At 44.4% G+C, this 139,897-nt stretch overlaps 9 protein-coding genes across 14 annotated transcripts; 7 read left to right on the top strand and 2 right to left on the bottom strand.

The window, feature by feature from the left end:
• Window positions 1–33,449: 33,449 nt before the first annotated feature.
• C3H19orf84 (chromosome 3 C19orf84 homolog) lies at window positions 33,450–36,472 on the top strand. Its single transcript, XM_051990886.1, has 3 exons — window positions 33,450–33,587; window positions 34,294–34,485; window positions 35,668–36,472. Exons 1-3 carry the CDS (start codon window positions 33,450–33,452, stop codon window positions 36,451–36,453), a joined length of 1,116 nt encoding a protein of 371 aa, XP_051846846.1. The 3' UTR covers window positions 36,454–36,472.
• A 1,736-nt stretch (window positions 36,473–38,208) lies between these two features.
• LIM2 (lens intrinsic membrane protein 2) lies at window positions 38,209–44,007 on the top strand. Its single transcript, XM_051991427.1, has 4 exons — window positions 38,209–38,383; window positions 42,695–42,844; window positions 43,216–43,350; window positions 43,441–44,007. Exons 1-4 carry the CDS (start codon window positions 38,209–38,211, stop codon window positions 43,500–43,502), a joined length of 522 nt encoding a protein of 173 aa, XP_051847387.1. The 3' UTR covers window positions 43,503–44,007.
• Window positions 44,008–44,089: 82 nt separating this feature from the next.
• Window positions 44,090–59,296, top strand: LOC127556434 (uncharacterized). 3 transcript variants are annotated; one of them, XR_007952460.1, is made up of 7 exons: window positions 44,090–44,299; window positions 54,537–54,689; window positions 55,300–55,437; window positions 56,509–58,158; window positions 58,545–58,691; window positions 58,788–58,922; window positions 59,135–59,296. XR_007952460.1 is itself a non-coding variant. In XM_051989588.1 (4 exons), the coding sequence occupies exons 1-4, from the start codon at window positions 44,092–44,094 to the stop codon at window positions 56,563–56,565; spliced, it is 552 nt and encodes a 183-aa protein (XP_051845548.1). In that variant the 5' UTR covers window positions 44,090–44,091; the 3' UTR covers window positions 56,566–56,664. The 3 variants fall into 3 exon arrangements, 1 of the variants encoding a protein (XP_051845548.1); XR_007952461.1 differs by lacking the exon at window positions 58,545–58,691; XM_051989588.1 differs by lacking the exons at window positions 58,545–58,691; window positions 58,788–58,922; window positions 59,135–59,296 and having other exon boundaries at window positions 55,300–55,433; window positions 56,509–56,664.
• A 25-nt stretch (window positions 59,297–59,321) lies between these two features.
• Window positions 59,322–61,358, top strand: NKG7 (natural killer cell granule protein 7). Its single transcript, XM_051989592.1, has 4 exons — window positions 59,322–60,579; window positions 60,659–60,814; window positions 60,909–61,043; window positions 61,250–61,358. The coding sequence occupies exons 1-4, from the start codon at window positions 60,426–60,428 to the stop codon at window positions 61,309–61,311; spliced, it is 507 nt and encodes a 168-aa protein (XP_051845552.1). The 5' UTR covers window positions 59,322–60,425; the 3' UTR covers window positions 61,312–61,358.
• A 474-nt stretch (window positions 61,359–61,832) lies between these two features.
• Window positions 61,833–64,027, top strand: CLDND2 (claudin domain containing 2). 2 transcript variants are annotated; one of them, XM_051989591.1, is made up of 5 exons: window positions 61,833–62,145; window positions 62,340–62,518; window positions 62,852–63,004; window positions 63,444–63,577; window positions 63,908–64,027. In XM_051989591.1, exons 2-5 carry the CDS (start codon window positions 62,350–62,352, stop codon window positions 63,932–63,934), a joined length of 483 nt encoding a protein of 160 aa, XP_051845551.1. In that variant the 5' UTR covers window positions 61,833–62,145; window positions 62,340–62,349; the 3' UTR covers window positions 63,935–64,027. The 2 variants fall into 2 exon arrangements, with proteins under 2 accessions (XP_051845551.1, XP_051845550.1); XM_051989590.1 differs by having other exon boundaries at window positions 61,843–62,145; window positions 63,444–63,563.
• Window positions 64,028–64,671: 644 nt separating this feature from the next.
• On the top strand, window positions 64,672–68,969 carry ETFB (electron transfer flavoprotein subunit beta). Its single transcript, XM_051989589.1, has 6 exons — window positions 64,672–64,786; window positions 65,843–66,001; window positions 66,075–66,233; window positions 66,570–66,632; window positions 67,525–67,683; window positions 68,767–68,969. The coding sequence occupies exons 1-6, from the start codon at window positions 64,730–64,732 to the stop codon at window positions 68,935–68,937; spliced, it is 768 nt and encodes a 255-aa protein (XP_051845549.1). The 5' UTR covers window positions 64,672–64,729; the 3' UTR covers window positions 68,938–68,969.
• Window positions 68,970–69,059: 90 nt separating this feature from the next.
• On the top strand, window positions 69,060–75,560 carry VSIG10L (V-set and immunoglobulin domain containing 10 like). 2 transcript variants are annotated; one of them, XM_051989583.1, is made up of 9 exons: window positions 69,060–70,628; window positions 71,101–71,394; window positions 71,678–71,962; window positions 72,188–72,442; window positions 73,030–73,308; window positions 73,442–73,741; window positions 73,835–73,948; window positions 74,398–74,537; window positions 75,076–75,560. In XM_051989583.1, exons 1-9 carry the CDS (start codon window positions 70,100–70,102, stop codon window positions 75,151–75,153), a joined length of 2,274 nt encoding a protein of 757 aa, XP_051845543.1. In that variant the 5' UTR covers window positions 69,060–70,099; the 3' UTR covers window positions 75,154–75,560. The 2 variants fall into 2 exon arrangements, with proteins under 2 accessions (XP_051845543.1, XP_051845544.1); XM_051989584.1 differs by lacking the exon at window positions 73,835–73,948.
• A 372-nt stretch (window positions 75,561–75,932) lies between these two features.
• IGLON5 (IgLON family member 5) lies at window positions 75,933–93,739 on the bottom strand. 2 transcript variants are annotated; one of them, XM_051989586.1, is made up of 8 exons: window positions 93,640–93,739; window positions 86,091–86,169; window positions 85,648–85,880; window positions 84,497–84,616; window positions 80,715–80,849; window positions 80,373–80,493; window positions 79,365–79,519; window positions 75,933–77,065 (listed from the first exon to the last, which is right to left on the bottom strand). In XM_051989586.1, the coding sequence occupies exons 1-8, from the start codon at window positions 93,716–93,718 to the stop codon at window positions 76,974–76,976; spliced, it is 1,014 nt and encodes a 337-aa protein (XP_051845546.1). In that variant the 5' UTR covers window positions 93,719–93,739; the 3' UTR covers window positions 75,933–76,973. The 2 variants fall into 2 exon arrangements, with proteins under 2 accessions (XP_051845546.1, XP_051845545.1); XM_051989585.1 differs by lacking the exon at window positions 93,640–93,739 and having other exon boundaries at window positions 86,091–86,678.
• Window positions 93,740–103,275: 9,536 nt separating this feature from the next.
• LOC127558202 (myeloid cell surface antigen CD33-like) lies at window positions 103,276–110,270 on the bottom strand. Its single transcript, XM_051991428.1, has 6 exons — window positions 110,051–110,270; window positions 109,546–109,917; window positions 108,896–109,126; window positions 107,953–108,058; window positions 107,248–107,341; window positions 103,276–103,541 (listed from the first exon to the last, which is right to left on the bottom strand). Exons 1-6 carry the CDS (start codon window positions 110,097–110,099, stop codon window positions 103,353–103,355), a joined length of 1,041 nt encoding a protein of 346 aa, XP_051847388.1. The 5' UTR covers window positions 110,100–110,270; the 3' UTR covers window positions 103,276–103,352.
• Window positions 110,271–139,897: the final 29,627 nt, after the last annotated feature.

The following is a 139,897-nucleotide window of genomic DNA, read 5'->3' on the forward strand; positions in this document are numbered from 1 at the left end:
GTTTGCATATTTAGGCACTGCGTAAATAAAGTTAGTGTATATCGAAATGGATGTGAAATTCCTTACATTGTTCTACTTTTTCAATTTTAATAGTTCTTCAAAAAATCAAATTAAAATAATCATCGAAAAACATCGTTTACTAGCTCTTTTGACATTGCTATTAAAAGAATACACATGAAGCCAATCACACATATCTTACTTCTCAAATAGTAATGGTCTAATCTTGTTTCTTTTCTCAAAATAAAGATTGCTACATTATTAGAAATTAAAATTTTAAAAATTAAAGAAAACTATGAAGAATATATTCTTGCTGATTTTAATGACATTAACGAATGATTGAATATTAAATTTGCAATGTTGTTGACTGCAACAAAAAATTGGACTGCAAAATAAATAAATAAAGCTTTTACAGTTGTGTTGGAATTAAATTAGAAATTAACCAAATGGAATCACTGTTCATTAATGAGTGAAAATGAGGTTAATGAGCAGGAGTCCAAAGATTAAGTGAATAAGATCCTTATTCATTTAACCTGATAGACTTAGATAAAAATCTATACCTGAGTAGAGGAAAAATGTACTTTTTCCATATACATATTCAGGTAGCATTCTTCAGCAAATAATTTAAATGAACATCAGGAATGGGTTAGATGTAATTTAACTCAAGGAAATGTTTCTAAAACAAAATATCCTGCCCTACACTTAGGAAATAGAATTTGTACATTTTTCAATTTACAGAATGTAGAATAACAAGGATCACCTCCAAAGCTGTGATCTACTGTGATATGGTTTTTAAGTTCCCCTCCTCAGAAGCATCACATAAGAATATAATACAATACAATTATACTAGTATATGCAATCAAAGACCTTTCGGGAGTTACAAATTTTAATAGGATATAGGGAACTCAAGGGGAGAGAGAAAAATTAGGATATCAGTGTCTTAGATTCTCTACTATCTCACGGAGTGTCCATAAAGTCACTCTCAAAATGTGTAAGTCAGAAAAATCTTTGTTATAAAGTTATGACTTGGGCAGGGTGATTCTCTGTCATTAAAGGAAGCTCTGCTCTCTGACTTGTTGAATTGGAATATACAGAATATTTAAAAAGCATAAAGGGCAGTGACTGGGGTCACCAGCTCTCGGAGTGGCCTTAGGAAGTGCAGCTGGTTGTACGTAAGGAGGAGGGACAAGGCCATTTAATTAACTTGACAGTGAGCATAGAGCACCAAGGTGGGTTCACTTTGGAAAAAAGCCTGGGTGCAAACCTGATGACACAATCCCTGTTACTGGACAACATGATATAAAATCTCTAAGAGACAGAGTTTCTTGATAATTAATACTCAATTTATTAACCAGGCTGGCCTATACTCAATAAATTAATGGTCTGCCATTTCACTCACAACCAAAGACCCAAAAGGAGGTTCTGAATCACCTAAATCAGATGGGTGCCTTTCAGCAGGGAATAAGTGAAATTCAACGCTGATCAGTGAACATTTAATAAAGATTAATAAAGAATAAATGAAATATATTTAAAATTATCATAATAAATATAAAGTATTAATAATCAATAAATAAAAATAAGAAAAATAATAATAAAGAATAAAGTAGACTTTTAGTTCAGTTCTTTCTGCTGAGAATGTAGTTTGATCATGACCCTGAAACCCTCAAGGCCTCTGGGCAGAAAAAGCCATTTTTATCCAGAGTTTTCTAGCTAGTTTTTTCCTTCATAAGCTGGGTTGCCCTAAACTCTAATGGAGGGGATCAAAGACAGGGGATTCTTCCCCAAGGCAAAGCCTACCTTGGCTGGATTCTGTACACTCTAAACAGAAATTAGGTTTCCCAAGTGGGAACCTAGTTAATAAGCATGTGCCTTGGGGAACTAGAAATGATAATCTTATTCATATTCTTCAGAGAATGGCCTTTTCAGAAACTGAATCTTAACAGAAACGGGGAACAGGGTAAATTGCAAATAATAGTAATTAGTTATAATAACATTAATTTTTCCTCATTCTCCCCTTTCACTTGAGAAATGCAGTTTCCTCAATGAATCACTAACTGATAAAACAAACCCATCATTAAGGATTTTTAATCATGGAGTTTGTGATGGAAATAACATGAGGAGAAGCGGGGGAGAGACTGACCAATGCATTGACAAGAGCTGTTGGGGGCAGTCGCTTTTAGCAGAGGTCTTACAAAGAACAATGGTGCCGTTTCTTTCTCAGTAACCCATTCCCACTCTTCATTCAATCGTCCATCATCATCGCTTAGATTTTTTTTTTCCTTACGCAGTTGTAGGTTTTGAAGAGCAGCTACTAACACAATCCTCTGCACTCTCTTCTTAGGCATTCTGACATAGGTGGGATTTCAGGGGAGCTTTTTCTAGTGGATCTGCTTCTTCAGTTCGGGTCACTTGCAGAGATCCTCATTTCTGATAAATATCTTATAAACATATCTTAATGCACTTCAAGTCACTTCACATTTGCTTTGGCAATAACCAGGTAATGTGGTAATAACTAGTCCAAACCTTATATCTCTAATAACATCAAATTAGGAGCCTCTTGACTCGAGAATTTGCATTTTTCTATATTCCTTCTTGTCTCTATCCAGGTAATTGATTTAGACACTTCCAACAATAGGCCGAAGGGAGACTCTAAAAAAAAAATATGATGATATGAATTATAGATTATGGATTTGATTTTTGGTTAAAAAGTCTTTTAAACTGACATTGACTCCACTATTATTTAACTTCTGGTGTTCATCTATTTCATTCTTTGAGTCCCAGAAAGGAAAGGAACTTCAGTTTATTACCTTTAACTGCCTTGGGATATAAGGTAGCAAATTGTTATTTAAGAAATTCATATAAAAACAAATTCTCTAGACTGTCTGATTTGTGAACAGGGTGAATAATTGCATATATGTAATTCTGAATTCAATTTTACATTTGACATTATAATTATCCGATCTTACTATTTTTTAAACTAAATTTTCACTTTAGCGATTATCTTCATTATTTATTCCTTGCTATTCATTCCCTACTGAGGCAGGTGAGAGTCTAAATATCAAACCCTATACAGAAATATAGGCAATAGGACTCTTTATAGGTAGGTCATAGTCCTAGTTATTATACTGAATGAGTTGTCTATAGTAAAACATATTCAGTTATTTACTTAGTTATTTAGTTATGCACTTATTTAGTTTTAGTGAACTAGGTATTATACTTACAGAGCCCATTGTTCTCAAATCCTTTCCAGATTCTTGTGTAACTCCGCTTGTATTCCAGAGCATGACATATACAAGTGGTAATCACACATTATAAACAATAATCGAGTAAAATGGGTTCTCTCTTTAAGGTAATACAAGATATAAGTTCTTATAAGATAATGAATTGCTCTGAAATTTAACAGAGAAAAACATATATGATATTAAATTCACTAAATAATAGAATTGCATTTTGGTCTCACAAATCCTTCCATAATTGCTTAATTATTCTTATACCATTGTGAGATTTTAAAAGACCTTATCAAATGTAGGAATATATAAATAGTAACAGGCAAAAGACATCTACTTAGTTGTTTAGAAAATAAGAAGCACTATAATTCTAGGCTGAATAATTCAGATCTTATATACCTGCACCTTATAATAGTTCAGATGTGCTCCAGTATTAGCCTATGAGATAAAGACTTAATATTATGTTCACATCTTTTACTTATGACATAATTTTATACATTTTCCATAAAAGGAAAATAGGAACATAATTATAGTAAGGGGAAAAAACACTTCACTAAATTTTATGTCAATTCTAAGCAAGAGACATAGAGGCAATCAATTGTATTGAGAAAATGTCTTAGGCTTACAGTCAGGCAGAGAGGAAACTTTTGGTTCAAGAGGAAATATTATGCTGGGAAACTAAAGCAGGATACTTTTGCTTCAGGTGATGCCTTCAGAGTCATTCTCCCAGCTTCCTCACCTCCACCTGCAGTTCACTGGCCATTGGATCACTGGCTCAGTAGCATTTCTTGCTGTTCATACCTGGAATCAGATTCAGAATCAATTACAATCCAATAAGATTCAACCTTAAATAGCAAGTTTCACTAATGACAGTAGGACTTGACTTATCAATACTCTCAAGTTGTTGCAATATAAAATAACTAGTAAATAAAATTATGTCAGGCCTTGTAAAATCATGTGAAAAATTCTTATTTAACATCCCTTTCTTTCTGTTAGTATTTCTCCCTCTCAATAACAGCTTAAAAGTCATTGTGATGGGAAAAAGGAGTCAGAATTCTAATGAAGTAATGATATTAGATAAATTCACATAGTGAATATGTAATAGTGGCTAGTGATAAACAGACTAAATATTTCTGATTTTTATCTCTGATTCAACCCTTCTTAAAGCAAAAATAAATCTTCAAAACGGAAATTTGTTAAAGCTTAGTTGGCTAAATGTAACTTTAGTATTGATCGCTCTAGTTATAGCTTCATAATTCACATTAAGCGGTCTTATACTATAAACAAATTCCTAATCACACTCCTTCCAGTCAAAAAGTGTTTGCAATGGGGGATGATGTTCAATTTTCTTAAGTGAAGCAATGCCCAAATTTATTTCATAGAAATCTTTGCTCAGGCAAATTTTTTTTAATACAAGTTTTTTTTTTTTTTTAATTTACAAGTTATATGCATGAGTAATTTTTCAGCATTGACAATTGGAAAACCTTTTGTTCCAACTTTTTCCCTCCTTCCCCCAACTCCCACCCCCATGGCAGGTTGACCAATACATGTTAAATATGTTCAAGTATAAGTTAAATACAATATCAGTATGCATGTCCTAACAGTTATTTTGCTACAAAAAGAATCGGACTTTGAAATAGTGTACAATTAGCCCGTGAAGGAAATCAAAAATGCAGTTAAACTGTTTCAAGAGACCTAGCAGATTTACACTGAGGAGATTTATACAAGGTATTTTTCTCACACACACATTCTTTTGTCTATAAAGTAAGCAAATATTTTATTCTTCCTTTTACAAAATACCCAATAAATGCCTTCTAGATCTTAACTCACCATAATAAACCCTAATATATTAGCCAATTATTTTACAATTTTATAAGTGATAGCCAAATAATTTTACATGAAACTTCCTCTTTATTATAGACAAACCTGGAAATTTCCATTTTCTTAAATTTGTACTTTGGAATACTAACAGTTTTCTCATATATCAATAACCAATGATTAAGATTGAGGTTTTCTCTTTCTATTTCATCCTTAAGAAACCAACTCCCATAGCTTATTCAGCCAGTCTTTAAAGCAACATTAATTAAAGTTGAGATTGCCCAAATCCTTGGGGGTATTTCCTTTTAGATCTTGGGTTGATTCTTACCCAACTAGAAGATTTTACAAACTGAATCAGTCTAGGCAAGATCTTTCCTTTAGGAAATAAGCCCCTGTTCTTGAGACCTTCCTTTAGAATTTAGGATGACTCAGATTATTAAAGTTTAGGTAGAGATGGATTCAGGTAGCTGAATCTCATGATTAGGTCATATTATTTGAAGAAGGTGCTGAAAATTTTTTGCTCATCTCATTGATAAATATTGATACTTCAAACTATTATAGGAATGGTAAACTCTTAATATTGTGCTTGTCACATAAGACATTTTAAGGGGTCCTTACTATATCAACTTCACCAAAAAATTACTATTTTCTATATTTTTAAAGAACTTTAAAAATATATTTATATCAGTTTTTTAAAATTAAATTTATACCCCCCAATAAATAAAAGCTCATTTCTCTAAATCATATTTTTAATTGCATTGATATTAAACATTATTTATTTTTGATGTGAATTGTTTCTAGGGGGGGTGGGGGAGGGAGGGAGGGGAAGAAACCTGAGGCAATTGGGATTAAATGATTTGCTCAGGGTCACACAGCCAGGAAGAGTTAAGTGTCTGAGTTCAAATTTGAACTCAGGTCCTCCCGACTTCAGGGCTGGTGTTTTATCCACTGCACCATCTAGCTGCCCCCATAGATATTATTTTAATACATTTAAATTGGTAAGTAATGGTAACTTAAGACTACACAACTAAAAAGTTTTCAGATCCATTCACTTCTCTGACACTTTGCCTTAATACAAAATAGTAAAATCAAGTCAGACTCATCATAATTGTCCCACAAGAATTAATTCAATTTCACCTGGATCTATATTTCCAAATGACATCATACAGAATCTCAATTTATAATTTTAATTGTTTGGTATTGTGTTTTACCTAAGGAAAATTTATTTTGAACATTTAACATTGGAGGGTCCACTATTCCCCTACAATCTGCCAACGATTTTAATAGTGACAGTTTGATATTCAGTTTAAATCTATCCCAATTGTCACACTTACGAACACATAATTTAATTCAAAACTGAATTCCACAATCTCAGAAAGACCCTATTATCAAATATAAAAAAATAATAAAACCCCTCGTTATAATGAATAATAAAAACCCTTGTTATAATGAATAAAAACCCTTGTTATAATGAATAAAAACCCTTGTTATGGACTTTTGTCACATTGGACTTGGATGAATAAGGCAGATAACATTATATGGCTCTGTCTCACTTAAATCCAATTCACACACAGGTTAAAGCTTCACCTCTAGATTCTCTTTAAAAATGAAGGATATTTTTGATCTGATTTTTCTTGTGCAGTATGATTAATATAAAAATAGGTATAGAAGAATTGTACATGTTTAATATATATTTAGGATTACTTGTTATTTTGGGGAGAAAGTAGGGAGAAAGGAGGGTGAAAAATTTGCAACGGTAAATACTGAAAATTATCTTTGCATATATTTGAAAATAAAAAGCTATTTTTAAAAATTCAATTTGTAACAAAATATTTAACAAAATAAACACAAATGCAATACAAAAAAATGAAGGATGAACAATTTTTTTATTACTATCAAGGTTCACAACTTTTCCACTTAAAGCCAAACTTCCTCAAATCTTTTCAACATGCTTAAACTTTCTTTTCATTTTATGTCTCTCTTGTATTATGAAAACCCAAATTTTACTTATCACTTTGCATATTCAAGACTTTCTTTCTAAATTTTCCAAACTCAGACTTTCCAACTCTCCTTTACTTGCTCAAGTCTTATATTTCAACTATATGCCAGACTATATTTATTCCACTGAATATTTCCCTTGTAATTTTAGAATATTGGAGATAAACCAATGACTTACCTATAACCTTACTTTCCCAAGCTTACAGTTAATTTCAACTCAGGTGATTGTCTTCATTAATTTACTTATCCCAATTATACTGTTTTTTGATTAGACACAATTCAGGTGTTCTCTAAATCAAAAAGCTCCAGTCTTCTCTCATTCTCTCAAAAAGGAGTTTTTAAAAATCTGTACTGCCTACTTCTAGACCCTGGAGAAACTAGTGGGATAAATCCTTTTTAAAAAATCAATTTAGATGTTTTTAGTAGTCACAAAAACTTTCATAAGACTACAGTGGTTTATATGCTTCTGTTAAAGTATAGGAATGGGGTTTTGGATTCTCTCAGCCCTAGTTAACAGGTACCAGCCTTGACTGCCCAATTAACAATCAAAATCTGTTGTTATCTACAAAGGAAATTCAAAACATTTTCCCAAATTAAATAATTCTTGCTCTATTCTCTTTTCTACTTACTTATTCCTTACTTTTCAGGATCTGGAGAGAGTTACTCCTTTATAATTCACAAATCAAGAGAATTGTACGTTTCAATTCTTAACAGTGTTCCTTATACAAACAATTTTATAAGGATAATATAACATTTTAAAACATTAATTGCTAAAATTTTAAACTGATCGTATTTAAGAGAAACCTAGATTAATGTGTGCCTTAAAGAAACTCCCCATTCCAACATCTCTTTTATTTTATAGTTTTAAATACCTTGGCCAGATTTCGGATATTGGGTTGGCAACCACAGGGGCAAAAATATAGGCAGTTTCCCAAATTTAAGTTGAACATGATCTATGAATTTTAGTTTTGGTGATACAACTTAGCCTGAGTTTACAAACTTTTAGTATTCAAGATCACTTTCCAGTTATAGTTGTAGCTTAAAAGCAGGTAAAGAATTTATTTTCTAGTTGCTGTTTCTGAGTTAACACAATGTATTTCCACACTCGGTTTCAAGTAGTCAGTTATTATTTATGTTTGTAATGGATACTTTATCAATAGGAAAAAATATTTATTCAACTTCTAAAATTTGTAGGGAAAGGGGGAAAAAAAGGCACATCTGTAAAAAAAAGTCAGGACTGGAATTTTGGGGTCTTGGAAAAAAGAAAATCTATCTTTGAGACCCACAGCCCTTATCCCATCCTCTTTGTGCTTTATTGCTCCTTAGGGAACTCTAAATGATGGTTTCCTTTTGATTTCTAACACCCTTTTGTCTCTTAAAATAGTATTATTCAGATTAGACAAAAGGAAGAAGTTTTTAGATGCATTTTCTGTTTTTTCTCTTTCATTTAAGAAAATCCCTTTGACCATATTGTTTTTGCTATTCTTAAATCTTTCAGTTTGATTTCTAACTCAGGCTTTTGGAGCAGCAAAACTACATTCTGAGGCAAGCAGGGAGGGGCAGTGATTATCTCACCTTTTATCTTAATTAGGTCTTTTCTTATTTTTAAGTGGATTTTCATTACAGGTGGCCATCCCCGAATTCCTAGCTGAATTGTTCTAATTGACAAAAATCATCATGATTTTACAGTATATCTAATCAGAAGTCCCAGTTATGATGTCAATCCCTGAGGTTGTTTATCCCTTATAAAAAGCCTACTTATGACCCTTTTCTTTGCTCAAAATTCCATATGGAAAATTACCTGCTGTTAGGAGTGTGATAAAACCTTTGCCTTTTGATCTGGAGATGGTCTAGGTCTACAAATTCTGTTGAGACACCTCAAAACACTGGCCAAAACCCCAATATACTTTTGGGGTCCGGCACTCCCAACCCCCAACAAAACTTCATTGATATTATCTGCCTGTATGTTTTTTTGACTTTTTAAAACAAAGTTCAAACAGCGTTATTTTGCAACTCAGTACACTTTATAAACTACAATTTGGAGAAACCTTGTTAATTTAAAATTAATTTATTCCATCAAACTTCTATAAATTGGGGAAAAGATCTCCTTTTTTGTCTTTCTTTTAATTTTGGCCACAATTAAAAGACAAATTTTTTTTTAAAAGTTTTCTCTTTACTTTTGCCTTTTAGGAAAAAATAGGATTGATCTTCAAGTATTATACTATTCGAAACAGAAATAAGAGATGGTAAAGAACACCCAGGGGATACTTTTTAAAATTATTTCTTCTGCTCAAGGAAATTTTTTTTTGCACAAGATGCTTAATTGGTAACGTGTGTGTGTGTGTGTCTATTAATCTCTGTGCTGAAGCATTTAATCTGATATCTTCACATAGAAACTTAAAATCTGACTTAGACTTGTTTATATAAAATGATTTACTTCCCTTTTGAAGCTCAGTATCCCTCAGTGTGTCCTGGGACACACTGTTAAACAACTTCGAATTAGTAACAGAACCACGCAATAAAGATGCATCTCAAATTTTTCTGCATTATTTCCTGGCTTCAATATAACCAGAGGATTAAGAAAAGTGACCTGTTTTTGGATGCTGTAACTATAACATCATTCTGCAACTTCATCTCTTTTGTTGCCTTGAAGATTCCACTTTAGAGCAGCAGTTTGGATTACAAAATTTAGACCAAATAAAAAGCAAATGGACTTTTCCCCCAAAATGCCAGAGGACTTTTTTTTTTTTTTCCTGAAATCTGGACACTGATAATGGATAAGTCCCTTCTCCAAATTCCCTGGTCCTATCTCAGACTCCTGCTGGTTCAACTTTGAGGACAGAGATCACACCAAATTATATACCTCTTCTGAAGGTAAGAAAACTCTCGCTTATTTGTCATGGATCAATCAGGATCTAAATTAGAAATCTGGCTAGCCAAATGGCTGCTTCTGTATCTATTGACCATTATATATTTCCAACCACTGGTGTTAGCTAACCAGAGACAATTGGGGCTCTTTTAACTGTCCTAAATTGGTTTATCTTAAAGACAAATTAAATCAAAAGATCTGTAAGATATTTAAATCAGAGTGGGAATGGTTCCACGACTGCTTTGCTTCCTCCCTTAAGACTTGAGAAGCTGTCTCAGTACTACCATTCCCTTTTTTGTGCCATCTACTTGTCCCCCTACTCTACCCATCCCACTTGCCCTACTTAATTATCTGTCCTTCTTGGTCATCCCCTCTACTTGTTCCCTCTGGTATTGATAACATAGGTTCCACTTTACCTACAGAATTATCATTTCTTGTAATTAGTCCATATCTGATAAAGCTAAAGTAGTTTTTTGCCCAGATAAATAAGATCAATGGTTTTTATATGTGATAAATTGGAAATACAATTGGTAAATCATTTGAATTTTATTGTTTGTGCTATCATAATATTTCTAAATTGCATTGTATGTTATGAAATTCGGGAGATCATTGCTAACCAGAAATGCTATTAGAAAAAATTTCTCTTTTAATCTGGATATTATTACACATGAATTAGGCTCTTAAAAGGTTGTGAAAAAAAGTTTTTGGATATTTGGAAACTGCTAAATATCTGATAAGTATAGTGATAGAACAGGCAATACCATCACTACTATTAGTAATCTATTCCTTATTTCATGTCTGAATCCCAGAATACTGGTAGCTTTAATTTATAAGTAAAATTAATGAATATTAACTGCTTTTATAATCTCTTTTTATTGGCTATAAATGCTTCATATTTGATAACTTTAGATGGGGTTTTAGATGTGACCAGCATGTAATACCAATATTGAGATAAATGATTTTCTGTATAAGGTAATTTGGAAGAGCATTGAACTAAATTAAGGTCACCTGATTGGTAATTAATGGTACCCAAAACCTGGGCTCCCAAGGAATAGGAGGATAATGCACCTCCAGCAGAGGTGGGTGAATGAATAGCAGAGAATAGCAGTTTGCTATTCTCCTTAAATAACTCCTTAAAAAACAAACAAACTCTGGCAGAAAACAGCTGTCATTGTATGGTTGTCAAAGGCAGGTTTGGGAGATGTATCAGTGAAAATTTCAAGGTGAAGACTTTGAAAATGAACTCTGAAATGGAATTGGCATTTAACCTTATCCGGGCTTACAAGAAGAGAAAAAAAATTGAGTTATTTCCCAATTAACCAAAAGGTAATTGAATTTGAGTGAAACATTTTAGTTAGCATTTAGGGAGTCACAAACTCAAGTTAAGTACTGATCAATTTTAATGTAACTCTTAAAACTGGTGTGTGTGTGTGTGTATTAAAATTGTAAATTATATGAGACTTCTATCCATTTTTGTAATAAACTATATTCTATTGGAATTTTCAGAACTGAACAACTAAAAAATTGTAGAAAGTTTGTTAAAAACCTGTTATGTTATTTTATCAATCTTGCTAACCCTGTTTTATGATTTATTATAAACATAATTTAGAAAACTGGCTATTTTCAAACTTCGTATTTAAGAGGAAGTTACGGCTAAAACAATTTGTCTCTAATGAAAGTTGTGAATTGTTAATTAAGTTATTATCATTATGGTAAAATCAATAATAATTACCACTCAAGAGAAATACCACAAGATTCTCAGAAGGATGTGATCCTGAAATGTTATAAATGGAGTTTTGTATCTGAGCAAAAGCGGGGAAGACCACCTTGGCTTAAGTTTAAGGTGGGATCCCCCTGGCTCAGTTTCCCCATTGTGTTCCTTTGATTAAGAATGTTTCCCACCTGATTATACCCGAGTCTGGCTATGAGGTGGAATTATTACTCTAGTTTGGTTGTCAACTGTCACTGTTACCAGAAGTCAAATAGAGCTAAAGATACTTTTTTTTTGTCCTACCTGAGCCTTTAGACTTAATCCTGAAGGACCAGTTTGAGGCTATTGTGATTATATCCTTGCATTTTTCTTTTATGGCAAATTTCTATAATTAGTGCAAGTGGTCAGTAGAATACATAAACATAATGCAAATATGTAAACTTTTGCTGTTTTCAATATGAAAAATATATGGTCATTATATCCTAAACAATCAAGTGAGTATTTGACCTAATCATCTATTTATTACTAGATAGATCTGTATGAAAAAAAGGCCCTTAAATGTTTCAAAATGACATAAGAATAATTGGGTATTGCTATAATTGTTTGTGGAACCTAGCTGTTGATTACTGAACTGATTATTGAAACTAAATCAGAAACATCTTCTAGGTGTTTTAGAAAAGAGAATTTTGTGCAATTTAAGTTCTTAGAGGATATAATCTATGGAATGTTTTGTGTTACATCAATGGAAAGTCAATGTTAGTCAAGTTTATTACTAATGTGGAAACAACATCTGATCTGCACTATGTGTCCTGTACAAATGTGTTTTCTTAGAAATAGCTTCTTGGATATGCACTATTCTGGAATTAAGTATTTAAGTGCCTTCCCAAGTTCATTACAATTGGAATAAAGTCTTATCTTTGTAACTAAATTTGTATAACCATTGAACTTAGGAGGGCAAAGCTTCTACCTCTAAGAGTGTTGTTTTCATTTATAGGATTGAATCCTCAATAGCATCTGATTTTCCTTAAGGGATTGGAATCAGAGGAGAAAATTTTGAGAAAGCAACAAAATCAGATAATCCTGTATATTAAATGTGGTACATTTTAATGGAACAGGCAAAGACATATTCTCTGAAGTTTCAAGTGAACTATGAGTTTTCTGGTTGGAGCTCCACCTTTTTAGCTTTGTCATTGATTAGTTTAGGATTGTGAGTTCTAATTAGGATTGTGAATTGGTTTTCACAATATGAATGGTGGAATAGTAAACTTTGGGGCTTATATCAACCTAATCTCACATCCTGATGGACACCTTAAGGACTGGGTTGTCCCGATCTTCCAAGTGCTCCCTGGCAACACTTGGCCTGAAGTTGAAATTTTGAGCTCTAGAATGGGTTCTGGGATCATTGATCATTAGTCTGATGAATCTGGAAGATGGCAGGATCATGATTCCACTGGTTGGCAACATGAGTCAATCTTGATGAATCCAACTTGCTGTCCCAAATCTAGTAACAACACATCCTTCTCACTCCTAAATTTACAGGAGTCTCTAAACTTCCTCAAAAATGTTATAGATAGCTCTTGACCTCCTTTTCGATTGCAGGGTGGTTGTCTGTGTTCTTGCTAACACATCATTCTATGTTTATATCGATAATTCTAAGCAGGTTGAGACATATAACAAAAATTTTGGAAAAGGAGTACTGGGTGAAGGAAATCCACAGCCAGCTGTTTCCCTCAGGATCATCAAACTGGGGTTCCTGGGTTTCAACCTTCCTGTCCCCACCCTGACCCTTCCTCCTCATTGTCTTGTTGATTTTAATATTTGGGCCTTGATTAATAATATCTTTATATGTTATTACTTTATTAATTATTATATTTCTATTTTTAAAAATTAACATAACTATATATGTTAATATATTTTAATAAGATTTGTGTCTTGACTTTACAGGAGAAATATCGACCCAGACATCTCATCTCCCCAATGTTGCTCCAGAGCAATTCAAATTCATCTCCACCTTCTCTAGACTTTTATGCAGGGCCAGCTCTAGGACACTAATCAACCCTAAGTAGTTACGGAAAATGAGACCTTCATCCCTAGCCCCAAATGCATTTGGGTTCCATTTCTTCAAGGGGAAAATGATGGGATATTAACTATTGCATCAGCCCCCATCCCTGACTCTCTTTTACCGAAACAAAAAGATTTTCCCATATTCTATCTGAGACATAGCTAATCACGGGGATTTTCTCCACGCCCATCTTATCTGAGATTGTCCAATTTTCCTGCTTTGCTCAATTCTCCTATTCTTTCTTACCTTGCCTTGCTCTCGTGGGCTGCTACTTACGTCAAAGAGCTAGCCTGCAGAGGGCATAAACCTCACTAAATGCCTTTATTTTATTTGGAAATGGCCTAATCTTAATTCTTTAGAGACTACGCTTTGACACATACCCTGGTACCCCAACAGAACCACAAATTAATACTTAGTTGATAATGTTTTAGTATAATTTCCCTCAAGAAGCCAAGGCTGCTGGACAATATGGAAGGAAAGAAAGAAGCCCTTATTACCTTGTGCCAGACACTGGGCTGAAGGTTTACAAATAATAACTGTCTCTTTTGATCCAAACAAAAACCCTGAGGTATAAGGGCTTTTATGACCCCTCATTTGACAGTCGAGGAAACAAAGGCAAACAGATTAACTGATTCATTTAGTCACGTAACTTGTAAGTATCTAGGGTTGGATTTGAACTCGGATCTTGCTGACTCCAGATCCACTGCCCTTTCCAGTGTGTAATCTAACAGCAGTGGGCTAAAGATTAGTAGATTTTTACACTAAGTCAATTTTACACTAATTTCATCTGAGAGGGAAAAAGCTGGAAATAGAGCAGGTTAAGTTATGCTGATCACACTGGGATCAAGTTTATAGAATGGATGCAATAGCTTAACCTTGAGGAAAGAAGGAGGAAGAAAGGAAAGAAGGGAGGGAGGGAGGAGTGGAGGAAGAAGGAAAGAAGGAAAGAGAGAAATATAAAAAAGAACTGGGATCGCGGATATGGTGTCAGATAAAGGGACAATGTATCTAGTCTTTTTTTGATAAAAGCCTCTACTTCTGTCTTTCTATCTTTGTTTTTCTCCATGTCTGAAGCATTTTTCCCCCAGTGATTTTTTGCTTTGAAAAACAACTCGAAATCTGGTGCTCATAAGTCCCTTTCATCCCTGTCTGTCAGCTCACATCTTCTTCTTCCTTCATCAGGTTTCCACCCATCCTTCCCCGAAAGCTCCTCTTTCCTTCCCAGAACAAAGGTGAGAAATGGGATCTCTAGTACTCGTCACTCAGGGAAAAAAGGTGCCCTTGAGCACCAGACCCTCTTCCCCACCTTTTTCTTTCATTCCTCCCTCCCTCCTTATGGTTCAGGAGTTAGGAGATGGCGTGAGAGGCCTTGGAAGCCAGGAAGCAAACATGAAGTGACTTCCATGTGCTAAGTACTGCTAAGTACCTTAAAAATATCAGGGTTAATCCTGGTAATAACCCTAGAAGGGCAATAATAATAATATTAATAAACCTAGGAGTTAGATATAATTATTATTCCCATTATACAGATGAGGAAACTGAGGCAGATAGAGGACAATTGACTTGACTGGATTTCAAGTGAGCTCTCCCTGACTCCTGGCCCAGCTCTCTGTCTGCTCTGTGAGCAACAGGTCTAAGAATCTGGCGGTGATTTTTGGGGGGAGGGGGCAGGATTGTAAGAGAAGTGGGACAGAAGTGGGGGCAGCTGAGACACGGTGAGTCTGCTGCATTCTCTCTGACAGCCCTTTGGAAGAGCAGAGAGGAAGGAAAGTCCTCACCAAGCAAGAAAGAACCGGACCATAGTCAACTGGAAGACGGCCTCACATGAAGAAAGGTAAATCTGAGCAGGGAATGGAAGGCCAGGGTCCCGGGCGGGCAAGCGGTGAGGGGAAAGTCCTCAGAAATACTCTCTTTGAGGAGGAAACCCCAAGCCCTGCTCAGTCTGCTTACATTTCACGGGAATTCGCTTGGGATCTAACCTCACAATTCCAAGCCGGGGCTGCAAGGGTCCGTGGAGATGCTTCCTTTCAGGGGAGCGGTTCCATGGCTCCTTCTCTGTTAGCCAAGCGGAGAAAGAGTCGCCAGGGCAGCCCGGCTCCCAAAGCTCGGGCCTTGGTTCTGCGAGCCGGGGGGCTCCATCTGGGGTCTGGCTGGTGCTCCGTGTTGATCTTGGGGAGAGATGGGTCCTGGTTCTGCCCTTCTCTAGGTATGGGGCCCTCGTCTCTATACAGCTAGACATCTCTTTCTGTCTCTTTCTCTATCTCTGTCTCTTCATTTGTGTGTGTGTGTTTGTGTGTATAAAATCTATCTTCTTTTCTTCCTCCCTCCCTCCTTTCCTCCCCCTCTCCCCTTTTCTCCCTCTCCTCCTTTCTCCCCCCCCTCCCGTTTCTTTCCCCCTCTCATGGTCACATTATGCTTGCTTTGCTTCCGTCCCTCCCCGTGTCCGTCCCTCCTCCCCATGTCCCTCCCTCCCCGTGTCCGTCCCTCCTCCCCATGTCCCTCCCTCCCCGTGTCCGTCCCTCCTCCCCGTGTCCGTCCCTCCTCCCCGTGTCCGTCCCTCCTCCCCGTGTCCCTCCCTCCCCGTGTCCCTCCCTCCCCGTGTCCCTCCCTCCCCATGTCTATCCTTCCTCCCCCATGTCCGTCCCTCCTCCCCGTGTCCGTCCCTCCTCCCCCGTGTCCGTCCCTCCCCTGCTGGATGGGAACACTGAGTGACTGGGAGGGAAGGGCCAGCCGCAGGCCCTCTGGCTCCCTCTGCTCCTCCCCACATGGAGCCCCCACTAGAAAGAAAGAGAAAATGAGAACCTGGACACTACTCCTCTCCTGGGCCATACATCAATCAGGTCATAAGTCACAATAATTAAAATGCATAATAATGTTATCACATAATCTTGCTACTAATAATTAACAGTCATGAGTTATTAACGTGCCAGACAGTGCGGTGAACGCCAGGGAAGAGAAAGGGCTGCTTGTGTGCCCGGGGCGGGCACTCAGTGAGCAAACACGTAGGTACAACCAAGCTGTGTGCAGGATAAATGAGAAATAATTAGCAGAAGGAAATCTCGAGGATGTGGAAAGGCTGCAGCCTGGCTGACACTGTGAGACCCAAGGTATCCCCAGGAGGAATTTGGGAGTCTGTGTGCAGTGTGAAGTGTCTCCCTTTCCGGTCCTTCCCCAGGTGCCCGGCCCGGACTGCCCCAGAGCCCCCGGGAAGTCCTGCTACACGTCCTGCACGAAGCCCTCCGCCCGTCTGAGTCAGACCAAGAAGGACGTGTGTGACGGCCGTCTTTGCCCTTGTGGGAAAATGGGGTGCAAGGTTTTTATTTTTGAGCAGAGAAAAAAAAGACCAAAAAAAATCTGGAAAGCCAACATAGTCGGTGCTCTGCCATCCACACGTGTTCGGGATGCAAAGATCTGAAGTTCTGGCTCTTTCAATAATGGTAGTAACAGGGGCAGCTGGGTGCCTAGTGCACCAGCCCTGAAGTCAGGAGGAGCCGAGTTCAAATCCGGCCTCGGACACTTAACATCCTGGCTGTGTGACCCTGGGCAAGTCACTTAACCCCAATGACCTCAGGGGAAATAATAATAATGACAGTGATAATAATAAAAGCCGTAAACATAGTAGTAGCAGCTCACAGCGGCGCGTGCCCTGATCCATAACAGCTGCTGTGCCCGCGTTCTGGACAACAGTCGCAATGTCACACAGGCTCTGAATCAGCTGGCACAAATGGCCCAAGGTGTAGCTGGGAGCCACAGTGCTCCCCTCCCTAAAGGTTCCAGTCTTTGCCAGGACCCCGGAGTATTATTTTACTCTCCATCCTCTGCCTCGCTGTGGCACTTTGTGCTTACAAGTGGATCCATCCAGAAAAGTCCTTAACAACCCCAACCGCCCAGGGGAAAGCTGCCCAGGAACGAGCAGAAACTATTTGGAAAGTGTGTAGGGGAAGCTTTCGGGGGTCCCTGTCGGGTTGAAATCCGTGGCAAGGAGAGAGTAACTGGGCCTAAATTATAGCAAGGTATGACAAGGGACCAGAATATAGCCTTCACTGTGTCCAGCACATAACTGTGGGTGCCCAGGCACTGATCGGGGCGCCCGCGCCCCAAATTCCCATCACTTGTTAAGCAGGATGTAAGTCCCCATTGCCGTGTATAACGTTGCTTTACTACTCCTGCTCCTTTTCTCTGATTTCTATAATTACCAAGAGATTTACTGGGGGTCTTTTGCCTCCTTTGGTGGAGGGTGGCCCCTTTGTTTAGGGGGGCTCTGAATTCCCTCAGTTGGGAACTCTGGACCCTACAGTTTGGGGTGATGAGCGATACTAAGAAAGAGACATCAGGATGTGAAGACCCTGACCAGGAATGAGAATGTTCATCATCTCATGGAAAATGCCCTTCTTCTTCCCAAGGGAAATTGGGGTTCGGTCTGGAGTCAAGACGAGAGCCGTGATTGGAGTCTATTTCGCTATTTCTGAGTGGTGGGGAGGGGGCAGAAAAGGTTGTAACAGAAAATGGACCTCAAACCTACAAAGAAGAATAAACAAGCCCCCATTCACTCCAATTCTCTTCTCATCCCACTTCTTCCCCCGTAGGAACAAGTGCAGTGGGAGACAGAAGCCTTAAAGTCAGGGAGAAGTTGTTTCTCTTCTCACTGAAGGTTTTCTACATCCCAGGGGGGAGACTGAGGTTATAATAGGAGGTGGAATTTATTACTTTTATAACTTTTTGGGGCTGATATATTTTTCCATTGAAAAGTCAATACCGAGTAATATTGATAGTTAATACATTATAATGTACTTTCAGCCCCTTCATTTTTACTTTTAAACATTATTTTTCTTGAGATTCTAGAAGTTCTTTTTCCTCTGATTGTTAATGTTATCTTTCACCATAAAATAAACGATTGGCAGTTGATAGAACCACAATAAATCTTCAAAATAATTAAGGAAGTATCATTATTTTTCACTAAATGGCCTCCATCTAGCCATAAGCGAGTGATACATCTCCAATTACTCCCCTTCCTTGATTTCTCTAGTGTTTTTTAAAATTCTATTCATGTCTTGAATGTGTCGTGTCAGACTGACTCAGATGACTCGGGTGATTCATGTCAGAATCATTTTGAATGTAATTTGTCGTTCTCCCATCTTGCTGGAATTGTCAACTCCCTTGGGACTCTCATACAAAGAATGAAATAATCCCTACTTCCTCGAAGCTTACATAACCAGAAAGACAAGTTGTATATATAACTATATAAAGACAATAAATATAAGGTAATTATGAAGAGAGAGCACTTGTGTTTTGATGAATCAGGAACGGCTTCATGGAGAAGTTGGGGTGTTTGGGAAGACTAGTATCTCTGCTGCAAGAACTTGCTGAGCCTTTTTCAGGGTTGCTCATCCACCTTTGGGGTCCACCCGTCTCCCAGCTCTCACCTGTAGCTCCAAGAAGCTGGAACATGCCCAGGAGCCACATCCCAGCAAGACCCCAGTGTCTCAGCAGGCAGACTAAACCAGGTTGAGGGTAACCGATGGGTTTCAAACCTGTTGGTGAATTAATGGGGTGTCTCCCCCAAACATGTGAACTGTGCCCAGTGAAATGAAAGGATGAAAACGATTTGTTCCAATGGCCATGAAGGCAACTGAAGCAGGTGCTGTGGAGCTCTTGGAGCTTGGACAGACAGAGATGATGTCAAGGTCAACCACAGCTCTATGTTATTGTCAAGGTTACCCACAGCACTCTATGCTATTGTCAAGGTCACCTACTGTGTTCTGTGCCATTGTCAAGGTCATCTATTGTGCTTTGTGCCATTGTCAAGGTAACCTACTTGCTCTGTGCCATTGTCAAGGTCACCCATGGCGCTCTGTGGTCTTAAGAAGTCAGGAGGACCCTGTCTTGCCACTGGACTTTGATGATTCTAGAAAAAAGAGTAGGACCAATGACTTGATGCAACTCTGTCTCACTTGAATCCAATTTATCTGCAAGTCAAGACATTTCATGTTTTTAATCCTCTTCAAAAAGATGTAGGAGAGAGTATGGTGGATAGGAATCTGAACTTGTAGTTAAGACATATTAAGCCTCAGACACTTACTATCTGTGTGACCCTGGGCAAGTCACTTAATCTCTCTATAATGGGATAATAATAGCCCTTATTTCCCCAGTTATGAAGATCAAATAAGATAATATTTGTAAAATGCTTTACAAACCACAAACCACTGTATAAATTCTAGCTATTGTCATGAAAAAAAGAGGGATTCTATAAGGTAGAGGTGAGTATGAAATATATTGAGCAGGGATAGGTCTTTTTTTTCCTGATGATCATCTTGATGTCCAGTTATCAGAATCCACCATCCTTGAAATTATCTTTTCTTTGTAAATGTAAATTTAAAAAAATATGATAAAATAATTAGAACATTTAACGTCTAAGAAGAAATATAATAACTCCTAAGATCCACTTCTTTTTCTTTTCTTTCTTTTTGACTTTAGAGAGTTGATTTTAGATGCAAAGTTTTGAGTTCAGTCATAATTGTTCTGAGCCCCTGCTTGGAAATATTCCTAACGCAGATATTAGATGCACCAACCTCTTTGTAGCTGGGGCAATTGAGTAGGGGAAAAATAGATTGCATTTTAGTGTTTGCCCATCAGCATTTGAAGGGGAAATCTGGGGGAAAGCCAATCTTTTCTTGAGACTTTCCTCAGTCTGCATTCTCCTTTCTTCCATGGTCACCCAGCAAAGTACTTGATATCTCCCATTTTTGCCCCCTGTGATTCTCCTTTTGATCCATCCTGCTCTGACCAGTGAAATCTTCTTCCTCAACTTTGGGATAGCAACTCCATTTATACAAAATGCTTAAGGAATGGCTCAGGTTCTCACACAATGGATTAGAATAATTTCAAGAAATATAATCTCTGATTGCTTGATTCAGTCAAAAAGGGTTTATGCCTAAAGAACAGGAGAGAATGGAGTAGTTTCAACTACACATATTTATATACATACATAATATATATGTGATTATGCACTAATATGTGTACTTGTAATTTCCTCCAACAGCAATGCTTCTTGAGATAGTTTCATCTTTGTCTTTGTATTTTCAGTTCTTGGTATGTAATTAATTCTTATAAATTCTGTTAAAAATGAATTTGAAAATTCTTAAAAATTGATTATTCTCTATCATTTTTATCTGTTTCTGTATGTTTCTCTATGGAGAAATATCAAAGATGTCTCTCAGTTCATTTTGTATCCTAATAATTGTACTGAAGCTATTAATCACATTAATGAGTATTTTGCTGTTTCTCTAGTTTTCTAAGCAATCTATCATGTCATCTGCAAAGAGGAATTGTTTCATGCTTTGCTTTCCCAGGTTAATGTCTTGAGATTCTTCTTTTTTTTTAACTATAGCTAGTGGGTTTTTTTTTGGTGTATGTGTGTTTTAGAATTATGTCCAAGTAATAGGAAAAGGAATACTAAGATTTTACCTATGTCTTTATTGGGAAAGTGTTTTTAAATTTTTATTTTTTATTTATCCATTGCTGGTTCTTGGTTTTAGATACATATTATGTTAACCATGAGCAGCTAGATGGTGTCACAGTGATTAAAGCATCAGGTCCGGAGTCAGGAAAATTCATCTTCCTGAGTTCAACCTGCCTCAGATGCTTATTAGCTGGCCTTTATCTAATTTCTTTTAAGCTGCTGTCCAGTTCTCCCAGGATTAATTATCTAATTTTCCTTGGTAGAGAAGCTGCTCCCTGGAAGCTTCTTATGCTGGGTAAAATCATAGTTCTGGTTTTATAAAATGCAAAAAAGGAATTTTTTCTGTCTCTAGTTTCTGTTCTGGGGTTTGTTCAACATTTTCTACTACCCTTGTTTATTTCTCTGATGAAAATATTAAGTTGATCCCACTCTTCTCTTCTAAAAATTTTAAATTTCTCTTTCTCTCTCTTTCTCCCTCCCTCTTTCTCCTTCTCTCTGTCTCTGTCCCTCCCTCTCTCCCCCCTCTCTCTTTCTTTCCTTCCTTCCTTCCTTCCTGGCAGTTGAGGTTAAGTGACTAGCCTAAGGTCACACAGTTAGGAAGTGTTAAGTGTCTGAGATCAAATTTGAACTCAGGTCCTCCTGACTTCAGGGCTGGTGCTCTACCCACTGCACCTCTAGCTTCCCCAAACCGTTATTTTTTGTTTCTCCAAAGGAATTGTGTTATAATTTTGCTCAATAATCCTGACAATTGGGTTGAGATAGCATGAAGTTTACAGAATAACTTGGGTAATGTCCTAATTTTTGTTTGGTGCAGATATGAACATTGGATGTCCCTACAATGATTCTGATCTTGTTTCAAATCTTTGAACACCATTTAAAATTTTTTCATACTCTATATGTATCTTGGTAAGAAAAATTCCAAATGTTATGTGTCTTTCATAGTTACTCCAAATAGAATTTTTACTTTTTCTTTCAACCTTTTGTTAGGATTGGAAACAACATTCTGAATCCCAAAAAGGGCACAGTGAATGAAGCTCAGGATGAGTAAAACAGTTTGAACTTCTAACATATTCCTACAGAAATGAGTGTGTATTCACACACATACAGAAGGGAAAACAAGCTTTTGCACTTTAAGGTATAACTCCCCTCAGCTGGCCCAAGTCCTTCTGGTTTACAGTCTCCCCTTCCACCCTTTATGTGTTGTTCTTAGATGTTTGTATGGTCATACATCCCATGTTCACAGATGGCGCACCCTTGGGGTGTGTTGATTAATTTGTATGAAGTTCATTAAGCATGAAAAGTTGCTAAAAACCTGTATTCTGACCTTGACTCTAATTGGTTGTAGCCACGTTCAGCCTGGGCTTCTCTAACAGAAATTCTGTGATTTAACTAATTTCTTGACTGGACAAAGTGATTGGTTGGTGATTCCTTAACAGGATGCTTTCACCCTTTCTCTTTTTCCTTCTTTGGAATATTTTTGGAAACTTAACTATTATAATTTCTTACGTAAGAAATTATAAAAAAATCCTGATGATTTTTTGGAATCTGGGATACTATGCACAATATTAAGACTTTAAACTCAGAGGAAAAAGCTCTGTCTGCCAGTGAATTATTCAGTAAGAAAGTGTATTATTTGAATTGTCCATTAGGTGGCATTATGATCAAGCCCCCAGCCAAATGATTTCATCAGCCTCAGAAGTCGATAGATGAAGATTTACAAAGTACTTATTGCAGGGACCTCCCGGAGGGATGTACAATCCAATTCCAAGGGGTTTGCAAAGTTTAAAAAAAAAAAAGTGCTGTCCAGGTTCTGAATTTTGATTAGAGGATGGTTCATGTTGATTGGAAATTTCTATTTCTACTTTCATCCTATATGTGGTTGGTTTTTTTTTTTTTTAGTTTTTAAAAATTAAAACCTTTTTATTTTCAAAACATAAATACATAGATAATTTTCAACATTCACCCTTGCAAAACTTTGTGTTCCAATTTTTTTCTTCCTCCCTTTCCCCATCCCTTCCCCTAGACTGTAATTTATATATGTTAAACAAGTGCAATTCTTCTATACATAGTTCCACAATTATCATGCTGCATAAGGAAATTCAGATCTGTTATGAGTTCAAATGTTGGAGTTCTTGTTCTTCTCAAAGCACAGCCGGTTTAGAGGCTTGGAGCCCTTCGGATGTCTCCAAATCCAAAGGTTCTGTCCTTCAGCCTCTGCCTCTGCTTTCTTCAGCCTCCAACCAAAACAGAGATGGAATGTCTCTCTTGTCTCCTTCTGGGGAGCCCAACCACCAACTACAGTGGTATGAGATGAAGATGAATCTGGTTGTCCACTGAACTCTCCACTCGTAGCTGTATCCTCTGAAAACCCTTCGTCTGCCACCAGAGTCGCTCCTCTCGAGTCCAGCTGAACTCTCTTCTGCGACCAGTCAGCCAAGAGAAAAAATGTATTCTGGAATGGCTGTCTCGCCTTATATGTGAATCTTCTGAGAGAATGGGATTATGGGTTTTCTCCCATGGTGCTCTCTGCCCTAAGAGCTTTAAGGGAGGTGTGGACTCCCTTGAAGTTAGAAAGTGTATTTTGTGAAGCTGGCATACTTGTGGACTCCAATGAGTAAAGGTGTGAACACAAGCCTTGTATTAATTAGTTCTACTTAGTACCTTGTTTCAGGTTCTGACCAAAATCTTCTTGTAAGATTAGATCAACTCTAATTAGTTAGCAGTTAGTAAGGATTCCAACACAGATCAAAAAGGAAAAAATGAGAAACAAAATAAAAAGCAAGCAAACAACAATCAAAAAGGGTAAAAATATGCTGTTGTGGCCCACACATGGTCTCCCACAGTCTCTGGGGGAAGATGCTCTCTCCATCACCAGACCATTGGAACTGGCCTGAATCGCTTCGCTGTTGAAAAGAGCCCCATCCGTCAGAATTGACCGTCATATAATCTTGCTGTTGCTGTGTACATTGTTCTCCTGGTTCTACTCATTCCCTCCGCATCAATTCACCATGTGTATTATTTTCAAACAATACCTACACTCATTGGACTCAGGCAATCAATATACTGTGGTCACAAAGTTTATTAGACATAGCAAAAAAAGTATTTCAATACTGAAGTATGACCACAGGCAACACTATTTCTTTAGATTCCTTTCAGCTACCTTTCCTTCTCTCAAAGAGGGCTGGGAATCATTTCCAAAATGCACTTGAGTAGAGTAAGAATAAAATGTTTGTGTGTGAGGGGGAGCGCTGTCCATGGCCCCAGTTCTGTACCTCCAACTTTACCAAGAAGGGGGTTGGAAGCATCAGGAACAATAACTCTTTCCCTATGTCTGGCTTATAGATTCACTAGACTTTGAGGCAGCTGACGGTCATGGTTCTCAGGTCTTCCTCCCATTTTGGTCTCTGTTTCTATTCCAAATCCTGACTCGTCCACAACATTGATCACAGTCAGTATGGGGTTGGTCTACGGCCTCCATCCCAGCCTTAAGTCCATGATCAGTCTCAAATCAAATGAAATAATATTTAGAAAAAGTTCTTAGCACTGTTCCTTTCCATCACGTATGTCCTTTCCATCAACAGCAGCCAACAACCGAATGTCTGACTTCCACAGTCCATGGCTAACTCATCCTAATGGTAGGCACCTGTTCCCTGAAGAGCTCACAAGAAATCTCTCTGAAGTGCAAGGTAAGAGGGAATACAGTCTTTCTGCATGCTTATGTTTCTGTTCACATTCCAAGTTCTCATAATTTGTGACCCTTCAAGGGAAATTTCTGAACCATCTCAGTTCCCATAGAGATATATTTTGTATCCTGCTACTTTAAAAAAAATTATCTACTAGGTGTTTTTAATTGATTTTTCTAAAGTTTTCTAAATACACGATTACGTCTTCAAATAGAAATCATTTTGTGTTGTCTTGGCAGATGTTTACTCTCTCAGTTTCCTTTTAAAACATTTATCACTATATATTGGATTGTTTACCATCTGGGGAAGGGGGCGGAGGTAAGGGGGGGAAGTTGGAACACAAGGCTTTGCAAGGGTCAATGTTGAAAAACTGTCCATGCATATGTTTTGAAAATAAAAAGCTTTGATAAAAAAATTTATTGCAATGCAAAGAAGGGAATTGAACCGAATGAATGAATTAAATCACCCCACCTTATTTAAATTTACATCTTAATGAGGAGAGAACGTCTCAAAATAATAACTAATTCTGTCAATAAAAAGTTATTATAGTAATAATAATAAAAAATACTTAAAATAATAATAACTAATTAGTCAAAGTCTTTAGGATAAATCTGAAATTAATCTTTGATCAAATAAATGATATACTGAGTGTTCCAATTGGCTGAGGAAACAATCAAATCCCAGAGGTTTTCTATAAAATATCAGTTTCAGGCCTGAGAATTGAGAGTGAGTTCAAACCAGAAGGAATAGTTTGGGGATAGGATGGTTTGGATAAATGGATGGTTTCATGGTTAAATGGATGCAATCAGGGACAAGAAACTCATACATATTCTTACTAGGTAAAAATTGATGTTCGACAGGTCAGCAACCAGTCTGTCTTACTATTTTAACCACATCCCTCTTACTTCAGTAAGCAGCTTCGGTCAAAAACATGACTCCTGTTCCATGAAGACTTACGAAGAATCATGGGGTTCCATGGCCCAAACAAATTCTCTGCCCTTTGCTTCCTTCCTTCTCCCTTGGAACACCTGCACCCAAATCAGAGGCAATCAGGTGCTTCGGCATCCTGGTCTACACTTGGTTCACTCCTAGAAAATGCCCCAGGAAGGAAGAAATGCTTCAGGAAGGTGTCCAATGGCCATCTACAGCAATGTGGGCACCAGCCCATTGAGTGATAGATTTGTGATTTAGGGGGTGGGGGAGGGAGAATACCCCCAACACCCACAAGGACTGGGTACTCTGCTAGCCGAGAGGAAATCACCCCAAGGTGGAAAAGAGGCTAGACCAGCAACGTCAAGGGTAGCACAGTCATTGCTGATTGCTAGGGAAAATTAGCAGCTGGGACTTTCAAGACAGGTAAGAGTGGAGACCTCTTAACCGCTAAGAGTTGAGGTTCTGGGACATGAACCCCTCGAGAAAATATATTCAGATGAGGGTGGGAGATTTCAGGAGGAGTTAGAAGGTACAGACCCTGCATTCTCATCAAGTTAGACTGGTATTAGCCAGGTGAAGCAGGGAATGATCAAGGCTCTAAGTCCAATAGATTTAGTAGTCAGATTCCCTGAAAAACCAAAGGAGTCCCTTCCTGGCTGGATAGTTCAATTATGGGATAGTGGAGAAGTTGGAATGAAGTCATTTTTATCCAAGGTGGAGGAGGGGAGCCTCATGGCAGAAACTGCATGGTCCAAGATGAATTCAAGAAGATTGTTTACTTTTAGAATGGATTATTTGGATGCTTGGCTGGACTCTACTCATACGCCAGTAGAATGGGCTCCTTGGAGGAATATGGAGGAAGTCTGGGACACAATTAGGGAAGTAATCACATAATCTATTTTATACATTCCTGACACATCTGGGATGGAGAACAAACTTTTAAAGTTAGCTCCTGCTCAGTGGAAGGTAGCTCTGTTAGCTGCTTTAGCAGCTGGACATTAGCTGGAATAATGTTATTCCAGTCCCTGGAAGCGACATTAACTAATGATTAGGGAGAAGCACTGGCTGATTTGGCTGAGATCCGAGCTCTAAATCCTCATCAGAGTAAGATCCGTGAAAGGGAAATCATAAAGAAATCAGAGAGCCAAAGCGGGTTACTGAGAAGCAAATGCGGCTTGATTTGATATTGGCCATGAGAAGAAGTAGCTGAACGAATGAAGTTCTATTAATAAGGCAGATTATATTGAAGCCACACAGGTTTCACCTTGAAGAAAATAAAGCCCCAGACATGAGTAAGGAGACAAAGCCTGTACTTCTTCCCCATTGTCTAGAAGCCAATGAAATCTATAAGGGGTAAAAAGTGGGGAACCTCTCTCCAAGAGTGGGGGGATTGAGGGAACCCATAGGTCTCACGTAGAAATAATTTTTCATTGGCCAAAGCATAATTGACAATCCTCGCTCTATTAGATACTGGGATTGAAAGCATCCTTTTTCATAGAAATCCACATAGATTCCTGGGTTCCATAGTTTGATGATCAAAGGGATTCTGCAGCTCCAAGATTGTATTGCAAATCAGGCATTCACCACTCTAAGAATATTCTGTACATATATTACCAATCCCTAAAAACATTAAAAGAGTAAATTTATAACTTGGGACATTCTCGCAAAGGGACATTGCAGAAGAAGTCAGCGTGAAGATTATTGGGGTCAAACATGAAGGGGCAGCTTGTGGTAAGTGGGTGATGATCATGGTGGGGAGCATTATGGATAAAATGCATCATGAGTACTGAAGAAAGTGGAGGAATCCCATTTCTGGGTGTGATGGGTAAAAATAATCTTTTGGGGTTTTGTCAAATGTTCCCTTGCTTCTCTCCCCCTCTACCATGGAGGGTAGTGACCATTAAACAATACAGGCTACTAACAGGGCACCAAAAAATATCAGAAACCACTCTGGAATTGGCTAAAATAAATAGAAAGAAAACCCAGAGCCCTGTGAAAAAATCCAACAGTGACAGTAGATCTATGGTGAATTACAAGGCCTTTCCCCAGTACACGTTGCTGTCCCAGAGTTACTACTTTAGAAAGAATGACCACAAAAGTAGGTCAGTGACACATTGAGCTGGATTTAGCTAATGCCTCTTTTAGTATTCTCTTGGCAGAGGAATCACAAGGGCGGTTAGTGTTCACATGGAATGGACAACAATGGACTTTCCACGGTCTGGTCGGCCATGGTCTGGATGCCGTTCCCCACCGTGACTAGTGATATCATGTTAACATCTGATGATTTGACTTTACTCCTGCCAGTGTTTTGACTCATTTCAAAATATTCTCTTCAAATAAACCCTGGAAAGGCAAGTTCCTAGGTATGATATAGTCAGATATATAAAGTATATAAAGGTGAATACCTATGTAAAGTATTTAAGATATATAAGGTATACAGATATCTTATATATATGTATAATATATATTACATTATATAACATACTGTATATGTGTAAAATGTGTATGTTATATATTTGTGTATGTATATATAATATGATATATAAAGTATATAAAATAAGGGTTATATCTAAGGCTGTAATGAACAAAATTCAAGCTTCATTTATTCCTATTTTAAAAAAAAGATTATAAACCTTTTGGGGAATGTTGGGAGATTGGAAGTGCTTTATCATCTATCTTTCTCAATGCTCATATCTGCTACCTGCCATTATTAGGACAGAGAAAGAGTGGAAATAGGACAAAGCCCAATAATCTGCCTTCTTTGATAAAGTCCAGGCATTGGTGGAATAGGAAAGTGATTTCCCATAAGAAATAGATGTTGCTACATTTAATTAGGGGTTTGGTTGGGCCCTGAAGCAGCCCCGCAAACCTGAGATATAGTAGCCTTTTAAATTCTGGTCACTGTAAAGGGATGGATTAGTAATAGTTTGCCAAAATCCACTTCTTCCATGGCACGGAGCCTGATCCTGATTAAATGGCACCCTTACTTGGGGAAAGAAAACTTTCTGTCCGATAACGCTTTTATCCATAACACTCTTTTCGCTCGCTGAATATAGAGTTTGTAAACCTGAGTACTGCATTTATTATCATCTGATCCCAGTAGAAACACAAGGACCGGTTCATACATATGGTGCACCATTTATGTGGCTTTGAGGGGTAGGGCTGCTGCTGGACCTGTATGGCTGTGTCTGTCCAAAGAGCATCTCGGTGATGAAGCTCTGAGAGCTAATGACTCTTGGACCTAGAGATTTTTGTTAACGAAACTAAGGTCATGCAAAGCGCTCTAATTCTTCCTACGTGCCATGCATAAGGTGGGCTGCATGCTTATGATTAACAATAACCAAAGGTCTAGTCCCTTGTTCCCACCCCTTCACACTAGGGACGTCACAGAAGTCAGCAGGAAGAGTATTGGGGTCGAATATGAAGGGGTGACTTGTGGGTTAAATAATACAGGCTACTAACAGGACACCAAGAAATATCAGAAACCTTTCTGGAATTGGCTAAAATAAATATAAGGAAAACCCGGAGCCCTGTGGGTTAAGTGGATGATGGTTATGATGGGGAGCATTAGGGATTAAAAGGATCATGAGTATGGTTATAAACAAGAAAGTCATATGTATCCTGCTTTCAGCCAGTTCCATCTTGGTTGAACATTCACACGTTCTGCTACATTGGTGACATCCTTTGCGTTTTAGCCCACAAGCAGTTTCAGTAAAAACAAAAATAAAACAAATGAAAAAGCATCACCCCCAATGCTTTCTGTCTATCTCAAGGTTCTGTTACAGCGGCACCTGTAAGTCAACTCGCCAATAAATCTTGGACGAATCACTCAAGATTTGTGTGATTCCGGCAACAACAAGACTATACGATGATCAGTTCTGATGGACGTGGCTCTCTTTAACAATGACACGATTCAAGTCATTTCCAATTGTTTAGTGATGAAGAGAGCCATCTGTACCCAGAGAGGACTGTGGGAACTGAGTTTAGTTCACAACATACCGTTTTCACTCTTTTTATTGTTGCTTGTTTGCATTTTATTTTGCTTCTTTTTTTATTGGTTTGATTTGATTTTTCTTGTGCAGCAAGATAATTGTATAAATATGTATGCATAGGTTGGATTTAATATATATTTCTATCATGTTTAACATATATTGGACTACTTGCCATCTAGGGGAGGGCGTGGGGGAAGAGGGGAAAATTGGAGCACAAATTTTTGCAAGAGCTAATGTTGAAGAATTATCCATTGCATATGTTTTGAAAAACTTATTAAATTTATTATTTTAATATATTTTAATTAATAAATTATTTTAATATATAGTATTAATTATATAATAATATAAATTAATAATTTAATAATAATAAAACTTATTATTAAAAAGCTTTAATTTTAAAAAAAAGATTTGTGCGACTCTTTCCTTGCATTCCTTGCAACAAGCAAATGTAATCAAACACTCTTGATTTCCCCATCCACAATGGACAGTTCCAATTGCCCCATGATAGTTTTATAGACTCAGACTTGAAATTCTCAAAGGAAATGGGCGATTTCTTATTTACTTTTCTGCATTTGATCATGACAATAATAAAACTTCAGTTTCATATGAGACCACAAAGGCTACCCAGTCCAGTCATTGACTGAGTATCTCCTCAACACCCCAAATAATAATATATATAATATAACATCTAAGCTTTGCTTCGATACTTTGTCCTCCATTTTTTTCTCTCACCAGTCCAAAAAGTATTCCTTGTTCTTGATAGAGAAAATAGATTTTTAAAAAGGAGTGGATTTCCCTTCTTTAATTTATTTCTTTAATAAACCTGTTTCAATAACTTGAGCTTGTTTTATGAGTTTCCTTACAGGATCATACTATACATGTGCATTGATCCTTGTGGACTGCAATATAAAGCATAGGTCGATGTGTTTTTGCCCCTTTTAAAGTACTCCCCAGCACTTAGCACAGGAATTGGCACATTTTCTTGCTCACTCCCATAAACCTTTTGTGAACTCGTTTGAGGTTTTCTTGGTAAAAATACTAAAGCGGTTTGCCATTTCCTTCTGCATTTGCTATTTCCTTAACAAAAAAAATCTTCATAAATGCTTCCTAAATTAAATCAAGAATGCCTAACGAGTTCAAATTCATGTGACCAAAGGCAAGTCACTTAATCTCAATTTCCCCATCTGCAAAATGAGGATATTAATATCTATGTTTCCTTCCAGTTTGGTTGTGAAGATCAAGTGAGAGAATAAATGTAAAACGCTCCAGGAAAATTACAGAGCTGTGTAAATAAATATCAATTAGCACTATTATTCATCAGTACTTGCCCTTGCTTCCATCTTGTAACATTAAAAAAACCTTCACTTAATTAATTTAAAACCTTAGCTGGATGATAAGTTCTTTATCCATTTATACCACTTTAGAAAATTCTCCTTTTTCTACCATATAAAATTTGTTTCTCGCAGTATCTTAATTTTTGATAGCTTTCCTTGGCTTAACTGACTTCCCTTCTTGAATTTTAGGTCATAAATTTCTACCTCTCTTGTGCATTCTCTTTCCATATATTTTCTGCGTATGTCACACTACGTCCTATTTTCCTCTCCTATATCATTAATTCTAAACGGAAATGTCCGCTTCTTCCCAAGTTTCCATAATTTCTACATGAACAATTAGGTCTTTCTTATCGGCTAATAGCTGATCCATAGCAGCAGGTCTCCTTCTTACTTCCTTTACCTTTAAAGATAAAATAATTATGAAGGTAATTAATCAAGGCAAGCAAAAAGCATCACCTTGGAAAGAAGTTTCAGGCGAGTGGCGGGAATCAGTTACTTGTGGGATAATTACCGATACCGATAATCTCCTTATTTAAAATCAAAATCCAGTATTCCCTGTAATAAACTAGAAAGCTTTCCAATAAAATCGAGTATAAAGCCAAGATTCCGTGATCAGCATTATTAGTCAATATCGAACTAGAAATGCTTAGGACAGCAATTAGACAAAAAAAAAAAAAAGAAATTGGAGGAATGAACAGAGATAATGAATAAACAAAGACTCATTGTTTCCTGATATGATAGTGTACTTAGAGAATCCTAAAGAGGCAATTTTAAAAACAAATAGGGACAATAATAATTTCAGCTGAGCTACAGGATAGGAAATAAACCTGCATAAATCATCAGTATTTCTGAATGTTACCAGCAAAACACAAGAGGAAGAGATAAGAGACATTTCAGTTAGAATAACTCTAGTTGATATAAAGTACTTGGGAACATATACAGAAACGATTTGAATATGTGTGTGTATATATATATATTTTGCTGAGGCAATTGGGGTTAAGTGACTTGCCCAGGGTCACACAGTGAGGAAGTGTAAGTGTCTGAGGTGGGATTTGAACTCCCGTCCTCCTGACTTCAGCGCTGGGGCTCTACCCACTGCGCCCCCTACTGGCCTCTATATGAATATAGTTTTAAAATGCCGATATACAAAGAGATCTAAATAATTAGAGAAATATGGCTTATGAGGAAGCAAAGCTGATACAATAAAGATCATGCTTCCTAAATTAATTGTATTAGTACCATATCAAACCATCCAAAGACTATTTTATGGAGCTAGGAAAAACATTCATTAGTAAGAAAAGTCAGGCAGGATTTGAACTCTGTAATTGCCAGTTGAAGAAGTGCTGATTCTATTCCTTATAGCACCCATCTTCCTCCAGACTGACTTCTTAAAGGGAAAAAAAACACTGACCGGAGATCTCCTCTCCACCCGGTATGATGGCTGGGTGCTTTAAGGCTTTAGGCTTCTAAAAGAAGGGAGGAGGTTAGGGCCGCTAGGTGGCGCAGTGGGTAGAGCGCCAGCCTTGAAGCCAGGAGTTCATGAGTTCAAATCTGGTCTCAGACACTTCCCGGCTGTGTGACTCTAAGCAAGAGGCCTCAGGGAAGTAGGGGGGGAGTCATGGAGGAAATTGGAAAGGAAAGTATTTTCAATCAAAGATTGTGGTTGAACTTCCTCATGCGCCAGCGTCCTACGGAGCCATAATGTAGAGGCCCAGGAAAGCTCCGCAACTTCATCCAGTCCCGGGGCTCAGAGGCTTCCTACGCGTGCGTCTCGGCCCCTGTATTCCTTCCCTGGGCCCGGTGCTCGTTACAGGCTATGTGGGCGCATGTGTGTGTGCATGTGGGCAATGTCTCCCCCTCAGACGTAAGCTTTCTCCTCCCGTCCATTCTCCACACACCCGGCAAACGAGGGGCACTTCCGGACGCTGGTTACCTGATTGCCCCGAGGCGCACAACAGCCTTAATAACCTTCTGGCATGGAAAGCAAATCAAACCGAGTTTTTCCCAGAAGCCATTGTTGATAAGTCTAGTGACTCCCAAAATGAGAGGCCTTCCATACAAACGATCCCGGAGTCAGACAGTAACAGCAGTTCGGAGGATGAGGATTATCATTATTAAAGAGACTTGAACAGTTAAAAATCAAGAGGATATAAAATCACCTTGAACCTTGAGAATTTTATTAAGATAAAAATTTAGGTCCAGACTGGAACAATATAACCCACCATAATTATGTATTTATACAGTCTTGTAATTCACAAAAATCACCAATATGGTAGTCTATTAAAATCCATTAAAAATATCAGGAACAAGGATCAGGAACAAAGACTGTAGCCAGAAGCTGATGGCAGCCCTAGCGATAGCCCAAGATGCCCAGCGGATCAGTATTCAGGATCGACTCAAGCTTGTTTGGCTTCCACATCCGCTATAAGGAGGATGCAGCAGAGTCTGGCAGCAGCGAAGAGGGAAGAGACTTATTTTTCCAAGAGGCTAAAAAGCCCCAAAGAGCTGGAAGCTCAAATTCTTCTATTTCAAAGGAAGAAAACAAGGAATCCTGTTCAACTAAGTGCAATTTAGGATGTACCTCCAAGAAGAAACTTAAACTAAAAGGAGGTGGGGACATGACAGATGAGCAAGATGAAACCCCTAAAAGGAAGAAAAATAAGTTCCCTTCACAAGACAGTACCTCAGTGGAGGAAAAAGGAAGCAGTGGTAATTCACATCCTGACCAATCATCACAAAACACAAACGATCTTTTGTCTGGAAGGAATATTTCAAGGATGTGAAAAATGGGTGTCTCGTGTTTTTTAATACTCTACTTTCTGTTAGAGGATGTGCCACTTCATCCTTTGCAATAATTACTTCTTTCTTCAAAATCTTCATAGCATAATATTTTCCACTTGCCTTCTCTCGAACCAAATCACTTTCCCAAAAGTGCCTTTACCCAATAGTTTCAAATAGTCAAAGTCATTCATTGTCTTTCTTTTATGATGAGTTGTAGAAGCATCCATTTCCTCTTCTCCTATATTGTCAATTTGTGAAGTAGGACTACAATTCATCCTTTCCTCTTCTTGCCTCTGAAGTCTGTCTGCTGCAGCCTGGAGAGCTTCTGTCCATTCTTCCCTTTCCTCTGGAGTGTCCACATGAAATGTTCGTTCTATAACAGCGGTCCACCGGAGGCGTCTGATAATAAATGTGTTGGCCCCCGAGTAGAACGGGACGGGGCGCTGCGGAGCGGACGGAGCAATCTGCCCCGGGGCGGACGGAGCAATCTGCCCCGGGCCGCACCCTTGCCCCGGTTTGGCTCCCGGCCCTAACCTGCTCGCGGAGGGATTCCCATCTAGCCCCTTCTTCAGGGTCCCTGTTTCCCAAGATGGAGCGGCCGGAGCGGGCGGAGGCCGGAGGGTGAGCAGGGCCGAGAAATGCAAAGATTTGGAGACCTAGAGAGGGTCTAAGAGGAGGGTCGGAGGGCCCGGACACCGACGGACAGAGACAGACCTGTAGGGGGAAGGGGCGCGCTGGGGAGGGGGGGGAGAGGGGCTGAGACCTGGGTGGGGATCCCGGGCCGGACTTCGGCCCTGCTCCACCCTCAGCTCCCTCAGGGACCTGACTCAATCGGCAACTTAATGGCAACTTACTGTGTGTCGGGCACCGAGTCAGGTGCTGGGGGTGCGATAAACGAGACAGCCCGAAGGACTAGAAGTTGGTCAGTTCCTTCTCTCTGGAGTTCAGTTTGCCCATTTATAGAACGGGGCCGGAGCAGGGGGACCAGAAGGATGCATGTGCAATTCGATGTTGTCTAAGGACTCCCTGAGCTCCGACATCCCCTGTTCTAGGTCCTCTCCCAGCTCTGACCTTCCCTGTTCTAGGTCCCTTCCAGCTCGGACATCCCCTGTTCTAGGTCCTCTCCCAGCTCTGACCTTCCCTGTTCTAGGTCCCTTCCAGCTCTGACATTCCTTGTTCTAGGTCCCCTTACAGCTCTAAACCTCTCTTGTTCTAGGTTCCCTCCCAGCTGACATCGCCTGTTCTAGGTCTTCTTCCAACTCTGATCTTCCCTATTCTAAGGGTCCTTCCAGCTTTGACATCCCCTGTTCTAGGTCCTCTTCCACTTCTGACATTTCCTGTTCTAAGGGCTTTCCAAGCTAAGACGTTCCCTCTTCCAGATCTTCTCCCAGCTCTGCCATTCCCTGTTCTAGGTTCCCTTCCAGCTCTGACATCCCCTGCTTTAGGTCCTTTCCCAGCTCTGACATTCCTTATTCTAGGTTCTCTCCCAGCTCTGCCATTCCCTGTTCTAGGTTCCCTTCCAGCTCTGACATCCCCTGCTTTAGGTCCTTTCCCAGCTCTGACATTCCTTGTTCTAGGTTCTCTCCCAGCTCTGCCATTCCCTGTTCTAGGTTCCCTTCCAGCTCTGACATTCCTTGTTCTAAGGGCCTTCCAAGCTAAGACATTCCCTCTTCCAGATCCTGACATTCCTTGTTCTAGGAATCTAATCTAGAAATAGAAGATTCAGGCAAGGATGGGGACGTGGGTGCAGCTAGGGAAGAAGGGGCTTTCTCCTCTCTGACCCCTGGCCCCGTCTCATTGCAGAAGCAGCCTCTCGGAGCCCCCGAAGCCGCCGGCCGCCAGCCCTGCTCCCCAGACGCTGGCCCTGAGTCAGGTGGGGCCGGGCCAGTGATGGCCCCCGGATCCCTGCTGCCCCAGCTCCTCCCCGAGGGTCTGGCCGCCCTCACCATCCCCATCCGCCTGGATGCCCTCTCCTACCTGCTCCACAGTGCCCTGCTTGGGGCCTACAGCCTCCGGCCCGGCCCCGCCATTTGCCCTTGCCACTCCGCCCCTTACGGGGCCTGGCCGGTGGCCCAGGATGCCCCCAGACAGCACTGGCCCAGGAGCCAGAGGCAGAGGGAAGTTAATTGGTCGGAGGAGGGGGAATTCAAGGGTGGTAGAGAGCCGGAGGCCCCCAAGAGACGGGCGCGCCCCTCGCCCCTTCGGCCGGCCCTCAAGGACCAGGGGAGCGAGTCCTGGCGGCGCAGACCCCTCGCCCCTCCGCCCAAGCCCAAGGAGGAACAGGAGAGCAGGTTCCACCATCGCCGAAGCCCGGCCGCCTCCTGCACGTCAGCCCCGGCGGAGTGGGAGAGGGATTATCAGCACTGCAGGCCTCCTGTCCCTCCTTCCCCGCCCAGGGAAGATTGGGAGGGGGGCTACCACCGCCCGAGGGCCCCAGCTGCCGCCAGCCCCCCACCGGCTGAGGACTGGGAGACCGAGTACTACGGAGCCGGGACCCCAGACCCCCGGGACGCCCCTTTGGGCCGCTCTGAGAGCCCGCTTCTGGAGGACAAGGAGAGCAGCCCCGAGGCCCGGGGCCTCCAGCCCTGAGCGGCCCCCAGCGTCCCGACGCCTCGTGGCGTTGCCCGGCCCCGGCCCCTCCTCTGACCCCGGCGGGGGGTCCCCGACTCCAGAGACCGGCCTTCGTCTCCCACTTGTCCAGCAGGTCTGGGCAGCCGGTGGTACTTCTTTGACCCAAGTTTCTCAAAATTGTTGCCGAACGGGGCTCTGACCTCAGGCCTCGAGTCCCTCTTCTGGCCCAGGAAAGGACGCAGACATTTCCCTCCCTGTCAGAGCCTCCAGCCCCCACCAGGGACCCAAGCCCCCTGATCCCACAGTTCATGACCCCCGAGGGACCCAAGCGTCCCGCTCTCCGGTTCACTAATAAAGCTGTTGTGATTCGCCCTTTCTGTGTCCTGGGTGTGTGGTTGGCAGCTGAGGGCTAACCAGGTGGTTCTGAGGGCCGCGCATTAGTGGAGGGAGCGCAAAGGAAGGAGGGGAGGCCCTGAGGAGCTGGGCTGGGGGCCTTCCCTTCCCCCCAAATCAGTTGTCTCAGCAACTCCCATTTATGGCCTTTGCCAGCTCAGCAACTCTGGGGACTAGAAGCTGCTGGTAGCCGGGCCTATTGTCCCGAGGGGTTAAGGGATTTGGGGGCACCCGGGGGAGGGCATTCAGGAAGGGCTGGGACTGGGCTGGGATTCAGTCTGCACCAGGGGGACGTGATCATCGGAGGGTTCGGCATCATCTCTGAGACTAAGGTATGGACCGAGGCCCCCGCTCCCGAACCCGGAGCCCCGTCCCAGTCCCCCAAGTGTCTGAATCCCAGCTCCCGCTCCCTCGGGGCTTCGTCTCCCCGATCCCCACCACCATCATCTTGGGGACCCAGCAGTTCTGGGGGGGAGCGAGATAACCGGAGCTCCTCACAATACGACCCCAAGTCCCCTGTAGGTATCCACCATTCCCCCTTGGAAGATCCAGGTGTCTGACATCTTTAGATGGACACAGAGAGACAAAGAGATGGAAACAAAAACAGAGAGACAGAAACAGGGAGATAAAAGACACAAAGAGAGGAAAGAGAGACAGACGGGGGAGAGAAGGAAATAGCAGGTGGTTAAGGGGAGGAAGGAAAGGAAAAAAAGGAAAGGGACACAAAGAGGAAAAGACAAATAGAGATGGAGATGGGGCGGGGCAGGAAAAACCCTACGGGAACTGAGATGGAGAGAAAGAGACTTCGAGGTACCTACCTCAATGACACAAACTAGGGGATCTAGAACCCAGCCAATTCCCCTCGGAAACCAGGCCCCCCGATTTCCCAACCTTCACCCCCGACCCTCTAGGGACCCAAGAACGCTGGTTCCCCAACTCCCACTCCCTGTCCCCAGAGATAGTTACACCCCTGGGTCCCAGCTCTCCAGGACCCAGTGTGTGATGGAACACTCAGATGGCCAGCCCAGGACCATTTAGGACCATTGGCGAATCAGGCGTCTCCCCGTGTCTTTCATTCTCACCTCTCTAAAGGACCCAGACGACCAATGTCTCTGCTGCTAAACTGTCAGAGACACAGAATCCATCACCAGCCTTGCCTCCCTCAATCCGGTCTACAAGGACGCCGGCATCTGGGGACATAAATCCCAGCCCGGCCCAGACCCAGATGCAGCCTCTGTCCCTCAGGTGCTCCTGGCCCCCTGTGCTTTTAAGAGCCAGGGCCCTTAGGTCCCCAGGCCAGGAGTCTCCCCCCCCCACTCTCTGAGGCTCCCTCATTTCCCTTCCTCCTCTTCCCCCTCCCTCCCTCTCTCCCAGGACACCATGTACAGCTTCATGGGCGGGGGCCTCTTCTGTGCCTGGGTGGGGAACATCCTGCTCGTGGTTGCCACGGCTACGGACCATTGGATGCAGTACCGGCTGTCCGGGGCCTTTGCCCACCAGGGCTTGTGGCGCTATTGCCTCAGCAACAAATGTTACCTGCAGACCGAGAGCATTGGTAAGGGGGCTGGTGGGGGGGGGGACCAGGGCCACAGGCCAGAGCCCCGGGCACTTGGCTGTAACCGGGCAGAGCAGCCCGGGCGGGCACCGAAGTGGGGGAACAGGTAGAGAATCCAGGGGCATCTGGAGGTTGGCAGAGCCAGAGAGTCTTAAGGAAGCCCAGAGCGAGGAGGAATATCCTTAAAATGGAGAATGGCGGGGATGGCAGGACCCTTAAAGCAGGGAATGCAGGGATGGCAGGACCCTTAAAGCAGGGAATGACGGAGCTGGGAGGGGCCAGAGAACAGGGAAAGTTCGAAGTGAGAAGTTAAGAGATGATCAAGAAGGAGAAAGAGAAGCAGGAGGTGTGAAAGAAAAAAAGAGAAAGATGGAACAGTAACAACAAGGAAGAGACAGAGAGCGGCAGGAGCCAGGACACTGAGGCAGAGATGGGGAAACACATACGGGGAAACAGACGTGAGGAAGGCAGGATGGGGAGACAGAGGGAGGGAGGAGGAGGAAAGAAACCAAGATGTGGAGAAAAACAGGGAAATCAACAGAGATAGAAAAGAAACAGAGACAATACACACAGAGAGACACAGTGAGACAGATACACAGAGACAGAGAGACAACCAGACAGAGACATCGACAGAGAAAGATACAGAGAAAGAGGAAACGGAGAAAGAGCGAGACACAGAGACATGAACAAAGATACCTGAGAGACAGAGGGAAAGATCCACAGAGACAGAGACAAACACAGACAGAGACAAAAACAGACAGAAACAAGGAGCTAAAAGACACAAAGAGAGGCAGAGAGGAAGGAGACAGAGACATAAAGAGACAGAAGGGGGAGAGAAGGAAATAGCAGGTGGTAAGGGGAGGAAGGAAAGGAAAAGAGGAAAGGGACACAGAGGAAAAGACAAATAGAGATGGAGATGGGCCAGGACAGGGAAAACTCTAAGGAAACTGAGATGGGGACGGAGAGAAAGAGGAAAATGAACAGAGACAGAAACAGAGAAGGTGAAATAGCTCACAGGAGAGGAGAGCAATCGAGACCAGGTCAAGGTCTGGGAGATGAAGCCCGCGCGCTGCCCAACACAAGGGGTACAATGGCAGGCAAGAATCAGCCCCTGTGCTTGAACTCAGGAGATCTCCTGCGGGAGACCCCGTGCCAACAATCAGGGGCACCAAGAGGCAACCTGGAGGGATGCCCTAGGGAAGGCAGTAGCATCAAGAGAGATGGGGACCCTGGGAAGTGGTCATGAGTGGGGAAAAGGATGGGCTGGGCAGCCTGGAAGTAACCTCAGAACCCAGATCTTTCCTGCCCCAAGAAGCCAGGGACTGCGGTACATCCCAGAGGGAGAAGAGCTAGCCTCCGTTCTCCTCTCTGCTTTCAGCTTCAGTCGCCTCCCCGGGCCGCAGTTGCCCTGTTTGCTAAATTAGGGATTTTCTCTAAAATCGTGATCCCAAAGGCCCCTCCCTGCTACTTCACCCATCAAGATGTAGCTTCTCCCTATGGAGAACATGCCCAACTTCATGGGGTCCAAAGGGGTGGTTACATTTGGTGATCAGAGGAGGCTCCCTGTGTTAGGAGAATCACATGAGCTAGTGGAAAAGGGCTGCATAAATGTCTCTTTTATTACCACTTGTCTATTAGTTATTTTTATTAATTACATTATTATATTTATTACCACTTATTACTTATCACCAAGTAGTTCTTAACACAGTTTCTGTGAATGAGACGGTGGGTACATTTGTTGCTTCTTTCATGACATCGCCTTTCGTATTTGAACAAGTCTGAGACAAAGGGGAGGAAGAATAGTGAGACTCAGAACCAAGAACTGAGTTCCAATCCTGCTTCAGACTCTTGTACAGCCATCACTTTTCTTGGTCGCAACCTCAAGTTTGTTCATCTGTTAGGTGACTTGTGGGAGCATCAGCCCTAATACATTGTGGTGTCCAAGCTTTAAGTGCTACATAAACATCATTATTATTACCACTTTGCAAAAGAAATAGAGGTGCCGGGAAGGGAGGGGACTTCTCAGAACTGGGAGAGAGTTGGGGCTCTCTCTTTCAAGCAGTGCATAAAAAAATTAATCTTCCCTTAGAACATTCTCAATCAGGGATGTCTAGCTTCTTCTGAATTATCTCAGAGCATCAGGGGACCCACTACTCCTAAAGTAATCTCCCCCTAGAACATACCTAATAAGGGGTTCTCTAATTTTTGAATACCCGCAGGGGTCAGGGGACTCACTACTCCCAAAAGAGCCCATTTTCCCCTGACCTCAAACCTAAATCTCCTCTCTATGCTTTTTGCCCATGACTGTTGCCTTCTGGTATCAATTAGAGCAAATGTGGCTCTTCAGAGACTTGAAGGTAGCCTAGTATGGCTGCCCTGAACCTTCTCTTCTTTGGATTAAATGTTCTTAGTCCCTTTAACTGCTCTTCATATACCATGAACTGAAATTTCTCTACCACCCTAGTTGACCTCCTCTTGGTCAGCTTGTTGATGAGCTTTCCCTGGGGTACCCAGAATCAAACACAGTGCACCGAGGGGTTCTTACTAGGGTATGGTATAGCTCCCTAGTTCTGGACATGAACTTGCTAAACCTAAGCAAGCCCTGAATTGCTTTTCCAACTGCTGAATCCTCTTGTTGATGCATTCTAAGCATGCAGTCCACTAAAACCCCAAACAAAATAAAAATAAAAAGCAACCAACAATCTGGATTCTTCTCAAAAATGTTGCTCAGTAAAACCTCTTTTATCTTCCACTGGTGAAGTTAATTTCTTGAATCCAAATATAAAACTTTAAATATTCACTCATTCATTTCTCCAGATGATATTCAGCCCCATTGGTCTAGTGGCTCTCTATATGACTATCTTCCATTGGTGAAGTTGATTTCTTGAACCCAAGTGTAAAAGTTTACATTTATCATTCATTCATTTCTTGAACCCAAGTGTAAAAGTTTACATTTATCATTCATTTCTCCTGATGAAATTCAGCCCCGTTGGTCTAGTTGGTCAATATCTTCTGTCTTCCACTGGTGAAGTTGATTTCTTGAATCCAAGTATAAAACTTCACACTTAACCTTCATTTCTCCTGATGAAATTCAGCCCCATTGGTCTCGTGGCCCACTATATGACTATCTTCCACTGGTAAAGTTGATTTCTTGAACCCAAGTGTAAAATTTACACTTATCCCTCATTCATTTCTTCTCATGAAATTCTCGGAGACTGTGTCAGGGAATCAGAACAAATCTAAGCAGTCCTGCCAAGCTGGGAAAGCCTTCCGCCCAAGTCCAACTAACCTTGCAGAGCCTTGAATAGGCTTGTCACCAGAAGGTTGGCCAGAAGGGGAAGAGAACACTGTGGTTCTGGAGGATTGGGGAGGGTTTTCCCATAGGCTGTGTCTATCCTGAGTCTGGGAGGAAGAGGAGGATTCTACAGAGCAGAGACAAGGAGAGAGGGCTTGACCTATGGGTTTGCAAAGAACCAGAGGAGGTAAGGCTGAAGTTGAGAAAGCTCTCCTCTCCCAATCGAACTAGAAATGTGGGAGGGAAATTGGGGGGAAAAGGCAGAAAAGGCCAGCCCTCCGAGCTGGCTCCATAGAGAAGCAATTGGATCTGGAGCTACAGACTGGATCATGTAACCTCTTGTAAAACTTGGGGCTCTTAAAAGAACACAGAATCTGGAGTCGGAGGTCTTGGGATTGAGTTCCAGGTCTGCCATTTAATGACATGACAACCTCTCTGGGCTTCAGTTTCTCATCTGTAAAATAAGCCTCTGAGGTCCATTCCTAGGTCCTGCTGCCGTTGAGAAAATCAGGTCAATGGAGAGCTCTTTGTGAGCCTTCGGGCTATAACTTTTTATTCTCCTTATTAAAGCCTGGGCTGCTAGTCTGTGCTTTAGCCTCTAGGTGATAGGGAGCCACCAGAGGATTATGAGCAGGGGAGGGAAGATCAGGATTCCTTTGACAAATGTTACCGGTAACCATGGAAAGAGGCAGTTGCCGGAGACTGGAGGAACGCAGGCAGATGGCTGATGACAGAGTGAGCTGAGATTTGTATTGGAGGGGGGAATGGAAGGTGGGGAGTTCATGTAAGGAAGGAGAAAGGGTATGAGGGCTAAGAAAGGCCATTAATGGGCGAAGTCAATGGCTGAAGAGCTCCGTGGTACGTTGGGGAGGGGGGAATAGAGCAAGACCAAAGGTGGGGGTAGGTTGTGGAAGTGGGGAAGCAGGGTGTCTGGACCCCGCGCCCCAGCAATACTCCAGCACGCGATGGCCGACACGTGAGAACGAAGAAGTGAGCAGCTGTTGCCCCTTCAATAGCATATTGGAACGCGACGCGGGCCTTCATGATCCTGGCGGCTCTCTGCTGCTTTGTGGGGATTGTCATCGGGATCCTGGCCTTTGCCCAGCTGCCCACCTTCCACCGGCTCACGCGCCCCTTCTCGGCGGGCATTATGTTCTTTATCTCCAGTAAGTGACCCCCCTCTTTCCTCTTTGCCGACCTTCGCCCTCCCCAGCTCTGTCCGGACCCTTCCCAAGGACAGCCATGACCGCTCCCGGCCCTCAGTCCTGGCTCGAGCCCATCCCCAGCTCTCGCCCCAGTCCGTCCCTGACTCTAGAACCAGAAATCCTACTTTTAGTCCTAAATCTAGCACCATCTCCTCCCCCCCAGTCCCATGGCCATTCCCATTTTCAGTCACCTCACCACCCCTCCTCCCACGCTTCTCTCCGAGGGGGGGGTCAGGGTGCCCCCAGCCCCATCCCCTCCCCCGCCGCACCCCCAGATCCATCCCGGCCCCCTCCCCCCAGTTTCTAGCCTTCCCCGCCCTGTCTCTGTCCAGCTCTCTTCGTCCTCCTCGCCATGGCCATCTACACGGGAGTCACCGTCAGCTTCCTGGGCCGCCGCTTCGGGGACTGGCGCTTCTCCTGGTCCTACATTCTGGGTTGGGTGTCTTTGCTCATGACCTTCTTTGCAGGTAACTATAGACCCGGTGAGAGGCCGGGGCTTGGGGCTGAGAGGGCCTGGACCCTTGGCCTGGGTCCCCTCAGACCTTCCCTCCTTGTAGGGATATTTTACATGTGCGCCTACCGAATGCATGAATGTCGCCGCCTTTCCGGACCCCGCTGAGCCCGGGCGCCGTCCAGGGGGCCCTGGAGCCGTCCTGTCCCCGACCCCGGCCCCGGCCCCCTCCCCTTGGATCCGACTTCAGTGAAGGAGCAGCAGGAAGCCCGGTCCCCGAGGGGCTGGGCTCGGGCGGTCTGGCTGCTTGAGGCTCTGAGGGAGTAGAGCTGGGCTGGCCTGCATCTGGGGGAGGGGAGAGTGGGCTCGGACATCTGGGCCCCCGGGGGCAGCCGCGGGAGCCGCATCTCTGGGCCCCTGAAGAATCTGGGGACAGGACTCTGAATGTCTGGGGGCTAGCCTGGGGGGGGGAGGATGGAAAGGCTTGTTCTGACCTCCAATAAAACTACTGCGAAGCCCACTCGTGGTCTCTGAGTCAACATTTGTCCAGCGGTTGTTGGGCCCCCCAGGGACGGCTCAGGAACCCCGGATGCGCGACCGGCCAGACGTGGGGCTCGTGGCCTGGGGATCGAGGCCTCTGTGCCTCTGGCGGGGCCGGGGGGATGAAGGACTGACCGTCCAGGCCCCTCGAAGGGGGGGGGGGCTGGGGAAAAGCGTTCCGTGGCAGTTGAAGGAGTCTCCCAGGAGCTGTGGAATCATGATCATGGCTAAACTGGCCAAGCTGCGTTGCAACTTCATCTCCACCATCCCGGCATTGCTTTTCATCAAAAGTATCACCATCCTGGGCGTCATCTTCTTTAACCCCTCCTGGGCTTTCTTCTATAACTATGAATACGAGGCCTTGGTGATGGCCAACCCATGGGTCATATGCGTGAGGAAGCAGTGTAAGGTCATCAAGCACATCGGTAAGGCCCCGACCCCGCCTCGCCTCCCGCGCTGCGCTCTGGGCTTCCTTCTCCCCCCAGTCCCAACCTGTGACCTCGGGGGTATGACCCCTCTCCTCCCCTCTCCCCCGTGTGTCAGCCATCTCTGGGCCCGGACTCTTTAACTAGTGACGGATGTGGTCCAGCTTTCAACATCGCCCCTGGGATGGGTGACTGGGAACCTGCAGCACCAGGCGGCGTGGGATGAGTGCTAGTCCCTGCCCTTCCAAACGGCGCTTCCCCTTTCCTACCTGACACTAGTGGCTGGACGCCTGATCAATAACTCCTCGCTCCTGCTTCCTAACCTCTGACCCCCTTCCCTTCCAGCATCCCCGAACCTGATCCCTCGGTCGGGCCCCCCTCATCAACTCCCACCATCCCCTTTGGTTTTACTCAGTAAGATTAACCTTTATCTCTTCCCTAACCCTAGTTGATCCTCATCAACTCTGGGCAAAGAACAGACCAGGATTTAACCTTTTGGCAACCTGGCTTGTGTGTAAAAGGTAGAGAGACTTGGAGGACAATTCAATTCAATTCCACAGACATTTATGGAGGGCTTGTGGTCTACAGGGCCTTACGCTCAGCGCTAGGGAAGCAAACAAAATGAAACCAAAAAACCATCTCGTGACAAATGGTCAAACAGCACGTCTACAGCCGATGCTCCCATTTTGACCGAGTTGGTTTAACTCTGCCCAATCATTCTAGAGTTCTCAGCGTGCATTTAGTAAACATTTACTATGTGTCAGGGATTTCTGGGAATATAAAGAAAGGGGAAAAATCCAGCCCCTGTCCTTAGGATTTCACCACCCGTAGCCAACCTAGGGGTGAGATCCTCAGAACTTAGTAAGAGATCATTAGATGAATCATCATGATGATTATTCTTGTTATGTTGACAATATTGATATAATTAAGAGGTATTCATTATATTTCTATTATTCTAGTGAATTAGCATTGATGAGTAATCATATAATTAATACTTAACTAGTTGTTTTATTGATATATTAATTATATTGGTATGTTTGTACTTGATATAATTAACGTATTATGTCAATAATAGCTCACATTGATGTAGTGTTTTAAGGTATCCAAAGTGCTTTCCACATATGATCTCGTTCATTCTCAAAACATGAGATCTGGGGGATCGAGAGGTTATTTTTATTCCCATTTTACAGATGAGAAATGTCTGAGGCAAGTTTCCAATTCAGTTCTTCCTAACTCCAAGACTTTCCACTCTAACCACCAATTGAGAGCTTTTATTTTTTCACTTGAGTCTTTTGAGGAACCCTGGGTTATCTCCTTGCCATGACTAGGTTGAAATCTAAATGAGGGAAGCAAACATTGATTAAGCACCTACTATGTGCCAGGCACTATGCTTAGTGCTTTCCGAGTATTATCTCATTTGATTTTCACAACAACTTTGAAGGGAATTGTCATTATTATCCCCCATTTTATAGTTGGGAAAACTTAAGGCTGAAAGAGGTTAAGTGACTTGTCAGCACAAAGTCACACAGCTTTCAGTGGTTCATATATCCATATTGGTTATGTTTGTGAGAGAAAACACAGATCGAAAAACATAAAACATAAAAAACTAAAGCGAAAAATAGTTTGCTTTGTTCTGCACACACAAGTTCTTATTCTGGATGTGTATAGCATTTTTCACTATGAATATGTTTTGGCTCATTGTTTTGCTGAGAAAAGCTAAGTCAATTATAGTTAGTCATCACACAGAGTTACTGTTACTATGTACAATGTTCTCTTAGTTTTGCTTAATTCACTTTGTATGAGTTCATCTAAGTTTTCCTAGGTTTTTCTGAAATCATCTCATTCACCATTTCTTATAGCAGAATAATATTCCATTACAAACATACATCAAAACTTGTTCAGCCATTACCCAAATTACAATTCTTTGTTACCACAAAAAGAGCTTCTATACATTTTTTGTATAAATTGGTTCTTTTCCCTTTAAAAAATATGTTTGGGGAATATGAATAAACATTTTGCAAAGAAGAAATTAAAGCCATTTCTTGTCATGTGAAAAAGTATTCTAAATCACTTTTGATTAGAGAAATGCAAATTAAAACAACTCTGATCTATCACTTCACACCTTTCAAATTGGCTAAAGAAAAGGTCATGATAAAAGTTGGAGGGGATGTCAGAAAATTGAGACACTAATGCATTGTTGGTGGAATTGTGAAAGGATACAATCATTCTGAAGAGCAATTTGGAGCTCTCCAAAGGGCTTTAAAACTCAAAGGTCTATAAAACTGGGCATACCCTTTGACCCAGCAGTGTCATTACTGGGTCTGTATCCCAAGGAAATCATAAAAGAGGGATGTGCAAGGATGAATGTTGAAAATTATCTTTGAATGTATTTGGAAAAACAAAATAATATTTATTTTATTTTTACAAAATAATATTTAAAAATATCTTTCACATATAGAATTTATATTGCTATTTCTGGTCAAAGGACATGCACAATTTTATAGTCCTTTGCTCCTAGTTCCAAATTGCTCTTCAGAATAGTTGGATCAGTTCACAATTCTACCAATGGAGTATTAGTGTTCCAATTTTCCTACATGCCCTCCAATATTTGTCAGTTTGTTTTTCTGTCACATCAGTCAACCTGATAGATGTGAGGTACTTGGAGTTGTTTTAACATATATTTTTCTAATCATCATTGATTTGGATTTCTTCCTCTGAAAACTGCCTGTTTGTATCATTTGACCACATATCATTTGAGGAATGACTTATTTTCTTATATATTTGATTCTGTTCCATTAAATATTTGAGCAACGAGGCCTATATCAGAGACATTTGCTATAAATTCCCCCTCACCTCCGGCTTTCAGCTTTTCTTCTAATTTTGGCTGTACTGATTTTGTTTGTGCAAACCCTTTAAATTTAATATTAAAATTATTCATTTTACATCTCATAATTCTATCTCTTGTTTAGTAATAAGTTCTTTCCTTGTCCATAGATCTGATAAACTATTCCATGCTCCCCTGATTTTCCTATGATCTCACTCTTTCTATCTAAGCCCTGTACCAATTTTGACCTTATCTTGGGACACGGTGTAACATGTTAGTCTATACCTAGTTTCTGTCAAATTATTTAACAATTTTCCCTGAATTTTATCGAATAGAGAATTCTTGTCCCCAAAGCTTGGATCTTTCTGTTTTTCAAATACTACATTATTGTGATCATTGACTACTGTGTATTCTATACCTGATCTATGCCACTGATTCACCACTCTATGATTATTAGTATGGATAGGACATCTTCTTTCACATTTCCCCCCATTAATTTTCTTGATATTCTTCACCTTTTGTTCTTCCAGATGAATTTTATTATGTAGTTCAATTGGCATGGCACTGTATACATAATTTAATTTGAGTAAAATTGTTATTTTTATTATACTGGCTCAACCCATCCATAAGCTATTTTTTTCTGATTGTTTAGATCTGATTTTATCTGTGTGAAAAGTACTCTGTAATTGTGTTTTTATAGTCCCTGGATTTATCTTAGCATGTAGATATCCAAGTATTTTATATTGTCTACTGTTAAGGGACAGATCAGTTCTCCAAGAGCCTCCACAGCTGTGGATCATAGCATCTGAAGGAGTCACAGGGCAGCCTTTGCTGACACAGGTGTTGCAGATTGGGAATGAGATAAATTGGAGGCAGAGGGAAGAGGAGAGAGGTCAGCCATTGTCAGGTGGCTTCCGTGTATTCCAACAGTTCTTCCGTGTATTCGAACAGTCTACCTCTATTTAAAATGGAATTTCTCTTTGTATTTCTTGCTGATGGACTCTGTTGTCAATATGAAGACATGCTGATGTTCATTTATGTGAGTTTTCTTTATATCCTGAAACTTGGCAAAGTTGTTAATTATTTCAACTAGTTTTTTAGTTGATTATTAAGTTTACCATCATATCATTTGCAAAGAGTCATAGTTTTGTTTGTTCACTGCCTATTTTAATTCCTTCATTTATAGTAACAATACATTTATAGTAACAATATTGAATAATTGTGGGAATAATGGGTATCCTTACTTCAATCCTGCTCTTATTGAGAAGTCTTTCTAGCTTATCCCCATTACAGGTAATACTTGCTGGTTTTAGATATATGTTACTTTAAAGAAGATCCATTAGTTCATATGATCTCTAGGGTTTTTTTTTAATAGCAATGGGAGTTATATTTTGTCTAAAACTTTTGCATCTCTTGAGATGATCACATAATTGCTATTGGTTTTGTTATTGATATAGTCACCTATGCTGATAGTTTTTCTAATATTGAATCAGCCCCGAATTCCTGGCATAAATCCTATCAGGTCATAATGTATGATTCTTGTGATATTTTGCTGTAATTCCTTGGCTACCAATTTATTTAAAAATTTTTTTGCAGCAATCTTCATTAGGGAAATTGGTCTATAGTTTTCTTTCTCTGTTTTGGCTCTTTGGGGCTTAAGTATTTTTAGTTCCATGTTTGTATTTTTAAAATAATTTGATAGGCGCCTTCTTTGCCTATTTTTATTTTTTTCCAAAGATTCTCTTTTTGGTTACATTTTAAGTTCTGAACTACCTGTTTCCTTTCCCACTTCATACTAGAGAAAGCTACCATTTGGCACGCACATTATATATAAATATAAAAAGATAGCTAGAGGGGTGTGTGTGTGTGTTTGTGTGTGTGTGTGTGTGTGTGTGTGTGTGTGTGTAAAACCTGTTCAGAGGACTTCTTAAAAAAAAAAACATTCTATGCATGCTTCTATTTATTAGCTCCTTCTCTGGAGTGAATAGCATCTTTTTTCATAGATCCTTTGTGGTTCATTTGAGTATTATAATATGCACCATAGCTTAGTAATTCATAAACTTTTTTTGAACAATATTGCTGTTATTGTATACAATTTTCTCTTGGGTTCTGCTCATTTCACTCTTCATTATTTCATGCAAATCTTTCCGTGTTTTTTTCTAAAATCAACTTACTCATTAGTTCTTACAGTACAGTAATACTCCATCATAATCACCTACACCACAACTTGGTTAGCCATTGTCCAATTGATCAATGTCACCCCAATTTCCAGGTCTTTACTACCACAAAGAAAGCTACTATAAATATTTCAGAATATGTAAGTTCTTGCCCTTTTTCTCTAGTCACCTTGGGAAGCAGAGCTAAAATAGTATTGCTGGGTCAAAGGGTATACATGGCTTTATAATTCTTTGGAATTCAGATTCCTCTTCAAAATGGTTACATCACTTTACGGTTCCACCAACAGTGGATTAATGCCCTAATTTTTTCCCATCTCCCCAAAAATTTCTCATTTTCCCCTTCTAGCATTTTAGCCAAACTGATAGGTTGTGAGATAATATCTTAAAGTTGTTTTATTTTGCATTTCTCTAATCAATCATTCAGAGCATTTAAAATTATTCTATATAATTTTGTTATTTTTATAAAGATAACACAAAGATTTATCACATTCTTTAAGCATTTATCAATTGGAGAACAACTTGCATTTGTATAAATTCGACAAAGTCCTTTATATATTTGAGTTGATTCTGCTCCCCATTGGCACATGGAGTGTGTGCACATTTATAGACAATACAAAATTCAGAAGACCCGAAAGAACAGCTCTTTGTTGTGAGAGGATTCAACAGGTATCGCTTCCAAATGGCAGGCTGGAGGAAAACCAAGCTGGCAAACGAAGACCAGTTTACTGAAGGAGGAGCTGGATATATGTTTTTCTGGAGTGGCCACAGCAAAAAGGAGCATGATTTTGCTTTTTAGAGTCATATTCAGCTCTATTCCAGTATTTCTTTTGGACTAACCAATTATTAATGACAATCTTAGACATAGGGAATACATTTCCATGTATAAAATGGTTTGCCCTTATTGAGCCCCTTGAAATTAGTCTTTGATATTAGCTCTAATATATCAAATTTTCTACTGAGTTCAGGTTTGTTTGCAACAAAATCCTGAAAATCTGTTCCTTTTTTTCATTGAATATTATACTTAATTTTGCTGGACATAATTCAGCTGCAACTCTAGTTCTTTTGATTGTTGATATATAGTATTTCAGGACTTGAAGTCTTTTATTGTAGCCACTGGTAAGTCTTATAGGATTCTAATTATATGTCCAGTATATTTGAATTTTTTATTGCTTGTAAAATCTTATCTTTGATCTGGAGGCTTTCTAAATTTAGCAATGATATTCTGTATGTTTTCCTTGTTTTCCTATCTTTGAGGTAACGATTGTTTTTTTTTTCCTATTTCTACTTTCCCCTCTTGTTCTATCACTTCAAGATAATTCTCTTGAATTTTTTCTTGTATGATTGTTTCAAGATTCTTTTTTGTTTGGTCATAACTTGTAGGTGGTAGTCCAATTATTTTTTTCTCCTCTTGATAGCTTCTCTAGATGCGTTGTTTTTCTTATGAGATGCCCTACATTTCTATTTTTTCATTATTTATATATATTTTTAATCATTTCCTGATCTGTCATAACTTCATAGTTTTCTCCTTGTCCAATTCAAATTTTTGAAGAATCATTTTCTTCTTAGAAATCATGGGTCTCCATTTCTAGTTGATTGACTTTTCATAATCTTCTTGGATTATTATAGTTTTTCCTTAATGTCTCTCATTTGATTTAAAAGTCTTTTTTGAATTCTTCTTTGGATAGATAACTATTTAATGTTACTCTTTGGGATTGGAGAGGCTTGTTTTTTACTTCTTTGTCCTCTTTTGAAGATGAATCCTTGTCTTCTTTACTCTCAGAATAACTTTCTGTAGTTGGGTTCTTTCTCCTTTGCCTGCTCATTTAAAAAAAAAAAAAGATAGCTTGTTAGTGTAATCATTTCTAGTCCTGGGGTGAAGAGTGGGGATGGTGCTTCTGGCTTCAGGTGTTCCTTCAATTCAGCCCTTTGGCTTGGAATCCAAAACCAAGAACTCTACCCTCTTGTAAGTATCCCTGCCCCTACTATGACTCCATTCATCAGGCATGTGCTCAGCCCTTCTCACCCAGAGCCTATTCCTTATCAGCAGAGGTTCTTCAATCTTCCCAGACTCTGACCTGCAACTCCCCACATTGTCTGGGAGATGAAAGTTCCTGTGGTTTTGGCTGCTTCAGCCAAACTTGCTTGCTGTTTCAGCAGAACTACATGGAGATATTTACTTGTTTGGTGAAGTTCACTTGTACATCCAAATGGTCCTGATGCTTCTTTTTTTCTTGGAAATTCATTTATGATCTATTCAATTTATTTTTCTAAAATAGGTTTGTTTGCATATTCTATTTTCTCTTGTGTTAATCTAAATGGTTTATCATTTTCATAAGTATTTTTTCATTTTACTTTAAATGTTTATAACTGGACAAAGCAACAATTGCTTTGATGTCACCTTTATTAGTGGTATAGTCCACCTTTTCATTCTTGATACTAGAGATTTGGTTTCTTTCTCTTTTTAAATCCTATTAACCAATGGTTTATTTTATAAAACTTATTTCTACTTTTATTTATTCAATGATTTTTATACTCATTTTTATTAATTTCACTTTTGATTTTTATGATTTGCAATTTGGTTTAGTTGGGGATTTTACTTTGTCCTTTTTTCTTAAAAAATTTTTTTTATATCTAATTTTTTTGAACTTTTTTAAAATGTTGCACATATAACTTGGTCTACTCTTTTTACATTTTATTGATGTAATCATTTAGAGATATGTTTTCCTCTGATTAGTGCTTTTGTTGCATTCCATTGGTTTTGCTATTTTGTCTCATTTTCCTTATTGTTTCTATGACTTGTTCATTTTTTTAATTGAAGCTTTCTCTTTTCAAAACAGATGCAAGGATAATTTTTAATCATCAACCCTTTCAAAACCTTGTGTTCTAATTCCCCCTCCCCTTCCACCCTCTCCTCTAGATGGCAAATAACCCAATATATGTTAAACATGGTAAAACTATATGTAAATTAGGGCACCTAGATAGTGAAGTAGATAGAGGACCAGCCTTGAAATCTCCTAACTTGAGTTCAAGTCTGCCTTGACTTGAACTTGACCTTGAAGTTAAGTGTCGCTTAACACTTCCTAGCTATGTGACTCTGGTAAGTAACTTAACCCCAATTGCCTCAGGGGAGAAAAAAAAATATATATGTAAATCTAATATAGGCAAATATTTATACAATTATCTTCCTGCACAAGAAAAATCAGATTAAAAAAATGAGAAAAAAATTCACCAACCCTTTATCCAGTTGATAAATGGTCAAAGGATATGAATTTTGAGATGAAGAAATTAAAAATATTTCTAATCATATGAGAAGGTGTTCCAAATCACTATTGATCAGAGAAATGCAAATTAAGACAACTCTGAGATACCACTACACACCTCTCAGATTGGCTAAGATGATGAATGTTGGAGGGGATGCGGGAAAACGGGGACACTGATGCATTGTTGGTGGAGTTGTGAAGTGATCCAACCATTGTGGAGAGCGATTTAGAATTATGCCCAAAAAGTTATCAAACTTTGATCCAGCAGTGTTAATACTGGGCTTATACCCCAAAGAGATACTAAAGAAGGGAAAGGGACCTGTATGTGCCAAAATGTTTGTGGTGGCCCTGTTTGTAGTGGCTAGAAACTGAAAACTGAGTGGATGCTCATTCAGGTAGAGAATGGCTGGATAAATTGTGGTATATGAATATTATGGAATTTTATTGTTCTGTAAGAAATGACCAGCAGGATGATTTCAGAGAGGTCTGGAGAGACTTACATGAACTGATGCTGAGGGAAATGAGCAGAACCAGGAGATCATTGTACATGGCAACAGTTAAGATTACATGATGATCAATTCTAATGAATGTGGCTCTTTCCAACAATGAGATGATTGATGCCAGTTCCAATGGTCTTTGTGATGGAGAGAGCCATGTGTGCCCAGAGAGAGGACTTTGGGAACTGAATGTGGATCCCAACATAGCATTCACACTCTTTTTGTTGTTCACGTGCATTTTGTTTTCTTACTCATTGACTTTGTATGACCTGATTTCTCTTGTGCAGCAAGAGAATTGTATAAATATGCTTATTATATTGCATTTAACGTATATTTCAACATGTTTAATATATATTAAATTACTTGCCATCTAAGGAAGGGGGGGGGAGGAGGAGGAAATGTGAAACACAAGGCTATGCAAGGGTCAATGTTGTCAAATTATCCATGCATATATTTTGAAAATAAAAAAAGCTTTATATATAAAACAAAAAGACTCAAGCAAACAACAACAAAAGAAGTGCAAATGCCAGTTGAGCCATACTCGGTCCTCACAGTCCTCTCTCTGGGTGTAGATCACAAAGTCTTTGGAACTGGCCTGAATAATCTCATTGTTGAGAAGGGCCAGGTATGATTTCTTCTTTAATCCACTCATTCTTTCAGATTAGTTCAGTCCCCCATTAATTTCAATGTATTTTCACGATTTCTTATTTTATTGCATCATCTGGAACGGACGCATTTACTATTTGATTAACATTTTATTGATGTAAGGATTTAGAGATATACGTTTTCCTGTGATTACTGCTTTTGTTACATTCCAGGTTTTGTCTGATTCTTTTTTTTTTTTTTTTAAATCATTTTAATGATTGTTTTTACAAGTTGTTCTTTAGCCCCTTCATTCTTTCAGATGAGCTAAGTTAGTCCCCATTCACTTTCCGATTAGTTTAGTCCCCAATTAATTTGAATGTTTCCATGGTTTCTTCTTATTTTATTGCATTATGATCCGGAAAGGCTGCGGGGAATATTTCTGCTTTTCTGCACTTAATGATAAGGTTTTGAACGTCCTAATAGACGGCCAATTTTTGTAAAGCTCCCATACGTGTTCCTTGCTCCATTCAGTTTTCTCCAGAGATCTAGCATTCTAACTTTTCCACAATTCTCTTCACCTCCTTATTTTGTTGAAGGCTGTCTGGCTCTGAGAGGAGAAAGTTGAGGTCTCTCACTAGCAGAGTTTTACTTTTCCCCCCGGGGAACTCATTTTACTTTTAAAACAGCAATTCTTCTTTCTGGACTCTCTCCTCCTGCCTCCGAACTTTCCCCTCCTTTTCATGCCGTTTTCACCTCCAAAAGCGCAGCCTCCAATGCGGCCCCTGGCCCACCCCTGCTCCCTTTCGTCTCGGGTCCCCCCCCTTCTCCCTCCTCCCGGGCCCCGGCCCCCCCTCCTGAGGCTCTCTCCGCCTGCCGCCTTCCCCTCCCGTCCAGGACAAGCCGAAGCCTGTCGCGTGTGTCTGGTGGTATCCCTGGTCCTGTCTATGCCTCTGGGCATAAGCGTGCTGGCCCACATCTTGGGACTGCTGTCCAGCTCGCTGCCAGAGACCATGCCCTTCTTCACGAGCATCCTTTGTCTGGCAAACGGTGCGTCCCGGGCCCGGGGAGACGGGCTCCGGGAGTCCTGGGGGATGTGGGCGGAGCCGCGGCCCCCTCCCTTTCCTCGCCCCCCTTCTCTGCCAGGTTGCTTGCAGCCCGGCACCTCCACACCCAAGCCCCTCCCGAGCCCGTGTCACCCACCCCGCTACCCCTCCCGAGCCCGTGCCACCCACCCCGCTGCCCCTCCCGAGCCCGTGCCACCCACCCCGCTGCCCCCCCCCGAGCCCGTGTCACCCACCGCGTTGCCCCCCCCAGCCCGTGCCACCCACCGCGCTGCCCCCCCCCGAGCCCGTGTCACCCACCCCGCTGCCCCCCCCGTCCTGACTTCCCACCCCGCTGCCCCTCCCGAGCCCGTGTCACCCACCCCGCTGCCCCCCCAGCCTGTGCCACCCACCCCGCTGCCCCTCCCGAGCCCGTGTCACCCACCCCGCTGCCCCCCCAGCCCGTGCCACCCACCCCGCTGCCCCCCCCCGAGCCCGTGCCACCCACCCCGCTGCCCCTCCCGAGCCCCTACCACCCACCCCGCTGCCCCTCCCGAGCCCCTACCACCCACCCCGCTGCCCCCCCGGTCCTGACTTCCCACCCCGCCGCTCCGCAGGTTTGGTCAAGTTTCTCGCCTTCATATTCTTCCACCTCCTGTTGACTCAGCTCAAGTTCCTCCTTCGGCTGTTCGATATGTGGCTCAGCTGGCCCTCCTACTTGCTCCTGACGTCCTCGGTGATCTACATCGTGGTCGGTGCGGCCGGGGAGCGAGCGCCGGAGCCGGGGAAGAAGGGGAGGGACGCGGATGGGTCAGGAGAAGAGGGGAAGGGGAATGGAGGAGGAGAAGCGGCCGAGGGAGGAGGAAAAAGGGAAGGCGAGCTTGTTGAGGCAGAGAAAAGGAAGATTTCCAATGGCAGGAGACCCCTGTGGAGGAGGGGACCACGGAGAAAAGGGGAGGCTGGCAAAGGGAGTGGAGAAGGTAAAGGGGATGAATGAGGAGGAATGAAAGGGAAGGCCATGAAGTGGGAGAAGCTGTAGAAAGATGGAAGAATGAGAGGTGTGAAGCCTTTGACTCAGGCTGCTGTTGGGAGGTAGGGAAGACTACCTACATGGGATATAAAGGGAGAAAGGAGGCAGCTGGGGGGCCCAGTGGATAGAGCACCTGCCCTGAAATCAGGAGGATCTGAGTTCAAATCGGGCCTCAGACACTGAACTCTTCCTAGCTGGGTGACCCTGGACAAGTCACTTAACCCCAACTGCCTCAGCAAATAAATAAAGGGAGGGAGGAGGGAGCTGTCAGAGAAAGAATAAGCAGGAGGAAGTAGCGAAGGAGGGTAGAAGGGATAGTGTAAACCATGCAGAGGCAGCTAAGGGGCAACTGAAGTGAAAGGGTCCTGAGTTCAGATTTCACCCATCACTTTTAAACAGGTTGGGGAAGCCATTCAACTTGTTTCCTTGTCTGTAAAATGGGGATAACAGCACTCCCTCCCAGCGTTCTGAGGATCAAATAAGATATTTGTAAACTGCTTTACAAACCTTTTAGTACTATGTAAATGCCATTATATAGGGCAGAAGGCAGCAAAAAAAAAAAAAAAAAAGGGGGGGGGACAGCGTATTGAGGCAACGGTTTTGAGAGTATAGACTGGGGTGGAAGAAGCAGGCAGGTAATATTGGTGGAGAGGAAGAGAGATGGACAGGGAATATAATGACCACAATGAATGCAAGTAGATCTTGGGGTGGAGCACCGAGGCCAGGGCAAGAAAATAAAGGAAACGAGTTGCCTTCTTCTCCTGGGGAGTACAACTGGGACCTCTCTTTTCCCTAGGGTCCATCATCTTCCATTATCACCTTCATCTCCTCACTTCCCAGAAAAAGCCTTTAGAGAAGCTGGTGATTTCCGAAAACACAATCGTCACGAAGAGTTTGAAAAATTTCTTAGCCTCCAGAATGACTGAAAAATCTGTCGGCACAAAGACCAAAACCACCCTCACCAGAGGTCTTGATGTCTTCTTGCACCCAAAGTTCAAAAGAACTCGACCTTCAAGTCTCAGGAAGTCCCACTTCTTTAAAAGAGTTTCTATTGCCAAGCTGTCTAACAGATCCTGGAGCTCTGAGCAGCCTTGGGTCTCCCAAAACCTTAAAACCTCTTCATATCCCATGGGCTTTAAGGTTCAGCCAATCATTATGAATCCCCTTCCCTCTGTGATTTCCGATGTTCCAAGTACTTCAAGTCACACAAAACTCTAAAGTCTTGCTCCCAAGAGCTCAGACACTTCTCCTCGTTGCTCTCTCCCCACGGTCACAATTCTCCTCCTGGAGGAGTCCTCCGCGGATCCTGATGCTGCTGGAGGTGTCTAACCTTTGTCCTTTCCCTCATAACTCCCCTCTCAAGCTCGAGCCAAGATTTGCCCTCTGTGAGATCCATCTCTGGCCCTGTTGAGGACCTGGTGTAGACAGGAGCCTGGATATGTATGGACTGTGGGGAAGCCAGATGGAGCAGAAAATGAAGATGTGTGAAGACAGAAGGATAAAAAAGAGATGAATGTCTATTTCCTACATTGTGTTGTCATTAAAGAAAGCCTGAGACTTCCTCCCGAACCAGTGTTCCACCATCTCCGTTATGTTTCCTGACTCCATCTCTAACTCCGCTCCCCACCTGTATCCCTCCTCCATCACATCCCTATCTTTAAGCCCAGTCCCAGTTTGATCATTAACTCCAACCTGATGTCCACCCCCACTCTCTCCTCTAACCCATATTCTTATCTTTCCCCTCATGTCTAACTCCCATTCCACTATCCTCCCCAAGCCATAGCCAACTCACCACACCCCCAAATTCATGCCTATTTCCTACTGTTAGCTCCATTTCTAACTCCGAGCCCCACATAACCCCCCATCCTCTGCGGTACACTGGGGTGGGGGTGGTGATGTCAGCCTTGGGTATCTTGGAAGGTTCTGTGACAGTTGAGGCCCTGGAGGGAGTGGGGAAGGTCAGAAAAGCCTGGAAGGGGGAGCACAACTGTTGTACCTGAGGAGAAATCTGAGGGGACAAGGAGGGACCTGAAGGGATAAGAAGAGATCAAGACTTGGGAAGGAGCTAAAGAGATGGGAGATAACTATGGCAGAAATAAAAGAAACTGAAGACAAATATTAGGGCCTGGATAAAGAGAGGAAGCAAAACCGGATAAGGGCAGACCGATGGATAGTCCGGGCTCCCGGTCCTGGGCTGGGTTTTGCCTGCCTTGTACCCAGGAGCCTCTCAGCCTTTAGTGGAAAATGAAGAAAAAGGGTTCATTAAACCAAAAAGACGAATTGGTGCCCTTCAAAATGGCCCTGAACATCCTTTGCCTTATACTTCTCCTCCTCACCGTGTTCTTGCCCTACTGGCTGAAGATACAAAAGTCTCAACAAGAGTGTATCCACGTGGGCATATGGAAATCCTGTGGGAATCACATATGTGAGAACCTTGTGAAGTCAGGTACATGGGGACAGGGAGAAGAATGGAGGGCAGGAAGTGGGGATGAGGATTTCGAAGGAGGTAGGGAAGAGGGATGGGGTCAAGAATAAAGAGAGAATAAAGATGGGGCTGAAGGTTGGACCAAGATGGAGGGTAGAGACTGAAGGTGGAGATGGGAATAAAGACAGAGAAGGGGAGTCAAAAGGACCCTTGGGCTTACAGGATGTGTGTTCCGTTAGTCTGAGAAAGTTTCTTTCTGTGGGTGAGCAAATAGACACAGGAAGCTGATTGTGGGGACTTAAGGGGTGTGTGTGTGTGAATGTGAGTGTCTAAGAGTGTGTGTGTGTGTGCAAGAGTGTGTGTGAGCGTGTGAGTGTATGGCCATTGCCATCACTCCCTCTCTCCAGTCTTAATTAAGGCAGTTCAAGTGCTGATGGGCTCAGCCATTGTAACTGGCATCTTGGCTCTTGTGAACATTTTCCTGCTGCTGATCAATGTAGTGAATGATAGGACCTCCTTCTTCCTTTCCTCTGCCCTGTGCAGCTTTGTCACTGGTAAGATTCGGGGCCTCAGGGTCTTGGTCACGAGGTGCTGGGAGGCCGATCGCGTGCTGGTTCTGGGGCGGTGACCGCATCCGATTCTCCCCGCAGCCTTACTGGGCCTTTTTGGTCAAAGCATCTTCATGGTGACCACCAGCACTTCAGCGTTGGGACGCGTTGATTTCCTTTATTTTGACTGGGCCTTCTACCTAGGCTGGGGCACTTACATCCTCTACCTCCTGAATGGTGAGCCGGTGATAGGGGCTGAAAAGGGCTGGGGACGAGGAACGGGATTGGGAAGGAAGCGGAGGATGGGAGTGGGCAGAAGATGGAGAGAGGATTGGAAAGGGCCACAAGGGTGAGTTTGGAGACGGGTGTGGGAATGGGGCTGGGCTGGGCGTGGAGGGGGTCTGGAGATGGGGATGAGAATGGAAACTTAGAGGCCTTCTTTCTCAAAGGGTCCCTGATACTGGTGAGGAAGCACTCCACCAGGGTGAAGCCAGCAAAGCAATCTAGAGTCATGTCGATACAAGAGTGCAAGTCGGTGGCCGTGTGAAGACAGCCCAGCTCCCTTGTCCTGGGATGGACCTCCTGCAGCTGTGTGTGTGTGTGTGTGTGTGTGTGTGTGTGTGTGTGTGTGTGTGTGTGTGTGAAGCCTCTGGGGCTCTTGAGTTTGTCTCCATTCTAACAATATTTTGCCTCCAGGACCCCTTCTTCCTCATTGCCATTCTTCCCAAGAACCCGCTGGCCTGTTTCTGTGCATGGTGGGAAGGGAAGAAGGAAAAGAAGTGGCCTGAAACAGTCTCCAAGCCCCACTGGGGATCTGGTTTTCCAGCTAAGAAATCATTTATATAAATAAAACCAGTGAATAGCCATGTCCACGGACAGTCTAACCAGTTGTGTCTTTGGGAAACAAAATGAACCTTTCATGGTTATCCTGGATGTTTCAGCTCAGGTCAGGTCCCAAAGCTTCCCAATCCCCTTGGGGTCAAGGTGTCTATCCCACAATGCCTTTGGCCCCCAGATCCTAGCCCCCCATTGTCGTGGGCTTCTCTGTGCCAAACCCTTTTGGGGACCCCAAGTGTCTGCCTCCAACCTCCCTTCACTTAAGGGACCTCGGCATCTAGTCAGCCCATCCCCTCCCCAGGACAGAAAGGAAAGGGGTCCGTGAGTCAGTTCTGCCGAGCCTCTGCTGTTACCAGCCACATCCCCTCCTACCCACATCCTGGCCAAAAGGCCATTGTTTGAAAGCTGCTCGTGCTTCCTTCGGGGAGCCTCCTTGCCTTTCAGGGAACAGGAGGGAGAGGCCTCTCCCCTCAACTCCTGACCTTCAGTACCTGGAGGGATGGGCCATACCTACCTGCCTTTTGCCTCACCCCGCCCCCACCAGCCCCAGACAGAGTGAAGTTTGGGGGAAGGAGCATAAAGATGATCTGAGTCATCAATCTGGTGTGAAAGCCCCCACCGCTTCCCCTTCCGGGGCCCAGGCTTGGATCCCCCAACCTCCTGCTGGCTTGGCCAGGTCTCAGTCCCCTCCTCGCCTCCTGAAACCCAAGCATTTGGTCTCCGATCCTCCGACTTCTCGGGTCCCAGCTCCCGGCCCCCCGACCTCCCAGGAATTCGGGCCGTCATCCCAAATCTTTATTGTCCGAAGTCCCTTTTCTTCTCTGACTTTGGCTGCCTGAGGCCCCGGGCCCCTGCCCCCTTGTGAGAATAAGGCGCCTCCGGTTCCTGAGGACCAGGTGAAGGATGCGGCTCTGCGGGGTGCTCGCCCTGCTCTCCGGGAGTCTTGCTCTGGCCCTGCTGCTGGTCGCCCTGAGCACTGATAACTGGATCGCTTCCGTAGGCCGTAATCACCAGGCTCACTCCGGCCTGTGGCATCCCGACGGGGAGTCTGTGAAAGGTAAGAGGGGCGGCAGCCTCTGGGCCTTGGGCCTGGCTGCCTGGGAACACGGGCTGAGATGCTCCAACCCCCGTTGCAGATTTCATCCTGGCCACCAGAGTCTTCACTATCCTGGCTGCACTGGGGGGTCTGCTGTCCATCTGCTGTCTGATCCTCCTCCTCACTCCATCCCTCTGCAACCCCAGCTTCAGCCACCTGGCCTCTCTGATTTTTTGCATCACAGCCTTTGCTGCAGGTGAGGTGGCAGGGGGGGGGAGAGGGAGAAGAGGGGGAGGGGAGAACTGGCAGGTTGGGATGGGAGGAAAGGGCCTCACAGCTCCCATCCACAGTCCTCTGCAGCACAGTGGGAATGGCGATTTACACTGGAGAGCGATGTAAAGAGTCGGGTTATTCCCAGATTCAGACGACCTTTGCCTGGTCCTTCTACATGGGATGGATTTCTGTCGTCTTCTTCCTTTTCACTGGTGAGTGGGAGACGTGAGATATGGGGAATGGGTGGAGGACCGGAGGCCTCCCATCCCAGGAAGAGGGGGAGACTGGGCAGAGCGGCCTCTGAAGGGAAGCCTCGGATCGGGAGGATGGGGGAAGGGTGCACGAGGCGGCATGGGGGGGCCGCTGGGGAGATCGGCATGGGGAACTTCCTCTGAAACCCGCCTCTCTGCCACAACAGGGGTCCTGAGCCTTGTGGTGCACTGGAGTGCTCCCCGGCCCAACTACGAGATAACTGCTTGAGAATCCAGTCCTAGATTCAATGAATAAACCCAAAGTTGCTCATTGGATTGATGTGTGTCTCATTACTCCCAACCCTAACCCTGACTGTACGCTCTGCCTGGATGCTTGGGTCTCGGAATCCGTCATGTCTCAATCTTTTCGCTCTTCAATCGTTTTCCCCCTCTCCCAGCCACATATCCTTTCCCACTCTCCTTGACTCCTTGTCTCCCCAGAACACTACTTTAGGATTCACAAGTACCTTCCCTCCCTCCTTTTTCTCTGCTCCATGTCCTGCTCTTTACTTCCAACCAGTTTCCCAATCTCCCTTTCTCCCTTTCTCCCAATACTCCATAGGTCTCGGGGTCTTCTCTTCCCAATCTCCCCTTGTCCCTCTCTCCCAATACTCCATAGGTCTCTGTCTTCTCCCCCATCGTCTTCCTGAATCCCCTCCTTTCTCTCCCCCCCCCCTTCCTTTCTCTGGGTCTTTCCCATCCTCCCATTCTGCTGCTCCTCCCCTCCCAATTTTTCCCCTACTCCTGCCCTTAGACTATCCTCTGTTGCCCTCCTCCTGCCTTTACTTTTGTCCTCCACGACCCCAGACGTCTCCTTAAGTCCCCCATCGATCACTGAGCCGAGAGGGCTCCCTCTCCTCATGGAAAATACCGTGTGTGTGTCTTTAATGAGGTATAGGGGAGGTTCTGGAATTCCTTCCTCATAGAGACCCCGGCCCCCTCCCCCACTCAGCCTCCATCTCCCCAGCCCGGGCGGGAGGTGCTGGAGCCGTGTGGGGCTTCCCTCAAATGAAGGGACTCGTCCTGAGGAGCAGGCTAGCGGAGCTAGGCGGGAGCCTCGCAGGTGGGGAGCTCCCCTCGGACGGCAGGCTGTGGGGGCTGGGCCAGGTGGGAGCCGGGCAGAGGGGGGCCCGGGATGTGGAGAGGATTCCCTTCCGAGGGAAGGGCTCCGAGGTGATCCGGGGAAGAAGGGAGCGGGGGACAAGGGCCCCTTTCCACGCCTGGAGTCCCAGTCCTGCCGCGCCCCCTTGCCTGCAGCGGCCCCTGGATGGGGGTGAAGCGAAGCCTGCAGAGCGCCGGCCTGTGCCTGGGCATCTTGGCCAACGTCCTGGTCGTGCTGGCCACCTCCACCGACTTCTGGAGCCGCTTCTCCGATGGCCACAACGGGCTGTGGAGACTCTGTCGAAGAAGGAACTGTACCAACTCCCCCTGCGAGAGTGAGGGCCACTCCGCCCCGCCCCTCCCCCAGGGGCCCAGAACTGGGGGTCCCCCGACCTGCCGGCCCAGGGCCCGGTTTCCTGAACCGTTACCACGCAGGCTGGTCTCCCACGTCCCTTCCAACAGCAAATAGTTGCTTCAGTTGCTCCACATCCTCACCACCAGGTCCCCGCCTGTTACGGCGGAGGCTGGGGACGGGCCCGGCTATCACGCGGCCTCCTTTCCTCCTCGTAGCCTCTTAGGCACAAAGCGGGACCGAGGGCCCCTCTGGGGTGGGGCGGGGCCCAGGAGGGGTTTCTGCGGCCACCTCCACTCTCTCCTCTTTCCCCCAGCCATGCTGGCGGCCACGGCGGCCTGTGTGGTGTTGGCCGCTGGCGCGGGCCTCTTGGCCTCCATGCTGGGCGTTCGAGTCCTGCTCGCATCCAGGACCGGGAACCTTATCCCCCCGCGGGGTCGGAACGCCTGCCTGGTGTTCTTCCTGAGCGGTGAGAGGCTCCCAGCCGACAGGGGGCGGGGCCGGGCCCAGAGGGCTGGGGAGGCCTAGGGAGGGGGGCTCAGGCCGGGGAGGCTAACTCCAGCCTCCCTTTTGAGAAGGCGCGAAGGGAAAGGGAGGCTCAGGTTAGATGAAGGCCCACCCGGGCTGACAAAGCCGGAGGCCGGCCGGGCCAGGAGCGCATCCTCAGAATGATGGATTAGGAGAGAACGGAGCTCGCTCTGCTAAAATGGGAGGCCGCGGGAGAGGGACCGACCCAGCCCGGGCCTAGGGAGGGGGCGGAGCCAGACCAAGAACATAAGAGAGGGGGCGGAGCCAGACCAAGCAAAGTAGGGGGGCCAGGGGACGGGCGGGGGCCGCAGCCGTCTGGAGCAGTCGCGGGGTGCCTCGGCCCCCCAGCTCCGCTCACGCAAGGGTCGGGGTGGGGGCAGCGCTGCTGCTGCTGGCAGGCATGGTGGGCTACACTGCGCGGGACGCGTGGAAGGCGGACAGCTTCTTCTCCTGGTCCTACTTCACCGCCTGGCTGGCCCTGCCCTTCTCCATCCTCGCAGGTAGCGAGGTCCAGGTGGAGACACGCCCTTCCACCCGCCTCAGGGACGCCCACTTTCCTCTCTTAGATTCACCAAGGCCCCTCCTCTCCCCTCCCCTCCCCCCCACTTCGGCTGCCAGGGACTCCCAGTCCTACTCTCCAGTCACTTAGATCGCTCCTCCAAAGACACGCAGTGCTAGAACTCCGACCCTGCATGGGATTCCCCAGGATCCCTCCCTCCGAGTCACCCTCCCCAGCTGCCCACCTAGACCCGAGATCCTCAGCCCTCCCAGCCCCCTCCCCGGGACCCCCACCCTCAGGACCCTCCGTCGCCTTCCCACTGAGTGACCTATCCCCCTCCCCTAGGCTTCTGCTTCCTCTTCGCGGACATGATCCTGCAGAGCACAGACGCCATCAGCGGTTTCCCTGTGTGCTTGTGAGCTGCTGGGAGGACCTAGACTAATAAAGGCGCTTCCCTCCCCTTGTCTTGCTGGATTTCCCTCCTCCAGGAAGCCTTCCCGGATAACCCCTGATGGGGGAGGGGGGAAAGGGATGGAGTGACTTAAATTGTGGAAGGGGAGGGGGAAAGGGAAAACACTGAGCCCCCCTCCTCTCCATGTGGCCCCGCCTTCCCCCCTCCGAGGTCCCACCCCTGCTCGCCCTTTCTCCCAGTTCCACGCTCCTCTCTTCCGGACTCGCTCCCGCACATGCGCAACGAATGCGGAGTCTGGAGAAAAGACGAGAGGGGTTCCAGGAGGCCCACTCTACCAACTGTGTGCCCTTTGCCCGCTTTGGCGTCCAAACCTCGCCTTCTGCACACACCTCCTCCCTTCATTGGTCCGTGGTCGCGCGGCCTTCCCCAAGCTTCCAAGATATTCGATTGCTGATTGGATAATGGGCTGAGAGAGGGCATAACGAGATCATGATGCAGTTTCTGATTGGCGAAGGGTGGCGGGGCGGTGTAGGAAGGAGTGTTGGGTAAGAGGCAGAGCAGTTTTGGAGGCGGGAGAGGAGAGGCGGATGAATTAGTGGTTACTGATTGGTGAAGGCCGCAATCAAGGGGCGGAGCCTAGGGACAGCCTCAGTCTCTGGTTGGTGAACAGCTGTAAGGGCGGAGCGCTCGAGAACCTGAGCTCGTACTGGCCAAGGGGTCACAGAGTTAGGCCCGACGGCGACAGAAACGTCAACATGGCGGAGTTGCGCGCGCTGGTGGGAATCAAGAGGGTCATAGACTATGCGGTGAAGGTGAGCGCGACCTCTGACCTCGCTGCCGCATCTCCCTTCCTCCCCTCCCCTCCACCGCGCCTGCCTGACCCAGGAGCGTGAACGCGCGGGGTGACCTCACGGCCAAGCGAGGGCAAAGGTCGAGGGGCTGACTTTTAACTTCCATGTCTCCCCACCCTGCTCACTCTCCAAATCTGTCCCCCGATTTCGGATTAGAGTGAGAGGAGGGGGCCCTGTTCCCTGCCGCTGGCTGGAACAGAGGCTCTGCGTGGGTGAGCCACGAGTCCGAGAATCCCCGCCCCTCCCCCACAGTGGCGCGGGGAGGGGCGGGGTTCCAAAGGGGTGTGCTTAGAGGTCCCTTGGTCCGATCCCGGCCCGGGAGGAAACTGAGGCCTAGAGAAGGCACTTGCCGGGAAAGGGATCTCCCTGGGAGGGACTCCCTGCAGAGGACATTCTGGGGTGCTGGGGAGGGGGCTCACTCCCTGCAGAGGACATTATGGGGGAGGAGGCTCACTCCCCGCAGAGAACATTCTGGGGTTCTGGGGAGGGGGCTCACTCCCCGCAGAGGACATTCTGGGGTATGGGGGAGGGGGCTCACTCCCTGCAGAGAACATTCTGGGGTGCTGGGGAGGGGGCTCACACTCCCCGCAGAGAACATTCTGGGGTTCTGGGGAGGGGGCTCACTCCCTGCAGAGAACATTCTGGGGTATGGGGGAGGGGGCTCACTCCCCGCAGAGAACATTCTGGGGTGCTGGGGAGGGGGCTCACACTCCCCGCAGAGAACATTCTGGGGTATGGGGGAGGGGGCTCACACTCCCCGCAGAGGACATTCTGGGGTATGGGGGAGGGGGCTCGCTCCCTGCAGAGAACATTCTGGGGTGCTGGGGAGGGGGCTCACACTCCCCGCAGAGAACATTCTGGGGTATGGGGGAGAGAAGGTCACCCCGGGAGGGACTCCCCGCTGAAGAGGAGACAGACAAGGGGTGGTGAGGGAGGCTTCCTGGAGAAGTGGCCCCCAAAGTGGGGGTCAGAAGCAGGTAGCTGGGGCTGCCGACCTCCTGACCCTGCCACCCCCAGATCCGCGTGAAGCCGGACAAGAGCGGTGTGGTGACAGATGGGGTGAAGCACTCCATGAACCCCTTCTGCGAGATCGCGGTGGAGGAGGCCGTGCGCCTGAAGGAGAAGAAGCTGCTGCAGGAGGTGATTGCCGTCAGCTGTGGCCCCAAGCAGTGCCAGGTGAGCATCTGGGGCCCGGGAGGCGGAGCCGGGAGGGCGGCTGGCAGTGACCCCGGCCCTCTCTCGCCCCCAGGAGACCCTGCGCACAGCTCTGGCCATGGGTGCCGACCGCGGCATCCACGTGGAGGTGTCCGAAGGCGAGGCGGAGAAGCTGGGACCCCTCCAGGTCTCCCGAGTGCTGGCTGCCCTGGCCCAGAAAGAGAAAGTGGGGCTCGTGCTTCTGGGGAAACAGGTGGGAGAGCCGGCGGCCTTTGCCTTTCCCCGCCGCTTCTGCCCCTCAGCTTTGCCCCACTTCCTTCCCTCCCTCCCCGCCCGGCCCCCTTTCCGAGGGCTCCATTAGGGATCTTCAGGCAGCCTCGGGTGTGAGGGACGGCCTGTCCTGGGCCGCACCGCAGTGGGAGCCACCCCGGGCAGGAGCAGTGGGTCTGGGCCCAGCTCTTCCCTCCTTGGGCCTCCGTTTCCCTGTCTGTGACAGGAAGCTGACTTCCGAAGCCCCTTCCCGCCCTTAGCTTCCATGCTCTCCAGTTACCTTTTCCCTGGCAATTCCCTACATCTCCCCTCCTCCTAGGCCATCGATGATGATTGTAATCAGACCGGACAGATGACGGCCGCCATGCTGGACTGGCCTCAGGTGAGCAGATGTGGGAGAGGGCGGCCCTGAACGTCCCTTACATCTGTGTGCTGCTCCCCCACTCCAGCCCTGAGGCCTCCTCGGAGCTCTCTGCTCCCTTTTCTGTCTCAGGCAGCTTCTGGATCCATGGAACTTTCTTCCCTCCCTCTACTCCCTCCAGACAGTCTGTATCCCCCCCCAAGCTCCCTCCAGACAGTCTGTATCCCCCCCAAGCTCCCTCCAGACAGCCTGTATCCCCCCCAGGCTCCCTCCAGACAGCCTGTATCCCCCCCAGGCTCCTTCCAGACAGCTTGTATCCCCCCCAAGCTCCCTCCAGACAGTCTGTATCCCCCCAGGCTCCCTCCAGACAGCCTGTATCCCCCCAGGCTCCCTCCAGACAGCCTGTATCCCCCCAGGCTCCCTCCAGACAGTCTGTATCCCCCCCAAGCTCCTTCCAGACAGCCTGTAACCCCCCCCCCCCAAGCTCCCTCCAGACAGCCTGTATCCCCCCAGGCTCCTTCCAGACAGCCTGTATCCCCCCAGGCTCCTTCCAGACAGCCTGTATCCCCCCCAAGCTCCTTCCAGACAGCCTGTATCCCCCCCCCCCCCAAGCTCCCTCCAGACAGCCTGTATCCCCCCAGGCTCCTTCCAGACAGTCTGTATCCCCCCCAAGCTCCCTCCAGACAGTCTGTATCCCCCCCAAGCTCCCTCCAGACAGCCTGTATCCCCCCAGGCTCCTTCCAGACAGTCTGTATCCCCCCCCCCCAAGCTCCCTCCAGACAGCCTGTATCCCCCCAGGCTCCTTCCAGACAGCCTGTATTCCCCCCAAGCTCCCTCCAGCCTGTAGATTGCTTCCTCCTTCCTCCCCCCTCCCCCCAGGGCTCTTGTAACTCATGTGTTGCCTTCTCTCCAGGGCACATTTGCCTCAAAGCTTACAGTAGAGGGGGACAAGTTGACAGTAGAGCGAGAGGTCGATGGCGGCCTTGAGACAGTGCGCCTCAAGCTGCCGGCCGTGGTGACGGCTGACCTGCGGCTGAACGAGCCCCGATACGCCACCCTGCCCAACATTATGGTAAGCGGGGCCCGGAGACTCCCAGATACTGGGGCCGGGCCAGCCCCAGCCCCCGCCCTTCTGGGTCCCTGCAGATCTGCTTGCAAACACCCACCCACACACACCCAGAGACACGTTCACACACAGACTCACCCACACACACATAGACACACACACACACACACACACACACACAGATACACAGTCACACCTTCCCCTTTCTCCCTCCCCCCTCCCAGCCTCCTCCTGAGACAGTCCTGAGGGCTGGGGAGGTCATCCTCACCCCCGGGCTGTGATCATCCAGCTTCCTCCAGCCTCCCAGGGGATAGCGCTTATGGTTGGACCACGTCCTGAGCTCCAGGAATCCTGGAGAATCCCCCTCTTTTTGGCCACCCCTCTGCTGCCCTTCCCTGCTTTTAGCAGTAACTCATATTTTTAGGCTTAATGAGAGCTCTAACGGTTACAAAACACTTGTTGGTGTCTCAGAGCAGCTCTCTGGGGTAGGTATTGTTTGGGTTCCCATTTTACAGATGAGCAAATTGAGTCCCAGAGGCTAGGGGCCAATCACTAAGAAGTCTGGAGTACGGTTTGAATCTGGGTTCTGGACTTTCCCCGTCCACCAAGCCATCTGCTTAAAGTCACCTCTCCTTCCCTGTTCTCCTCCCCTCCCCTTTCCTGCCCCCCCCCCCCCCCCCCCTACTGTGAGTTGGGTCCATCTCAGCCAGAGGCCGGATTGACCTTTGCACTCTTGAGGAGGAGTGTGATGTTGAAAAATGGCTGGCTGGGGGCCCTGGCGACGGCATCAGGAAGTGGCCCCGGAGCTCTGGTCGGGGCCCCCCAAGCCGTTGGGCCGTTCCTCTCATCCACGGGAGGGCCTTGAAGTGGGGATCACTGGTCCCCCATTGGCCAAGGCACTTTCAGGAGCCCCGTATTGATTGCTCCTGATGTACCAGTGCTTGCTCTCTTCTCCCCCTCCCCCTCCTCCTCCCCTGCCAGTTGGAAAGGGCCCCTGAGAGCTGGGAGCCACGTGGGGGAAGGGCTTTTGCCCCCCTTGCCCCTTCCGGAATGGCGAGGCCTCGACTTTGCCTCTCCCTCTCCCTCCAGAAAGCCAAAAAGAAGAAGATTGAAATGATGAAGCCGGCGGACCTGGGGGTGGACACCTCCTCCCGGGTTTCTGTGCTCAGCGTGGAGGACCCGCCCCAGCGCACCGCAGGGCTCAAGGTGGAGAGCGTCGAGGACCTCGTGGCCAAACTGAAAGAGGCAGGGCACGTCTGACCCCCTTCCCCCAATAAATTTGTTGCACCCTCCCCCTTTCCCTCCTCTGCCTCGTTGTTGAGCTGTCTGCTCGGTGAACTTCGGAATCCCCCGGAACGCCACCGGAGCCCATCCTTTCCACCATCTTGGTGCTGCTTCCCTGGGGTCCGAGGGGTGCGCACTCCCCAAGGACCTTGGGGCCGAGCTCTAGGGCTTGTTCAGGAGCCGGGGAATGCCCAAAGTCAAGGCGGCTTCCCCTTCCAAGCCCGTACCCCGCTTTGGTCAGGCTTATTCCTTGTTGCCGATGCCTTCAAGCTTAATGCTCGCTAGCTCAGATGGGAGAGAAGTGTGGAGGGGAGGGTGGCAGCCACAGTCCCGTCACAGGTCTATTCATAAATCCATGGGCTGCGTCCCCTGTCTCCTTGAGGGCTCCCCACCCAGGAAGCCGCTTGTCTCGTCAGACCCGTCTTGGCTCTGGGAGGGTTGGGAAGCCGGACCTATCTCTGGCTTTTTGCCTTTGACAATATGGCCACCCAGGGCCCTGAGGCTCTCCAGCAGCTGCTGCTACTATTTCTGGGTGAGCAACCCCCTCCCCCCCAATACCTACATCCTTAGCCCCATGTTAAATGGGAAAGCCTTTAGCTAGACCCCTGTGGGTGACCCTTTTTGGTTCTTCTCTGTGGGAGACTAGAGGTATCCTCATGACCTCAGAGCTGAGGGTGTTGTCTCAAGGACTTTCGTCAGTAAGAGACATCCCGGCATGGGACCTAGGCGGCATCTCGGACTTTGGCCACTCTTCTCCAGGAGGGCCCCTAACAGTGTTTAGCTTTCTTCCCCATCCGTTGGGAAGGGGGTGAGGGAAGCAGGAAGGGGAGACTCCCCCTGGTGCGTTTTTCTCTTGCCTTTGAAAGCCCTTTCTCTCTTTCTCTGAGCTCCCTTCTCTACAGACTTAACAATTGGGGGGAACATCTTCTCTCAAAGTCTCCTTGGACCCTTGACTGTCGGAGTGTTTCCCAACCCCCTGGGATCTGTCCATCTGAGGAGCTTCTTTCCGTGGGATAGAATCCGTAGCTCAGCAGGGCTCCCACTTACTCCCCTCACCCAGCTTTCCCACTGTCCTCTCTCTCCCAAATAAAATCCAGTTTCAGGCGCCGGAACGTCACCTCCTGCAGCTCTTGGCAGAATGTCACCTTCCGTGCCCCCTCTTGGTCAAGGACCGCCCATCTCCCGCCTTAGCGCAGCCCCCCGCATGAGCGTCTCCTCTCCCAGCGACTTTCGTGGGAGTGAAAAAGTCGTTTCGAATGAAATAGCCGCGCCCCCCGCGGGGAGCACCCCCTCTCCTGGCGCTCCCACAGTTCAGTACTTGAGAGTCCCTCCCGGATGGTCCGGCCCGCGGCTTGCTGGGGATCCCTTGTCGGTGCTCGTGGGTTCTCCCATCTCCTTACGATTACTCCCGGCTCCTGCCCTGGGCCCACCCAGTCCGCTCGTAATTTGGCGTCGGGGACCCACGGTGCTGGCGGCTGGGACTCTGGGGAGCGAAGCCGCCCCGCCCAGCCTAGCCCCAGGCTACCGGGCCCGGCTCAGCTTTGACCAGGTCTCGGGGACTCTGGATCTGGAGTCGGCAGAACTGGCTGACAGCGGGCGCTACACTGCCGAGGTGATTCACGCGGGGCGCGAACGGGAGCTCCAGGAGGTCACAGTCCACGTCTATGGTGAGGAGGCCGAGGGGGCGTCGGGACCGCGCAACAGCGGGGGCCGGGGGTTCTGGGCCGCGGGCTGGGATGGTACGGGGGTTAAGGGGTTAAAGGGAGCTGACCTCGGTCCCTTCCCAGCTCGGGCGAGTCTCAGCTCATTTATTTGGACTAGACGGCGTCAAAGGCTACCCCGGTGAATAACAGGCGGCTTTCCGGATTATAAAGCTCTCTTCCCCGCATGATTTCGTTTGCTTCTCGCACAGCCCTGGGAGGGTGGGTGCTCCGAGCCGGACTTTCCAGCTGGGGCTGGCATTTGTGCAGACTCGCTCGGGCAGGAGCTCCGATTTTCCTCTTCTCAACAATAACACTGCGGTTCTGTGGCAGGCGCGGGCTAGGGTTAGCCCCTAGGTGCGATCCCCTGGAGCAGGGGAAGGCGACTCCAGGGAGTGGGGATAGTGCGCGATCAGCTCCTGCCAAATCTCTCCCGCAGAGCCCGTGCCACAGTTAGCGGTGGCCCCCGCGGACCCAGTGACGGAGGAGGGGGCGTCGGAGCTGCGGCTGCGCTGTGTGGGGGCCGGGCCGGGCCAGGGCCGACTCAGCTGGAGTCGGGGAGGGCGGCCCCTGGAAGCGGGAAGCGGAGACGGTGAGGATCCCGCTCGCCTGAGGATCGAGGGAGCCGACCTGGTCATCGCACGTCTAAAGCGGACAGATCAGGCCAACTACACGTGCCGCATTCAGAGCCCCTTCGGGGCCAGCGAAGCCACGGCGGCTGTCACCGTCCTGTGTAAGCCTGGAGCACATCTGGGGGAGCGGGATCCTCAAAGCATGGAAGGCAGAGGGGAGGGCAGGGGCAGGGCAAAGATCCCCAGGGGCAGCTGGGAGGAAGAAAGTCCGGACCCCGAGTCTGGGGCAGGGGGGATCTAGGGGAGAACGCTTGAGCAGACCTGGGGAGGGGAGGTGGGCTCCGGTTAGGGAAGTGAGACGCCTGGGTCGGGGAGAAAGGCTCCATAGTCCCAAAATGACTGGGTTCCGGGGGAGGACGCTGATGCTTCTCCGCCCGCCCGCAGACGGCCCGGATCCCCCGGTGATCACCGTCTCCTCCGACCGCGACGCCAGCCCGGCCCGCTATGTCTCGGTGGGCAGCAACGTGACCCTGCGCTGCGATGTCGCTTCCAGGCCCCCCGCCGAGCTGTCCTGGAGCCTGGCAGACCCACGAGAGGCCGCCGTGCCCGCGGGGCCGCGCCTCCTCCTGCCCGGCGTGGGGCCGGCCCACGCAGGAGCCTATGCCTGCCTCGCGGCCAATCCACGCACAGGACTCCGGCGCCGCGGGTTGCTCAACCTCACCGTGGCCGGTGCGGGCCGGGGTCCCAGGGGAGGCCGGGAGGGGGAGCGGGATTTTCAGTTAGAGGAGACCGGGAAAGGGTAAAAGCCGGGAGGTCTGGAGAGCTGGAAGACGGGAGGGGCGGGGCAAAGAGGAAACGGGGCAGAGCCCCGACGGGGGACGCTGCTGAGAGCGCAGGCAGTAGGGGAGAAGCGGGCACACGGGGCGGGACTCCCTGACCACGCCCCTCCCACAGCCCCGCCTCCCGGCTCCCCGCGCTGCTCCCTGCAAGGCTCCCCGGCCGACCGGACCCTGCTCTTGGCCTGCACGTGGCCAGGAGGCGTCCCCGGAGCCTCGGTGCAGTGGAGCGGGCTGCCTCCGGACGTCCGCGCGAGCCCCGAGCTCTCCTCGACGCTCGTCTCGCTTCCAGTGCGGCCGCAGCTCAGCGGAGTCACCTTCACGTGCCTCGGGCGTCACCTCGCGGCCGCGAGGAGCTGTAGCATCACCCTTAGTGAGCGGGGGCGGGACTTCTGCGGCTGGGAACCCGGGAGGGGCGGGACTTCCGCCTTTGGGAGTCAAGGGCAAGAGTTCACCTCCCCAGAGGGGCGCCGGGCTCTCCCAGGCAGAGCCAAATAGTATCTCTCCCCAGGGAAAGTTAAAAAAAATATGTCCCCTCTTACTTCTTAGAAACTTCCCCGCTTACCCACGGTGGGGGTGGGACTTCCTCTTATGGCTGAGAGAGGCACTGAGTTCGAGGGTAGAACCATTCTTTCCCGGGGAGCAAGGAGTTAAATCCCCCCCCATAAGTTTAGAATTGAGGAGCACTTTTTACCGGAGGCAGCGGGGCACGCGCTGTTTTAATTTCTCCGCCAGGGAAGGCGGGACTTCCTCTCTCTCCGGGACGGGACGGCCGTTGGGTAGAGCCGCGGGCCCCCCCCCTCCAAAATCCCAGTTTGCTTCCGGCTCCCCCGCGTAAAGTTGGGATGACAGGATAAAAGCACTTGTCCCCCCGGGCTGATCGGACGAGCGCCTGTTTGGGGGAGTGCTGCCCGGTAGCGTGGGGGAGAGCCGTTTTCCTGACTCCACCTTTCCCCCCAGAGGCTCCCCAGGAAGTGCTGCTGAGGCTGGAGACGGGGGAGTCCAGGTCTGAGGAGGCCGTGGTGGCCCTGGAGGCCACAGGCTGCCCCCCGCCAGCCAGGGTGGCCTGGGCGCGAGAGGGCCGCCCGCTGGCTCCCGGGGGCGGGGGCCGCCTGAAGCTGAGTCCTGATGGCCAGAGGCTTCTCTTTGGCAACTTCAGCTTGGAGCACGACGTGGGGAACTACTCTGTGCTGTGCAGCGGGCCCCTGGGGGCCGGCGGGGACCGGATCACCCTCATCGGTCAGTTCCCGAAGATCCCAGACTCCCCAGTTACAGCCCTTCCCATTCGGGGACCCTGGTCACGGCCCTGCCCTTTCGGGAATACGGTGTCCTGCCCCTGGAGACCTGAGGGCTGCTCTCTCCCCTGTCCCAGGGCCTTCCATCTCCTCCTGGCGGCTGCAGCCTGCCGACGGGGCGGCCGTCCTGACGTGGGACGTGGAACGCGGCTGCGTGGTCAGTGGCTTTGAGGTTCAGGCGCGGACCGAGAAACCAGAACCGGGCGCCACGGGCCTGACCGGAGGGGCCTGGACGTCCTTGCTGCTCCTGGGGCCCGGGGAGCGCTCTGCTGTGGTGCTCCTGCCCTCGCAGCCCCCGGGGCCCTGGAAACTTCGAGTCCTGCCCACCCTGGGGGGCCAGCCTGGGACCCCTTCGTCCAGCCGGAGCTACCGAGCCGGTGAGATGGGGGCTGCATGCCCCTGCCCGAGGGGTGGTCTGCAATACCTGCCCCTCCCCCCACCCCTGCTCAGTCCTGTCTCCTCTTAACCAGGTCCCGTCCTGGGCCCCGGGGCCATTGCCGGCATCGTGCTGGGCTCCTTGCTGGGCTTGTCTCTCCTTGCAGCCCTGCTGGTCCTGCTTGGATGCTGCGCCTGTCGGTTATGGGGTGAGCTGTCAGACTGAGAAGGAAAGAGCTCATGGCGAGAGTCTGCGCACAGTGAGAAAGAGCAGCTTAGTGAGGAGGGAGCAGAGCGGAGTCAGTGGGGGCTGACCCAAGCGTGGCCGGGGCAGAAGCAAGGTTCAGTTCTGGTCGATGAGAAGGGAAAAGCACGGGGAAGGAGCGGGACCGGGCGCTGCAGGTGCATGGATCCTGCCTTTGGCAGGCAGAACAAAGAAGAGTCTGGGAGCTAAAAGGGGTCTGGAATTCCGGCAGAGGGACAGGGAACGCAGGTCTCGTGGCCGGGAAACAGAAGCGGTATGGGAAGGACACCTTGAAGAAAGCTCATTCTTCCCTTGGCCAAGATAAGGCCACACGGACCCATGGGCAGAGAGGGGAAGGGGTGGAAGGTCTGGCCGGCCCGGCAAACACTTTCTCCTTTCGCCATTGCTGTGTAGGAAGCAGAAAGAAGAAGCCGCTGATCTCCCCCCCAGCGTCCTCCACCCCCGAGAAGACATGGAGTGTAACCTCGGTGGGGGCCCCACAACCTTCCCCCCAAGCTTTCGCCACAGAACCCAGTCCATCCCGGGCTTGTCCGGTGAGTAGACGTTCGGTGAGAAGCGATGGATTGTTCAGAAGGGGCAGGGAGAGCAATCCCCATCCCCCCCATCAAAGTATGTTAAGGTGGGAAGTGTCTGGTATAAAGAAAAGGCGGGGGAGGGGGGTGTCATGTTGTCATTGAGGGGGCTTGGATTCGAATGGCAGCTCGACCCCTCTGTTGCCTGGGAGATCTTGGTCCAGCATCCCGGGCTTCAAGGGTTGAACTAATGAGTCCATGTGGTTCTAAGGCTCCCTTAAAATCCACAGCAGTATTAGGGGGAACTTCCTGTTTCTTCCCAGGTAGGAAAGAACTTCCTTTTCCAATCAGAGGAAGGGACGGGGCTGTTTTATTATTTTTTCACAAGATGAGGCAAGTCCTACTTTAACAGGATAGGGGAAGGACTTTTTCCTTGTGGGTGGCTGTGGGCCTTCCAGTTTCCCCCTTTTTTACACCCAGGCAGTGAGAATTCCTATTCGGCTTCCCCTCCGTGGGGCTGCCACCACCAGGGCCCACTTCAGGCCTTCTTTCCTTCCAGGTGGTGGTCCCCAGCCAGGCCACTTCCGCCAGCCCCAAGGGAGTCCCCCGAACGGTGCGGTCGGCCACGCAGGTGTGAACCAGAGCGGCCCGTGGGGGCCTGAGAACACGAAGCTGCCCGGGGCTCACCCCGGCCGAACATGAAGGACCGTGGCCTTGCACCACTGAGCTCGGCTCGCTGATTTGCACAATGGAAGCCCGGGGTCTCAAGTCTCATGATTCCACCCAGTCCCCCAAGAGGGAGACTTTCCCACCTTTCCCACCTGGAGAATGGAGCTAAGAAATCGGCCAGGGAAGACTTCCTCTCGGGCAGTGCACGTTCTCATGCAAGCGCAGGACTGATTGCTCATGGGGGATGGGGGGGACTTTCTGATCCGGCGTGGTGGAGGGCAGGACTTCCCATACAGCTGCTTGTGGGTTGGTGGCTGTTTGTGTGTGAGGGAACCGTTGTGGACAGCAGCGAGGAATAAAACAGCTGTGTGGACCTCTGGGTACGTGGGGAGAAGCTGGGGATAAGGATATAGGGATTCCCTCCAAGAGCAAGGGTGGGAGGCCAGAAGCCAAGGTCTCTGGGAAAGAGTGACCTGGAACAGGGATGCCTCAGGCGGGGTTTTGGAAAAAGGTGTTTATTGGTGTGGCGGTTTCAACACTCCCCATGGTTTGGGACACACTGGGTCCCAGGGTCCTTCTTCCCCACCCACACCCGAGTTCCCCTCCCCTCCCCACCCTCCTCAGGACCCTGGGAATGGAAGACAATGTGGATGGGGCCCATGCCCCCCTCTGAGGTACAGTCCCTGTCCCTCCCTGATCCAGCCCACCCCCGACCCTCCTTAGCCCTGGCCAGCTCTGAGCGCTATGAACGTTGAGGAAGTTTTTATGTAGCGGAAGGTGTTAACAAGTATCTCTAGGACTGGGCCCAGGACTCGCCCTCCCTCTGTCTGAGTGGCGGGTTTGGGGGGTCTCTAGTGGGACTAGTTAGCAGCAGGCTTCTGTTAGGTTCTCTCTGTCCCTTGGCAAAATCACCTCCTCTGGGGTAGAAGCTACAGTTGGACCCGGGGAGCCAAACCCAGAGCAGAAGATAGTTAGAGCCGGGGAAGGGGGGACAGGGGGGACTATTGCTGATCACAGTCGCTGGTGGGTGCAGGTACATGTAGGTGAGGTACGGTCGGCTGACTGGCGTCAAGACAAGACGGGAGCGAGGGCTCAGACGGCCGGCAGCCAGTGGACGGGCCAGGGACGGGCCAGGGACACGGGCAAGCAGCTAAGGTGGCAGAGGGGTGGGGCAGCACTGCGGCAGACAGCTGAAGCGGGGGAGGCCACAGCCACCGGCCTGACAGTGGGACGGAAGCACCAGTCGGCCTGGGGGGAAGGCCGGAAGGGGGGAGGGGAGGGATGGTGGGGAGGGGACACCCAGAAATGTGGCAGGCAGCCTCGGTGGTTGGGAGAGGCCCGGAGGTGCCGGTGCCTCCCCCAACTTTTCCCAAGATCCAACACGAGGGGGGACGGGGCTCCTGACAGGTGAGAAAGCTAAAGCTAAGCCTGGTGGGGGTGGGGTGGGGTCCAGGGACCCCTGCAGCCAGTGCAGCCACGGAAAGCTGGCATGCAGAGGTGACGGGCAGCCTGTGGCTGGCAGGGGTGACGGGGTACCCAGAGTGGATCGAGGCCAGGGCCGAGGGGGTCAGGGGTAACCGGGGAACGGTCGGACACGTGAACGGGTGACGACGATGGCTGTAGAAACGATGCATAATTTTGCGTTTATCCCTCACAGTGATGGGTTCTCTAAGGATCTCTCCTCTTCCTCCTCTGCCCGGGACTCGGGGCCTTCCTTGCTGGCTCTCACTCTCTCCAGGCTGCTGGCTCACTCCCTCGCTAGGGCTCGGTCTCTGTCAGCCTTGGCTCCTACATGCCTCCCCACCACAGCCAGCCCAGCGCAGAGAGGAGGGCCAGAGGCCCCGGGGGCCGGGAGGCCGCGTTCTCCAGAGAGCCTGGGCCTGAGGGAGGGAAGGGTGAGGGGCGCGGTGAGGGGGAGGAGGAGGAGGGCGGCCCCTTCAGCTTCCACCGGGCCGGGGCTCCCTCTGTGGGGTGCTGTCTACAGTCCCAGGCTTTCCCCTCTAAGCTTTGGGAGCTGCCTTCGTCCCTCCCTCTCTACCATGTCCAGAAGGGGAGGTCTCTGTACCTGGCTCTGCTTCCTGCTCTCTCTCTCCCTTCTTTCCCTGTGTCTCCCAATCTCTGATTTTTTTGTCTTTGCTTTGACCCTCTTCCACTTGCCCTCTGCCGGGTCCCCACTGGCCCGATTCTTGACCTTGGCCTCCCTTGGTCTGTTCCCGTCTCTCCCAGTCTCACCTTTTTGTTTCTCCCTCTCTTTGCCAGACTCTCTGTTTCTCCTTCATATTTTTCTCAGGTATGTTTCTTTGTCTCTCTCTCTCTCTCCCTCTTCCTGAGTGCTCCTTAGCCTGTCCTTGATCTTCCCTCTTCCTCAGTGCTCCTCAGCCTGTCCTCTCCCCTCTGAGTGCTCCTTAGCCTGTCCTCTCTCTTCCCCCTTCCTGAGTGCTCCTTAGCCTGTCCTCTCTCATCCCTCTTCCTGAGTGCTCCTTAGTCTGTCCTCTCTCTTCCCTCTTCCTGAGTGCTCCTTAGCCTGTCCTCTCTCTTCTCCCTTCCTGAGTGCTCCTCAGCCTGTCCTCTCTCTTCCCTCTTCCTGAGTGCTCTTCAGCCTGTCCTCTCTCTTCCCTCTTCCTGAGTGCTCCTTAGCCTGTCCTCTCTCTTCCCTCTGAGTGCTCCTTAGCCTGTCCTCTCTCTTCCCTCTTCCTGAGTGCTCCTTAGCCTGTCCTCTCTCTTCCCTCTTCCTGAGTGCTCCTTAGCCTGTCCTCTCTCTTCCCCCTTCCTGAGTGCTCCTCAGCCTGTCCTCTCTCTTCCCTCTTCCTGAGTGCTCCTCAGCCTGTCCTCTCTCATCCCTCTTCCTGAGTGCTCCTTAGTCTGTCCTCTCTCTTCCCTCTTCCTGAGTGCTCCTTAGCCTGTCCTCTCTCTTCCCTCTTCCTGAGTGCTTCTTAGCCTGTCCTCTCTCTTCCCTCTTCCTGAGTGCTCCTTAGCCTGTCCTCTCTCTTCCCTCTGAGTGCTCCTTAGCCTGTCCTCTCTCTTCCCTCTTCCTGAGTGCTCCTTAGCCTGTCCTCTCTCTTCTCCCTTCCTGAGTGCTCCTCAGCCTGTCCTCTCTCTTCCCTCTTCCTGAGTGCTCTTCAGCCTGTCCTCTCTCTTCCCTCTTCCTGAGTGCTCCTTAGCCTGTCCTCTCTCTTCCCTCTGAGTGCTCCTTAGCCTGTCCTCTCTCTTCCCTCTTCCTGAGTGCTCCTTAGCCTGTCCTCTCTCTTCCTCTTCCTGAGTGCTCCTTAGCCTGTCCTCTCTCTTCCCTCTGAGTGCTCCTTAGCCTGTCCTCTCTCTTCCCTCTTCCTGAGTGCTCCTTAGCCTGTCCTCTCTCATCCCTCTTCCTGAGTGCTCCTTAGCCTGTCCTCTCTCTTCTCCCTTCCTGAGTGCTCCTCAGCCTGTCCTCTCTCTTCTCCCTTCCTGAGTGCTCCTTAGCCTGTCCTCTCTCTTCCCTCTTCCTGAGTGCTCCTCAGCCTGTCCTCTCTCTTCCCTCTTCCTGAGTGCTCCTTAGCCTGTCCTCTCTCTTCCCTCTGAGTGCTCCTTAGCCTGTCCTCTCTCTTCCCTCTTCCTGAGTGCTCCTTAGCCTGTCCTCTCTCTTCTCCCTTCCTGAGTGCTCCTCAGCCTGTCCTCTCTCTTCCCTCTTCCTGAGTGCTCTTCAGCCTGTCCTCTCTCTTCCCTCTTCCTGAGTGCTCCTTAGCCTGTCCTCTCTCTTCCCTCTGAGTGCTCCTTAGCCTGTCCTCTCTCTTCCCTCTTCCTGAGTGCTCCTTAGCCTGTCCTCTCTCTTCCCTCTTCCTGAGTGCTCCTTAGCCTGTCCTCTCTCTTCCCTCTGAGTGCTCCTTAGCCTGTCCTCTCTCTTCCCTCTTCCTGAGTGCTCCTTAGCCTGTCCTCTCTCATCCCTCTTCCTGAGTGCTCCTTAGCCTGTCCTCTCTCTTCTCCCTTCCTGAGTGCTCCTCAGCCTGTCCTCTCTCTTCTCCCTTCCTGAGTGCTCCTTAGCCTGTCCTCTCTCTTCCCTCTTCCTGAGTGCTCCTCAGCCTGTCCTCCGTCTCCCTGCTATTATTCCTCGCCTGTGTCCCCTGCCCCTCTCTCCGGCCCCGCGCCTCCCCTCCCTGCTCCTGTGGGGGGCCGTTCCCGGGCTCAGCCCCCGCGGGCCGCACTCACGCAGAAGGCGCATGGAGGCGCTGGCAGCCCCGAGCCTGTTGGCCGCCCGGCACGTGTAGTTCCCGTAGTGGCGGCCGCTCACGTTGGCGAAGAGCAGCATGGAGCGGGTCCTCTCCGTCTGCACCTTCAGGCCCTCGGCCGCGCCGCCCCCCAGCCTGCGGGCAGACTTGTCAGTCCCTCCCTGCTTCCCTCAGGGGCCCCCCAGACCCTCCCAGGCTTCCAGCCTCCTGTGCTGCTGGTCTCTATGGCTGCGTGCGCGTTAGTGTGAGAGAGAGGGGGAAGGAGGGAGGGAGAGGGAGGAGAAGAGGAGAGAGGAGGGAGAAGGAGGAGGGGAGGAGAGAGGAGGAAGAAGGAGGAGAGGAGGAAGAGGGGAGAGGGAAGGAGAGAGGGGAGAGAGAGGAAGGTAGAGGACGGGAGAGGGAGAGAGGGGGGAGAGCGAGAGCGAGCGAGGGAGAGACAGACAGAGAGACAGAGACAGAAATAGAGATAGAGATAGAGACAGACAGACACGGTCACCGAGACCACAGCCCTTCCAAACTGAGGACAGTTTGCGGGCACTGCCCACAGTGCCAAGGGGCTTCCTGCTCCTCTCCAGCTCGACCTCCATGCCCGTGCCCCGCCTCTCCTGGGACAGTGATTTCAGTTCTTGAAGAATGCCCCAAACCCAGGGTACTCCCTTCCCCCACACTTCAGCACTCCCGCGGAGGGGATGGAGTGAAGGGACTGGCGCCCTCATCTTTGATCTCCCCCGGTCTGCGGAAGGACTCCCAGAAAAAAAGCAGTTCCCAGCTCATCTCCCCCGGCCCTGCCCATCAGGTGCGTTCCCTCCTGCCCTGTCCCGGCCCCATTCCTCAGCTCTGAGGGAAAAGCCCACACCCTCTCTTCCCCACAGAAGCTGCGGGCCCAGCCCTCCGCGCGCCTCCCTCCACTCCCCGCACCTGCCCCCCTCCCTCCGTCGCTTGGGGACCCGCCCCCTAGAAGGGCCCTCCCCATTTCGTCCCTCCTTACTGTTTGTCATCTTTGAACCACTGGAAGTCTGCGGGCGGCACGGCCATAGCTTCACAGCGGAGTAGCGCAGTGCGTCCCACGGCCGTCCGGGCGCTCGTCACGTCGGTGATGGTCGGAGGGTCTGGCAGAGAAGGGGACCGGCCCGCATGAGCCGGCCCGACCTCCACGCCCCCCCTCCTCAGCCTAGCCGCCCTCGCCCCCGGCCCCAGCCCGCCAGATCAGGGACCCAGGCGGCCCTCCCTCGAGCCCACGTCTCCGGGGACCCGGACGTCAGCCCCTCCCCCTGGGGACCTGGGCGTGTGGCCTTAGGCTAGGGCGAGACCAGGGCGACAAGGGGCTCACAGTTGACGGTGACGGGCACGCGGCGGCTGTCGGGGGCCGATGCCACGCCGTTGTGGGTCACGCACTCGTAGTCCCCCGCCTGACTTCGCCTGATGTCCGAGATTTCCAGGATCTCACCCTCGGATGTGAAGCCGTCTGAGGGAGGAGGGGCAGGGCGGACACAAACACACTTCAACACGGGGACGACACGGGCACAACACAGACACACATCAGCAGGGGCACAGCCAGGAGCGGGGGCAAACAGGGGCTGGGGACCCTGGGGTCAGTGAGTGGGCGAGTAAAGTAGGGCTGGGGTCACCAGCTCGGGAATCGCCTGGGGGCAGGAGACGCAGGATTCCGAGAGCCGGGGAGGGTACATCCGGGGAACTGGGGGATGCAAGTCTCCCAGAGGATTCGGGGGGGCTCTGGGCCTAGGAACCAGACGGGGCCAGAGCCCCAAGTCAGGCAATAGGTGCCATGTACCCTCTGCAAAATGATCCTCCCAGCTTAATCATTCTGTGGGCTGAGTTCTAAGAATACCAGTTCTGCCATTCCCCATTCAAAGCAACAACTGGGGTCTGACAGTCTCGGTTCTAAGCTCTCTCCTAGACCTCCCAGCCTTTCCTCCGAACTCTTCCTGCTCTGATATTTTACATTCTAAGGTGGCTCTTTCTGACATCCCGTGTTCTGAGGATCCTCATAAAACGTTCTGACATTCAGTGTTCTGAGGATCCTCATAGAATGTGTGACATTCAGTGTTCTAGAGAACTTTCTGGTCCTGACATTCTCGGTTCTAAGCTCTCTCCTAGATCTCCCAGACTTTCTTCCAAACTCTTCCTGCTCTGATATTTTACATTCTAAGGTGGTTCTTTCTGACATTCAGTGTTCTAGGGAACTTTCTGGCCCTGACAGTCTCTGTTCTAAGCTCCCTTCTAGCTGAGGCATTCTCTAAGAATCAAACAGGAGAAAGCTAGTAGAGCATCTTACAAATCGGAGGGTTTCATGGAGGTGTCGTATATTATAGTGAACAGAGAGAGCCATCTCCATCCAGTCAGAAAAGCCTGGCTTTCAGCCTTGCCTCCCATCCAATCTAGCTATACACGTGTCACTTAGCCTTTGAAGCACCTGGGTGGTCCATGGATAGAGTGGTGGAATTGGAATTAGGAAGAGCTGAAGTTAAATAGAGCCCCAGATACTTCTTAACTGTGTGACCCCAGGCAAGTCACTTCATCACTGCCTGCCTCAATTTCCTCATCTGTAAAATGGGATAATAATAATAATAGCACCCACCCACCAAAGTTGTCAGGATCACATTTAAAAATTGCTTTAAAAACTTTAAAAAGGCTATAAAAAGCTAGCCGTTATTAGATCGACAGTCCTAGCCAGCTAAGTGAAATCATGGATCCTTCTGCTGTCAGAACAGTTGTCCACAGGGTTTATTCTCCCTTCCCCCACTAGGATTCCTCTATGGTTTGATATTCTAAGTTTTATAGACCCTTCCATTTTTTTTTTCTATCTTCTGTCATTATTCCTAGTCCTGACACTTTGTTCTGTGATTCTTTTCATCTCAGGAAAATGGAGCCATATTCTAAGTCTCTAGCATTCTGTGTTTTAAGGAACAAAGAAATAAATCCTGACAATTACCTTGAGCTATTAGATTATAATCTCCTTGAAAGAAGAGCTTATATTAAATCTCTCCTTTCTCTTCCATTGTGGATCACATAGGACAGGTTCTACTTAATATAATTTTGCTGAATTGCGTCCAATGGCTTGGTTCCCCGAGGTCTCTCCCACCAGAGGTGGTCTAGCCAGCAGAGACTGAATTTTGGCTCAATATAAGTATATATTTCCTATTGATCAGAGGTCTCCCAAAGGGAGTGGGATGCCTGGTGCAGTAAGTTCCCCATCAGTGGAGGTCTTTGAATAAAGAATGAACGATCACAATTCAACAAAAACAATTACATGCCTATCCAAGTGCAGGGCACCCCGCCAGATCCCAGGCTTTTTGTTGGGCACTGGGACAGTGGGACAGAGGGATTTGTCTTCTGAAGTTCCCAGTGGCTCAGAGGTTCTGTTATCCCACAATCCTATCTGGTAAATATTTATGCTCGACTGATGGAATTGAGAAGCCTATAGCTAGTTTTCCCTAGAATCACAGTCGGTTAGATCTGGGAAGGCCCTTAGATAATGAACTTGAGACCCACAGGGAGGGATGGGAATTGTCCAATAGACAATATCAGGGATGCTGCAGAAGCAATCCCTTTTCAAGTATATGTTGGATTAAATGCCCTTTTGAGGTCCTTTCCAATTCTGGATATTTGTGATACTTCTTTCTTCAGGCACCCCATTCTCCTATTCTCCGAGATGAAAACCACAGGGTCAACCTTCCTCTTCCTTGACTTCCCATATCTGATCAGTTGCCAAGTATTGGCCATCCTACCACAATCACATCACTTGTATTTACATTTGTCTCTTTGTCTCCACTTACTTGGTCACCATCCTATAAGTGAAAGCCTTCTTTGCCTCTTGTTTAAATTTCCATAATAACATGCAATGCTATCTTCCTGTATCCAGTCTCTCTTCTGCCCCCCCCTCCCCTTCCATTCTTCCTCTACATCGGTGCTGACTCATCTTCCTAATTCCTGTGGAAAATCCCATTGCTTCCCTACTCGAAAGTTTTCAGGGATTCCTACTGCCTGTTGAGCGAATTCTCAGTATTGGCATTCAAGGTGCCCTCCACAATATGGGTTGCAACCACATCTTCCCTACTTGATCTCATCCTTCTCCCTTCATGTATTTCCTCCATATCTGAAAAGTCTCCACATTCAGTTAGCTGTTAAAGTCTTTTCCTTCCTTAAAGTTCCTTCATTTTAAGGCCATAGGAAGTTAAGTGATTGACTAAAGTCATAAGATAGAGCCAGAAATGGGATTTGAACTCTTTTCTAGCTTTGACATGTTATGTTTTCTAAGATCTCTCCGAGTTTCCGTATTTCATGATCTCTCCAATCTCTGATTTCCAAGACTATTAGAATGATGAACAAATATTTGGGATAGTATTGCAATAAATTGTCCATCATTTGAAATCTCCAAGCAAAGGTGGGATGACCACTTGCTGGGGATATTGAAGAAAGATTCTCATTCAGTTGTGGGAAAGAGAACCGAATGAGCTTTACATAGTGCCTACTATGTGCCAGATACTGTGCTAAGACCTCTTACAGATAGTATCTCATTTGATTCTCACCACCACTCTTTGACATAGGTGCTATTATTATCCCTTTTTATAGTTGAGGAAACCGAGGACAATAGAAGTCATGTAACTTACTATGAAATATCTGAGGCCAAATTTAAATCTATTTCCATTCCCAGGACTCTCTCTATGTCCACCTGCTGTCCCCAAGATGGACTCTGAGATCCCTTTTAACTCTGAAATTCTGATACCCAGGGCAAAGAGAAGGTGACCTCCTCATCACTGGAGGAGTTGCAAGAGATGACCATTGGTCGCCTCCCCTGCACACCCCCTCCACATCTTGCCCATATTCCTGCACAGGCAATGGTTGGATAGGGTGTCTTCTGAGATTCAACAGGTCCTAACTCTGGGAGTCTTGGCGTAAAAGATAATAAATCCCCCACATACGTGTGATTTGGCCCAATGGGGATTTTTCATGGTCTGGGAAGTTAGGATTTAGGGAATTTAGGGAGGGCCTGGAGTGAAGTAAGTACAGCAGGGTCTGGGAAGAGAGGTTGGGGGTTGAGAAGGGAACACAGGGCCCGGGCTCGGGGGAATCAGGCAGGGGGGCCCTCACCTCGGAGCTGTCTCCAGGTGACTGTGGGCTCTGGCCTTCCCACAGCCAGACATAGCAGGTTCACGTTCCCACCCTCATTCACTGTCACCGCAGACGAGATGTTCACGATTCGGGCAGGGACTACAGAGAGAGGGGGGAAGAGGTGGGGCAGAAGGTGATCCAGAGATCAGGATCCTTCAGCTTTTTTTTTTTTTCTGAGGGTCCCAGTTTTCCTGGTCTCTCTTTGGACAACCTGATTCTCACCTCTACCCGGAGGATTCTGGGAATCTTGGACTCCGAACCCCTTTCCAACTTAGACATTTTGATCTTCCAATCTCTTCTCCCTTCACCTGGCCAAGCACCCTCATCCTCCTGCCTTGTTTACCTCAAGAACTCCAAGCCTCAGTTTTTAATCCCTACCCCTAAGAGACCCAGATGTCTTTCTCCCCAGTCTCATTCCTTGGGCTGCCATTAGGTCTTTCTAATCCCTGCCACAGATACACCAGCCCGTGCTATTAGCTGCCCCAGGGCCCTGAGAAGGCAGGGAGAGGCAGAAAACCACCCCTTAGCTTTTGTTTTATTCATCTGTCTTTCACTCTGTCTTCCTGCTCTCTGGCTGCCTCTATCTTCCTCTGCTTTTCTCTCCCTATGTTAATGATTATTATACCCTTCTCCTGGCTCCCCTTCATATGTTCTCCACTGCCTCTGTTCCTGGTCTGTGCTCCTCCCTTCTCCACAGCAGCTTCAGAACCAGGACAGCGCTCTTCCTTAGATCTGTCTCTGGGAGTCGGGAATCACTCCTTTCACTCCTTGATTGCTATGGCTGGGTCCTTGTTTCTGTCTTTCTCTGGGTCTCTATTCCTATCTCTGTGTTTGGGCCTCCATCTCTCCACCCTCTCCAATTACTGCGTGAGCCTCTGCCTCCTCTCTCTGTTTCTCTGTCTGTCTCCCTCTCCCTCCTTCTCTTTCCCTCTTTTCCTTTTCCTTCCCTCTCTCTCTTTCCTCTCATTTTTCCTATCCTCCCCTCCTTCCCTCGTTTTCCCTCCCACAGCCCCCTCCCTCCCCGTCCCTCTTCATCTCCCCCCTCCCTCCTCCTTTCCCTTCCCTCCCCGTCCCTCTTCATCTCGCCCCTCCCCTCCCTCCCCTCTTCCCCTCTCCTCTCTGGCTCTCACCGTGCACGATGAGGTAGACCTGGGCCGTGTGCGGCTGCTGCCGAGTCTGGAAGGAGCAGGTGTAGAGACCCTCGTCGCCCAGGCCCACGCGGGTGATGAGAATGGAGAACTCGGCGGGGGAGTTGGTGAGCAGCCGCACGCGCGGGTCGCTGGTCCAGCGGTCATTGCCCGCGTACAGGATGTTGGAGCGGTTCAGCCAAGCCACGCGGGTCACATGCTCGTCGATGGAGCAGCTGCGGCCACGGGGGAGGCTCTGGCTGGCACCGGCCTGGGCCCCGGGACCGGGGGGAGGGAGTGGGGACCCCGGGGGGAGGGGGAGGGAGCTCCCGGGGGGAGGGAATGGCGCACCTACCTTGAGTCAGCTGGAAGAGGTGGGGGTTTTGGGGGGAGGGGACCACCAGAGAGAGAGAGGGGGGGCGTACAGGAAGGGGTGTCGGCTGTACCTGAGCGTGGCGTTGTCTCCCTCGCACACGGTGTAGTTGTCTGCCAGAGAGCTGAACTCCAGGCTCTGGGACAGCAGCCCTGCGGAGAGAGGGGGAGGAGGGTGGGCGCGTGATCTCCATCCCATCCCCCCAGCACAGAACCTGGGGCCAGGCTGGCATGTCACTCCCACAGTCTGGCCCCCGTGACATTGTAAACACAAGCACAAGCCACCCCTTGTCATCCCTTTTTCCAGCGGGTTACAGCTGGCCAGCTCCCCCGGCACGGAAAGCTTCAGAGAGACAGAGACGGCAAGAGAGACATAGCTGGAGACGCTGAGAGATAAAAGTGTCAGGGCAAGGAGGGCCCGACGGCCCGTGCCCTGGAGCTAGTGATGCGAGCAAGTGAGATTCTGGCCAAGCCTCCCGGCAGGCAACGTGGGCCGGAGAAGGAGGAGCCTAATTAACCCAGAAGCCCTGTTATCCCGCATAATTGCTGCCAGCCTACTCCAAGCCCGGATGCTATGTATGGGGCAGGGGCTAAATGGAGAGCAGGTGTCCCATCCCAGAGTCTGTCTGAGGTCTCGTCCTTCCCTGCCTCTGAGCCCTCCCCCCCCCCAAAAAAAAAAAAAAAAAAGCACCAGGGAAGGAAATTTAGCCGAGAAGTTCCTGTTCCCGCGAGGGACTGAGATACACAAGCAAACCTCTGCCGGATAACGGAGCACTCCGCCACTAAGGACAGGCAGCTTTTACCAGCCTCCTTCCTGCCCTCTCTGTTCTTTATTTAACAATAACACGTTCTATATTAGTAATACTAATACTTTAGCCAAGATAGACGCAGAGTCTGGGAGAAGGAGACTGAGAATGAGGAGCCGCTTTTGTCAGTGACACAGGAAGCTACAGGTGCAGTCACATACTGTCTCCAGTACCTCCACTCTAAGCTCCCGCTCCCTCCCTCCCCCGCCCCCCACCCCGCTCTCTCAGGGGCTCAGACCATGAGGTGAAGCTTAGAACCCAACAGAGCTTTGATTTCAACGTGCTGCTCCTCACACTATAAAGCAGAACGGGAAACACCCAGGCGGGGGCACTCCCAAGGACACACAGACATCAAACACAGGCAGAGACACACTGAAAAAAAAAAAAAAAACAGGCGTCTAGATACAATTACAAGGACAAAAGTCTCAGAAACAACGATAGCCAGACATAGACAGGCAGGCACATGGTCCCTGGGAAGGGGGGGGGGGGAAGAGAAAGAGAGACAGAGACAGAGACAGAGACAGAGACAGAGACAGAGACAGAGACAGAGAGAGTCACACACTTCCAGGAAGGAACAAAACAGAAGCAGACACACATGGAGATAGACAAGGATGTCCTAATAAGCAAATACACAAATAATAAAGCTAGAGCCTCACAGCCAAGCCCAGAGATGTATAAACAGGCAGACAATCACAAAGATGGACTGTCTCATACAAAAACACGCAGAAATAAGAACAGACATAGAGACACAGTCACAAAGATGTAGTCTCACATATAGACACACGGATCTATGAATGCATATACATGTGAACTGATAAGCACAAGCTATTTGAAGTGAAGCTTTCTTATCTCTGGGAGTCTTTGTTTCTGTCTCTCTCTTTATCTGTCTCAGTCTCAGTTTCTCTGTCTTTCTCTTTTTCTTTGTGTGTCTCTCTGTCTCTGTATCTCTGTCTGTCTCTGTCTCTCTGTCTCTCTCTCTTTCACACACACACACAAAGTGACTTAGAGTCCCACTTCCATCACCAAGTATAATCATCAAATGTCTCCCTCAGGGAAGGTTACCACAATGCAATACAATGGAGAGAAGGAAGGAAGACGACAGTGAAGAAAATGAGATGAAGAAGTGAGAGTCTCCCTTTCTGACTGCAGTCCCTCACACCAGAAGATGATTGGAGAGAATCACTAAGAAAGGCTGTGAGGGGTAGGGGAAAGGGAGAGAGCTTGAACTAAAGAGGCTTAATGTGCCTCCTGATTGTACCATTCTATGCTCCTACTCTCAGTTTTATGAGCTATAAACTGGCCTCAGACACTTACTAGCTGTGTGACCTTGGATAAATCCCTTATCTTCTATTTTGATCTCAGTTTCTCATCCATAGAATGGGAACACACAGGAGAAGGCAATGGCAAACCATTCCACTATGTTTACCAAGAAAATCCCATGAGAGGCAGCTAGGTGGCACAATGGATAGAGCACCAGCCCTGAAGTCAGAAGGATCTGAGTTCAACTCTGCCTTCAGACACTTAACACTTCCTAGCTGTGTGACCCTGGGCAAGTCACTTAACCCTAATTGCCTCAGCAAAAAAAAAGAAAAGAAAACCCCGTGGACAAAAGTCCACAGAGTCACGATCGAACAACAGCAACAAAAATAGAAAAAGCATTTTAGAAGAATTTGGTCAGAATTATCACAAGGGAATGAGAGGGGAGTAGGGGGTATTAAAGACACACCCTCTTACCTCTCTGGGACCCTCAAAAAACCCCTTTCCGATCTGGAGGTATCCATAGAGACCCATTTGTACAGATTATCCAGAGCTTGACTCATGGATTAATTATTGACTGGAATTATTAGATAAGAATGGAAATTATTCTATAGGATATATGAGATGAAGGTTATTACGTGGGAGAATGGGAAAGAGATTGTATTTTTTTATCCTGAATGGGGAAAATGATTATTCAAGCTACCAAGTTCAGAATTTATCTACCATCTCAATGTAAAACTAGGTCTTGTTTAGGTGAAGGTCAGTCCATTCATCCCTCTTCATAAAGTACAAAGCTTCGCTTGCTTCAAGTGGATGCTGTAGGGCCGACTCCCAACAGCCCCAGAAGCTCAAATGGCTACTTGGGCCAATCAGCTTTCACGAGGAAATGCTGCCCTTTCATCGATTACCCTGACTGCCCCCAAACAGGCAAGGAAACAGACTGCCACAAAAAGTTATCACTTCAGGGGTGTCTGTCAAGAGAGATGAGTCAGGTCATCTTTTGCAGACCTCCGTCCTGGCTCCGCTTACCCTGTAGAAAGGTGAGTTTCTCTAGAGGGAGAACTCTAGAGGATGGGAGAAGTGAGAGAAGGGGCTTCTTGCTGCTGGGGCTGCTGCTGCTTGGATAGGAGCTCAGGATGTGGGAGAGGAGCAGGAAGGTTCTGAGAATCACTGAGGTAGGGAGCTGTAAAACCACTGGAACTAAGAACATCTAAAATTAGAGCTGGAAAGGTTCTTAAAAATAGAGAATATAAAGTGCCCGAGCAGGTCCTCACCCCAGGGGTAACTCCAATGCCCCGTCCTCCACGCCTCCTCCAAGAACAGAATGAAAGGAAGAATTGGCCTAAAAACAGAGAATGACAAAACTGAGAGAGACCTCAGAATAGAACATTAGAGCTGGGAAGGGCCTCAGAACTTAGAACAGAGAATATCAGACTAGAAAGGGACTTTCTGAATGGAGAAGGTAAAGTTGGGAGATGCTCTAGAATCTAGAATAGAATAGAATCTAGAATGAAAGGAGGAGATGGTTACTAAACAGAATGTCAGAACTTTGAGGAGTCTTAAAATGTAGAATGTCAGAGCTGGAAGAGGCTTTAAAACATTAAAAGTTTTTTATGAGGAGTCTGAGAATGTCAAAGGTGGAACAGACTTTATGAATGAAGAATGTCAGAAGGAACTTTTGAACCCAGAACAGAGAATGTAAGGGTAGAACTGATCTAGGAAAACACAATGGAGACTGTCAGAACACCAGAAGGAACTTTTGAACATAGAACAGAAAATGTAAGAGTAGAACTGATCTAAGAAAACAGAATGGAGAGTGTCAGAACACTAGAAGGAACTTTTGAACCCAGAACAGAGAATATAAGGATAGATCTGATCGAGGAAAACACAATAGAGAATGTCAGAACACCAGAAGGAACTTTTGAACATAGAACAGATAATGTTAGGGTAGAACTGATCCAGGAAAACACAATGGAGAATGTCAGAACACCAGAAGGAACTTTTGAACATAGAACAGAGAATGTTAGGGTAGAACTGATCCAGGAAAACACAATGGAGACTGTCAGAACATCAGAAGAAACTTTTGAACCCAGAACAGAAAATGTAAGAGTAGAACTGATCTAAGAAAATAGAATGGAGAATGTCAGAACACCAGAAGGAACTTTTGAACCCAGAACAGAAAATGTAAGGATAGAACTGATCTAGGAAAACACAATAGAGAATGTCAGAACACTAGAGGGAATTTCTGAACATAGAACAGAAAATGGAGAATGTCAGAACACCAGAAAGAACTTTTGAACCTAGAACAGAGAATGTAAGGGTAGAACTGATCTAAGAAAATAGAATGGAGAATGTCAGAGCCAGGAGAAACATTAAAACAAAATATCAGAACTAGAAATTTTCTTCAATATAGAAGATTCAAGGTAAAAGCACCCTGATAACTCAGAATAGAAAATGATATAATCTTTCTCCTGGAAGGGAAAAATATAGACTGTCAACTCTAAAGTAACCCTAGAACCTAAAAGAGAGCTTAAGGGTGAATGGGATTTTAAAACACAAAATGTAGAATTTCAGAGTTGAGTGATCTTGAAAACCTAGAACAAAGAATGCCATCAATACTGAGAGAGAGATTAAAAATCACCTAGTTTATCCTCCCATTTTACAGTTTCAAGACAGACTTTTTAAATGAAAATGACTTTTCCAAGGTCATGTAGAATGAGTGACAAAGCTAAGACTACTACCTAAGTCAATGACTCCCAGTCCGTTTGCTAAGAGTTTCATTATCCTGGTTAATGGACTAAACAGTGGGGAAGCAAAAGCAAAGCCAAGAGAAGTTGGGAAGCCGATCAGAAGACGGGTATGGAAAAATACTGAAACAGAAGCAAATAAAAGAGACCCAGAAATAGAAAGAATAACAAAAAGAGGAAAGAATAAAGTTTTTAAAAAAGAGAGAAAAAGATGGATTTCAAGATGGAGAATATACAGGGAGGGTCTTAGGATTGGTAATGATGAACAGAGTTAGGAAGGATGCTGAGGGAAATGGGAACAGAAATACAAACATTCAGAGAGAAACAGAAAAAAAAACATAGATAAAGAAAGTAGAGAAAAAGAAACATGAAAGACACCCACAGAGAAAGACAGGCGGACATAAAGAAAAGACAGACACACAGAGAGATAGAGAGAGGAAAGAGACAGACAGAGACAGACAGACAGAAACAGACACAGAGACAGAAAGAGAGGATCAGAGACAGGCACACACTGATATGGAGGGAGAGACAAAGGGGGGAGAAAGATGAAATACACAGAAACAAGACAAGGAGAGAGAGACAGAGAGAGAGAGAGAGAGAGAGAGGAGAGAGAGAGAGAGAGAGAGAGAGAGAGAGAGAGAGAGAGAGGCAGAGGGGAAGAGAGAAAGAGAAAAAAAGAGCTGTAGAGCGATGGGAAGAGACAGATAAAAAGATAGAGAGATGAAGCGATATAGGGAGGGATCGAGGGATAGAGAGAAAGACAGAGATAGAGAATGGGAAGGGGGGAGAGAGAGAGGGAGGGAAGGAAAGAAAGTCAAAGATAGAGACAGAAAAGCAGAGAGACAGAGAGGGGAGGGGAAGAAAAAAACAGGGAGTCAAAGAAAAAAAGACAGACACAGACACAGAGACATACAGAGAAAGACAGAAAAAAAGAAAAAAGCAGGAAGAGGAGGAGGAAAAGAAGAAGAAGAAAAGCAGGAGGAGAAGAAGAAGAGGAGGAGGAGAAGAAGAAGAGGAGGAGGAGAAGAGGAGGAGGAGGAGGAGGAGGAGGAGGAGGAGGAGGAGGAGGAGGAGGAGGAGGAGGAGGAGGAGACAGGCAAAGACAGAGACACAAAGATGGAAAGAGAAGGGGAGAGAGAGACAAACAGATAAGAGATAGAGACAGAGAGAGGTGGAGAAAGAGACACAGGATAAGGAGAGAGAAGCTGGGGGGGGGGGGAGAGACACACATACAGAGACAGAAAGCCAGAGGGAGACTCAGAGACAGAGAAGAGACAGAAAGACAGGGAGAGACACAGAGACAGAAAGCCAGACAAAGTGACAGGGAGAATAAACAGAGAGAGAGGTAGAGAGACAGAGATAAGAGAGACAGACATAGACAAAGATCCGGAAGGGAGACACAGAGCTCTGAAGACAATTAAAGAGAGGAGAGCAGACGGAAACTTACATAAATAATAGGGTGACACGAAGAGACACGGAGAGACCTTCTAGAGGTGAGAGAATGAGAAGGATAATAAGTAGAGAAGAACAAAAGAGCAAGGTAAATGCAAAAGTAAGAAACGCAGGCGACACAAGTCAAGAGATAGGAAGGGGAGAGGATTTAAAGAGAACCAGAGACAGTCAGGTGAAAGTGAGAGCAGAGACGCAGAGAGAGCCAGAGACAAAGCCGGGAGACATCGGGAGGGGAAGCTAGAGAGCCGGGCTCAGGCAGGCCGGGCAGTGAAAAGCTTTGGCTCTTTCCGCCCCCCACCCCCTTCCTCTGCCCTCCAGCCCGGCCGCAGGAGACGGCCCGATCCTTGGCTGTGGGAAAAGCTCCTCCGGGAGTCAGAGGTCGGCCTGGGTCTAGGCCCCCTTAACCCATTTCTTGCTGGAAGAAGCCCCAGTCCTAGGTGGACCCGGGCCAGCGAAACTTAATTAATCCAGCATCTCTTCAGCCCATTAACCTTTCCGGCAGGAGCCGGAGAAAAATCGCAGCCAGCCCTGGTCCTCCTTCCCATCCCCCTTCTTCCCCAGTCCTTCAGACACCTGGGGGACCCAGTGTCCTGCCCCTGCTCCCTATCCCACGGGCACCTTCGCCTCTCTTGCCCCCTCGATGACCCAGACGACAGACGAGCCCATGCCTCGGCCCCCACCCTCCTCCCGGCACAGGCACCTGAGCCTCCGGCAGCGCTGCCTCCCCCTCCCCCCATCCGAGCCGCGGTCCGGCCTCCGAGCCCCTCGGGCCCCCAGAAACGGCTCTAAATGACCCGCTTCACCTTCTCCACACTCCACCCAACCCCGTACACTCTTCCAATTTTGTGACCCCCCCCCCCGCCCTCCCTGCCCCAGGCCGATGAAGCCTTTTTTCTCCAATCTCCTGCTCCCACCCCCCTCTCTACCGACCAGCTTCAGGACTCAGGTTTCTGCGCCCCCCCCGCGCCTCCCCGCCAGTCCCCTCCTTTGCTCTCATCCGACTGGGATCCAGGCAGGCGAGCGAGGCCCCGGGACCCCTGGGGACTGTCACTCCCTGCCCAGGCTCCGGGACCCCCCAGAGACTCATTTGTTCCCCGCGCCCTCCCCCCGGCTATCCTAGCGTCCACCTTCAGACCCGGGGGACCCTAGCGCCCTGATCCCCCGGAGCACCCCCACCCACCCACCCACTGACCCAGGCATCCAAACCCGCTTCCTCCCAGACCCATCACTAAGGTCACTCCCAACTCCACAACCCAACGATAACCTCACAGCTGCCAAGGACCCAGGCGTCCTGATCCCTCGCCCCCCGCAGGGACCCAAGCTTCCATCCTCCCCGCCCCCCGGCCCCAGCGCTGCAGTACCTCGGCTGATGACGGCCAGCCCGGCCAGGGCGGCGGCGGCGAGGAGCCGGAGCCGGGCCCGGGGGGCGGGGGGGGGCATGGCGGCGCGCAGGGGGCGGGAGGGGGAAAGGGGGGGCCGGTCCGGGGCGCGCGGGGCCCGGGGGGGAAGGGGGAGGGGGAGGGGGGCTCCCCGCCTGCGGCACCGGGCGGGGGGGGGCGCGAGGAGCCGGCGAGAGCCCTGCTGCAGACCCGGGGAGGGGGCGGCGCTGACGGGCAGGGGGACCGGCCAATCAGGGGATGCGGGGGGCCGCGGGGCGGGGCAGAGGGGGGGGCGCTGCCTGACGGATGGAGAGGCCTTTGTTACTGCGGTTCTGCCCACCCCCCTTCCGAATCCCCAGTTCCCTCACCCCCGCCCCCGTCGGGACCCAGGCATCTTGCCCACCAGCCGCCCCCGCCCGCGCCAGAAGGCAAACATCCCGGCCCCTATAGCATGCTACGCAGGGACCCAAGCGTCCTGCCCCTTTCTTCCAACAAGGACGCAGGTGTCCTGACCCGCAGGCCCCGCGCTCACAAGGACCCAGGAGTCCCGACCTGCCGATCCAGCCCCGGCCAGGGGTCAGGTGTCCCAGGCCCCGCGTTGGCAAGGTTCCAAACTCTGGATCTCAAAGGACCCAAGCGTCCCGACCCCCTCCCTGCCCCTGCCCCGCCCCACTCCGGAGTCTGGCGCCTCCTACGTGGACCAGAGGTCTTTCCCCTCAGGCTTCCCCACGCCCGGATCCAGGCGGGAAGCTCTCCCCAAAGCTCCGGGGAACGACTTTCCTGAACCCATCAGTCTCCTCGGGGACCCAGGCAACCTGACCCCCTCTCCCAGTCCTCACTTTCTTGGGCACCCCGGCCCCTAGCTCCCCTGGCTCTTCCGGAATTGTTGGCAATAAAATGGAGCCAGGAATACTTATTCCAGAGTCTCGGCCCTTGCAGCCAAGGGCTTTCAACTGGGCCACGAGACACGGCCCTCCAGCCCCCAAGGACCCATGGGCAAGCCTGGCAAGCCCGGGCTGAACCTGCGGGATTGTCACTATGGCCCTACCTCCTACACAGTCTAAACTGGACCTCGACGCCATTTACTTGTTCAATGGCTCCTGCAAAGATTCCAGTTTGCAATTCTCTACAAAACTAAGATTCTGTGAATGGGGAGTGACCCCTGCCTAAAGTCTGCCGGGGATAAAAGGTTCATTTAGGAACTTCCTGGGGTACGACTGGGCAGGACGCCCTGACGCCTGGACACTGGTGCTAGCTGCTGCTGGACTGGCTTTCTCAGGCCTCTCTCTGAATAGCTCCCTACACACACCCACACACATACACACACACACACACACACACACACACACTAGCTCTACCATTTATATGATACTATTATTATTTCCATTTTCCAGATGAGGAAACTGAGGCAAAAAGTGATCTAGTGGCTTGCTTAGGGCTAAATAAGTGTCTCAGATCAGCCTTGAACTGAGGTCTTCCTGATTCGGAGACCCAGCACTTTATTCCACCGAGTCACCTTTCTGCCCAGCACAGTCCTAGTAGCGGCTTAAGAAATGCTTTTTGATATAAAGACACATGTGCATGCAGAAAACTTGATAGTTCTAAAGAGCTCCGGATAAAGCATCCCCTTCTAGTAATAAAAATCACAATTATCTATAAATTAGTAGCTAACCTCCAGGAAACTGCCTGGGGTCAGGAGAAGTTAAGATACTCGTCCAGGGTCACCCACAAAACTCATAAGTGCCCAAGTAAGAATGTCTAACATCAGTCTCAGTACCTTAGCCATTGTATAATATGATCTGTCTACATTTATTTTCATCTCTGTCTCTATTGGAGTTAGGAAAGTGCCACCTCAAAAACCTATTGGCTGTGAGGTCACGGACAAATAATGATAATAATAACAACAATAAAAGCTAACATTTATATAGCAGTTACTACATGTACTAATTGCTTTAAAAATATTATCTCATTTGATCTTCATAATAATCCTGAGACTATGAGCTATTATTATTCCCATTTTACAGTTGAGGAGACTAACTTAACACAAGTTACGTGACTTACCCAGTGTCATAAAGCTAGAACATCTCTGAGTTTGGATTTGAAAGGCTCTATCCACTAAGCCACTTAGCTGACTCTTTCAGTGCCCCAGTAACTTTTTAATGATATGAAAGTTAGCACAGTGGCTGGTCAGGAAGTTTGCTACACAGATAAAATCACAGGATCTGGACCCAATAATCTCTATCATCTCTACCTTTATCTCTAGTTCTAGCTTTGTATCTCTGAATAGTTAAATCCATATCTTTATGTCTAAACCTATATATTTGTATCTTTATCTACATATGTATCTCTATTTACATCTCCCCCTTCTTATTTTCTCTTCTCTTCTTTCCTCTTCTCTTTTCCTTCCCTTCTTCCCTCCCTCCTTTTTCTCCTTCTTCTCTGTCTCCTGTCGCTCTCTCCTTCTCTGTCTCTGTCTCTGATTCTGTGTCCATGTCCTTTCCCCCTCCTATTCCTACTTTGAATTCAGACAGTTCTGAGAAAATCACATGATCTTTCTGATGCTCAGTTTTCTCATCTGTTAATTAGGGGAAATAATACACCCACTAGCTAAAGCAAAGGCACTGCAAAGAAACTCTTTGTTAACCTTAAAGTTAACCTTAAAGAGAAATTATTATTGTTACTATTACCACTATTATACAAATCCTCCTTTGCCAAATTTCTGGCTAGATAAAACTTTCCTTCTGTGGTTATTTAAGGCAATCGAGATTAAATGACTTGCCCACTAGTCATATAACTTGTAAGTGCCAAAGCTCAGATTTGAACTCAGGTTGTCCTGACTCTAGGGCCATTATTCTACCTTGGTTTCCCTTGTTACTGTAGTTCAGCAATGGCTGATATTTCCAGCTGTGAGTGCCTCTTGGAACAGTCTTCTATGTTTCTGTTAACTGGTCAAATGCTATGAAGAACATGGTCATGATTCATGAGGGTTATACAGATGTCAGCTTTGAAAAAAATCATAACTTTCCATATGATGAATTACATCATCCAATTCAAGAATGGCTTTTGGAAATTCCAGTCTAAGTATACCTATCCCCCTTCTAAAATAGCTTAAAAGCTGTTTCAGTACTATGTTTCATAATTAGGTAGAATTTCTGTACTTTGTCTTCAGTCAAGATTTTTAGGGACTTGGGGTTCTTTAGCTTCCCCCTCTCCCAATCTAGAGAGCTGTTTGTAGCTGTTTGATTTTAATTTATAATTTTGTTTAGGAATGAAATAGATTCCCCCCCCCCCAATTTTTTATATGATTGCCCATCACTGGCTGTTGTGTAACTCAGGGCTCAAGATACTGTTGACAAAAAATAGTATGAAGCCCTTGGCTACGGCTGGTAAAATCAGCTTTCAATTGTGTCATAAGTCTGTACTAGCACATACTAAAACATCATGAAGTACATTTATAGTTTGCCTCCTTTAGTGATCCAGCAGGTATATAATAATACTTAATAATAATAATAGCCACCTATATGGTACCTGATACATCATGCTCATTATCCATTATAATAATAACTACCTATGTAATACCTAATATATGCCAGGCACTGTGCTAAATGCTTTGCCATGTCTTATTGCTAGGAGAGAGGTGCTATTATTATCCCTATTTTACAGTTAAGGAAACTGAGGCCTTCAGAGCTGCCATAGTTACCTCAAGGCACATGACACCCCTGATAGAAATCACTTAGATTGATACCCACCAATTGGCCATTGCCACCATCCTCATGACATGGACGATGAGCTTTGAGAGTTTGGTGTTTTTATTACCCTTGTTAATGGCATTATCATTACTTAAAATTGATTTAACATAGAAACAATTCTAAGGGCAAGTCGCCATCATGCTATTATGCTTTAATACTTAGTGAATAAATTATTTTTGGTCATTGAGTAAGTGGATGAAGAAATAAACTCATTTTCTGCAGGCTCACTAAAAGCATTCTCTACCCTACCCTAGTTGCAGATATAATGGCAAAGATAATATGGACCTCGTCCTGTTCCTATATCGTTTTGATTTCTTTTGTTAAGTCTTTGTATTTTGAAGGCTTTTCGTTCTAGAAAGCTTTGTGGTTATGAGTATTTGGTATGGCGCTACCTATTTAAAATGTGGTTCTTAAGTGTTTATAGATCAGTGTTATATTTGGGATAATGGTCTGGTTCAGTACTAGAGTTCTTATTGATATTCTGAGTTCTGCATTTGTAGTATGGGAATTTGATATCCATCAATCCATGAAAAATAGTAAGCTTTTGATGCTCAATTCTTGCCGGCAGGTCATATGTTTCTAGAGGCTCAGTAGGCCCTAAAGTTGTATAACCTGTGTTAACGTGTTGCACAGTTTCTACCACTTAATATAATTTACAGTGATCACTAAGACAAGGCTACTTCAGGGTAACACTTTTAAAATTTGCAGTAGCAACAGCCTATTACTGAATTGGAATTGTCATATGAACTTTTACACTTCCTACTCTCTCTCTCTCTCTCTCTCTCTCTCTCTCTCACACACACACACACACACACACACACACCTCATCTATTTTTTGATACTTTTTTTTTGGTCTTCATTTAACTGAATTTATGTGAGTATTGCCAATGGAGGGTTTTTTGACTCCGTTCTTGGATCCTAACCATCAAAATTTCTATTCATAAGCAAACCACTTGGTCTACATTAAACAAAACTGGTGGCACACATCTTTTATTCCTCTCTTTTGCTTGGGGAAGCGATATCTGGTTGTTCCCAAAGTATTTCTATAGTTTTTTTTACCCTATGCATTAAGAATAATGATTAATCTTCTTTTCCTTTTGGGGGTATGACATGTTCCCCTTTCTATAATTACCTAGGGTTTATGGCTCCATGTTTCATCAATATTATGTAAGTTTTTATTAGAATACTTTCAAAATCTCCATCTACCAGTTCCCAAAATATATATGATGACTGACATTTTATAGGTATTAATTTCTTCATACTCGGCATTTTCTTCCAGAAAAAAATCATTTCTCAAATCAATTATGTTTAATGGTAAATGTAATATCCCATTCCTAAATCCCCATTCAATTTTGATTTCAGGATGCCAGCAAGGCTCTTAACACAATGAACCACAACTTTCTTCTTGACATCTTTATGTTCAACATGTCTTGACTGAAAAAGGCCAAAATATGAAAAGATATTGCCATTATTCATTAGTTTAATGAGATTCTAGATTCAGTCTTGAAGCCTTCAGTCTCTATCTTTCCTTGGCATGAACTAAAATGTTATGCTTATGAGTACATTTATTATTATTAATTAACCTTAAAAATATATAATTGCCATTATTGTTGTCATATCTCATTCTTTTTTTATAAAGCTTTTTATTTTCAAAACATATGCACAGATAATTTGACAACATTGACCTCTGCATAGCCTTGTGTTTCTTTCCCCCATTTCCTACTTTCCCCATCCCCTCCCCTAGATGGCAAGCAATCCAATATGTATTAAAAATGTTAAAATATATGTTTAATCCAATATGTAAAAACATATTTATATGATTCTCTTGCTGTACAAGAGAAATCAGATAAAAAAAGAAAGTAAATGAGTAAGAAAACAAAATGCAAGTGAACAACATCAAGAAGAGTCCTCTTTTTCTGGATGTGGGTGGCATTCTTCATCACAAGATCATTGGAACTGGCCTCAATCATTTCATTGTTGGAAAGAGCCATGTCCATTAGAATTGATCATCTTATAGTCTTGTTGTTGCCATATACAATGATCTCCTGGTTCTGCTCATTTCACTTAGCATCAGTTCATGTAAGTCTCTCCAGGCCTTTCTAAAATCATCTTCCTGATTATTTCTTATAGAATAATAGTATTCCGTAATATTCATATACCATAACTTATTCAGCCATTCTCCAATTTCTAGTCTCTTGACATCACAAACATTTTTGCATATACAGGTCCTTTCCTTCCTTTAAGATCTCCTTGGGATATAAGCACATTAGAAACACTGCTGGATCAAAGGGTATACACAGTTTGATAACTTTTTGAGCATAGTTCCAAATTGCTCTCCAGAATGATTGCATCCTTCACAGTTCCACCAATAATGTATTAATGTCCAAGTTTTCCCACATCCCCTCCAGCATTTATCACTATCTTTTCCTGTCATCTTAGCCAATTTGAGAGGGGTATAGTGTTATCTCAGAGTTGTCTTAATTTGTATTTCTCTGATCAATATTGATTTAGAGCACCTTCTCATATGATTAGAAATAGTTTTAATTTCTTCATCTGAAAATTGTGTGTTCATATCCTTTGACCATTTATCAATTGGAGAATGGCTTGAATTCTTATAAATTTGAGTCAATTTTCTATATATTTTAGAAATGAGGCCTTTATCGGAACCCTTAAATGTAAAACTGATTTCCCAATTTATTGCTTCCTTTCTGATCTTGTCTGCATTAGTTTTGTTTGTACAAAAAAAATTTAACTTAATATAATCAAAATTATCTATCTGATGTCCAATTATGAGTTCCTGTTCTTCTTTGGACAAAAATTCCTTCCTTCTCCACAGATCTGAATGTTAAACTATTCTATGCTCTTCTAATTTGCTTATAATATTCCTCTTTATGTCTAAATCATGATCTTATCTTGTATGTGGTGTTAGGTGTGGGTCAAGTCCTAATTCCTTCCATGCTAGTTTCCAATTTTCCCAGCAGATTTTGTCAAATAGTGACTTTTTATCCCTAAAGCTGGGTTCTTCAGGTTTGTCAAACACTAAATTGCTATAGTTATTGATTATTTTGTTCTGTCATCCTTATTCCATTAATCAGCTACTCTGTTTCTTAGCCAGTACCAAATGGTTTTGATGACCGCTGTTTTATAATATAGTTTTAGATCTGGCACATCTTAATTAGCATTTTTTTTCATTAATTCCCTTGAAATGCTTGAACTTTTGTTCTTCCAGATAAACTTTGTTACTATTTTTCTAGCTCTGTAAAATAATTTCCTGGGAGTTTGATTGGTATGGCACTAAATAAGTAGATTAATTCAGGTAGTATTGTCATTTTTATTATAGCTGTTGGCCTACCCATGAGCACTTACATCTCATTCTTTTCAACTTTTTTGATGAGCTTCAGATAGGAATAACCATGAGAATGCCTCTATCTTGCTGTTTTTACTATGTTCTGAAGGCTATTTCATAGGTGAATAAAATTTTTAAATTTTTGTAATCAAGTGAGAGTTGAAATGTAAGCTCATCCTCTATAGACTTCTTGTTGGCATCTTTCAGAACAATTCCAACATTGATCAGAAAGATGGGAATTATATCTATCTTTTCCTTCTGATATATTATATTTTGAAAACTCTTCATTGTATGTATTTTGGAGAAAATGTATAGGGAAACCTCTAATTAAAACATTGTCCTTAGATTTAGATAGATCCATGCTATATTTGACTAGTCATGGGTAACAGTTTACTCAATAATGCTTTCTCAGGGATGTTTGTGAATATTTGTCATCAGGTGTGACCCTGGTCGAGTCACTTAACCCTGTCTGCTTTAGTTTCCTCATTAGTGAAAATGAATTGAAGAAGGAAATGGCAAGATTCTCCAATATATTTGCCAAGAAAATCCCAAATGGGGTCACAAAGAATTAGACAGGACTGAAATGACTGAATAACAACCACAAACATTTCTAAGGAGTAGCTAGCCTATAGTAGATACACTATAATACTATAGTATAGTATAGTATAGTATAGGAGTATAGCTAGCCACTTGGACTTATCTATTTTGCAATATGAAATAATATGTTGCCGTTTCCAATGTATCAATGCATAATCTACACTGTTAAAACCCATCTATTTATTTCTAGACTGGGACTCTTAATTGACTGAGGAAAACAAGTATCCATTTTTTTCTTATTGGAGAATAAGATACAAAGACTGGCTTTAATCCTGAATAATCAATAATCAATAATTTAATCCTAAATAATCAATAAACAACTGAGATTCTCATGTACTTGAGCAAAGTCATTTTTAATGTTTGTCCCCACTCCTTTCCCTGACCTGAGTGAGCAGAAAGAAAAAGAAAATAAAAAAAAGAACTGATGTTAAAATAAATTGTCATGTAAATGCTATTCTTTGGAGGTATTTATTGAAGATGTTATACATGTTTTATGGATAAGGGAAATGATCAGAGAAATGATGTGATTTGCATCTAGGGAGTATCCAGAGTGAAACCAGAGTTCAGGTCTACCTCACTTCAGGTCTATTAATAAGTCTTAGGAAACTCAGCCTCTCTAGAATAGGATTAAGCCCAGACAGTATGCTCTAATAATGAAAAAGCAAAATGCGGAGGTAACTTTTTAGCAGAGAAATAGCATGTGGATTTAGAGTGACTGACTCTTTGAGCTTTAGTCTCATCTACAAAATAAAATATTGAGCTAGATGATCTCTAAGATCACTTCCACCTATAAGAATGATTCAATCCAGTTTAATTCAATAAACATTTATTAAGAACCTACTATGTGCTAGGCAAAAAGAAGAATTCATGCCCTCAAGTAATTTCTATCTTATGGTAAGTAATCATAATGGACATATAACACAGTGCAAAGTTATTTCAAAAGAGAGCAAAAAATAATAACTGGGAAGCTCAGAAAATGCCTTCCTTACCAGGTCTCTCTTGATTTCTTCTTCAGAGAAGTTCAAGATTCTCTGAGATAATGATCAGAAATTTCATTTCCTATGTAAGAGGCTGTTTGTACAAAGGGATAGTCATGGAGGAAGAGCTTACAAGCCAATTTGGAAAAAATGGACAATGTTTCAAAGGAAACAACATGAGATAAAATAAGAGACAGATTGGAGTACTTGAAATGAAAGGTTAAGATGTCTATATTCTATATTAGAGGGAGAAGGAACTAGAGAAAATTTTTGAGCAGTAGGGTAGCATAGTCAGTTCTGTTTTAGGAATATCAAGTTGACTAACGTGTGTGTGTGAAATGAATTGAAGAGGAGAGAAACTCAAAAAGAGACACCAGTTAGGAGGCTATTATATCCATCTAGGCAAGAGAAGCTGGTGTCTGAATTAAGGTAGAGATCATGTGAAGGAAGAGCAGGGGACAGATGTAAGAAATGTGGGAATAAAATGGATAAGATTTGACAACTGATTGAATTTTTAGTGGGGATTGGGGAGGAAGAAGGAGCGGGAAGAGTCATTGATGGCTCCAAAATTGTTAATCTGTGTCATCTACCAAATTAGGTAAGGTTGAAGGAAAGATGGGTTGGGGGAGGGGCAGGAAATAGATAATTATGTCTGTTTTATTCATGCTGAGTTCGAGATGTCTAAGCAGTACCAAAGTGTAGATGTCTAAGTGTGAGATTGAAATGAGAAGAAAGATCAGAATTAGATATATATATGGCCCATGACCTAAAGCCTTTCAACTTTGACATTCTATAGTCTTTGTTCTTGCATTAATTTTTTCCTATCTGTTCATTTTGTAATGAATAAGGAAGACCATGCCTTGTCCTTTTCTTGTATCCCTCCCCCCCCACAGTGTCCAAGACGGATAAATGTCACCTGGGGGATTCAATAGAGCTATTGCTAGTCATCTTCTTTTCCAGATCATAGTTACAGATTATCTTTATTCCCACTTTTCATCATCCCCTTCACCCCTTCTTCCAGTCTCCTTAATGAAACTTGATCTCTGAGTACTCATTGTTGATGTCTTCTGGTTTGCAGATCTCTTGTGACTTTTGGACTTGGAAGGAGATAGAGGTATATTGTACTTGGTCCTCCCCTTTCTGTGAGAAGGAGTTCAGCAGAATTTGTGGAGGGAGTTCTGAGCTGCTGTGTTGCTTAGAATTCCCTTGTTGATCCTGTGAGGCAAGAAAGATCAAAGGAGTTTGGGGAAGGGATGATGGTGTCTCTAGAGGGATCTACAATCTTAACTCTTTCTCTGTTCTCTTTCAGCTCTGCTGAATAGAATAGTTTCTATTCTATTCTATTCTAGGTTTCATGTCCTAATATTTTTTTCCACACTAATCTTCCATACCCTATGTTTTACTAGGTCTCCTAATGGGCACAGTATCCTCCCTTCCCTAGTCTTAACTGGTGGGTGAATTAGTTTAACACTATCCTCTAACCTAAAGTCTTTCAGCCTTTTATCCCATTGGTAATCTCATCCTTGAATTACTCTCATCACCTGCCTCTTTTAGTTCTACTCATTTCTATTCGTGGGCTATTGAATAGAGCAGGAGGAAGTCAAAGAACCAAATTGAGTGGGTCCACTGCAAATTTGTGTTACATAATTTCAGCTGGGCCTTCACCATAGCAATTCCTTTCTAATTTAGTCATCACTCCTCTCATAACTGCAGTGAAAAGATGGAGACTTTTTCACTTCCTCCACAAGAAAAGTTGTGTTCCTATAGAACTTGCCTCCAAAATATTTTGGGGATACTGTTTTCCAGAGCTAAAGCCCAGCAAGCAGACTGCACCCTTAACTTAGTATAATAATAATCTTTGTGTTTTGGGTTAATATTATCCTTTGGCAAGGTGTATTGCTTAGACCAATACCAGGTGTTCTCTGGGGGAGTTAGCTCCCCCTATTTTCCAGGGCCATCCATCATACATTCATAATGCTTGTTCCTTGTCACTGACAGGTACTGTACTTCTAATTGTGTCATAGATCTCTTGTTCCATACCATTCCAAGGGTGGTCCTTATTTACCCCCCAAGACTTGAGACAATGACTATTCTCACAAAACATAATAATACTCTTGAAATGCCAATCATGAAAACTGTTTCCAGATCTAAGCATGACTGTGTTGTGGGCCCAGTCCTCTCATGTCCATAAGTGGCCCCAGCCTGGGCAAGATTAAGTCCTCCTTCTTAGGAGGGGGAGAGCTTCTGCTACAGGTACCATTTCCCTCCCTCTAAAATTAAACTTGAGTTTGTGTCCTGATCCCTTGTTTCTAGCCTCCTCTATTTCAGCTTCAGCCACCCACAGGTTAGAGGTCGGGTCCAATCCTGCTGACATAGCTGATGACCTCACCTCATCTTTCAGTAAAGAAATTGAAGTCATTTGTCAAGATCTCCCCCTTCTTTCCTCCTCATCCCGTCTAACTCAGATGTTTTCTTCCTATTCTCTCGCCTTTGTCTTACATAAAGAGTTGGTCTTTTTTTTTTTTTTGCCAAAGCAAATTCTTTCTATATGCACAAAAGATCCTATTCCATCTTGTCTTCTCCAATAGATCCTTTATAATTCCCTCCCTTCATTAATTTTCCATCTTGTCTTGTCTGCTTGCCTATTTTCCTATTGCCTACAAACATGTTATTCTTACAAAACTCTCACTTGATTCAATTTCCATTCATCAAGATATAGTAGAAAGAATTATTTAGAATCAAGAGGATCTGTGTTCAAATTCTGGCTCAGTCTTACTAACTGTGTGACTGTAGGTAAATTAATTTCATTCTCTGAACCTCAGTTTCTTTAGCTGTCAAATGAGATGATTGAATAGAAAACAACTAAGGCTTCTTCTAACTCTAATTCCTCTGATCCTAGTTTTCTTTTAGGGAGGACTCTCTGTTTTGACTTTTGAGACCCTCTCATTTAATTGCCAACTACCTTTCTGGATGAATCTTACATTCCCTTACATTTCTTTCTGAGATATTTGCTATAATAATAAAAAAATTGATTTCAAAACAGAAATCCTCTTTTAAATTCTATTTTTTACAATGGTGGTAAAATCACTTTGCCTCTGTTTTCTTCTCTGTCAAATAAAGGGATCAGGTGAGATGAGGTCTGCCTCCAATGACAATTTTTTTCAGAAAAAGACCTGGGTGTCTTAATGAATCACAAGTTCGGCAACATGCTGTAATAGGCAAGAAAACTATCACATTTGGGGCTGTACTAAGGAAGCTATAGTTTCTAGGAGTAAGCATGTAATAGTTCCTTGTTACAGTAGTTGGATATGACCCCATCTTGTGTTTACTTCAGGACATCACAGTGTAGGAAATTCATTGACAAAAAATAGACCATCACTGGATGAAGGACAACCACTTTAGTGACTGTCCTTGGTTTCCTATCATGTGAGGATTGGTTGAAGGAAATGGGGATGTTTTAGCTTGTAGAAGAGGACTTGAAGCAGGGGGTAATTTGCACATGAGAGCTGAATTCAGGTTTTGGACAAGGCTGTTACATGGAAGACAGATTAGTCCCAGAGGGCAGAACCAGGAAGAATGAATGAAGTTGCACAGAGGCCAACTGAAACTCAGTGTTGGGGAATCAGGTGGTCCTCCATCCTCTGCCAGATTGTACCAGTGAGAGGAAATCCATCTCTCAAAGGAGCCCATGGAACTTTTAGATAACTCTAAATGTTGGGATGATTTCCCCACATTGGAAGTGCTATAAAGAGTTAGCATAATAGCTTGGAACCGCATTGAGAATTTTAGAATGCCTTGTATTGATGTTTCCAGTTGAACCAGACAGCTACTGAAATCTCTATTAAACTCTAAAGTTTATAATTCTGCCAATTATTGCTAATGTCTACCAGATCTTGTAGCCTTGGCTCTTTCTCTCCCTCCAACTCATCCTCTACAGACTACCATGATAATCTTCCCTTATATCTAGACTTGGACATGTCACTATCTTGCTGAAAAAGATATCTTCACTAGCTCCCTGTGGTCTCTCCAGTAAAGTTCAGTCTGGAGTTCTAGGTTATCCACAGTCTAGTACTATTTTATTTTCCGGTTCCAAATGCCTTTATCTTCTTTAAAAAAATCTAAGTTCCCAGCAAACTTCACGATTTGCTCTCCTTATTGCATAACCTGTCCTCTTTGCTTCTTCATCTTGTATTCATATCATTCCTTTTCTTTTTTCTTCTCCCCTCTTCCATTCTCACCCTGATCACCATCATGAGTTTCTATTCCATTTTTAAGCTCACTCTAATGCCAAATCCTCTAGGATTCTTTCTGGCCAACACTGCCTGGCAACAATCTTTACCCTCCCATCTCACATAGCCCCATGTCCATATATTTAAAGTAGTATTTGAGATACATAGAAATATTACTTCCTCCTGCCCCAGTTAGACTGTAATTATCAGAAGGACAGATATTAAGGCTCATATAAACTTTGCAGCTCTTCTAGCACTGGGCCAAAAAGCTCTGCAATGTGGTAATAAATATTTGAGGAATGAGATCTTTGTCCCAAGCAAAATCATCTCTTTAGGGCCCATTTCCATGTCTTTCACAAACTCTAACTTCTCCGCTAAGCCAGATACTCTCTGCCTTTCACAATCTGGCTTCCATATGAGAAATTGTCCCCATATAGAAAACCTCCAGGGATGAGTTAGGGTTGGCTTAATGGGGCCACTTATCAATACATCATGATCATTCATATGTTGCTGGGCAATGGCTGAAGGGTGCTATATTGTCAACTAGACTTAAATATTCAAGGTTGGGAAGTTTATAATCTCCATCATCCTGGAAGTTCACCATGTTGGTGTGGAGGGGGATGACAACCTTTTCTTCCCAATCCTTTCTAGTTGCTATAGGGTGATGTCATTTGAGGGATGGGGTAACTCACCAATGGGATTTCACTGGAGACCAGGTCGATGCTGCTTCCAAACTCTGAAGTCCCCACGTTCCCCTCTGACTGTTTCCTTCTCAGCAGTTCCATTCTGAGAAAAGACAGTTATGTTTGGTTATGAACATTTATATGACCTTCCAGCTATGACCTTCTAGGCTTATTTTTATATTTGACTTTCTATGTTCAATGGTCTATATGAGACAACTCAGTGGTACGGTAGATAAAACACAAGACCTATAGTCAGAATGTCCTGATTGCAAATCTGACGTTAGCCCCTTTCTTGTTGTGTTACTCTTCACAAGTCATTTAACCTGCCTCAGTTCCCTTAACTGTAAAATGGGATGACAATAATAACACCTACTCCTCTGTCCCATTTGTTAGGAGAATCAGATGAGATAATATTTGTAAAGAACTAAGCACAGTGCCTGCCATATTATAGACAATAAATACTTTCGCCCTTTTCTTCTAAACTTAAATGGTCTATGACAACATTATTCCTAAGTTTGATAATTTTCTATTCTAAGGACTTTCTCAGTTCTTATATTCTGTGTTCTAAGATTACTATTAGGTGGGACATTCCAGATTTCACCCAGGGCTGATATTCTCTGTTCTAGACAACCTCCCCCAGGGTTCCCCCAACACTGACACTTTATATTTCATATTCTAAGATTCCCCACTCAGGTTTCTAAGCTGAAAACTCACAGGCAAACCACCAGGCAAATGAGGAGCATAACAGCCACGATGGATACAACCACGGCTCCTTGAAACCTCGTTTCCAAAAAGAGACTGGAACTCCATTGGCTTTTATCTGAGGATATATAAAATTTGGAAGGATCTAGATTCTCTACCATCTTTCTTTAGCTTATTCCCTCCCCCTCTCCTATCTCCTCACTTTCTAAAGAACCAAGGAAAAATGATAATTCATCTAAAGTGTCTTCCTGCACCTCACTCTCCACCATGCTCTCCATCCAATGACTTCTGCTTTCTGAACAAGACAGCCCATTTCCCCACTCTGGGCAACTTCAATCGGTGTCCCCCACTCTAGAACTCTATTCTTCCTCATTTCCACCCACTGACTTCCTTGGGTTCCTTCAAGTCCCATTTAAATTCCCATCTTCTACAAGGAGCTTTTCTCAATCCTCAATGTTTTTACTTTTATCCTATAGGTTAGTTCCCATTTATGCAATAACATGTTTCATTTATACATAATGGTTAGCATGTTGTATCTCCCCTTAAACTGTCAGTTCCTTGAAGGCAGGATCTTTTTTTGGCTTGTTTTTGTATCTCAAGAGCTTAGCATAGCATATGCTAATTAGGCCCTTAAATAGAAATTAAATAGAAATTAGGCCCTTAACAATACAAACTGACCTGGCCTGACAGGTGGGGCTAGGGTCAGGGTTAGAATCAAAAGGTACCTGCATTTAGGTTAGGGTGCTGTGGTCCATGGCATGAATGAGACTAAGGATCTTTGATACTAGAACTCAGAACAGGGAATGGGGGATCTCTCAAGAATGATCTTTTGGGATTCAGCTTTCTCTATAGTCTCATGATTGAGAACCTCGTTCACTGATTCTAGCCTTCCTTTCTAACTTTCTTTCCCCTGAGCAAACCAGGTATCTAGTTACTACTCTCTTCCCAAACTCACCGGCAACCATGAGCAGGACAGTTCCCTCTCTGCTTACTGTGGCTTTTGGGAATATCACCCAACAGGTGAAGCTAATGCCATTGTCCTGTGGCTGGGGGGTGAGTGGGAGTTTGGAGGAATTGGTGTTTGCTGATGCCAGTCCCTTGGAAGGGAGGGCAGTCCCATCCAAGGTCACCTGGTGACTCGGTTCCAAGATCTCTGGCATGTGGATCTCTGGCTTCTGGGTCATATCTGGAGAAGGAGAAAGGGTGTGATCCAGGTGGAAAGAAAAGAGGTCCCCCCAAAATGTACAGTCAGGTGATGGCCTTGGGATTGTTTATTTTGTCATTAACAAGTCCTTTCCTTGAATTTTCCCTCTTATTTCCTGACTTAACTCCATTTCCAATGGCTGCATATCATACCCATAGTGTTTTAGGACCACAAGAGAGGTACTAGTGTGTCTGTCTCTTTGATACACCTGTGAAGATCTCTTCCCCACCTCTGTCCTTGATGCCCAGATTCTGAAGTCATGTTTCTTTACAGAAAGTATCATAGTATATCTTCCAGCCAAGGTTTAGTGTGCCACTAGCATGTCCTTACCTGGCTTCCAAACTGGCTCCTGCTCTGGTCTTTTCATCACCCCAAACAATTCCCTGGGACAGAGAACTCACCCTCTACTTTGATGAATATTCGGTAATTGCTGTAACTATAATTCAGGTTTCTCTTTTCTATATGGAACTCATAATTTCCCTGATCACATTTCTTGGCCCCGGTAATTCTCAGGAAGCAGTTGCTCATTTGGGAGTTCCCAATAAAGTAGAACTGGTCCTTGGCCCCAGGTTGGGTAGTCCTTTGGGGATCATTGGTGGCTACCAGTTTGTCTAAGGATTCTCCCTGGTAGAAGCATTCATGGTTTATGTTGTTATTCTTGTATTTTGAGGTAGAGTAGAAAGAGCAGGGGATGGAGACACATAGTCCCTCCTGCACAGTAATATTCTTCTGGATGTCAACCTTAAAGTCTTGATTCTGTTGAGAAAAAGACCCTACAGGAAAAGAAAAAGACTCAGCTCAAGACTTCCTTTGTATGTCCATCCAATCTCAATCCCAGACTCCCCACAAGCAACTTATTTGCCAGGACTTCCCATCTCTCTTCAGATCCATTCTGCTCCTACTTACCCTTCCAGAATTGGAGCAACAGCAACAGCAGTAGCAGTAGGAGGTTCATGGTGAGATAAAGGGATCAGGGGAGATTAGAGCTATCCAGGGGGTAGCCTCAGACTAATTCACACAGCCTTCTAAAAGGAACAATCCCAAGCAGAGGGGAAGAGGCAAAGAAAAGAGGGCTTCTGAGAACATCAGGAAGTCCAATCCTACCAGCTTTTCCCTTCCGCACATCCTCAGAGCAAGGGTCTTGAAGAAAACCCCTAGCCTGATAGTAGGGAAGTCAGACATGTAGAAAAGGAAGATGGTTTGAGGTATGGAGGTTGGGGATGGGAGTAACCAGAACTTCCTCTTTCTTTGGTTCTTAGTTCTCTGTGGACTATTGATCAAGGGTTTCCTTTCTCACCAATAAGCAAGAGGCCCTTTCCTACTTCCATGATTCTCCATGGCTGCAACTCTGTTTCCTAACTTATTACTGTTCAGTCAATTTTTCAGTCATGTCTGAACTCTTTAAAATCCCTTTTAAGGATTTCTTGGTAAAGATATTGGAGTGATTTGTTATTTCCTTGTCTTGCTCATTTTACAAATGATAAAACTGAGGTAAACAAGATTAGGTGACTTTCTCAGGGTCACATTGTTAAGAAATGCTTGAGACTGAATTTGAACTCAGATACTCCCAATTGCATGTTTGGCATTCTATCCACCAAGCCCACTAGTTTCCTTTTGATCCCTAACTGCATCCTCCTAATTCCATCACATGTCCTTTTTACTCACTTCCTCTTCCCTGGCATGTCCCCACTAATTAATCTCTACCTTGAAATGAGGGTCTCAGTCCTCCTTGGCCCTCCTTGTTGTCCCCATAGTCTCATTATTATCTCTTTATGAAACAGTATGTTTTTATGTTTCTTTAAAAAATATTTTGGGTAGCTTTTGTATTTATATTGGCCCAGTTTCCTTTTATATCTCCCCTCTTCCCCCTTCTAGATCCATTTCATAGAATAAGGGATTGTTCTCTTGAAAAAAAAGCAAAGAAAGGAAAGGAGCAAAAAAAAATTAATAAAATCAATTTTAAAAATCAGACAATAAGATGATGTATTTGGAAAATCCCAAACACTCAACTAAAAAGTTAGTTGAAACAATAATTTTAGCAAATAAACAGGACATGAAATAAATTTTCATGAATCATCAGCATTGTGACAACAAACAAAACACTGCAAGAAGAAATGGTAAAAAAAAAAAAAATACCCCATTTAAAATAACTCTAGACAGTATAAAATTCCTGGGCGAATACTTACCAAAACGAACCCAGGAACCTATATAAACAAAATCATAAAAACCTTTTTATACAAATAAAATCAAATTTAAATAATTGAGAAATAATCATTGTTCATGGGTAGGCAAGACCAATATAATAAAAATGACAATTTTACTCAGATTAATTTGTGCATTCAATGTCATAGCAATTAAATTTACTGAATTAGAAAAAAATGTTAACACAATTCATTTGGGGAATAAAAAAGTTAAGAATATCAAAGGAAATTTAGCAGTTTAGCAGGACCCAGATCTTAAACTATATTATGTTAGTAATTATTCAAACTATCTGGTACTGGCTAAGAAATAGAAAGGTTCATCAATGGAATAGAGTAGATATACAATTTGCAGAAGCAAATAAACAGAATAATCTTATTTTTGATAAGTATAAATGCTTAAGATTTTGTTATTTGGTAAAAATTATTGGGAAAGCTGTACGGTAGAAACTGGACATAGATCAATATCTCACACCATTTACCAAGATAAGGTCACAATGGATACCTGACCTAGATATAAAGAGAGATTACTAAAAAATTAGAAGAACTCAGAACCTATTACTTATCAGACTTATGGAGAGGTGAACAATATATAAATTAACAAGAGATAGAGAGCAAAGTTAAATGTAAAATAGATAATTTCAATGATACTAAATTAAAAGGTTGTGTGCAAATAAAATAAATGGTTGCCAAGATAAGAAGGAAAGCAGTATATTGGGGAAAAAATTTTATAGATAGTTTGTTAGATAAAAGTTTCATATAAAAATATATAAAGAACTTTGTCAAATCTACAAGAATACATTCTTCAATTGATAAATGATCAAAAGATCTGAAACGATAGTTTTCCAATGAAGAAATAAAACAATTTATAATTATATGAAAAAGGGTCTAAATCATTATTGATTAGATAATGCAAATCAAGACAACCTTGAGATATATATTATACCTATAGATTAGCAAAAATGAGAGGCGAAAGTAAAAAATGTTGGAAGGGATGTGGAAAAATTAGAACACTACTTCACTGTTGATGGAATTATGAACTGATTCAACCTTTTTGGAGAGTAATCTGGAATTATATCCAAAGAGTTTTTAAACACCCTATCCCCTTTGATCCAGCAATAACACTACTTGGTCTATTTCCAAACATAATTAAGGGAAAAGGAAAAAAAAAATATATGTTCTAAAATATTTATAGTAGCTCTCTTTGTTGTGGCAAAGAATTGGAAATTTCAGAGATGCTCAACAATCGGGGGATCGGGGAATGGCTGAACAAGTTACGGTATACGATTTTGACTATAATACCCAAATTAACTATTAAGGACCTATGAAGAAAGACACTATCTGCATCCAGAGAAAGAACTGACAAATAAAGTATGTAGAATATATGTAGAATAATTTTATACATATATAGCTATTTGTATCTGATAGCTATCTCTAGGATGTAGGCGAGGGGGAACAGGAAGAAAAAATTTTCATGATCATTTTGTTATATATTTGAAAGGAATAGTAAGATATGCATAACAGATTTGTAATTTCAGGTGCAATAATCTTTTTATTATACTATGTTACAGAAATTCTTTAATTCTACAAATTAAAAATTAAATTAAATTTAAAAACCAGTTAGTCAATTCATTTTTAAAAAATCTGCCATTCTGTGTACTGATGTGGATAACCTACTTTTTTTTTTTTTGGCTGATGCAATTGGGGTTAAGTGACTCGCTCAGGGTCACATAGTCAGGAAGTGTTAAATGTCTGAAGTCAGATTTTCTTGACTTCAGGGTTGGTGATCTATCTACTACACCAAGTAGCTATCCCCAGATAACCTACTTTTGCAAGAATGGGAACAAATGTATCTCTCCTGTCATTTCTTCAGGATCCTTGCTTGCTCTCAGAAATTACATGGAAATGCACAGTTTTCAATTATTTAGTGGGGGTTCTTTCCATGTCATTTTTGCAGTCATTCTGTATAAAACATTTCCAAAACCTCAAATTTTCACTAAGATCTTTGAAACACCCTACACATTATTCCCCGACTTTTCTTAACTTTACATCATTTTGCATCAGTTCATACAAGTCTTCTCATGTTTTTCAGTATTCATCATTTTCTTCATTTCTTACAATCCAACAATATTCCCTTATATCCATGTACTACCATTTCTTTAGCCTTTCAATGAATTATCTCTTTCTCTTTCTCTTTCTCCTCCCCAGTATTTTGTTAACACAAAATATGTTGCTATCAATATTTTATGTATGTGGGACTTCTCTTTTTTATCAATGCCTTCCTTGAGTCCTGTGCCTATAGGAGAATGTCTGTGTCAAAAGACATGGATATTTTAGCTTCTTAATTTATGCATGATTCCAAATTGCTTTCCAGAAGTAATTTGTTGTTCTATAATAGATTGTATTAGTTAACAATTCCACCTCAATTTTACATCTGTTGCCAAAGGCAATTTCCACTTTGTAAGGGAATCTTCATTACCAATGGACTGAGCATGGGAGTAATTCATTTCTATAGTACTTTGAGGTCTAAAAACTGTGTGTGGCTTTGAAGCTTTTCTCACAGGTATAATTATGCTTACATAAGAGAGTAGAGAAGTGAGCTTTTGAAAGAGCAAAAGTGGTTGAACTAAAATAAAGTTGTCCAATGTGTATCAGAGCCCAGACATGGACCCATATCTCCTGACTGTTTCTACTCCTTCCACTTTGCCAGTTGGTTCTTGCCCCTCCAGTTGTGTCCAGTATAGGTACCATGTAGTTCAGACCCCAGTGGTGACAGAACATTCTGTGAGTGGGAGCTCGGTGCAAACAAAGCTCATCCTCACCAATGGAAAAAGTCTGTCTCAGGCCTTCTTAAAGCTAGGGTCTTCCATATGACCTTATTTCCTGTATGTACCCTGTTTGGATATGTTAATCAATTAGGTCTTCACCATTAGATTTTGAGCTACTTGAAAATAGGGATTTTTTTCCTTATCTTCCCCATGTTTTTTTATCCCCAGCTCTGAGCCAACTTCCTGGCAAATAATAGGTGCTTAATAAATGATTCTTGACTTTTCCTCTATGGGCTTCTCATTTTCCTTGTTGCCCATTAAGAAAAGATAGAATGGCAATAAATGACTTTGATTCAGAAATGTCTTTAAATCAGTTTGACTGATGAGTGAAAAAAACATGGATGTCTATGGAACATAGTAAGACCTGTATGTGAGCTACCCTTTTTATTCAATTTAACAGAAAGTTGTCTTGTTTGTTTATCATAGTTGGGGATTTAAGAAGTTGTTGTTGAATCATTTTTCAATCATATCAAACTCTTTGTGACCATTTGGGATTTTCCTGGGAAAAATACTGGAGTGATTTGCCATTTCTTTTTTCAGCTTATTTTTACAGATGAGGAAACTGAGACAAACAGGTTTAAGTTTGTTGCTCAAGATCACACAATTATTACTGTGTCTGAAACCAGTTTTCCTGATTCTATTCCTGGCACGCTATCCTTTGTACCATTTAGCTGTGCCAAGATGGGCCAGTTTCAATATAAGAACTTAGCCACGGGGAATCCTGGGCCAAAAATGTTGGCAACCACAAGACTGGATCGTGTTACAGAATTATAGGATGTCTAAGTTTTAAGAAAATTCAGCAGCCATCTTAGTCAACCCATTACTGTTTTTTTTTTTTAAACACAACATGTTTTATTTATTTCATTAACTATTTCCCAATTACATATAAAACTTTAAAATTTAAAGAATATTTAAATTTTAAATTTTCTCTCTCCCCCTCTCCAAACCCTTTGATAAGCCAAGCAATATGATATTGATTATTCATATGAAGTCATGCACAACATTTCTATATTAGACATATTGCATAACACACTCACATATAAAACCAAGAAAAAAGTCTTTTTAAATCTGCAGAGTTCATCAGTTCTGTCACTGGGAGTGGATAGTGTTTTTTATCATGGTTCTTTGGAATTATCTTGGATCATTGTCTTAATCAGAGAAGCTTAAGTTTTTCAAAGTCGATCACATCCTTACAATATTGTTACTGCTTACAGTGTTCTCCTTGTTCTGCTCACTTCATCACATCAGTTCATAAAATTCTTTTTTGGCTTTTCTGAAACCATCCTGCTTCTCATTTCTTCTAGCACAATAATATTCCAACATAATCATAAAGTGCAATTTGTTCAGCCATTCCTCAATTGAGCATACCTTCAAATTTTTAAGCACAATAAAAAGAACTACTATGAATATTTTTATACTAATATGACCTTTTCCCCTTTTCTCTTATCTCTTTGGAATACAGACTTAGTTGTGATATTTCTTGATCAAAGGATATGAATAATTTTATAGCCCTTTGGGCATGGTTCCAAATTATTTTTCAGAATAGACCAATTTACCATGCCACCAACAGTGGATTTTTGTTTCAATTTTTCCACATCCCCTCAATGTTTCTCATTGTCCCTTTCAGTCATATTAACTAATCTGATAGCTATAAGGTGGTGCCTCAGAGTTGTTTTACTTTATATTTCTCTACTTACTTATAATTTGGATAATTTGTTTTCTTGTCCCTATTGATAGCTTTACTTTCTTCTTCTGAAAATTGCCTATTCATATCCTTTGACCATTTATCAATTGGGAATGGCTCAAGTTATATACAGATATAAAGATGTGATGTTAATGGGTAATGCTGTGGCAGCTATAGAGATTAGCAAAGATATCACCTCATAAAAGCTGGAATTTGAGAGAATCTGAAGGAAACCATGGATTTTGAGAGTCAGAATTAAGAAGGAAGAGCTTGGCAAGCAAGCTGTCAGCTAGTGAAGAGCACAGAAATAGGAAATGGATTGTCTTTCTCTGAGGGACAGCAAGGACACCACTGTATCTAAATCATAGATTTCAGGGAGGGAAGTAGAATGTCAAATAGTGGAGAAGGAGGAAGGAGAAAAATTGGGAAGTTCTTTAACTGTGAAACAAAGTTGAGAGTGGAGATAACTAGAATTTATTGAGTAGAGGAGGTAACATAATCAAAACCATCTTTTAGGAAAATCACTCTGGCAACTGTTAGAAAGACAGATTGTAGGGAAAAGGAACTTGAATCAAGAAGATCAAAAATAAAAATTTGCAATAATCCAGGTGAAAGGGATAAAAAGCTTGACTTAGATCAGTAGCTGTGAGTAGAGATGAATAAAAATGTGTTTGGGAGAAATTATTGCAAAGCATAAATTTGACAACTGATTGGTTATGTAGGGTGACTGAAATTGAGAAATAGAGAGTGCCCTTGATGGTAATTGGAAAATTCAAAATGGGAAGATTTGTGGGAAAAGATCGAGTTCTCTTTGGCTCATTATTAAATTTCAGAGGTCAATGGGACATCTGGTCTAAAATACCCAACAGATTGTTAGTGATTTGAGACTGGAGACCAGAAGAGAGACTGGAACTGTGTAGATTGATTTGGGACTCCTCTTTATAAAGATGACAATTGAAATCAAGGGAGCTTTTGAAATCTCTAAATGAGACAGTTCAGTGAGAAAAGGGCTGAGGTCCAAGGACAAAACCTTAAGTAGCACATGCAGTAATAGAGACTGTGGGAGATCGTCAGAAAGACAGGAGGAAAACCAGGATAGACCAGGCTCCCAAGCACCTAGAGAGGAGAGTATATCCAGGAGAAGGGGATTAATAGTGCCAGATATTGCAGAGCAGACAAAAAGATGAGGAGTGAGAAAAAGCTCATTAGTAACTTTGGGGAGTCTCCCATTTTCCCAATCCATCATCCGAAAAGCTCCTTAAATGCTTTTCCTTTAAATGCTGTTCTCACTTAGTAAAGAGTGTCCCTTTCCCACTAAATAGACTCCAAGGAATACCTACAACCTACACTAAACAACGTGGGGCAGCTGGGGGCAACATAGTGTATAGAGTGTTGGCTCTGGAAGCAGGAAGACTCATTTTCTTGCTTTCAAATCCAGCCTCTTAGCTATATGACCCTGAGTAAATCACTTAACCTGGTTTGTCTCAGTTTCCTCATCTGTAAGATGAGCTGAAGAAGAAAAAGACAAACCACTCTAGTATCTCTGCCAAGAAAGCCCCAAATGGGGTCATGAAGAGTCAGATTTCACTGAAACAAGTTCACAGCAACACAACCTAGCCCCAACCAACCTTTCTAGTCTGATTGCACCTTCCTGTTCTCTACTCACTCTGCCATCAAGTCTAAAAAGCCTTGTGGCTTTTCCTATGCCTTTTCAGTCCCTCAAGCCTAGAATACATGCTTTTCTCACTCTCATCATTTAGAAGCCTGAATTTCCTTCAAGGCTGAGCACAGATCCTCCTTTTGTGTTTGTTATGAATTCATTTTCCCTAACTCCAGCTGGATATTGTTGCATGACAATATTTTAAAAGCTTGGATTATTTTTCTCTCTATTATGATCCCCACAGTGGCTACTGAAGATCTGTCTTTTTCCTTTGAGAAACCAGAAATAGTCATCCAATTGGATTATGACATAGCCTGAAGGGAAGCTGTAAGCATGTAGTTAGGGCTTCAAAAAAGGAATACTCTGGTCAATGGAGCCTTCCCCAGCCCTGGATGAGATTACAGAATGTAAGGGGCAGGAAACAGGGATAATGAAGTATTCAAATTTGGTTCCTTTCAGGCTCGAATGGTTGTTTTCATTGTGAGCATGAAACCTTGAGTTGCTTCTATTCTGAATGACCTGATTGTTACTGATTATGAAAGGTAAAAAAAAAAAAAAAAAGGGGGGGGGCATTATCCATTCACATCTTGAAAAGACTTTATCCATTTGGGCAGTGTAAAAGAAGTGTTTAACCAACTTTTTTTTTCCTTTTAGGGATTTCCTCTATAAGTTTGATTGATTTTCAGAGTGAGGAGCCATTTATTGGCCAGAGCATCAGTCATGCCCCTGGTTACCCTTAAGAGCAAACCCTAGGAAGAATCAACTTTGTCAGAAATGAGTGGGATAACAATAATAATTATCATCAATAATGTGGAAGAATCTAGATAAGGGTCATAAGTTCATAAGATCAAAGATTTAGAGCTATTCAGAATTCTAGAAGCCATGTGCCCCAGTTCCTACTCCCATACCACACCATGGACTTGGACTTATAGTTACTGCTGCTGTTTCTGCTTTGGAGTGAGGAGGTGTAAGTAGGGCCAGAGGTGAAGCTGAGGATGACAAGAGAGAAGTAAGATGGTCAGGGTAAAAAACTGACCATGGAAGATCTAAAAGATCCAAGTGAGATAAAGGAATTGAAGGGAGAGCAGAACTGTCCTTGGAGCTGATTGATTGGTTGGTTAGTTAGTTGATAATGAGGTTGAAACATGCATTGCCAAAGCTAGCTCAGTATTTGAGAGGCTTTGAAAGAAATTGTGGGAGAGGAGGGGTATTAGACTATCAAACTGAAGGTCTACAGAACTGTTGTACTGACCTCATTGATGTATTCCGGGGAAACCTGGATAGTATGCGATTGCCACGGAATTGATTCCATTTGAATTGTCTCAGGAAGCTTCTGAAGATCACTTGGAAGGATGAGATCTGAGACACCGAGATTCTTTCTTGAACTAAACTGCCAACGATTCCAACTCTACAGCAAAGAGCCCAACTCTGTTGGACTGGTCACATTGTTTGACCGTCAAATGCATACTTATCAAAAAGATTCTTTTATAGAGAACTCACACAAGGCGAGCACTCACAAGGTAATCAGAGAAAGACTCTCAAGGTCTCTTTTAAGAACTTTAAAATTGATTGCATGACATGGGAGACATTGGCACAGGGCTGTCCAGCATGGTGTGCCCTCATCAGAGAGGGTGCTGTGGAAAAAAGCTCTTTGAGCAAAACAGAATTGAATTAGCTCAGAAGAAATGCAAGATACACACAATTAGAAAATCCATCCCAAATGTTCATATGGACTATTTGTGTCCAACCTGTGGCAAAGCATTCCGAGCTCACATTGGGCTGATCTGCCACAGTTGGACACACTGGAATTTGATTCTAACAAAGGGGTCATTTTGGTCCTTTTTGAGAAGAAAGGACAATAACCAACCAACCAACTAGTGAGAACCAAAGAGAGATACAGGGATAAGGGAAGGGAAATAAGAGATAAAAATTTTCAGAAAATCAGGTAACCCAATTGCACCCATTCTTCCCTTCTAATGGATCTCAGAGGAAAGGCCCCCAAGAGAACTTCCCAGTCTAATAGGGAGGAAGTCAGATATGTAGAAATGGAAGATGATCTGTTGATAAATGTGAAAGGGGGAAGTGACCAGTACTTCCTCTTTGCCTATTTCTTTATATTTGATGACCATTGACTTAGAGACTCCTTCCCTGGGGAAAATTGGGGCCTGTGGGTCCCTACACTAGATAAGTTCTTTTCAATTCCCATTCCTCGTCCCGTTCCCATTAGTAGATAACTGCATCATGTCTCTGTTATATACATACTGACATGTCTCTGTTATATACATACTCCCCCTAATCAGTCTCTATCTTTTGATGATGACTGAAGTCTTCCTTCCTGAAAATGCTTGGTATTTTCAAATCCCCAATTCTTGTTAACTTTATGATGATGATGATAGTGAATCACATTTATTTTATTCATTTATTCATTCATTCATTTACTTATTTATTTATTTGTCTAGCTATCTAGCTCTCTATTTGTTTATTTTTGCTGAGACAATTGAAGTTAAGTGACTTTCCCAGGGTCACACAGTTAGGAAGTGTTAAGTGTCTGAGATCAGTCCTCCTGATTTCAGGGCTGATGCTCTATTCACTGTACCACTTAGCTGCCCCAATCACATTTATTTCAAAAATAAAGTTTATTGATATCTTATGTTTTTATATTGATTCAATTTCCTCTGTCATTTGTACTTCTCCCAGAATTATGCCTTAGAGCTTCAGAGACACACAGGCTCAGAAAGAAAAAGACACACATACACAGACAGAGACAGAGAGCCACACACAGAGAGCCACACAGAGAGGAGAAGATAGTGGCGATGACCTTATCTTTTCTTCATTACAGACCTCTGTAACTTCTCCCTCCTTCCAACTTCTGCCAGCATCTTATCTCCTTTCTCTGAGTAAGAGCTCATCCTTGAGTAGGACCTACAATGGAAGGATGGAGTTGGACTCTGGGCTGGCTCTTTGGGGCCATCCTCTGAAATCGTCAGTTTTAGAAGTCAAGATAGCAAATGGAAGCTCATAAGCATTTGTCAGTTGAAGGCTATGTGCCATGCACTGCGCTAAGTGCTTTGCAAATAATCTTATTTAGCCCACACAAAACAAAGAATAGAAGCAAGTGCTTTTATTATCTCTTATTTTACATTGGAAAAAAACTGTAACAGAAAGAAATGAAATGACTTGCTCAAGCTAAAGACAACAGGAAGTGTCAGAGGTGAGATTTGGCCACCTGACTCCAGACCCACCTGACCCAGACCCACCACTCTAAGTACTGTGCTATCTATCTGTCTCTAAGAAATAGCTATACAGGGTAGAGTGACTCTAGAATGTCTGGAATTGGTCAAATCTGGGAGAGAAAAGTTAAATAAACCAGGTGTCAAGGGGAGGGGTCCCAACAATATGTACCTTCGGGTAATGGCCTTGGGTTTTTGCCTTAGATATCACAGCAAGTTCTCTCCTTGGGGGTCACCTCCCATGTTCTGCCTCTTTTCTTTGGTGGGCCCCACCATCCCCCTGAGTCTCCCATCTTATCTTTTTCCTTAAGTAGAGAACCTCACAGTATGTCCATTCAGCTAATAGCCTCAGGATCATCCATCTTAGCTCTCTGTCCCTTGACACCTCCCATGAACACTCTTGATTCTGGCATCTACTGCTGTCTAAGGACCTTGAAGTTCTTATTCTTACTTAAAGTCACATTTCTTTTTTTCTTTCTCTCTCTCTCTCTCTCTTTTTTACAATAACTTTTTATTTTCAAAATACATGCAAAGATAGTCTTCAACATTCACTCTTGCAAAACCAATATTTTCCAAATTTTTCTCCCTCTCTTTCCCCTAGGCAGCAAGTAATTCAATATATGTTAAACATGTACTATTCTTCTATACACATTTCCACATTAATCATGTTGCACAAGGAAAATCAGATCAAAAAGAAAAAAAATGAGAAAGAAAAATGTTGTGATACGAGATCCACCTGCCAGTGGCTGCTGGAGGTCTAACTCAGATCTGTAGAATGGATCTCTTTATGTGAGAGGATGATGATGATACAAGGAGACTGAGAAGCCGTTGTGTTGTCTGACCTCTCTCCTCCTCCCTCTGCCTCCAATTTATCTCATTCCCAATCCACAACACCTGTGTCAAAAAAGGCTGCCTGCGACTCCTTCAGATGCCATGATCCACAGCTGTGGAGGTTTTCGGAGAATTGACCTGCTCCTTCATCTAGGCATGGTCCTTAACAGAAAAAAAAATCAAGCAAACAACAACAAAAAAGGTGAAAATGCTATGTTGTGACCCACACTCAATCTCCATGGTCCTCTCTCTGGGTACACATGGCTCTCTCCATCCCAATTGGAATTGGTCCAAATCACCTCATTGTTGAAAAGAGACAAGTCCAGCTCAGTTGATCATCACATAATCTTGTTGTTGCTGTGTACCTTGTTCTCTTGGTTCTACTTGCTTCACTCAGCATCAGTTCCTGTCTCTTCAGGCCTCTCTGAAATCTGATAATTTCTTACATAACAAAAATATTCCATAACATTCATATACCATAACTTATTCAGCCATTCCCCACCTGATGAACATCCACTCAATTTCCAGTTCCTTGCCATTACAAAAAGGGCTGCCATTTTGCCATATGAATTTTTTCTCCTTTTTTATGATCTCTTTGGAATACAGAACCATTGGAGACACTGCTTTCAAAGAGAATGCAAAGTTTGATAGTTTTTTGGGCATAGATTCCAAGTTGTTTTTTATAATGGTTAAATCAGTTCACAACTCCACCAACAATGTATCAGTGTTCCAGTTTTCCCATATTCCCTCCAACATTCGTCATTATCTTTTCCTGTGATCTTAGCTGATCTGAGAGGTGTGTAGTGATATCTCAGAGTTGTCTTAATTTGCATTTCTCTGATTAATAGTGATTTAGAACATCTTTTTCATATGACTAGAAATGACTTTAATTTCTTTGTCTGAAAATTGTCTGTTTTGACTTTAAAAATTATTTTTAATACAAAGGACCATAATAGGTATTCCTATCCAAAAAATCTGATACTATTCTTCTCTGTCTCTAATGTTGAGTCTTGCCAAAAGCTTCCCATAACTTCCGAACAGAATTCTCACCCTCTATATGAACAAATAGCATTTTACAGGAGTAACTATTTCAGATTTCCTTTTCCCACAACAAACCCAGGAGTTCCCATCATCTTATTTTTGGACACCAGTGATACTCAGGGAGCACTTGTTCATCTGTAGGTCCCCAACAAGGTACATTTAGAGCTTTGGATACAAGATTGGATGTCCCTTTGATAGCCAACAGTTTATCCCATGATGTATTTTATATTTGTTTTGTTCAGGTCAGAGAAGGAGCAGAAAACAGAGACAGACAGCCCTTCCTGCATGGTTACTATCTCTTGGTCATGAATCCCAAAGTCTGAATTTTAAAAAAGAGACCCTATGGAAAAGAGTAGAGGGGGGAAGGGGAAGGGAGAAGGAGGGAGAGAGGGAGGGAGGGAGAAAGAGAAGGAGAGATGAAAAGAAGTAGAAAGAGGGAGAAAGAGAGGGGGAAAAGAGGGATGGAGAGGGGAAGAGAGAGGGAGAGAGACAAAGATAGAGACAGAGACAGAAAGACAGAGGGAAACAGAGACAAGAGACATGGACAGAGAGAGAAAGACAAAGAGAGGCAAAGAGACAGATACAAAGGGAGAGAGAAAGACACACACAAAGACAAAGACACAGAGAGAGACACACAGAGAGAAATAGAGACAGAGACAAAGAGAGAAAGACAGAAACAAAGAAACAGAATTATGGAGACAGAGAGACAGAGAGGGAGAGACTGATAGAGAAAGACAGAAACAGAGAGAGACAGAGACAGAGAGAAACAGAGAGATAGGAAAAAGATAGAGATAGATAAACACATACACAGAGAGACAGACAAAGACAGAAACAGAGAGACAGAGATAGTGAGACAAGAGAAAGTGAGAGACAGAAAGACAGACAGACAGAGATAGAGGTAAAAAGAGTGAGAGGGATAGGGACAGAAAGAGACATAGACAAATACATAGAGAGACAATGAAAGAGATAGAAGAACAGAGACAGAGGGAGAGAGAGACAAAGAAACAAGAGAGCTAGAAAGAGAGACAGAGAGATAGAGGTAGAAAGGGAGACAGAAGAGAGAGACAGAAAAAGAGACAAGAGAGACACTCAGAGAGAGTGAGAGACAGAGACAGAGACACACACACATAGAGACAGAGACAGAGAGACAGGGAAAGAGCCTTTTTCTAGTTCTTCCTGAATCAGTTTTCCCCAAGTCCCTCCTCCCTTTCTTCAGGTATCCTCAGCTTTGGCTCTAGTCCCAGTGTCCCTTCAGGGCAGGAACAACAATAGCAATTTTAAGTTCATGATGAAATCCAGAGGTCGTGAGAGAGTGTCGCCTGAGTTTGGTCATACAGCCATCTGGGAGGAAGGAACCTATGCAGAAGGGAAGAGACCAACCAGAATAAGAGGTGTGGGAAGTAGCTAAAAGAAGGTTTTACAGCAATCTTGGTCCCTTTTCTTCCCTTGCACTCAAGAGAAAAAAATAAGCCAAGCTGAGGTCTGGCATGTGGGCTGAGTGCAAAAGCCACAGTACTTCCTCCTTCATTGGCTCCATGATCTCTCCATTGTCCAGTTCGCCTCCCACTTGATCAGACCTTCCATCCCTGCCTCTGGACACATCCCCATTGCCTTCTCCTTCTCCGATAACTTTTGTCCATCTGTGAGCTTCTTAATCCTCCTGAAATCTCCATGATTCATCTTCATCCCTTTATGATAGTGACTGTACCTCACATATCCATAGCACGTTGACACATACAAACATGCTCCTGCCTCTTAGCCTTTGTAAGTTTGGAGGATCTCAATCCCACCTTCTATTCCCTCTGATGAGTCAGATCCTCAGATCTTGGCCACATCTTTCCTTCAGCATTCTGAGCATACAACTAAGAAATCAGGAGGCTTTCTAGTGCCACCAACTCAAGCCTTCACCAGTGTATTTTCCCCCCAGATAATCAGGTGAAAAATCAATTTAGCAAGTCAGCCTTAAGGAGCTTTTGAAGCCTTTTTCTTTCCTTCCCTTCCTTTCCCTTCCCTTTCCTTCCCTTGCCTTACTTTCCCTTATTTTCCTTTGCTTTCCTTTTGCCTAGTCATCCTTTCCCCTTTTTCTTTTATCTTTTCTTATTCAGTATATGTCCTAATACTATAATGAGTTAAAATTAAAATGTTGTCCACTTTAAATCCTATGCTTTTCATACATTGGAACAATAAAAACTCCCCATTTCTTCCCAACAGCAGTAATATCAGTAGCAGCACTAATTATTCAAGCAGTCCGTTAAATCACAATATGGTGCAGGATATTTTCACCATCCCTCTTTGGCAAAGTGGTTCAGTACTTAAACATCAATGCATAGAAATTTTTTTATTGAAATAAATATCACATATTATGTGAAATATAAATCTCTTGGTAGAAATATGTTTCTTTTCTTAGACTCCATTTTGTGACCTAAGGTCCATTCTGTAACTTTGTATGAAACAATTTTAATTTTCTTTGGAAATTTATTAGCTGGCTTGATGAATGACTCTTTACCCCCATCTCCGATCCCATGCTTGATCCACCTTAACTATATGTCTTGATAAAAGATTATCTCCTGCCCTGTTTCTTATCATAAGACTAAGAAACTGATATGACCAAATTTAGAATGCTGGGTTACTTTCAATTATTCTTCAATTGGTAGATGGACTCCACCACTTGAAACAGCCAAAATCAAAACATTGGGTGGACTTTCACTTTCCCTACATTGGAAATAGGCAACCAAACAACAACAAAAAAGATGAAAATGTTGTGATCAACATCCAGTTCCCACATCCTATTTCTGGATTCAGATGGCTCTCTCCATCACAAGTCTATTGAAATTGGCCTGAATCACCTCATTGTTGAAAAGAACCAAGTACACCACAGTTGATCATCACATAATCTTATTGTTCCTGTGTACAATATTCTCTTGGTTCTACTCACATCATTCAGTAACAATTCATGTAAGTTTCTCCGGGCCTTTCTGAAATCATCCTGCTGTTCATTTCCTATAGAATAATAATATTCCATAACATATGTATGCCATAACTTATCCATCCATTCCCCAATTGATGGGCACCCACCCAATTCCCAATTCCTTGCCACTACAAAAAGGGCTACTACTAACATTTTTGCACATGTGAGTCCTTAGAGTCTTGCTTTAAATCCCATGATTCTATGACCTTGTGATAAATTCTTTAATTGTGAAAAAATATTGGATTTGGACCGAGGAACCTCAGAATCAAATTTTGGTTCTATTATTTCCTAGCTGGGAATTTTTAGACAAGTCCCTTTCTCTTTCACTGAAGTTGACTACAAAAGAAGGGAGTTGAGCAAGAGATTCCTAAAGTTCCTTGTAGTTCTTTATCCTTTGACCCTATAGTGTGTGGGATTCTTAGATAAACTTTTTTACTGTCATTTTAGGGTCTCCAAATCTCTCTCTCAAATACCTCTTCTTCCATACTTCACACTATTGCACTTTTGTTGTGTCCCTGATTACTCTGTAGGAATATGATAGCTTATCAGATTTGAATCAGAAGAGCTGTGGTTGAATCCTGACTTTGCGCCCTGGGCAACTGTGTTAGCCAGCCATCATTTGGTAGACCAGGGAGCTCTTTGGGGGCAGGACCTCTCTTCTGCCTTTTTTTTTTTTTTTGGCATCCTCAGTACTTAGTACAGAGAGTCTGGTACATAGTGCTTGATAAATGGTTTTTATTGTTTGGCCTTCATTCTTGAAGAGGAGCAATGACATCAAGAGGGTAAAATCTTGACTTACAAGTAAATTGGATTTTTAAGCTAAGATCTTTCTCAGGTCTCATTTTGACTGCGGCAACACCCATTCAATGATTTAAGACTAGGCAAGAAATGCAAAAATGGCCTAGTTTGTTTACTCAAAAAATTAAAAAAATCAAGTTGAGAGGGGAAGACCCTCAGAGTTTCTGGTCAGTACAGAAACTCAAAAGTGGTTGTCAATTAACCAATTGATTGTGGGGGCAGAATAGATCAACTCTTTTGCCTTTGATGTCAATGTATCTTACCAAAGACCAGGAGTTTTGGGTGGGCCATACGCTCAACTTGAGTCCTTAGGGGTAGGAGTAACCCATAAAGCTGATGTATATTGAGCTACATTAGGAGGGTCCCATTCATTACGGGTTGGCTTCCAGAAAAAGAAAGGTGGTGATCCTTCTTCCCGTGGCCCTGATCAGACTAAATCTCTGCTATTTGACTTAGGACATTGCTAAGATGGAGGGCATGAAGCGAAGAAAATTGAGCTTTGGAGGATGTTCTATGAGGACTGGGTGAAGGAATGGGGCATTTGTAACCTAGAGAAGACAAGGCTGCTGGTGAAGCTGAGACACAATATTGATGTTCAAGGACTGTCACCTGGGGCAGGATCTACCTGGCTTTTTGAGGGACTCCAGAGTTCAGAATCAGGATCAATGACTGGTAATGACATAAGGTTCAATGTAGGTTGGGTATTGAAGAGACCTCCCCAACAGAGCTGTCCAATGCTGTGGGGCAATGGGTTGATCCTCCCTACAGTCTTTAAGTAGAAGCTGGAGGACCACTTATCAGATATGAAAGCTAGGAAAGATTTAGTAAGTTGAATGGGGTGGGAAAACTTGATCTAGACAAGAGGAACCCCATTTCCTGTCTTGACCAGTTATTTTCCCCCCATTAATCCTTCCCATATTTCACATGGACATCACAGACCATATGTGGCCATCAGCCCCTACCTAGAAAATCTGCAGGGCTGGGTTCTTATGTGGCTCATCCCCAACATAATGGCAGTGTCTACATTTTTACACATCTGAGCAAGAGGTGAAGTATCCTATCTCATTGACTGGAGGCTAGAGACTTTCTAAGTTCAGAGATTTTAATGTTCTCACTCATCCTGGACACTCTGTGGAAGGTGGGGGGAAGAAGAGAGTTCTCTTATCCCAGTGTTTCATAAGCAAGGTGGGGTCCAGATGATTGGCTCACTCACCAGTGTGATATCACTAGATTCTGGCTTGGTGTTGGCGGTAGACCTGGGAGTCTTCAAGTCTTTCTTAGACTGTTTTCCCCTAAATAAAATAAATTCCCACAAGAATTGTGCTTAGTTGAAAATTCTGCTCCTTAATTTTGTATGACCCTTCCAGCCCTGCCATTTTGTGTTCTAAGTTTCTTCTTCCTACATGAAGCCTTTCCTTGTCTCTCCAGTGCTGGTGATCACCCTTCTATGACTGTCTATCTATTCCTACAAATTCTCTTGATAATAATTCTGTGTATACTTGTGTATACATGCAGATTTGTTATCCAACCTGGGTAGAGTCTCACCTCAGAGGGAGGAGAGATTACTGTTTGCATTTTATTTGTATCTTCATTGCCTATTTCCAAGGAAAGCCTGCAGCTACTGCTTCAGGATTCAATACTTTCAAGATCTTATTCAACTATTCAGTGTTCTAAGAGCCCTCCCAACTGTGACATTCCCTGTTCTAAGGTCCCTCCTAGCTCTGCTATTCCCTGTTCTTAAGTCCTTCCCAGCGCTGATTTTCCTTGTTATAAAATCTTTTCTAGATCTAACATTCTATGTTCTAAGGTCCCTCCCAGCTCTGTCATTCTCTGATATAAGATCTCTTCCAGCTATAACATTCCATTTTCTAAGTTCCCTCCCAGCTCTGACATTTTATGTTTCAGGATGCCTTCCAACTATGATACTTCCTTTTTTAAGGAATCTGACATTCTCTCTCTCAATATTTTCCTAAGTCTTAACATCCTCTTTTTTTTTTTAATAGCTTTTTATTTACAAGATATATGCATAGGTAATTTTTCAGCATTGACAGTTGTAAATCCTTTTGTTCCCATTTTTCCCTCCTTCTCCCGACCCCTTTCTCCAGATGGCAAGTTGACCAATACATGTTAAATATATTAAAGTATAAGTTAAATACAATATATGTATACATGTCCAAACAGTTAATTTGCTGTATAAAAAGAGTCGGACTTTGAAATAGTGTACAGTTAGCCTGTGAAGGAAATCAAAAATGCAGGTGGACAAAAATAGAGGGATTGGGAATTCTATGTAGTGGTTCATAGTCATCTCCCATAGTTCTTTCCCTGGGTGTAGCTGGTTCAGTTCATTACTGCTCTATTGGAACTGGTTTAGTTCATCTCATTGCTGAAGAGGGCCACGTCCATCAGAATTGATCATCATATAGTATTGTTGTTGAAGTATATAATGATCTTCTGGGTCCTGCTCATTTCACTCAGCATCAGTTCATGTAAGTCTCTCTCTCTTTTTTTTTTTTAAATTTTTATTTAATAATTACTTTATATTGACAGAATCCATGCCAGGGTAATTTTTTTACAACATTATCCCTTGCACTCATTTCTGTTCCGATTTTTCCCCTCCTTCCCTCCACCTCCTCCCCTAGATGGCAAGCAGTCCTATATATGTTGGATATGTTGCAGTATATCCTAGATACAATATATGTTTGCACTTAACATCCTCTTAATGTTTCTTTAAGAACTGATATTCTGAGTACCGAGGTCCCCCTTCACCACTACTGACCTTCATAGACTTTATTCTAAAGACCCTCCCACATCAAATAGTCTATATTCCATACTTAAAGTTGGGTATTCCTGTCCTTAATCAGGAAACTCACAAGCAGTCTGGCAGACATGTGAAGAACAGAGCACTCATCATGCTTCCACACAGAACTCCCTTAATTATCCAATTCAAGATGTTCCATGAACTGGAGGAGGTATTACCTGAAGAGAAACGCAGTCTCAGAGGAGCTATTTCCTTTGCCATCCTTCCTTCCCCTTCCCCAGCTCTGAGTATCCTAGAAATAAGGGGGTTCCCTGAATAGGTAGATACTTCCTGGTTTCCAAAGGGCTCCACAGAACCATCCAGTGAGCTGGCTAATATAGATCGGACAGTTCCCAAGCAATGAGTAAAACAGAGAATTTTAACTGTGTTCTTTGCTAATCATTTTGAGTTGAGCCAGGCCTGTAAGTAGCATCCTGGGAGAACTTTGTACAGTAGTGCTGGTCATCTTTGTGTGGCTTTATCTTTGGGGATGAATGCAATCTCTAGACCCAGAAGCCACAGCAAGTCTGGACAATTGCAGAGGAAAGAAGGAAATCAATACCTATTAAATACCTTCCAGGTATTTTGTTAGGCACCTTACAAATATTATCTCATTTGATCGGGTCAACAACTCTGGGAGGTAGATGCTATTATCATTCACATTTTACCTTTGGAGAAACTAAGACAGGCAGAGGTTAAGCGACTTATTCATGTGAACTTAGGTTTTTCCAGGCTCAGCATTCTCTCTCCATTGCATCATCTAGTTGTGCTAGAGTGTGTAAGCACAACTTCCTTCAATCCTTCTTTCTTCCTACTTCCCTTCTTTCCTTCTTGCCTCTCTTCCTCCTCCTTCTCTTCCTTCCATTCCCCTTCTTTTCCTCCCTATCTACATCCTTTCCTCCCTTCCTCTCTGTTTTTCCCTTTCTTCCTTCCTCCATCCTTCCCTCGCTCCCTCCTTCTGTTTCTCTCTCTCTTCATTCCTTCCTTCATTCCTGTGTTCCCTTTTTCTTTTCTTCCTTTTTTTCCTCTCTTCCTCTTTATCTTCTTCCCTTCCTCTTTCCCTCCCTGCCTCTCTTCCTCTTTTCTTCCCTCTCTCTCCCCTCCTTCCCTCCCTTCCTTGCTCTCTCCCTCCCTCACTTCCTCCCTTTCTCTCTCCTTCCCTCCCTTTCTCTCTCCTCCTTCTGTCCCTCCCTCCCTCCCTGCTTTCCTCCTTCTCTTCCTTCCTTCCTTCCTTCCTTCCTTTTTTATCCCTTGAATTTTGTCTCCAGATAAAGCAACTGAAATAAAAATGGATATAGTATTTTTCCTAGCATCTCATAAATACTGTGTAACTGGGTACCAGATCTTATGAATTAAAGATTTTGTTCCCTCCTCTCAAACTGTCCTCTCTCCTGTACCTTTCTTTGAACCCATTCCCCTCAGAATTATCTTCCCTTCCATCCAGGAACTCCACTTCTTTTACCTGGTATCAGTAGCAGGACACTGACACTTTGGGTCCCATGCAGGTCCCTCCCTTCGCAGCGAATGCTAAGACCAGGGTCTGGTTTCAGGATTAGACTGCTGTTGATCTGATTCTCAGAGATATTGTACACAACCCGAAGGGTGTCATCAATGCTGTTTCTATCCACCATGCTCTCTCCCACCCACCAGTGCAAGGAGGAAGTCTGCTTTCCCAGGATGGAGCAAGTGCAGAGTAATCTTTCCTCTGTCCACAAGCAAGAATGGTTAAGTATCCTTAGGGAATCTGTGAGAAGGGAAGGAAGATGAATTAGCGGAGGGTGCTTTCTCCCACTTCTGGGGCCCCAAGTATTCTGTCCCTAGCCCATCCCTAGTAATAAATAGTACAGTAGGAGTTTCAAGGAGATATTTGGAGTGACTAGTGGGCCCTATGTGTAGCAGATGGATTCCATTGTGCACTCTCCCCACAGAGAGGGCAATTTTAGGCCCAGGATCTCAGTGCCCAATGGCTGAAAGGAAGTCAGGTCTTGCTCCTCTGTGGCCAAGGGACTATTATTTATACCATAGCCCAAGTAGCAGGACTTACTCTTTAGGAACAGGAGGGATAAAGTTTTCCTTTAATTCTGAGATTGGAGAAAGAGCAGAAGACACAACTGATGATCCTATCTCTTCTTTACTACAGACCACACGTCTATGTATACTTGCTTCCTGCCAACTTATCTGTCCAATCTTTTCTGAGAAAACTTGATGTTCCTATTCTGAAGAAGGTCTACAAAGGGAGAATGTAATTGATTCTAGATTGGAGTCTCAAATTCTGTCCTTAGGGATGGGATGACATTGGGAACTTCGATGCCAGAACTTTCAACAGAAATAGGGAGGAACCAAGAATTCACCTCCATAGATTCTACTTTTCCCTATTGTCTCAGGTCCCAAGGTCATCTCCATGGGTCTAACTTTTCTCCTATACCCCTCCTTCCTCTGTAGCATTGGGGAATCATGCTCACTCCCTCCCAGTACTCACAGGCAATCCTGAGCTGGACAGTTGTCTTGGTGGTCACATTGGCCCCTGGGAATATCACCCGACAGGTGAGATCTGTGCCATTGTCCTGTACTTTGGGGGTAAAGAGGAGTTTGGGGGACTGAAAATCTTGGGAGACAAATCCATGTGATGAAAGAGCAGAGCCAGTCCAGATGAATTTAGGTGATGTTCCCTCTTTACAGTTTCCAGGAGCTATACAGGTTAGGGTCACTTGGCACCCAGACTCTAGAATGTCTGGAATAAGGATCTCTGGCTTCTGTGTCAAATCTGGAGGAGAAAAGTTGAATGTGGGGAACAGAAAGAAAACACTGTTGAGGAGGGACTGAGTGAAGGGAGAGAAAAAATAAAAAGGGGGAGGGAAATAGGATAGATGGAAATACACAGTTACAAATCATAAGTGTGAATGTGAATGGGAAGAACTTTCACATAAAATGGAAGTGAATAGGAGAGGATTAAAAAACAGAATCCTACAATATGTTTTTAGGAGCAGCACATTTGAGATAAAATGAGAATAAAGATAAAAATTTAGAACAGAACATATTATGCTTCAGCTGAAGTAAAAAAAAAAAAAAGCAAGAATAGGAATCCTGATTTCAGACCAAGCAAAGGCAAATATAGACCTAAGTCAAAAACATAAGAAAAGGAACTCCAGCTTATAAATGAGTTACAGGAAGAAAAAGATAGTAAAACTATATTAGTGGGGGGTTTCAATCTCTCTCTCTCAGTATTAGATAAATCTAGCCAAAATTAGATAAGAAATAGGCTAATAATATCAATAGGATATTTAAAAAGTCAGATATGATAGACCTCTGGAGAAAATTGAATGGGGATAGAAAGGAATATGCCTTTTTTTCAGTGGCACATGGCATTTACACATAAATTGTCCATATATTAGGGCACCAAAACCTCACAATCAAATGCAGAAAAGCAGAAATATTAACTGCATGTTTTTCAGATCGTGATGCAATAAAAATTATTAGTAGGAATGGATCTAAGAAAAATTAAACTAAATTGGAAGCTAAATAATTTAATCCTGAGGAATGAGTGGATTAATAAAGAAATCATAGAAGCAATCAATAATTTTATCCAAGAGAATGATAGTAATGAGGCAGTATACAAAACCTTAGGGGATGCAGACAAAGCAGTTCTTAGGGATAATTTTATATCTTTAAATGCTCAGATGAATAAAACACAAAAAGAAAAAATCAATATATTGGGCATGTAACTGACAAAACTAGGAAAAGAACAAATTAAAAATCCCTAATTAAATTCTAAATTAGAAATTCTGAAGATCAAGAGAGATCAATAAAATTGTAAATAAGATAACTATTAAACTAATAAATAAAACTGAGATCTGGTTTTATGAAAAAAAAAAGACCCAATAAAATAGATAAACCTGTGGTTAATTTGATTTAAAAAAGGAAGAAAACCAATTACTAGCATCAACAATGAATAAGGTGGGTGTAGAGGGCCGCAGATAATGGAGGAACTCTGGGTAAGGTATAAGACCCTTCATCCTAGAGGGAACCTGCTAATAATGTTTGGTTTGACTCCCCACCTCCTTTTGGTGCTCTCACTTTTTCTGAGAAGTCAGGGAGGTGTGACCATCTGCTTGAAGCAAGGAATACTTACAGTAAAGAGAGGCATTTATAGATCAATAGCAGGGTGTTTATAGTTAGCACTTGCACAGTGTGCAGTGGTGATGTAATGCTACTACAGTTAGCACTTGCTCAGTGTGATGTGATGATATAATGGTTCTGTAGTTGGCATATGTAGTATGCTGTAATGATGTAATCATACTAAGGTATTTAAGGGCGGAGAGGACTTGAAATAAGAGACTCCACCTTTGACCATCCTTGTAAGTCTCCTGCCTCCTTTACTTCTCCACTAACACCAAAGACTTGGGCTAGTTCCAAGATCTTCTAGAGGGTTAGGCTGGATGGTATATTTTGGCACCCCAATTTGGGGGCTCTAGAAAGCACACTACAGGTGGGCAGCTAGATGGCATCATGGATAGAGCACAAACCCTGAAGTCAGGAAGACCTGAGTTCAAATGCAACCTCAGACACTTAATGCTTCCTAGTTTTGTGACTCTGGGCAAGTCACTTAACCCCAATTGCTTCAGCAAAAAAAAAAAAAATGAAAAAGGTCAATTCACTACCAATTAAAGGGAAGTTACAAAAATAATTAGGGACTATTTTGCCCAACTATGTACCAAATAAATCTGATAAACTAAGTGAAATGGATGAATGTTTATCAAAAAAATGTAGATGGATCATATTAATAGAAGAGGAATTAAAATAATTAAATAATCCCATTTTAGAAAAAGAGATTGAACAACCCATCAACAAACTCTCTAACTAAAAAAAAATCTTCAGAGCCATAATTAAATTCTACCAAACATTTAAAGGCCAATTAATTTCAATATCATGTTAACTATTTGGGAAGATAAGCAAAAAAAGGCATCCTTTTCTCTTTTTATGATCTCTACAGACAGACCCAGCGGTGGTATTGCTGGAACAAAGGATATGCATCGTTTTATAGCTCTTTGGGCATAGTTCCCAGTTGCTCTCTAGAATGGTTACATCCATTCACAATTCCACAAGAAACATATTAATGTCCCAGTTTTCCCACATCCTTTCTAACATTTTCAAAGTCCTTTTATGACTCTAATATGTTGCTGATACCTAAATCAGGAAGATCCAAAACAGAGAAAGAAAGTTTGTAAATCACATTAGGAAAGCGATTATAGCAATTTATCATCAGGGTAATGCACTATGATCAGCTGGGATTTGTATTAGGAATGAGGGCTGCTTTAATATTAGGAAAGTATCAAAGTAATTGACCATATAAATAATATTAGATGCAGAAAAAGCTTTTGACAAAACATAGTGCCTATTTCTGTTTAAAAGATATCACTAGAGAACATAGGAATAAATGGAATTTTCCTTAAAATGATAAGCAGCATCTTTCTAAAATCATCAGCAAACATTATATATAATGGGCATAAGCTAGAAGAAATTATATGGATACATTTACAAAACAGTTTTTACACAAATAAAGTCAGATCTAAATAGCAGGAAAAATATACATTGTTTATGGGTAGGCAAAGCTAATATAACAAAAATGATAATTCTACCTAAATTAACCTACTAATAAGTATATATATAAGCCATACCACTCAAGCTACCAAGCTAACTGCTTTATATAGCTAGAAAAAATAATATCCAAATTCATCTGGAAGAAGAAAAGATCAAAAATATCAAGGGAATTAATGAAAAAAATTCAAAGGAAGTTGACCTGATCATACCAAGTCTAAAACCTTATTATAGAATGGTAATCATCAAAACTGTTTGCTACTAAATAAGAAATCGAGAAGTACATCCATTGAATAGGTTAGATACCTAAAACACAGTAATCAATGATTCTAGTAATCTACTGTTTGTTAAACTTAAAGATTTCAGCTTCTGGGATAAGAACTCACTATTTGACAAAAACTACTAGGAGAACTGGAAATAGTATGCAGTAATTAGACATAAACTAGCTTCTCACACCCTACACCAAGATAAGGTCAAAATGGGTAAATGATTTAGGCAGAAAAGGTAATATTTTAAGCAAACTCAAAATCTTATAAAAATGAATGTTGAACTATTGTAAAGGACTTGTGATGAAAAATCTTATCCATATACAGAGAAGGAACTGATCGAGTCTAAATATAGATCGAAGACTTCTCTATTTCTCTCTCTCTCTCTCTCTCTCTCTCTCTCTTTATTTTTGCCTTTTTTTCTTGAGGGTTTTTATTTTCATTAGGGTGGGAGATCTCTGTTTTCTTTCACAACTTGCCTTTTTTGAAAATGTTTTTACATAACTTCACATATTTCTTAATTATGGATGAAGATAAAGGAGAGAACCTAGAACTCAAAAATCTTAAAAACAAATGAAAAAATTGTGTTGAATGTAACTGGAGAAAAAAATAAAAATTCATTGAAGAAAAAAATGAATGCTGAAAATTATCTATCATGTAATTGGAAAAGAATAAAATATTATTAAGAGAAAAAAAGTTGAATGAACCAGGTAGCAAGGGGAATAGTCCCCATAATGTGTACTCTCAGGTGATGGCCTGGGAATTTTGTCTTAGATGTTCCAATAAGTCTTTTTCTTAGGTGTCTTCTATTCTCTGTCCTTTGGAATCCCCACCATCCCAGAGCCTGAGCCTGTCACCTCACCTGGAAGTCCAATTTCCTCAAGTGGAGGTCCTCATAGTGTGTCCACTCAGCTAAAGGCATGAGTGCTTTCCCTCCTATCTCACTATTATGGTTATCCTTGATGCCTCCCATGAATACTTCCAGCTCTGTCCCAGATATTCAAGAACCTATTATCTCTAGGCCCTCAAGTGCTACCTTGTCTGGGGTCTTGCTTCTTTATCATCCTACTCAAGAGCTTTGTGACTTTCCCTGAGGAATTATCAGAATATCCTCCCCTGACTTTCATCCCTCTTTCTGGGCTTCCCATCACTCCCGCACACTTCTCTGGACACACTCCTCACCTTCCACATGGACAGACAGCATTTTAGATGAGAAAAGGTCTCCTTTTTTCACTTGGAACAAGTAATTTCCATAATCCTGGAAGAGACAAAGGACTAGCAACAGGAGCTCTTGGAACCAAGGAGAGAGATAGGCCTCTAAGAAAGCTAACCGGGTCCAAGGAAAGAAACAAGACTTGGAAGAAGAAAATAAAGGATTGGACTTTAACAGCTGGCTGCATTTGAGGTGATTATTACACAGAACTGAAACTAAGGCTGCCTCCAGAAGCTCCCCAAGAAACCTGCTCCCAGAGAGCCATTATACTTTAGAGAAGAGAACATTACAGGAAATAAAAAATAAAGAGAAAAAGAAAAGAAAAACCTTAGTGTTAACAGAAGATTATAAAAGATTAAAAATATGTAACAAGACAGCTTATATAAATAACAAAACACATCATATTCAGAATTATCCATCTTTGCTTCTTTGCTTCCTTGTTTTTCTTTTGTTCTCTGCTATGCGCTTTTGACTTTATTCCTTTTCCCCTTTTCTCCCCCAAGAAGACTACAGTTAAACATAAAATTATTTATGTGTACATACATATACATATCATATGCAGACATACACATATATACATAAATAGGTATCTATAATCATACACATATATACATCTATATTCATATATATGTCTATATAAGGTTGTACTATGCTTGTTTGCTCTCTATTTCTTTAAAAGTGGATAGGATAATCTTTCTTAGGTCCAAGTCTTTCCTTTCAATGTTTTTCTAAATCCATCAATTCATCATTTCCTATTCCACAGCAACATTCCAACCTTATACTATTTAGTTGTTTTGGGTAGTCAAAAACAATATTAATATGGCTGACATATATTGTAGCTTACCCATTATTTCTTTCAATTGAATCTGTTTTACCTTTAACTTTGAGATCACTGATAATACTCTTGTTCTAATTCTAATATATTCTACTCCTGATCATCATTATTTTATTTGTATATATCTCTTGTTTTCTATCCCTGCTATCTCTTTAACTTTACTTCTATGGGCTAGCTTGCCTTTCTATTACTTCACTTCCCTCTCCCATCCCCTCAGACCTGCCAAGGATCCCTCCCTTATCCTCTCCTTTCATATTTTCACCCTCTTTTTATCCCATTCCCATTAGCCTACACACCTTCCTATATCTCTTTCTTATCCTATTCTCTCCTCCTCTCATTTCTTTATAATTTTTGTAGACTTTTATACCTTTCTAAATGTACATGTATTATTCCTCTTTAACTCATTCCCAATTTTACTAGGTTTTTGAGAGCTACTAGCCCTCCTCCCCCATGGATCATACTTAGCTCTTCTCCAATATTTATTTTGGACTAATCAATTACAAATGATAATCTTAGACATGTACTTTACATTTCCAAGTATAAAACACTAATAACTTTGTCCTTATTAAGTCTTTTGAAATTAGTCTTTGATGTTTACTGTATATTTTTATAAGACAAATTTTCTATTAAGTTCAGGAATATTTTTTGGCAACAAAATCCTGAAAAGCTGGTAGTTCATTGAATGTCCTTCCCCTCCTCCCCCAATTCAGGATTACACCCAACTCTATTTCTTTTGATCTTTGATATCTTGTTTTCTAAGACCTGAAGTATTTTATTATAGCTGCTGATAGGTCTTATGTGATTCTAACTGTGACTTCAGCATATTGGAATTATTTTTGTTGTTGTTTTATTTTTATTGTTGTTACTTGTAAAATTTTCTCTTTTATCTGGTTTTGAAATTTAGGAATAATATTCTTTTAAAAATATTTTAAAGCTTTTTATTTTCAAAACAGATACATGTATAATTTTTCAACATTGATCCTTGCATAGCCTTGTATTTCAGATTTCCCCCTCCTTTCCATCCTTCCCCCTAGATGGCAAGTAATCCAATATATGTTATACATGTTAAAATATATGCTAAATTCAATATGTGTAAACCATATTTTTACAATTCTCTTGCTACATAAGAAAAAGCAGATCAAAAAGGAAAATAAATGAGTAAGAAAATAAAATGCAAGCAAACAACAACAAAAAGAATGAGAATGTTGTGTTGTGATCCACATTCAGTTCCCACAGTCCTCTCTCTTGGTCCTTGAAGAGATGGCTCTCTTCATCCCAAGATCATTGGAACTGGTATCAATCATCTTATTGTTGGAAAGAGCCACATTCATCAGAATTGAATATAATACTAATGTTGCTATGTACAATGACCTCCTGGTTCTGCTCATTTCCCCTAGTATCAGTTCATATAAGTCTCTCCAGGTCTCTCTAAAATCATCCTGCTCTTTACTTACTAGCTACTTCTACTGTGCTCTCTGGGATGCCTGCTTTATAATTAACCAGTGTGTTTTTCACTTTAAAACTTTTCCTTTCTCACTCCTTCTATTTTTTGATACTTAGTAAAACAAGGCTCTCTCGGTGACTTTCCTTGATCATTCTTTTTTTTTTTAAATACATTTACCTAAAACTTAAATAGAAAATATGGGAAATGGTTAGAATTCTTACAAGATGCTAAGTCACTTATCTAATTTATCCTAGTACTTAACAGTTCTCTAGCTCATTAATGTATTTGGTACTCATTGGAGTTCTACAAGATTCACAAGTCAGAGAGGAGTCCAGGAGATTCACAAGTCAGGAAGGACAAGCCCACTAATCCACAAGCCCACTCTCAGAGGCGGAGTCAGATTCATTCCATATTCCACCTTTCTGTTGGCTGGAGGCTTTGGATTCAGAGAGAATTAGAGGCTGAAGCTGGAAGAGACAAAGGACTAGCAACAGGAGCACTTGGAACCAAGGAGAGAGATAGGCCTCTAAGAAAGCTAACCGGGTCCAAGGAAAGAAACAAGACTTGGAAGAAGAAAATAAAGGATTGGACTTTAACAGCTGGCTGCATTTGAGGTGATTATTACACAGAACTGAAACTAAGGCTGCCTCCAGAAGCTCCCCAAGAAACCTGCTCCCAGAGAGCCATTATACTTTAGAGAAGAGAACATTACAGGAAATAAAAAATAAAGAGAAAAAGAAAAGAAAAACCTTAGTGTTAACAGAAGATTATAAAAGATTAAAAATATGTAACAAGACAGCTTATATAAATAACAAAACACATCATATTCAGAATTATCCATCTTTGCTTCTTTGCTTCCTTGTTTTTCTTTTGTTCTCTGCTATGCGCTTTTGACTTTATTCCTTTTCCCCTTTTCTCCCCCAAGAAGACTACAGTTAAACATAAAATTATTTATGTGTACATACATATACATATCATATGCAGACATACACATATATACATAAATAGGTATCTATAATCATACACATATATACATCTATATTCATATATATGTCTATATAAGGTTGTACTATGCTTGTTTGCTCTCTATTTCTTTAAAAGTGGATAGGATAATCTTTCTTAGGTCCAAGTCTTTCCTTTCAATGTTTTTCTAAATCCATCAATTCATCATTTCCTATTCCACAGCAACATTCCAACCTTATACTATTTAGTTGTTTTGGGTAGTCAAAAACAATATTAATATGGCTGACATATATTGTAGCTTACCCATTATTTCTTTCAATTGAATCTGTTTTACCTTTAACTTTGAGATCACTGATAATACTCTTGTTCTAATTCTAATATATTCTACTCCTGATCATCATT

The sequence above is a fragment of the Antechinus flavipes genome, chromosome 3, assembly GCF_016432865.1.
Source record: "Antechinus flavipes isolate AdamAnt ecotype Samford, QLD, Australia chromosome 3, AdamAnt_v2, whole genome shotgun sequence".
Taxonomy (NCBI): Eukaryota; Metazoa; Chordata; class Mammalia; order Dasyuromorphia; family Dasyuridae; genus Antechinus; species Antechinus flavipes.

Bases quoted from the DNA above. Each gene is read 5' to 3' on its own strand.
- C3H19orf84 (XM_051990886.1), top strand. From the start codon at position 33,450: ATGCCCAGCGGATCAGTATTCAGGATCGACTCAAGCTTGTTTGGCTTC. The intron at 33,588-34,293 runs GCTGGAAGCTCA...GCCCCCGAGTAG, and splicing joins AGGCTAAAAAGCCCCAAAGA to AACGGGACGGGGCGCTGCGG. The intron at 34,486-35,667 runs GTGAGCAGGGCC...GTCTCATTGCAG, and splicing joins GAGCGGGCGGAGGCCGGAGG to AAGCAGCCTCTCGGAGCCCC.
- LIM2 (XM_051991427.1), top strand. From the start codon at position 38,209: ATGTACAGCTTCATGGGCGGGGGCCTCTTCTGTGCCTGGGTGGGGAAC. The intron at 42,845-43,215 runs GTAAGTGACCCC...GTCTCTGTCCAG, and splicing joins CATTATGTTCTTTATCTCCA to CTCTCTTCGTCCTCCTCGCC. The intron at 43,351-43,440 runs GTAACTATAGAC...CCCTCCTTGTAG, and splicing joins GCTCATGACCTTCTTTGCAG to GGATATTTTACATGTGCGCC.
- LOC127556434 (XM_051989588.1), top strand. From the start codon at position 44,092: ATGATCATGGCTAAACTGGCCAAGCTGCGTTGCAACTTCATCTCCACC. The intron at 54,690-55,299 runs GTGCGTCCCGGG...GCCGCTCCGCAG, and splicing joins CATCCTTTGTCTGGCAAACG to GTTTGGTCAAGTTTCTCGCC. The intron at 55,434-56,508 runs GTCGGTGCGGCC...TCTTTTCCCTAG, and splicing joins CCTCGGTGATCTACATCGTG to GGTCCATCATCTTCCATTAT.
- NKG7 (XM_051989592.1), top strand. From the start codon at position 60,426: ATGCGGCTCTGCGGGGTGCTCGCCCTGCTCTCCGGGAGTCTTGCTCTG. The intron at 60,580-60,658 runs GTAAGAGGGGCG...CCCCCGTTGCAG, and splicing joins CGACGGGGAGTCTGTGAAAG to ATTTCATCCTGGCCACCAGA. The intron at 60,815-60,908 runs GTGAGGTGGCAG...TCCCATCCACAG, and splicing joins CATCACAGCCTTTGCTGCAG to TCCTCTGCAGCACAGTGGGA.
- CLDND2 (XM_051989590.1), top strand. From the start codon at position 62,350: ATGGGGGTGAAGCGAAGCCTGCAGAGCGCCGGCCTGTGCCTGGGCATC. The intron at 62,519-62,851 runs GTGAGGGCCACT...TCTTTCCCCCAG, and splicing joins TACCAACTCCCCCTGCGAGA to CCATGCTGGCGGCCACGGCG. The intron at 63,564-63,907 runs GTAGCGAGGTCC...CCCCTCCCCTAG, and splicing joins GCCCTTCTCCATCCTCGCAG to GCTTCTGCTTCCTCTTCGCG.
- ETFB (XM_051989589.1), top strand. From the start codon at position 64,730: ATGGCGGAGTTGCGCGCGCTGGTGGGAATCAAGAGGGTCATAGACTAT. The intron at 64,787-65,842 runs GTGAGCGCGACC...TGCCACCCCCAG, and splicing joins TCATAGACTATGCGGTGAAG to ATCCGCGTGAAGCCGGACAA. The intron at 66,234-66,569 runs GTGGGAGAGCCG...CCCTCCTCCTAG, and splicing joins TCGTGCTTCTGGGGAAACAG to GCCATCGATGATGATTGTAA.
- VSIG10L (XM_051989583.1), top strand. From the start codon at position 70,100: ATGTCACCTTCCGTGCCCCCTCTTGGTCAAGGACCGCCCATCTCCCGC. The intron at 71,963-72,187 runs GTGCGGGCCGGG...CCCCTCCCACAG, and splicing joins GCTCAACCTCACCGTGGCCG to CCCCGCCTCCCGGCTCCCCG. The intron at 74,538-75,075 runs GTGAGTAGACGT...CTTTCCTTCCAG, and splicing joins GTCCATCCCGGGCTTGTCCG to GTGGTGGTCCCCAGCCAGGC.
- IGLON5 (XM_051989585.1), bottom strand. From the start codon at position 86,311: ATGACAAGGGGTGGCTTGTGCTTGTGTTTACAATGTCACGGGGGCCAG. The intron at 80,494-80,714 runs GTGAGCCCCTTG...CTTCTCTGCCAG, and splicing joins CGTGCCCGTCACCGTCAACT to ACCCTCCGACCATCACCGAC. The intron at 77,066-79,364 runs GTGAGTGCGGCC...TCCCTCCCTCAG, and splicing joins CGCCTCCATGCGCCTTCTGC to GCCCAGGCTCTCTGGAGAAC.
- LOC127558202 (XM_051991428.1), bottom strand. From the start codon at position 110,099: ATGAACCTCCTACTGCTACTGCTGTTGCTGTTGCTCCAATTCTGGAAG. The intron at 109,127-109,545 runs GTGAGTTCTCTG...CTCCTTCTCCAG, and splicing joins AATATTCATCAAAGTAGAGG to ATATGACCCAGAAGCCAGAG. The intron at 107,342-107,952 runs GTGAGTTTTCAG...GTCTTTTCTCAG, and splicing joins ATTTGCCTGGTGGTTTGCCT to AATGGAACTGCTGAGAAGGA.